Below are 144,179 nucleotides of genomic sequence, written 5' to 3'. Positions count from 1 at the left end.
AAGTTTCAAATCCATCTCCCTGGTCATATTTACATTTGATTAACTTGCATCCTGAGTTAATTTTTTTTCTTTCTCTTTTTTTCTATGCAGCTGTTTTGGATGTTTGCAAGGCTACTGGAAGATTCAGAGGCAAACCCCAAGACCTCTCCTAATTGTCTAATGAGTTTCTTTTTTCCTGAATGGTTTTGGGATCTGAACTTTATCAAGTTCCTAGAAAACTCGGAAACATTTTCCTCATTGAAGATATTTGGGCAAAAAAGCAGTGCTGTCTTGATGCCCAGACAAGAAGTTCGCGACAAGCGGAACATGTTATTATGGTCACCTGATGACCAAGACGTTATTAATTTTCCCAGAATGAAAATTCAGTACAAGAAAACTATGATAATAAAAAAAGGTTCTGGGGCACTGGGTGACTCAGTAAGTAGAGCATGCAACTCTTGATCTTGGGAATGTGAGTTTGAGTCCCACCTTGGGTGTAGAGATTACTTAAAAGTAAAAATCTTAAAAACAAACAAACAAACAAAAAACTTCTGACACCTTCCTGGGAAAAATGTGCTTTTGTGTGACTTTTGTCCAAACGTTCGGTCCTGGGTCACCCTCACCCCCCCAACTCACATATTCCCTACCTTCACACCCAGGTCTTAAAAAACCCAACACCTACCTCACGCTAGCTGCAGAGACTTATGACAAAAATAAATGAACCTCTGGGCAGGGCAGGCCATACTGCAGTTTACTGCAGTGCCAGTGTCTTAACAAGTCAAGGGGGCGACATTAAGACGATTGCGTTTCTCCAGCTTGGACCCACACTGAAATAAACTTATTCCTTCTAATTTTTCTTGGGCCTTTTAGAAATAAATCACGTCTCTATCTTGGTGCCCCACAGCACCGGGCTCTGGAAACTCTGAGAACATTAAGTCATGTGGTTTCAAAACACTCATCTAGCCTGGTAGCCTCAGGTACGCCCTGCTATGGAGCTTGAAGCCCCAGGCGGTACCACATTTTCTAGTAAGGTCTGGAAGTCTAATTCTGGGAGGAACTATGGGATGTGTCTGAAAGATGAAGTTGGAGTCATATAAGTCATAATCACATTAACAGCAAGCGCTAAAATGTTAAATGTTTCAAGGATTACCTTATTTAATGCTCGAAAGAAGTTTGTGATGGAGATTATTTTAAATTCTATTTTACCAGATGAGGAAACTGAAGCACAAGGAGGTTTCATCATTTATCCAGGGGCAGAGGGCTATAGGTGGACAAGCCTGAGAGACTGGCTCCTAGCCAGTCTTCCCACCAAGCTGTTAGTTTTTACCTGGTGCTTGACTCGGACGACAGAGGAGGAAACGCTCGGTGGAAATCATTAGCAGGCTAAGATACCCCCAAACTGTCCTTGGTGCTGCCACTCCGCGGTGGGAGGCGGATAACCCCCAGAGGACACGTGAGTTTTTCTCTAGGGTGAGGCTAGCCAAGGGCCCTTGGGGACCAGTGAATTCAACCCTCCGCCAAAGGTTACACCATTCAACATTCTGCCAATAAATAATGGTGTCTGGAAAGAAGCCTGAGCTCTCCTAGCGTCAGGGGCGCTGAAATGTCCCAGAGCACGACCAGCACTGGGTGCCAAGGCAGCCATCCCTCCCACACTCTCTTCTCCCTCCACTCCCCGGAGTGGTTCGAGCCCAAATTCCCTGGCGCCCTCGCGGCACAACGCTATCCTGAGACAGATGCGGAGGGCGGGTGAAAGCCTGGGTTTGGGCTCTCTCTTTGCACGGAGGAAGCGCAGCGGTGAGCTGGGGGTTCCTTCCCAATCCCCACCTGCTCCCCAGCACAGTGCCTGTCGGTGAAAGGGCTTTAATGAGTGCTCTCTCAAGGAGGCCGGGTAGGAGGGGGACTGAAGCAGCAGTAGAGGCCCCTCTAACTTGTCCCTGAGCCGCAGGAGGGGGACCTTTCCTCGAGAGGGACGGGAGGGGGCGCAAATCCCAGTACTAATATCCTATGGCCCTCCTCCCTCGCGGTTCCCAGCGATTCGGACGGGTCCTGGCAGCCCCTGGGGCCTTCTCCTTGTGGCCGCTCTTTTCACACTCGCGCGTCGCCCTCTCGCCTTTGCGTGCTGGGGTCCTTCCCCCAACTTTCTCAGGACTGCAGCCTTTGCCCCAAGAGCTGCTTCTCCAAGGTGTTCTCTAAGGCTACCTAGCACTCCAACCCCAACAGCTGTGACCCTCCCACTTAGTGCAGCCCCCAACCTTAGCCGGACCCACGGGGACTAGTTGAAAGGGGCCAGGCAGCGCGTTTGTGGACGAGGCGCCTGCGCAGTAGGGGGTGGGGTGGGGTGGGGCGAGGCGTCGCCGGAGCCCTGGAAGCTCAGTGAGCTGAGTGGAGGTGGTAGGAAGGCTCTGACGTTTCAAGAGGTTCGGATACATCTGAAATAATTTCTCTAGTGCCAGGACCAAAGAGGGCTTCCGCACCCAACGCTAAAACCCACTGATGATCCCAGTAAGGCCCCAGGAAGAGTCATTGTGGGTTGTGGCCAGTCTAACGGCTTGGCCTTTCGCAGCACTCCGAAGGGAGCCTTGAGGTCTGAGCATCCGCTACTCCGGGAGGGAGTGGGATCCAGCTAGGAAGACTCCTGCGGGCAACTACTGTGCCCGAGGTACCCATCAGGACTTAAGCAGGGTTTGACGCCAGCTCACCATTTTTTCTTTGCCTGTGTTTATTCCCGACAACTACTAGGCTTTTGTCTGGGAAGTCAAAGGTGGTTTGTGAGAGGGTGCGCCCTGTCCGAGCAGTGGGAAGGCTACCTTTCCAGGAAGACATTGAGACAGGGGTTAATTTTCCCCCTTCTGTAATGTAAATTGGTGCATGAATGTCAGTGTTACTGAGGTGAATGAAATTGGGGACGAGGGAGGCCTCCTTCACAATGGTCTCTTTAGTGGGTCCCTCGGTTTTGCTGCCCGGAACAACCAGGCTTCAGAGGTGTTTCTGTAAACCCTGAGGGAAGGCAGGGAAAAGGACTGGAGGCTTCAGGAGGGTCCCAGATCATTCCCTAGATGATGAAGCAATAACAGGACACTCGAATTCAAAAGAGGAAAGGAAACATCACAACATTTATTACCAAAGAAAACAGCAAAATGCAGCTCCTTGTACACAACGCTCTTCAGAGGGAAAAAGAATCACAGATTTTAATTTATTTTTACATATTTACAGCAAGATTAAAGCCACAGCTTTCAACTATGTTTTTCACTGAACAATCACTTTCAATCAAATACAAAACAACTTTTTTTTTTTTCCTTTCAGGTTAGTTCATAATTTAAGGATCTAAGGGGAGAGCTGATAAATCACAAACAGTGTGGGTGGAGATGTACCAAATAGTCTAAGCTTTGTATGTGTGTGTGTGTGTGTGTGTGTGAATTTATGATTACAAAACATTTGCCTGTCTGTATAATTCACATTCATTGCAATCATTACATTTTCCCATAAATTAGCGATATAAACAAACATATGGGGACCTCCAGTAAACAAATAAAAATCAATATAAGAGACAACATTTTGCAGCAACTATAATAACAGCATGGATTACAGCTTGGGGAAACTTCTTTACAAATCATTTATTCAGCACACACAGAGTGGGGAGGCCGGTACATCCTTGTTTATTTAAACCACCTTTAAAACCACATTGGGAGGTTTGGTGAAAGCCGGAAAGGGTGAAATTTTCTTTCCAGGGCACAATATTAAATGAAGAACTGCATATGTGGATGGGAGGGGTGGGTATTTGCATGCACTTTGGGGACACTATCTTGTAAACTGAACTTTCTGAACTCCAATTGCCAAGATTCTGGGAAATTATAAAAATGTCTCTCCCTCAAGCCCCTCTATGTTGTATTAATGGCAGAAAGGGCTTGCTGATTGCTTGCTGCTAGTGGGAAGAAACACACAATGGGTCTATTTTTAAGAGGATTGTCTTTGAAGGAGCAGGAAATATTACCAATTGCTTGGCTGCAGCCTTAGGTTCCAAGGATCCTTGGCAAGAATATTGGGAGTTTAAGGAGTCCCCAAAGGAGGCTCATCCAAGTTCCCCGATTGGGACTGATGAGTGCAGGCCAGTGCAGAGAGAAGCAGACACACAGTTGTGCGCTTGGGGTATGTACCCTCTGCCTATACCTTCTCTGCATTCTTTCCCCTATGTCCCAGAGCCAGTGTAAAGGGCCCCTCAACATCTGTGCACCTTCACAGACCTTGGACCTGATGTCTCTGTGTCGCTTTTGTTTTTTCCTTAGTAGGACTTAGTCCTAAAGTTATCAGTTGGTGTAGTGTGCATGTATTTTTTTTAAAAAAAGAAGTTTGACTTTATCTCTTTAGAAACGGTTTGAAACTAACCGGGCAGAGGGAGTTTGACAGAGAGGAGAACAAATCGCTGACAAAGAACCTTTTACGTTTCATCAGCGTTGTTAGGACGACAAGCAGGAATGTCTCAGATAATAACTCCCACTTCAAAGATTTCTCAGCTCAATAGAAAGCGGACCATCCTTTTTATTCAACCACAAGGACTGGCACTAAAGAAGACTCTACTGTTTGATTTTTTTTTTCACCGTGTTTATTTTTCCCCTATTCACTGGGGTACTTGGATAAAATAAACAACAAGACAATTAAGGGAACATGGACTTCTAACTTTCCTGCCATCTTCCCTATCCCCTTGGCCTTGGGCTCTTGAGTTCATGCCCAGGGCCAGAGTAGGCCTGAGGGGTATCCTATGCCCCAGGCTAGGGAGAAACAAGTGTGTGGGGGGGGGCTGCAAGAGACTTCTGGGATAGAGGGGCAGAATGGGCTGTTCTGGGGGCTGGAGTGGAAATGTCCTAAAGGCACAGTCTGAACTCCACAGATTCATCCAGGTTGCCCCCTCCACAAGTCCCTTTCAAATTCAGGCCTCCACCCTGCTCAAGTTGCAGAGAGGCGCTTTACACAAAATTGAGCTGGGGATGCTCATTTGTTAAGCTTCTGAGATTGCCCTAAAGTTATTTACTCTTGACCCTGGAGCTTCTTTGGGGCGCAGTCAAGATGTACGGAGTCCGGCTCCTCCCTTTCCTGAATGCGTCCCTGGCACCAAAGCGACCCCTCCCCACAGGAGTGTGGGGTGAACCCCTAAACGGGGGCGAGGCTGGTCCCAAAGAGGAAGTATATACTGGAGAACGCAGTGACAGTATTAAATGGCGTGAAAGCAAAGGTCAGCGCAAATGTATCTTAATAGAGTGTCTGCAGTGAAGTGTGCCGCCTTTGAAGCGGCCGCTCCCCGCGCGCATTTCCATGGCGAGCCTAACGCGGCATGCTGATGCACCGTCAAACTCACACTTTCAACCCCAAAACCCGACTCTTTGAACAACCCGAGCTTGATTAGACCTTTCTCCTTTTCTTTCCCCTCTTACAAACCATTTCCTCGCCTTTAGAAACTCGCCATCAAACCCAAATGCGCCCTCTGATCACCGCAGAAAGCAGAAACAAAGGGGGCTGAGCGGCGATTCAAGCGGCCCTTTTCTTCCCTCACATTATTATCCATTTTTATTATGATCGGGAACAAGTGCCCATTCGCGTGGGTTTTGTTTACCGGAAATTAAATGAAAATGATTTAGTCCGCGTCAAACAAAAATATATACTTGTATACACAAGAAAAAAGGCCTGTTAGACGTAAATATTATGTCCTTAATGAAAAGCCTGGACGGGCTCCAGGCTCGGCCTTTCAGGATTTCAGTGCAACTTGCCCATTGCCATAGAAATCCTAACTTACCATGAAGATGCACCGTGGCGAAGAAACATTGCTTTGTGCGCGGACCCTTTGATGTCGCAGGCGCTAGATGCGGGAGCTCAGCTGCGTTGGGCGAGATTACCTTGCGAGCAACGCGGTGGACATCTGTAACAAGCAAATGAAAAATTAAAGGCTATTAGTGGCCGACCAAGCATTTTTATTTTATTTCACTATTTTGGATAGGAGTGGAAGGCAAACCGAGGCCTAGAAATAGAAGAGAAAGAAATGAGTCCTATTTGGAGAGGGGAGAATTTTTAAACGTCAGAAGAAGCAAGTTCTTCAAATGCCCTCTGCACCTTGGTGGTGGGGCGGGTGTTTCCCGATGGGAACGAGTTGTTTGCTGCAGACAGCCGGCCCTTGGCCTGGCGGCCTCTGGACTCTATTGTATGGGTGAGGGGGGTGGGGGAGGGGATTGCAGTACCACTTTCACAAGAATGGATTCGCTAAGGATATATTTTGGAAGATTCTGGTTTTTATTAGGGGTAATGAAAACAATACCACTACAGTTAGGACGTCATTTATCTGATGAAAGTGGGGCTGCAGGGCAGGAGTGAGAATTGTCTAATAGTGTCTGAAGAGAAGCGTGTAGAAGAAAACCCAGCAGAGTGGCGGGACAAGGACTTGTTTTTTGGAGAGTCTAGGGAGCTCCCCCTAGGTGGGACTTTCACAGTCCTACCTATGTCTAAATTCTTAAGGGATTGGAATAGGGCTACCGAAGCTTTTTCACCCTTCTTTTTCTTTCTACTCTCCTCCCTCATGTTAGCAAGGATTTGGGGGCAGCCCCATCCTCCCTGCAGAGGGTGGTAGATTGGAAAACAGGCCCTGATTTCTCCCCTGCTTGGCAACAATTGCAAAGACTTTCCTCTCCTCTGCCACCAACATCTGGTTCTTTATCTGGGGACTTGGTACCTAGCATATAGAATACACATTCAATCTAGATCCATTGGGTGTTTACCTTAAAACATTTATTATTGTAGTTCCTCTCTCTTGTCTACTCCCCACCACACACACACAGCTTTTTAAAAATAAGACCAACAATTGTGAGATTTTTTACAAAGATCATCACAGAATTGATGTGATTTATCCAGACACTGTTGCCTAGGCCAAATCCCTTCACTGTGGAGGCCTTGGCTCAGTGACGTCATTGGCCCACTCTGCACCCCCAGCCCCAAGCACCCACAGTATTCCACAGGCAGCACCTCTACGGGGGGGGGGTGGGGGGGTGGGGAGAGGGTGATTGGTCCCGGGAGTCTTCAGAGTATTGAATCCAAAAGCCCCTCTAGCAGTCTTTTGTCTACATTTTCTGTTGTTAGGACTCATACCCTACCCCAAGTATAAAATGTATACGGGGCAGACAGACAGGCAGACAGATATATTTGTGTGGTTGGGCCAGTCCGTGTGAGAGTGGCATGTGATGCCCAGGGTTAGGTGCTTAAACCCCTCTCCCTTTTATCTCCTTTGTAAAAAGTAGTTGGAAAATTTGGAATCTGTGACTTGTGCATTTTTGTTTCAAAGGATAGCTGAAGGAGGAGGTAATGTAGGGAGGCAAAAGTAGAAGGAAATAGGCAAGATAATGGCTCAGGAATTCCCTCTGCCACCTTCTGGGATTGGAACTTTGGAGGAGGCTCCCAATGGGGGCTGGGAAGGGAGTATAGGTGGCAATCCGAGCTGCCCAGGCCTTGAAAACATTTCTCATTCTGTGAACCAGGAAAGGACTTTGTGATCTTAATTTCACCGCCTGCAGCTGCCAAGTTTGCACACAAACTCTTCTAATGTATCTTTTTTTTTCATTCTCCCTGTCTCTTTCTGTACTTTTTCTACGGGAACACTGGGGTCACCCTACCCAGTCATGAGGGCGTCTGTGTCAGGGTGGGTGGAGGGTGCTGGGTGTGATTGTAGAATAAATATAGGAACCATATTTATATTTTAAAATAATGGACATTATATCAGCACGTTAAATGAGCTCTAACAACCTTTAGTGGTTACCTTCCTTTCCTTCTCTCTCCCTTCCTTTCTTCCTTCCTCACCCTCTCTCTTCAAGCCTCAGTAACCCCGCCTAGACTAGCAGTCTGTGTACCGGAAGCGGCAACCGCAGCAGCAGCCCTAATACCGGAGGCGGCGGCGGCGGCGGCGGCGGCAGCGGCTGGGCCAGGTGGTGTCTGGGGGTTTGGGGGCGCGGCGGGGGCAGCTGCGGCGGGGCCCGCGCCTTGACACACGTACCATTCGCTCAGGTCCGCGCCACGCGCCACCACCGCCGCCGAGGAGGCCACCGGGGGCTCGCGGCCGAAGTCCGACGAGGGCGACACGAGGGCAGACGGCGTGGCCGAGTCGTAGCCAGAGCTAGGCGGCGGCGGTGAGCGCCCGTGCACCTTCATGTGCTTACGCAGCGAGCTGGGGTGCGTGTAGCACTTGTCGCAGCCGCGCACTTTGCACGTGTATGGCTTGTCGCTCGTGTGCACGTGCGAGTGCTTCTTGCGGTCGCTGCTGTTGGCGAAGCGCCTCTCGCAGCCCTCGAACTCGCACCTGAAAGGCTTCTCGCCTGGTGGAGGCAACGCAGAGACATTAGTGCACGTGGGTCGTGGCCCCCGCTGGGCCTCACCACCCTTCTCAATTTCTCTTTCATTTTTTGGAAAAAACCCACAGAAGATTTTCAGAAACCTCTTTCCTTTTGGCATCTCAGGGCCATCACCCCCTTCTCCCGCTCAGAACGCTCCCCGAGCTTCCTCCAGCACGCTGCCACCCCTCCCCCTCTCCCGCCTGGGCAAGGGGGTGATGGGGGAGGGTAAGAAGGAGGAGCGACAAAGACTCCATGTTAGTCGAGTTTCCATCCTGATCCACTCCGGTTCTTTTCCTCCCAATTTCCTCCACTCGGAGCCAAGAAGTACCTTTGCCCGAGAATAGAGTTGAGTGAGGAGCGAGCATCGGCTCAATTTAAAGTTGCTGGTTCTAGTCGAATGTCTCTCTCCCCCCACCACACACACACACACACACACACACACACACACACACACCATGGCCCACCCAGCCCAGCGGTCCACCTCGCACACACCCCACCGTGGCCCAAATTGTTTCCTAAAGTAGGTTTCGTGCAAACGTCAAGGCGATGGAATAATTTAAAGATGCGCAGCCGATGCACACGGCATATGCATAATGTGGATTCGTGCTGCAGGGAAAGGTATTCTGAGCAATGATTCACTTCAGACGCAATTTTTACGGGAAATGGAGCCCCCTCCCCCTTCCCTTTTACCCCCTGAGGGCAAACATTTAGCAGCATTCTTCAAATCTTGCCTAAACAGTCCGGGATCCCTCCAGTTCCGCGCGCCGGCAATAATATTTTATTACGCTGCTCCAGCGGCCTCCCGGAGACACTGCCGCGGGCAGCCGGCTCTCCCAGTCCGAAACGACTTGAGAGGTCGAATAGCCTCCCCAGACCACCCACGCCCCGCGGTCGGGCCTCGCAGGTCTGAGCTGAGAGGCGGGCGCTGCAGGGTTTGCCGGGGCCAAGCGGGATCCGAGGCCTCTCGCGTAATCGCACCCTTGAGCTCGGCGGCTTCCGGATGAACGCAGCTGCTGAGATAAGAGCAGGCCAGGAAGACAAGCGGGCAGCCGGGGTAGACCCGCGTGGGGCTCAGATCCGCGATGCGATGCCCTGTAGAGCCGCGGGAAGGCGCGAGCGCGCGTTAGGGTGGAAATATTCGCCGAGGACCGAGCCCCCATCCCGGAGCTCACCGGCGGCTGGATTCGCTGAAATGTAGGGGTGGAAAGGACCCCAAGAACCTGGAAGCCCAGGTTCCTGCTGGAGCTGCAGATGCTGTGGAAAGGTGGGGAGGAAGTGTCTAGGCGTCTTAAACAAATGGATGCCACTGGGCGCCCTGGGTTGAGAGAAAGGCTACCAAGCGTCTGGCTAAGAAAGAGATGCATGGCTGGAGGACTGTTGCCTTTGTGGTCGCTTCTCCCGCCGCTTCCAGGAAAGACGGGTGCTTTGGGGCAGGTTTGAACAAACAAAGCCTCTAGTCCTGAGCCGGGCTGAAGCTCAGGCGGAGTCAAAGGTTTGCGCACAACCCTCGCCTCCGTGCAGCTGCGGATTGGGAGCCCAGGGTTCTGGCACCGACCGGTCGCTGCGTCCTGCGACCCTGCAGGAGTACTGCTAGTACAGTGGAACACTGGGCGGTGCTGGCATCTGCCATTTCTCGGCACACCGGTACCATTTTATTAAAAAACAAAAACAATAAACGAGAAAGATGCAGAATACATCAGTGTCCCTATTTGCCCCTTGTTTTCTCCCCTCTGATCCCTTTTGGCATCTGCAAAACTAAAACTTTTATTTCTCCCTTCCTTCTTTTCTTTCTAAAATCACAAGAACCATGCAATTCAGGGCCTGCAAAAGAAAACAAGATTTGCTGAGAACACAGAGGAGGAATAGAATTTGAGGTTGATTGCCCACCCCCCAAAATATTCCCCCCCACACTTATCCCATTTGCGCGCACCTCGTTGGACATTCACGTAAAACAGAAACAGTGATTTCATCCCAGACGAGGAGCAGAGGGAAAAAGCAGGGCACTGAAGGCGATTCGGGGAGCTTGGAAGTTCGGAGGCCCCAGGGACGCCAGGTGAGGCCGCGCCCCCCAACCCCGCGCCCTCCCGGCCTCTCCCTAGCTGCAGGAGGTTCCTTGGACTCCTTGACTAACATCGCGCCCCCACTCCCACCCCCAATACACTGCCTCCCGCCCCCTCCCTTCCCACCAGGTCCGGGCGTTGTGCCCTGGGTGGGTGGGTGGATGTGGAGAGGCAGGGTTGGGCCGGGGCCCTGCAGCCGGTCCGGAGCGGCCTGAGCCTGGGGCTAAGTCTTGAAAAGCCCGGAGTCTCCTCCCAGAGGCTCAGCAGCCGGGAGAGGCCTCCTCCCCGGCCCTGCGCCAAACCCGCCTGACAAAGTTCGGAAGCTGCGGTGCAGTTCCGCTAGCGCCATTTTCTCGCACTTGTGGCTGGGCCAGGTTACCTAGCATCTGTGTCCCGGCGCAGACTCTTCTCTACCTTGGATCCCAGCCCTGCCTCTCTCTATAGACTGCCTGGGAAGGTGCGGCGATCCCCCAATTGAGGGTCCCGGGAAGGGGGCAGGCGGCGGGGTCGGGCTGGAGCGCCGCGGCTGGCCCGCGTCTCCCTCGCGGCGGCACCATTGTTCCGGGATTGCTGTGACCGCCACAAAGTGAAACCTTTCGGCACGGGCTTGGGGCAGCTGCCTCCGAAGCCAGGCCCGGGATTCAGATCCGGGAGAATTTCAACTCCTGAGAAATCAGCTCCTGTTCACCGCTTCCGCGACTCGAGGAAATGAAACGCCATTAATATTTGAAAAGGCAATTATTTTCCTGTTGAATCGAGAACTGTCTTCATGAATAATTTGTAGTGAGGTCTATTGCCATTTGAGAAACATTTTGTTTTTTGTTTCTCTCTCTGTCTCTCTTTTCATTACTTAGGAGGGGGGTTTGAAGGAAACGCCGGAGCAGGCGAGGCTCAGTAGATTTTTTTTTTTTAACTCCAGCGATAATGAATCAGGACTGCCAGTGGAAAGGACGCACTTAGAATTCTGTCCTGAATAGACGCAAACCTGAGCCAGCCTGGGCGCACTGAACTTGCTTCTCTGCTGTAGGTCGATTGCACTAAGAATTTAACCATTTTCTGCTTCATGGACTTCAAACAGTAGGCCGGCAAAGAGCAGTAAAAGTTTGTTTGTTTAAAAAACCCCTGGTCATTAAAAATGAGTTCCTTCTCTGGCTCAGGACTGCGCTTCTATCTTCGCAGTCCGGGCCGTCAGCTCCTGGAGTAGTGAGCCTGTGGGAGGTGAGCAGGGCCTCACTTCTCCTCCCCTCCCCCGAGATAAAACTCGGAGGGTGGGAAGGGGGAACGAATGCTTGCGCGAGGGAAGGGAGGGAAGAGGGAAGGGTACTGGAAACAGTTCGGGAAAACTGTACGTTTCTAGATATGCTATGGAAATAAAGTAGGACTAAGAGTGAACTTTGGTCTAGACTCTGCCTGTGCCAGTGTCATGGCCAGGCACCTTCCCCGAGATTGCAGGGTTTGGGGGAGAAAGCAGGATTTGCAAATTTATTTCCCCAGCAGTGCCAGCCTGGGGGAGTCCTTTGACTCTAATGCTTGCTGATATTTCCACCAAGAATAGAGAGGTAAGGTAGAGCGCCAAAAGAGTAAGAGAAATAGGGCATCAAGCTGGAACTTATTTCACCCTCTTCTCTCCCCACTAGTCCCCTTCTTCTATCCCCAAAATAGAGGACGGGAGATGTTGACTTCTTTAACTTCCAGGGAGTTTGGGTGAGGAAACCCTAGCTAGGGAGAGTACAACCTCGGCAGCTAAACTAATTAATGTAACTTCACAGGCTGTTCTGGGAAGTGTGAAAACTTTCTCCTTGCAATTGCATTAATTAGAGATGCTTCTGGCCAGAGGAGTTCAACTTTGCATGCTCTTGAGCAGGCTCCTTTTCTTTCTGTTAACTAGGACTAACAGATGTGGTTGACACATGTCCCCATTTCACTTAACAGCTCGGTAAATGACATTTAAGGCAGATGAGTCTCCTTGGGTCTCTGCTAAAGCAAAAGGGTTTGTCAAATGTCCCAAGTGTCAGGTCACCAAGGCTCCAAAACGGAGGCAAAGTTAGCCCATGAGATCCTAAATCTTAAAGGCAACAAGGGCCTCGTGACCCCTCAGTTCAGGTGGTGGTCAGGTTGTCAAGCCCACCCCATGGAAGAGTACTTTCGACAGGATTCCAAAAGGATCAGGAAAATCAAATTGGTTCTATGTCTTTACGACTTTGGGGAACAGTGCCATTTTAAAACCTGAAAATCAAACTCGATGATCAGGGAACAGACATTTGCACACACAGAGACCCAAGCACGTTCACACTCGCCCCCTCCCCAAGAGCAAAAAGCCCGCACTATCCTCCCCACACACAGCCTCAGGAAACTTCTGTGATTCTAATATAGAAGGGCATAATTAATATTTTATGGACTTGGCTCATGGAAACACCAAGATATCCCCCCTCCTCCCAGATGGAACTTGAGGAAATCCAGCCCCGAGGGCCCAGAAGAGGCCGCCTGCTTCCCCAAAGGGTCCGCACGAGTGCCGAATACTGACCTGTGTGAGTTCTTTTGTGTATTTTGAGATTTTCTGATCTAGCAAAGACCTTCCCACACCCCGGGAAAGGACAGGGGAAGGGCTTCTCGCCCGTGTGCACGCGGATGTGATTTACAAGTTTGTATTTGGCTTTAAAGGGCTTGCCCTGGCGCGGACACTCCTCCCAGAAGCAGATGTGGTTGGCCTGCTCCGGGCCGCCGACGTGTTCCACGGTGACGTGTGTGACCAGCTCGTGCATGGTGCTGAAAGTTTTGGAGCAGAGGCGCGGGGGCGCGGGGCTATCCGCTGCCAGCCACTTGCAGATGAGCTCCTGTTTGATCGGCTGGCGCATGTAGCGGAAGAAGGCGCCGGGACCGTGGGGCGCGGCGAGGTTCACGGTCAGGTTCATGCCCCCGTAGCCGTGCAGGGCCGCGGCAGCTGCCAGGGCGTCGCTGCGGGCCACTGGCCCCGGCGCAAAGGGTTCCGGTCGCGCGTACATGTCTCCAGGGAACCCCAGACGCAGGAGTCCGTTCAAAGTGCCGCTGGGGGAGGCCTGGGGCGGCTGCTCTTGAAGGCCCGGGAACACCGAGGGGCTGGAGGCGGCAGCAAGCTGGGGGCCATGGTGTCCGGAGCTGCTACCTGTTGTCGAGACAAATAGCGCGCGTGAGAACGGGCGGCGTGGGCCGAGCATTCCATCAGGCCCCGGGGGGCAGGCCCAGCCCAGCCACACCACGGCCTCTGCCGTCAGCACCGGGACCGGGAGGCAGACAGAGGCGGCCGCGAACGGAGTGGACAGCGAGAGGCCAAGCGCCTCCGCTGCGGACCAGCTGGGCGGCAGTTCGGTAGAGCCCCCTGCCGCTCCATGAGTGGGAGAAGGATGGAGGCTGCGGGGCAGGTGGAAGGAGCTGTAGGGTGCGCAGTGCTGAGTCTGTGGGTTTCTGGGGGGCCCTGGGCTCTGCTCCAGGGGGGTCCGACCTGCTCCTCAAACGTGCTTTGGCAGCCAACTCCCTGGGGCTATCAGGGTCGCGGAGCCCTGCGGGGGAATGGAGGTGAGGCAAATGGTGATGTTTTAGGTGGTGGTGGTGCGGAAGCGCCCCGGTCATATATACTAATTTCAGTGCCCAACTCGGCTGGGAGAGCACGGCCTGCTGCATCCCGTCCCGGGCTCCCCAGAGCTCCCTTAGGTCAGGCCGTTCACACCAGTCACCTGACAGCCGGGAGGGGAAAGAACAACCACAAAAAACTTATGCAAAGTTTTTTTTTTCTCCCCTCAAGTTTCGGGTTCTGTCCCCCCCACCCCCACCCCCGGTCTTTAATGCCTACTTGAAATCCCGTACACTACAGAGGTAGCAGCGGGACGCGTGAGGAAGTGAATAGAGATTCGGGGCCGCGGCCCCGGCCCGCGGAGAGGAACAATCACCTAGGTCGCCTATTGGCCCGCAGCCCGGCCCGACGTCAGCAATGACAGGTCCCGCCGCACGCGGACACACACACACACACACACTCTCTCTCTCTCTCTCTCTCTCTCTCACTCTCTCGCTCTCTCTCTCTCCCCCCCCCCCCCCCCCTCTCTCCCCCCCCCCCCCCCCCCCCCGTCCGCTCTCGCGCCTCTGCACCTCACCCCACCCTACCCCCAGCATTTCTTGCTTCTACTGCTCATGCGCTCTGACCCGGGCACGGATTCTTTTCTCTCCTCTTGAGCCCCCTCCCCCTCCTTTCTCGAAAGCTGAGTGGATCTGCTCTGCCTCACTGCTCCTGGAAGTGAGTGGGGCTGGGTTATGCCTTCTTTCACCACGACTTTAGGGAGGGGGTGTTGCGCTGTACGTAAAGTACTCGGATTCTTAGACGGGCAGATCCAACCCTGCCCGGGCTGAAGGGCAGCACAGAGCGCGCGGGGATGGAGGCCTGCTTCATCATTTTGTCCCAGGAGCCAGAGGAGGCGGGGGCCTGTTTCCAGGGACTGCAGACTATGCGACCGGGAGCGGAGGAACTCCTAGCCTAGGAGCCCTTGAGCTCTATTTTCTCGCTTTCGCCGAGATCTCTTCTGTCCTTCATTTCTCTCTCTGATTTCCTTGGATTCTTTATTCTCTCCTCCCCTTTTCCTCCTCCCCAATCTATTCCTTCCACTTGGCCTTGCCAGACCCTCCCAAGTGCCCCCCGCGCTCGGAGACGCGTGAACCCAAGAATCCCGCCCAGAACCCGGGAGTGGGCCTGAGGCAGTGATGACCTGGGAGAGGCTGGCCTCGATACCACGCTACCCTCCCAAGAGGGGCTAAGAATCCTCTCAGCCACAAATCCCTTCGCCTCGCGGGCCGGCTGTCCAAAGAAACAAAGGCGAGAGGCATGCTGCAAGGAGAAACAGGTCCTCCCTCACCCCAGAGTCTCCCCGAGTCAATTTGTGGTCTTGAGCTCTGTACCCTGCCGCAAACGGAGTCTCTGGGAAGGGACCTTGGGATCCCTTCCACTTTCAGCTCCCACCACTTGTTGCCTGCGGTCGGAGTCTCTGCCTCTCTCCTCGCTAGCCCTCGGGGCTCTGAGAAAAGTGGACGCCAAGTTTCCCCGCCCAGGCTGTGCATGGGACTGCGGGCCCACCTCCTGCTCTCACGAAACGCCCTCCCGAGCTGAGGATCCACCGTTTTGGGGTGGAGGTTGGCCGGCGGGAAAAAAAAACAAAAACAAAAAAACAAAAAACAAAAAACCCCTCCGTTTTGGCCTAAGTCTAGTAAGGCTTGAACAGGGGGGAATGTCCTTTGTTTGCGCCGCGGACCGGCTAGGGCCGGCTGCACAGCTTGGCGATTTAAAGGGCCGCTCGCCCGTACGCCTGCCTTGCTCTCTGCAGCCAAAATGCCAACTTAAGTACTTGGGCCTCCCTAACGGCCATAGAAAACGACTCCAAAGCAAAGAAAGGCTTGGATTTTTAAGAGAAGTTTTAAAGGATTGAGTAAAAAACCCTGTATCCCTAGCAAAGGTGAGAAGTTGGGACAGATTGCCAGGAAGTCTGACTGGGAGTTGATTGAGCTGCCCCACCCATCCCCAGCACCAAGAACTATTATACATTTCCTAGTCAGTAAAAGGGGGTTTCTTTTTAATTTTTAAAAATAATTAACTTATTTATAATGGTTGGCAGATTCTTTGAGACTTTCTTCATTTACTGCTTTGTTCCCGGCTCGGGCCGCATTTTATCGAGGGATTAACTTCCACAATTTCCCTGGGCTTTGACAAGTCCAGGTCTTTCTGCTCCTCTGGCCGGCCGGAAGAGCTTAAGCAATGCAGCCAATAGATGATACGTTAGCATTAAAAAGAAAAAAGAAAAGAGAAGGGAAGCGAAGGGAAGGGATGGGAAGAGAAGAAAAGAAAAAGTTGAAGGAGAGCTTTTGACAGCCAAATCCCTTCTGCTCTGGAAACCAAGGACTTCTACTTAGTGTTGAGACTAAACTTTGAGGATTTGTCTCCTTCCTGGCTTTTACCTTCTCCCATGCTCTCACTTTCTGGGATTTACCCTTCTGCTTACAGAAGCCTCCTCTCCTGTCCCCTGCCCTATTTTCCCTTCCTCAAAGTGATGGTCAGGCCCTGTCTCAGAGTAATTTCAAGGCTCCCCCCTCCCCCAGCTCAGGTGTCTGTTGAATGTTGCAGTTGTCTAGGCAAGTCTGGGCTGAACCCACAAAGGCCTCCTAAAGACAAATGAACAAACAAACACAAACAAAAAAAACCCCAAAAACCAAAACCAGAAAAACAATAAACCCCCCAAACCCAAGAGGAGTGTGTCCCTCCCTGGGATCCCTTGCCCAGCTGTTTTTCCTAACCATCTCTCACCATAGAGCTTAGTCAACTCCTCCTGTAGCATTCAGGCCTAAGTGCAGGGATATTTCTGCAGTAGTCCAGCAATAAAAATATTTTCCTTTCCACCTGACCTCTGTGATCTACAACCTACTGTTTAGGATGTTTGTCAAACTTATCATCCACTTTTGCTTTCATTAAATCTCTGATTTGCACAAATTTGGTCCCTTAATATATACACTGTGACCTCACCTGCATCGAAAGCTTTGAATAACAGCAGAGAACAGGGGTATTTAGGTTGTTTTAGTCTACGGACCCTTTTGGAAGCCTTGTGATGCCAGTGCACTCTAAGAGTCCTGTTTTTGTAAACAACACAAGTATTAGAAAAAAACTGTAACTTTCCATTAGAAAGGTGGTGAGAATAAAGATGCAATTTTCCCCCTCCAAGTTAGTGGACCCCTGAATTCTAAGCACTGTTTCTGTAGACTCTGGGGATAAGAAGCTGAGGTTTTATACTTGTAGAGTGTTAGTATGCTGCATACTCATACTAACTTTACCCTTGAAAAACTTTGAACATGTGTGTGGCTTTTTGTGCCAACAGTGAAAGGGCAGATATGTCTGATTCAGCCAAATTCACTGACAGTAACGTGGCCCCATGGAGCTCCTTCCCAGATGCAGCATTCTCTTGAAGTACTACAAACATATGGACCCATCCTGGGTAGATGCTTCTTGAGTAGCCAGGGGTTACTTGACCTGCAGGTCATTAAGGCTGCCTGATCCTTACAAGTTCCTTGGAGCCACATGGTTCGAACGTTGGCTAAACACATAAATGGGGCCAGGAATTCTCCCAGAGGGACATTTTCCCAGGGACAGAGACAGGGAGGAAAAAAAAAATCAATTTTACCCACTAACATTTATAGACAGGGAACTCTGGGTAATTACATAAGGATCTTCAAAGCATATCTCTGAAATAAGCCCCAAAGCAGTATCCAGGTAACCGTAGATGACAGGTAGGGCACTGACGGCAAGGAGGCATATTTTAGTTTTCAGAGCTGTTTCTCTGAGTCTTCCAGTGCCAGGTAGCAAAGAGTCCAGATTTCATTGACTTGATAGGGCAGGCTGAGGAGTGGTGTTCCTCTCTTTCAGAAAGTTATCTCACCATCCTGACTCCCAATACCAAATGCTTGGCTGGAGCATTCTATTTCTAACCCTGCTGGGGTTACAGCATTGTTGAGTTCACTTTCCTGCTTGATTTGCAGAAAAAAAGAGACACATTCTGCAGCTCAGAGATCTTCAGTAGAAGTCAAAGAAGCACTGGAGGCTTTTGTAGGGGCCTGTTTGGAACAAGTTCCACCACCAGACACCAAACATCCATCCAGTGCCTAGAATCCTGCCCTAAGGATTTGTTCACCTCAACCTGGTCAAAGCAACAGCATACACTAAAGTGATTTTTTAGTCCTGTTATGTAGAAATATGACATTTGGTGGCCCTACCATCTGCCACAGCTCCTCCCATTACTGGCTCCAATTGGGGAATGTCTGACCTCTCTCATTTGGAAAGAAAGAAAGAAATAGGGGAAGTTTCAAATCAATAGCTGGGCTATTTTTCCACTTTGATATTTTAAGCAATGCTAAATGATGATTATCTGTTGCAGGTTATGCTCAGGGCAGGATCCCAGGAACTGAGGGCCTCTGCACAGAGCCTGGCCAAGAACAAGCCTTGTTGTCTGAATGCTCTGCATCTAGATCTGCTGTCACTTGTTCAGTCCTTTCTTCCCTGTTTCTAGCCAGGTTACAACCCAAAACAAGGGACAAGTCTTTTTATAGGCTATTCACAGATAGACTTTAGATTCCTGCAGTGAGAGGTTGTCTCTAGTCTTATGAAAAAATAAATAAATAAATAAATAACTTTAGCCCCAGGAGCCCACTATATGTCCTAGCCCAAATTGTACAAAGGAGATGAGATCTAGGATTTTGGAGATAAAGGAAGCTATTCCTCTCCTTTGCTACGGAAGTTTGGACTTTAATCATTAATGGAACTGAGAATGAAATAAAATATACTTGGATAAGATTTAATTTCCAAGCAATATTTCTGCTAAATATCTTTTGACAAAAGATTAAGAAACATGGTCAAAGGATCTTCCAGAACAGCACCGAGGAATTAACTGAATTTATATAATAAGCACATCTCTCTTGAGAATTCTGCCATCAGATTATCCCAAAATAATAGAAGAAAGCCATTTCCTGAGTTGTCCATTTAACTTTTGTTAAGAAGGTTGCTTTTCCTTCCAACAAGGGAATACCTTGGAGGCAACCATCAGCTGGTATAGTTTGAAATGAGGGAAACTAGAAGCGCCTGGAAGGGAAAACACTCAACCCTAAATCATATGCTTATTCTAAATGGAATATTAAATTAAATTCTTCACAATGAAGGTATTCCTGACAGAGCGGCTGTCAGTCACTCCCTGTTCAGACACCACATTGTGGGAACGTAGTTGCCGCCACATTGCAGAAGGCTGGTGTCCCTGGTAAAGATGATGCATATCATGTAAACCCCATCACCAAGATCAAAGTCTGCTCCTTTCATGGAAGCCAATACATGTCAAACCTCATTCCAATCAAATCGTCTGGAAATGAATTCAAGATGAATATGTCATAGAATAATGTGACAGTGGAACTACAGAAGGTCAGGGGTTGTTGTTTCAATGAGAGAGTCGTCAAATATTAATTCTAGAATGTCCAGATGAGTAGGCATTGAGGGGGATTAGCTGGCTGCTGGTGGGACGTTGTGTTGCTGATTTGTGTGCAAATGCATCAAATACCAAGGTGTTGTTCTCAGTTTCATTGGAACTCAAGAAACACCTACAAGCTCACAACCCAACATAACCAAAAGACAAAACAAAACTTCCCACTTAAAAAAATAACTTCAGCAAACCAATATTCAAAAGAGGATTTTAACTTACTAGACTCTTTCAGGGAGTTTCGGTAAAGCCGTAATCTTTTCCTCATCACCAAGGAAGTCTTGTATCTCATTTTCCGACTTTGAGCCTGTTTGGGAAGAAAAGAGGGACAGTCACTAGTTAAACAATTTTATACATGTTTGTATGGCAAGATTGTGTGGCCTGAATGTATCAGTGTTGGTCTGAAGTTCTTTCAGTCTTTCTTAGACCATTTTCAAATTTAAAAGTGAAAGAAAAGGCTTCTGCTGGGAACTACCCATATTTATTGCAAAATGATACATCCTTTGTGGTAAAAAATATTAAAAATCATTTCCCTACTAGATTTTTTTTGGCGTAACTCATTTGTTGATTTCCCTTATAGATAGAACTTAAGCACCAGTCAGCATTCAAATACCTCTAACTTCTACAATTTGAATTTATTGTATGAGAAATTCCCATTATTTTCTTTAAGTTTTCTGAGTTTAGTGAAATGTAATGCGGAGAGCTGGGTATCCTCTGGGACATTGGCAGGTTAAAAATTGAGGTACAAGTATTGGAATTGAGAAGAGAAAAATTTCTTTGTAAATTTGTAGATCTTGCCCATAGTGGTATGGGAACCCTTACCGTCATATGGCTTCCACCCCCAAACCCATTTGGAAATCATCATTGGTTGATTTTTTAAAGTTAATATAAAATTGACCAGAATAGAAAAAAAAAAAGTATCATTTCTATCATCTGGTCCTGGTTGTCCCCATTTCTTAGTTAAGAATGTCAGAAATACCTCCCAACCCCCTGTTATATTTGCATTCCTTATCAAATTCACTTTGTGGATAATGCTACCAAGCCTTTGGCCATCTTAAAGCCTAAAACCCATCCTGGGGACCTTTGCATCTGTCAGGCAACGCTAAAGACAGTGGAACAGCCAGAGGCGATCCACCCAGCCCCAACCCTTGATTTGGCCTAGAAAGACAAACAGTCATTGAAAAGGTCTCAGGCTGGACAAACACAGCACGCCCTCTGTCAATGAGGACGTCTGCCTGTCTTGACACTCCAGCCCACAGAACAAGCGATTGTTTAACTTGTTGAACCACAGGCCAAATCCAAATGGGGCTCTGCTATCTCAAAGGCTTTCCAATTCTCTATGCTCAAAGATCTCTTTCTCTCTCCCTCAACCCCCAATCTGGGCTTGAACTACCTTGTGTGTTTTCACCCTTCCCTCTCTCTTCTTTTCTAGGTCCAAGCCTGAGGGGTGGGCGTGGGGGAATAGACTCACCTTTTCCCAGAGGGTTTTATTTATTTTCAATTCTTTCTAACCAAAGGCTTCTGTCCTCAAAAGTAATAAGCTCCTTCCTGCACAAATCAGGAAAGAAAGGAGGCCCAACTTTACATTCCTACAGAAAGGTGGCATGCTGGGCATCCTCGCTCTAAAATTTCCTCATGGCAGGATGTCTGGCACGGGAAAAGTCCTGGTTGGTTGGAACTAATAGAATTTACTTTTTTTGCCTCAGAGGGAAATGGGTGTGAGTTTCCCTAGAGAGGCCCGTCCACCCACAATGCTGCCCAAGTTCTCCCCCCCCCCAAGAGGCCTGGGTCACTTCTAGCCCCAGATCCTGGCAGTCTTTTGTGCATTACAAACCCACAGGCATGCCAACAAATGCAGAGGCTGGACTTTGGGCTGGCGGCTGGCACCGTAATCTTCTCTGTAGTAGCTCCTACACCGGACTGGTGTAGGTAAACAGAGTAAAAATCTTCTCCTTTGGTTCAAACTCTGAATCCATGAAGCAAGCCAGATATTTCACTGAAGGAGGGATGAAAGAATTTGGGTGCAATCCCTGGGCCCCTGGACCTGAGATCCCCACCAACCCAGAGATATAAAAGCTCTGAAAATGCTTGGCAAGGTTTTCCTCAAATGACTGCTGCTGATTTGTCTCCTCACACTCCTAGGGCCATTTAATCAAGAGTCAGGAGCACAACCTGGAGACTTATTGGAATCTACCTTCCTCCTCACACCTTGAAAAGAAGAAAGGGTGCCAGCCAACAGGGGTAATTGATCTTTCTGGGGGAGAGCCAAGCAAGTGGGCCCGTGGGTACATGCAAAACGCACCGTTTTTCTTTGGGGGAACACCAAGCCTGTACATTGTGGGGTCGCCCTAAACAATGCAGGCCTGCCCAAGGTCAGAGGTCACCTACAGCCCGCCTCCCAAACCAGAGATTTCAGTCCCGGAGCCATCAACGCTGCTCCACACTGATTAACCCGCGGGCGCTCAGGCAAAGTCCCGCCGGTCTCTCAGCCACAGCTCAGCTGGAGCGGATGCAGAGCAGGGGCCCTTCAGCCTGCCTGGGAGCTCTCAAGCAAAAACCCAGAAGGCGCCCCGCTTCTGCCCGCGGCCTGTTGTTGCCAGCTGCCCCGGCATCTCCCTGACCCCCCTCCATCAGGCCCTCCAGCCCCAGGAAGTCCGGCAGCAAGGCTGGGGTGTGTGACGGCCTTTCCTCATTCTTCTGTTCCCTAGAGAGATTAGCTCAGGTTTCCTGGCTCAGGGCTGAAGCCTGGGTGACCTTCGTGTACCCAGAGTAGAGTCTGCATTAGTGGGTCGCCTGAAGGATCAGCCCCGGACATTTAACTTTCCCTTTGAACACTCCCCACCCCCACCTGCCCGCAGCTAGAGGAAAGGAAGTTGGTGCCTCGATTTGCGTCTCTCTGAGGCCGATGCTGTCCGTAAGAGGGTAGAAATATGACCTTGGAATCCAAAGGGAGTCTCCTGCAGACAGTGCCCGCCAAGGTGAAGCCCTTCAACGCCCCTTCTCCATTCCTAAGACCTCACTGGCTCCCAGCTGTCCCTACGGACAACCAACCTCATTCATCAGCCCCAAACTTTCCGGTCAAGGCTTTGAGGCAGTCCTAGCTTTCTTTCGCAGCCCAACTCTGTTCCCGCCTCACTTGTCCCTAATTTCCTGTCTCCCTAGATGTCTAAGGTAGTGGCCAGAATTCTAGGCGGCTGGGGCCTGCTCCCCAGAGAGCTAGTCGTAGCCCTCATTCGCATTCGGAAGAAAGAAAGCCAAGTCCCGAACCCATGGCCGGCCGCGCGCAGAGAGAGGATCCAGGCGGTCAACTTCCTAAGGCAGGACCAAGACGCGCGAGGGCGAGGATCCCGGCCCCGCGGCCGACCCAGCCGGCATCTGCCGTCAGGTTGGGGCGGAGAAGTCCCATCATCTTGCTGCCAGCCAGGCTAACTTAGCTCCATTGACCCTGGAAAGGGGAAGCCGAGTCCCTCCCAGTCATCCTCGCAGGGGCAGGGCAGAGAAGCTGCCTGCAGGGCCCCTCTCCTGGCGAGAGTCCCTCTCACTTGGAGCAAAGGAAGCTCTCCGCCACGACTCCCCTTCTTGTGCCCACGGTGGGGCACCCAGGCAGTTTACAAGGAGGGGAGGAAAGGCGGGTGGGCAACAAGCTGCTCTTGGTCCGGGTGCCAGTGGGAGCCCCATTCGTCCTCCTGCCCCCCCTCCCCCCGCCCCGGGAAGAAAAGATGGCCTCATCCCCAGCGCTGCCCCTCCGAGGAAGGGCCCCCTCCTCCCCTCAGTGTCAATGGGGTGGGGCCTATACTCACGGTTGGGGGGCTAATGAGGGAGGGGACGGGGAGAAAGTCTAGCTGGGGCCTCTTTCCCCAGTGGGGTTTGGGTGCCAATGGCCCCGCTAAGGGCGCTTGCTACCCAGCAGCTGGTGGTACAGGTCCCGTCTATCTGCCCCCTGGACTTACCCTGCTCCACCTGTTGCCAGGATCGCCTCATTTCTGCGCATCACTTTGGGGTGGCCGAGGGGGAACCACAAACCCCTCCAAGCCTCTCTTTTGTGGTTCCAGCGAGGCGGTCATCCTTCATTTCTCCTTTTCCAGCTTTCGGGAAGCAGTTAGGGAATGTATGATGAAGCAGAAATGAGCCGTCAGGATGATATTTTAATGGCTTATATGTCACGTTGGTGCATGTGGCTTTGAACTGGAGCCGCTTGCGTTTCCTGCAGAGAGCGCCGCAAATCCCACTTGATAACTTCTACAACCCACAACTTTTTTTTTTTTTTCTCACATTCACTCTTACCCTGTATATTTGGAAGCGTTTCCTAAAAATACCCTCTTGTCAACGTCCCCCTTGGATTTTCCACGGACTGGAGAGAGAAGACTGACTTTTCTTTTTTGAAGAATTACTTTCCCTCTCCCCCTCCCAACAGCTACCATTCCCCCTCAGGTCCCCTCCCTTGTTTTTTTTTTTTTTTTTTTTTTTTCTGAACGGCAGGCGAGGTGGGTTCAATATTTGTTCTCCCTAGTGAGAGCACTACAGCCTCTAGAGAAAACTTCTCCTTGCAAATAAGGTTTTTACAATTGCAGTGGAGGCAAGATTCAACTTCCCTTTGTAGGCAGCAGAAAAGATTGAGTGGTTTTGATATATCTTTTTGAACAAACTGTATAATAGTTTGTTTTTTGTTTTTTGGGTTTTTTTGTTTGTTTTTTTGTTTTGTTTTGTTTTGAAAAACCACCCCTCAAGCCTTAGCCCTTTCCTTCCATTCCCCATACCGGTTCAACTCAAAGTTGGCGGGGAATGCTGGGCTGCTATACTCAGACTTGTTGCTGGAGACAGAACATGTGATTTTTTCTTCTTTCTCAAATTTCTATTTCCCAGCACAATTAAGTGCAAATGCTGGCCAGGTCCCTTCAGACACCGGGAAACCATCCCAGATACACAAGTCGAGTTTTGAGCCGCGAAAGCCCAGGGAAAGGGCAACTAAGCTCGCCAACACCAAGCGAGAATCTAGTCGATGAAAAGACCAGAAAATTAAAAAGGCAAGGAGAGGCCGACGCTGACCCTGCCTTCCTCCAGCCGGTGCGACCAGCGCCGGGGACTGGGCAAAAAAAAATATTCATTTTCATTTTCCTCTCGCCTGGGCACTGGTGAGTTTCCTAACAGGGCCGCCAGTGAAAAGATGAGTTGAGGTTTCTTTGTCTGAGAAGAGTTTAGGGCTCTGATTCAGCTGCAAAGAAGCCAAATGAAGTTAGAAACAAAGGGCAAATTGAAGGATTCCGACTCTTGGCTTTTTGTGTTTTCCTTACTAGAAAATAATTAGACCTAATGAATATGCAGACGCTTCAGCTAAACCCTCGGCCGGGGCTGTTGGGTTTTAAACAGAGCTGCGAGAAATGCAACCTTCATCCCCCAACCCCCCGCATCTGCGTGCATTTTTTGAAATGCATAAATGTTGCTCGCCTTAATTGATTGAGTCACAGGGATTTTTTTTTCCTGCTTTTAAGTGCCATACTCCTCTACCTTTCAACAATCATTTTAATATATAGTCAATGGCTCTTTGTGGACAGGACAAAAAGCAACTACGCGCAGTTGTTGAATAGACTTTGCGCTGGGCAAAGACAGGTTAATCGAGGGCCGCATCGCGAAAACAAGCGAGTGTTGTATGTTTGCACTGAATCCAAATGTCTGCATTTTCCTAACTAAATCAAAGGGAGTGTTATTTCTTTTTCTGCTCACTCATCTGAAGGTAAGTAAATTTTCTCTGGCGATCAAAAGCCTGGTCGGCAACAAAGACCGCGCCCGCTTTTTCCACCGTCCTGGTGTGGCGAGTTGCGGAATTTCAATAACTGTGACAAGGGTGACTGATTTGTGAACCAGAAAAGGTTTGAATGTCACAAAATTTACATTGGTCCTATCTATCGGGGATTTAAATACCAAAAAAGTATTCGGGGATTTCTAGAGAGCTTTGGGCAGTATTGAAGAACAATGGCGCGTTGGGAAATTTACAGTTTTACCTGAATGAAAGGGGCCTTGGTTGGGAACAGGAGTGCAGAGGGAGGGGGTTAGCGGGGGCAGACCAGGGAGACTAGGGAAAAGGAAGAAAAAAGAAGAATAACACTGGAGAGGAAGAAAAAAAAACACAACTCGGTAACAATGTTTCCAATTTGCCACACACACAAAAAAATGCCACCTCAACAACCTGGAAAGTTAAGGGCTCTCTTCCACCTGTGGTTTTTTTTTTTGGGGGGGGGGGGGGGAAGGGGAGCGCAGGAAGCCTAATCGATTTGATAAAGATGAGAAAATCGAGGCAACCGATTACCCTGAGAAATCACATTTCTTATAAATAGACAGCCGAGTGCCCGTGTTCTACCGAGATCTTAAATTATGAACAGGAGGGGGACAAGGCAAGAGGGAAGCAAACTTCAAAAGGAGCAAATAACAAAAGCCTCCTTTGCTGCCCTTGAAGGGGTTGGGGAGGAGAGGGGAGAAGAAAGAAAAGAAAGTTGCTGAATCGGGACATTCTGGAAGTGCCTGTGTTTACCAGCCCCATCCCCACCTCCTACTCTCGGAGAAGCCCCAAGTAGCTAAATCGCTCAGCTAAAAGCAGGTCTGAAGAAGGACAAGATAGAGAAAAAAAGAGAGATGATAGAAATAGTGAGAGGGAGTAGGAGAGGGAGAGGGAATGGGAGAGAGAGAGAGGGATAAAAAGAGAGAAAGAGTGTATATGACTGCGAGAAGGAAAAGGAATTGTGGCAAAACAATTTTTCCATGAGAAGAGGGAAAAAATTTGGCTAAAAAAAAAAAGTTGCTACTCCTGGCAGCCCTGTTTGTCAAAAGGGGATGTCAAGCGCTTTACAATACCTGGGATTGATGAGGCGGGCGGGCCAATGAACGGCGCGCGGCGCCTCGGCGCGCCCTCCGTTGGCGCGGCGGCTGCAGGCGGGGGGAGTGCGGGCACACCAATGGGCGCCCGCGTCAGCAGCACGTGACACCTCCCCCTGCTCCCATTCATCAAGGGGGGGACGGTGTCGTCCTTTCAATTCATTTATCTGCAGGAATGATTGCTGCTATCAGTCTCGCGCTCACCGCCCGGCTGAGGAGGTGAAAGTTTCTCCCCAGGAAGATAAACCGCAAAAGACAATATTGTGCATGATTTGCGCCTTTTCTTTGGCTTTTTCTTTCTTTCTTTTTTCTCCCCCCCCCTTTTTTTTCGCAAAAAGCAGAGGGGGAAAAAGGAGAGTGAAGGAGCGAGAAGGCGAGCCTGAGAGAAAGGAGAGAGAGAGAGAAAAGAAAGGGCGAGGGGCTAGTGGAGAAGTAAGGAGGGGCATACGGCGCGAGGCGGAGAAAGGGCGAGTAGTCGTGGCTCCGGCGCTCACATTCCTCTATGCTACAAATCCGGGAGGAAGTTTTTTTTGGGGGGGCTGAGATGCTCCATGCCTTTCCCTGGGCAGCCTTGACGCAGGGTCCTCTCGGCAGAGACTGAGCGGCGAGAAAGTGCGAGCCCGGCCGGCGGGGTCTTCTTGGCGGGCGCCGGAGCCCGCCTTGCTTGCGGCCCGGAGCCGTCCGGCTTCCCCGCGCTTGGCCAGGCGGGCGTCCCGGCGCGTTGCGCCGCTGCCTGCGGGCTAGGACTTCGCGAGGTGGGTCGACTCCTCCTCCCTCCTCTTCTTCTTCTTCCTCTTCCTCCGCCTCCCGTTCCTCCTCCTCCTCCTCCTGATTTTCCCTCCTCGGCGGGCGAGGGTGGGGGGGGCGGGGGAGGCCGGGGCTCGCCCCGAGCAGCCACGATGCTCCTGGACGCCGGCCCCCAGTACCCCACGATCGGCGTGACCACCTTTGGCGCGTCCCGCCACCACTCGGCGGGCGACGTGGCCGAGCGCGACGTGGGCCTGGGCATCAACCCGTTCGCCGACGGCATGGGCGCCTTCAAGCTCAACCCCAGCTCTCACGAGCTGGCCTCCGCCGGCCAGACGGCCTTCACGTCGCAGGCGCCCGGCTACGCGGCTGCCGCGGCCCTGGGCCATCACCACCACCCGGGCCACGTCGGCTCCTATTCGAGCGCAGCTTTCAACTCCACGCGGGACTTTCTGTTCCGCAACCGGGGCTTTGGCGACGCGGCAGCGGCAGCCAGCGCTCAGCACAGTCTGTTCGCTGCTTCAGCCGGAGGCTTCGGGGGCCCACACGGTCACACGGACGCCGCGGGCCACCTCCTCTTCCCTGGCCTTCACGAGCAGGCGGCGGGCCACGCGTCGCCCAACGTGGTAAACGGGCAGATGAGGCTTGGCTTCTCCGGGGACATGTACCCGCGGCCAGAACAGTACGGCCAGGTGACCAGCCCGCGTTCGGAGCATTATGCCGCGCCGCAGCTGCACGGTTATGGGCCTATGAACGTGAACATGGCCGCGCATCACGGCGCTGGCGCCTTCTTCCGTTACATGCGCCAACCCATCAAGCAGGAGCTCATCTGCAAGTGGATCGAGCCCGAGCAGCTGGCCAACCCCAAAAAGTCGTGCAACAAAACTTTCAGCACCATGCACGAGCTGGTCACGCACGTCACCGTGGAGCACGTCGGCGGGCCTGAGCAGAGTAACCACATCTGCTTTTGGGAGGAGTGTCCGCGCGAGGGCAAGCCCTTCAAAGCCAAATACAAACTGGTCAACCACATCCGCGTGCACACGGGCGAGAAGCCCTTCCCCTGCCCCTTTCCTGGCTGCGGCAAGGTCTTCGCGCGTTCTGAGAACTTAAAGATCCACAAAAGGACGCACACAGGTACGAAAACGCTGTTCCTGAACCCCCACCCCTCCATCCTGGGCCTGGGACCCGAAATCCAAAAGTCAGTGGCCGGGGCGCACAAACCGGGCCGCGGTTGGGTCTGGGCGTCAGGTTGCAGCAGGCAGGCAGTGGAAGTGTGCGCTGGTGTTTAGTTTGAGGCTTGAAATTATGAAGAGGTATAGAGAGGACTGGCCAAGAGGTATCTAGGAATTTAGATTTTTAAATGAGGACTTAAAAAGGCTGGGAGAGCAGAGAGACAAACCCAGCTTTGTGGAGCCCTTGGTGTACGCGAAGCCAGGAGAGGTGGCCGATTCTCCGCGGTGGCGGAGGCGCCAGCAAGTCCAGCTGCAGACAAATCTAAACATTTGCTTCCGGCTAACATCTTTCTCTAGACACCTTAGTGAAGATGTTGTCAAAAGAAGGAGCTAAGGAAATTGGAGGAGATAGGATGGAGGCGCCGAGAAAGAAACAAAAACCGAAAGGGTGGGGGGGAGTATTGAAAGCAAGAAAGTTGGGCCTGAGGAGGCTTTTGAAGGCTTATGCATATTTAAAGAGCCCAGTTTTAGTAGTGACTTGTATTTGAGTAAGCTTAAAGAGTTGGGAGAGTCGACAGAAGGCGGAGAAGTCTTTTTTGTCAATTAGATTTTATGAGATAGTTTTCAAAACACCAAATACCCTACGTTAGCCTTTAAAAATGAAGAGACCGGCCAGGAACAGTTAAAAGAAAAGTTCGCGGCGAGCTCAAGCCTGTGGTCTGAGTCAGGCAGGCCATTCCGGGCCCCTAGCGCCAACAAGGCCGGGAATCCTGTCTGCTTCCCTATTCTGGTTTGCCTGGGTGATTTCTGTGAACCGCGTTTGGAACTTGGGGTTTAATGCCAGAGTGAAGGAAGAATTTGCGGCGCCGAGCTCTCGGCCCAGATTACCTTATAAAATGTGAGTGTGTGTAGGGGGTGGGGTGGGGTGGAGGAGGCGACGAGGGGGGTGCGGAGCGTCGGGGAGGGGGTAGGGGGAGGAGAGAAGAGCAACACAGCAGGAGAATCTGCTGGCAGTGTGAAAATTAGAAAGCAAGGACTAGGTAGGAGCCGCCCGAAGTCGGCTGTATAGCCCCGGGCAGAAAAACCAGCAGCCAGACCTGCTGCCACTCTGGGATCTAGAAAAACTACCACCACTGATAATAATAATAAAAAAAATTAAATCTGGATCTAATTGGATTAGAAGTTAAAATAGTTCAGATATTTATAATTCCCCTGCAGATATAAGACTTTATGTTAAAGACTCGGGTTTTTTAACTTGGAAGGTACTAACACAGAGCTGTTGCCTTTTTATTTTGTTTTGATTTTTATCATTGTTTAAAATTTTAAAAACAGCCGCAGGATTTGTTGCAATCAGACTTCTCTCTTGCCTTTCGCACCAGGGGAGAAGCCCTTCAAGTGCGAGTTCGAAGGCTGCGACCGACGCTTTGCCAATAGCAGCGACCGCAAGAAGCACATGCACGTGCACACGAGCGACAAGCCCTATCTTTGCAAGATGTGCGACAAGTCCTACACGCACCCCAGCTCGCTGCGCAAACACATGAAGGTAATCGCCGCGCTCTCGCTGGCCGCCTTTGAGCCCGGACCCCCTCCGCTCTTCGGTCAGGCCGGGCGGCGAGTGGCAGCCGGGTGGTGGAAGGAACTGGCGGAGGCAGAAAGGCAACGGTTCCGCTTTGCTGAGTGCGCCTGGGCAGGGAGGGTGGGAGCTGGAAAGGGAAATGAGGGCACCCTAAGTTTACTGTTTAATAATAAAAGTTAAAAGAAGGGGGCACGCGACCGGAATTTGGCCCAGGTAGGGAGCTAGCTAGGGCTGTACCAGCGGGTTGACTGTGCCGAAGCTGCCGCCATTGTAGCTGGCAGCGTTGGCAGGAGTGCGGGGCTCTTGCACACAGGCCTGAGCGTTTGCTTACCTAAATCTGAGCAAGCAAAGTACAACGGCTGCAGGAGGGACCATCGCAGGCTCCTGCCTCAAATCCAGCCTCCCCCTTCCCAGATCTGTTTTTCTTTTGTGGGTCCCGGGGGGCGCTGTCCCTCCCTGGAGCACTGCCTTTGCAGGGCGGAGGCGGGCAGCCAAGCCTAAGTCCGGCGGGTCAGGCCTCCCATGAGTTCAAGGGGATTCAGCGCTGTGTGGGGAAGCGGCACGCGGCCTTCACCCGTCCTAGGCGGCCGCCGCGCGGGCTCTTTATCTCCGTAAAAACGCGACTTTATTCCCGCAGGTCCACGAATCCTCCTCGCAGGGCTCGCAGCCTTCGCCCGCCGCCAGCTCCGGCTACGAGTCCTCCACGCCGCCCACCATCGTGTCTCCCTCCACAGAAAACCCGACCACCAGCTCCCTGTCGCCCTCCTCCTCCGCAGTCCACCACACAGCCGGCCACAGCGCGCTCTCTTCCAATTTTAATGAATGGTACGTTTAAAATCAGAAACAAAACACCGAACAAAACCCTATTTAAGAGACTGAACACACACGTACACAAAATATTACTGAATGAACCCTGCGAATCAACACAGCCTCCTACCCCTCCCCCCCGCCCCAGACACCGCAGTCCTATTTTTTTTTTAAACCTGCCAATAGACCCAGGACCGAGTAAGAGAAAGAAAGCCCCAAACCTTTATTTTTTTCCTTTTTTCTTTCTTTTTTTTTTTTCTTTCTTTCTTTCTTTTTTTTTTTTTCTTTTTTTTTTTTTTTTGGCAAAGGTTTGGTAGCCAAGGGGCGGGAGGGTGGTCGAGGAGAAGGCGGCCGCCTGACCGAGTGCTGCCAACCCCGACCGAGGGCCAGTTTCTCGTCGGAATCGAACAGGCCCTCTGGGCTTCCGTTTTGTTTGTTTGTTTTTGTTTTACTTTGCATTCTTGTAAATACAGAATTATTAGCTTAAAACTGTACTGTTGGATTCTGTAAATAGTTATATCTCGGTTGGAGCGGGCGGGTGGGTTCGTGGCGTTGTGGTCTTTGCATTGGGGGAGGGGGGAGGGGCCGGGCGGGCGGGGGAGGGGGAAGGGAGGGGGGTGGGCGGCCGAAAGCCAACTGTTTGTACTGAATGGGAAGAATGTTCTAGTAAATGTGTACCAAAATGTGAATTACTTTGTACGATTACAGTCTCCACGTCGACCTAACAGAATATTATTGGTATTAATGTGCTTTTTTTTTTTTTTTGTATAAAGTGCAAACATTTCTCGTCCCAAAGTCTAAGTACTTTAGTGCAGTAAAATGTTGTTTCACGTCCTGTCAAGAATTCGTATAGTACGAGCCTGGATCTGCGTGTCAAACTGTTCCATTTGTTTATGTAAAGTGATATTAAAGAAGATATAAACTATAACTGTCCGTTGCTTTTGGCAAAAGATAAAACCACATAATGTATATAATTCCTAGTTTCCATATTTATCCGCATGTAAAGGGCCGGTTTATTCATGTTACAGCTATTCAATATTTATGGCTAGAAAAACTCGTATGTACACTTTAGTTTCCAGAACTGTTTGGTAACCTTTCGTACCTTATTAAAAGATTCTTAAATCTCAGTGATTGTAGTAGGAATTTCTTCTTCACCCCCAGCAACCTGCTGCCTCTTCGGCCAGCTTGAGTGGGTCTCTAGAAAAGCTTTCCAGTCTCCCTCGCCTTCCCTTTCTGTCATCGCAGGTCCTATAAACGTGATAAATGAACGCTACCCTGCTGGCTCTCCGAGAGGGTGTAATTAGTATTTATATCAAAATTTATGAAACAAATTTTCGGCCGCTATATAATTTAAATGACCTTTGCAGACGTACAATAACAACCATAAAAATAACAGAAATAGATTGCACAGGCGACATCAATATTAATGTAGGTGAATTGTCAGAAGCTCAGGGGCTCACTCTGCAGTGTTGCAAGTGAACTTGAAGCAGAGGGTTCCGCTGCCCCCCAAATTAAATTCCCCTGGCTGAAACCGAGTTGCAGATTTACAATATCATATTTTAAATTGCTGTCTTCAATTAAACCATTTATGGCCATAACTAATTTTCAGGATGTTGATGCATGGTTTTACAGACCTTCCTTCTTTGTACAAAAGTAAACGCCCATAAAGCGTTTTACTTATATTTCTTCAAACGTGATGCTAATTTAAATTAATTACTTACTATGATATGTTATTATTCCTATAATTTTGCCACTGTTATTAGTTCTTTCAAAAATACATCTAGGGAAGAGAATTATTTTATGTAATTTGATTATCTTTCTATCTCTTTTATTTATTTCTCATTTACTTAAGAAATTCGTTCCATTGGCTGGCGTTGATACAGTAAATTTGTAAATGAGGAGACAATATAAAAAATCTAAATTACTTGTGCTTAATGACTGTAGCAGAACGCCTTTTCTCTAAATCAGATTGTCTTTCTTGCAGTTTAGTTTGATAGATTTGCAAGCTATGCTGCTCCTTCGAAGTTAGCTGCGCTGGTAGGAACGCGAGCTTCTTTGTCTCTGGTTGTAGCTTGCATGATCGCCCCATTAAGCAGACAACGTAGGGGAGATCACAAATCAGGGCCTTGGCTGTAGCTGCAAGGGTGTGGATGTGTCAGAGCAGGAGGCAGAAACTGACCTCAGTGTGGACAAGGACGAACCTGGACCTGCTTTTTTAATATGCTATGTGTGTTCAGGAAATCATAGGCCATATTGACTCTGAAAAGAAAAGTAAGAGAGGGAAAACCCTGCAAAAGTATGAGAACCCCTTAAGATATTGACATCTATTTCAAAGAGGCATTAATTTTTCAGAGTATATCGTTGACCAATTACAAAATCAAAATGTTAAATTCTCTTTAAAAATCCTTTGTTGACATGTCTTCATCTCTTGCCATTTGTATTTGTCACTTTTGGCAACAAAGTTTTATTGGTAAAGGAGGGGATTTGCTGCATTTTATGTAACACATAAAAAACTGGAGATGGTGGTGTTTAACTTTTTAAAAAATACTATTGTGATTATAAGAGTAAATATTAACCTTTCATGAAAAGAGCGCCACCTTGCAAGGTTTGGCGAGATTTAAGGAAGTTGAACACCTAAACGAGAAATGCTGCTAGCTCCTAAAATTTGTGAGACCAAAAGCTGTCCCCAATTGTCTTTGGAGGTTTCAGATTGATTAATAGTGTAGTATTTGACATGACACTAGACATTAGGCCCAATAATTAAAAAAAAAAAAAAAGGAATAAAGATAGTTCCATCTCTCTAGGAAAGAAAGATAAATACCTCAATTAATAATCCTTCCCCTTCCCATAGAGATCAGAATGTCTGGGATCCTGACATGAGTATTTATGACAATAATAATCATAATAATAACAGTATTTTTCAACTTTGTTAGTACATTTAAGAAGATAGTAAATGAGTGCATTTTTTTCTTTGTCCATTCTTAAAAGCAGTTTACTTCAAATTTGGAAATATAAATGTGTCATTATTTGTTATGTTTCTGGTGATTTTTTAACTTTAATATCATTGTATAGTAATTAAATATACTATGATCTATGATTTAAGTAGGATATTTTAAATATAAATTTTAGGGGTAAATATTTACTTCAAAACTATTTCACATTTAAAACATTTTTTTATTTTGGCTTTGAAGCCAAATAATTTTTTAAAAAACCATTTGAGGAATACTGTGTGTGTTTGTGAATAATCTCACTCACAGGAAAGGAACTTTTACAGTAGAAGCCAATATTTATGCCAATGCCCCTTATGCATTCTCTTCTCCAACACCCACCACAAAGAAAAAGTCATTAATGATGTAGGTCGCTTAAAATAATGCTTCAAACTTAAATGTAGTCTATTATTTTGCTGGTACCTTTAATGTCTGCTTCTTGAGATGTATTCTTCATACTTTTCTTCATGGGCTATTAGGTTTTGAAATACATGAATGTGAACAGCGAGATATATTGTTAGACCCTATTTAGCAGGAGCTGAATATGCTGCAAATGGCTGGTTTCTGTGTGTAGCTGTGGATTTTGGTTTAGGCAGACAGCCATCCTGATTCATATTTCCATTGCATTGTATTCTGGATACTATCAAGTGATTAGAACAACTGACAAGTTATTAAAAAGTTATATTGTATCAACAAAAAATGCCTAAGTGCAAGCAATCATATTTGAGAAATGAAGAGAAATGAGTTGTGATATGTGTGTGTGTACATTTACAGAGTAAGCATATAAATATACAAGCACCATTTATATGGGGGTTAAGTAATTTTCAAACATTTCAGATCCTTTGTTTTCTTCTTCAAAAGCTACCCCCAACCGCTTTAAGCATTTGCAGCTGATGATTTTGATTTTTTAAAGTCAAGCATTCAAGTTAACCTTTAAGAAGCAAACCACCTCCAAAAGAAAGATGTAACCTTTCAATTGGCCCATATGCTTATCATTTTTTTTTTTTTTTTTTGCTTTAGCTGACAATGAAAATAGCACTAACCTTCTTTGGTGATGGGCCTGGCATTTAGATGTTTTTATTTGTTGATTGTGAAGTTTTCTCAGAACTTTTAAAGGACTGGCAACAGAACTACACTCCCCAGCTCTGAAACCTTCCAGACATCCCCTTTTTGAGGCCAAGATACAGTAAGTGTGTTGGACCCCTTGTGAATCAGTGCTGGTGTAGTTAGTACCTAAACATACTTCTTTCCAGGAGGCAGCTTGGAGAAGGCCCTGGTCCTTAAAGAGCAGCATTAGTTTAAGATGGGTTGGGGAGTAACTGTATATGGTCTGGCAAACTCCAAAGGAAGACACTGAGCTTGTGCTTTTGATACTTGTGAACTATTTATGAAACCATCAGATTTCAGACATTCCCAATTCACATTTTTTTTTTTAACATGAAATACTAATTACGAATTTATTTCCTCCTTTCTAGGTACAGAGTTCTCGCCTCCTCCTAGTATCAGTGTAGTTCTTAGAACTGTGTGTTCATATTAGGAAAAAGAAAGTGTTTTCATGAAGATGGTCACAGTTGATATCACTCTCTGGTTTTAGAATTCTTGAAAATAGAGTGGCAATGAAAAGATGTATCCCATCTATGCCAGTTAACCACTAAAGGTTCACATTACCCATGATACTCCCAGCTATTTACAACCTCAGTCACCATCAGTAATATGTACTCATTCAAACTGGTTACATATAGAAAGTAATGCTTTATAAGGGTAACTATACAGCAATCTGTTTTTTTTTTCAAGTGACAATCACTAGTTTGGGGGAAGAAATAAGAAACATGTTAATAACTTCCTATGACATGTCACATTTGAGTCTTTTCTTCAAAGTTTTTGCAAATATAACGGTATAATATATACAGAGAATGGGCAATATTCTCCATTAATCTTTGCAAGACTGGTTGCTCCAGAGTCTCTCCTTGAGCAAGAGGAAACAAGATCAAGCCAAAACAGGGACTATTTTTACCATGCAAGCTGAATTCTGGCATTAGTTCCTAATGTTTATTTCCACTTTAGAGCAAGGAGCTAGAACAGTATGATGCTATTCCAATTGATGCTATAATGGAAGTGGGTTTTTTAAGAATATAAAGTAGGATTTAGCTATCTACTATGGAAATGACATTATTTGGCCGTGAAGATGCTAGAGACATACGACTGTCTGTCAACTGTCCCCAATATTTTGGTTGCCTCTGATGGTTGCAGGGAATCTCTAGTATATGGAGGGAAATTCACTCGTTGTGAACTTAGTGATATTTTCACCTATAGCATACACAAGAATCAACTATTAAATGTTGATATAAACATATGGAAGTCCTATCTTTAAAAAAAAAAACCACCCACCAGACGTTTGAAGGCTAGATACCTTAGCAAATCTATCCTTTGTGTGACAATTCCCACTAGCTACAGAAAACATACGGACGTAAAGAGGGCGAGAGAAGCTCACAGCCCGATTCCTTTTTAAAAATTTTCTGTCTATCCGGGAAAATCCTAGCTTCTCGCAAAGAAAACTGAGTTGTGGAGGCAGGTAAAACCAAGAGAAAGGATAGGGGTGGGCGAGTCTAAGCGTCAAGGGAGATTTTTGTCCTGGAAAATTTCCTGAAAATATATAAACACAGGCTTTTGGGGTGGATGTGTGTGTCGGGATGGGGGGAGCGAAACAACAAGACTTCCCCAAAGCACCTCCACAGAAGGCCGGATGGTCAGCGTTCGCAGGGCCCTTTGCGCCACACTGTAGCCCGGTGGGGCGCTTTCCAAGTCGCCGCCGCGGGCTGGGGCTGCGGCTGGGAGAGCTGTGCGCATGCGCGGCCCGCGACCCGCGGTTCCACGTGCTGATGAATATGCAGGAGGCGCCTTTGCCCACGCGGGCTGCGGAGGGAACCTCTCAGAGGCTCAGGCCTGTGAAAGCCGCTGTCCGGGCTGCCAAAATAGTGAGGCGAGGAAGCTGCACGTGTTTGTTTTCAAACCGCGCTGGTTTAAGTGAGTTCACAAAGCCAGGCAGATAGCGTCGGCTCGAGCCTGTGCTCGCAGCCATCGGAACCGCAAGCTGAGCTGGCTAGACAGAAGTCTCCCTTACCCCAAGGGTCGTGGCCTGTGATGTGCGCGAGCCCCAGACAGGAGCCAAGTACGTTGAGAATTCCCCCTCTGCCTGTCCGCTCCTAAGCCGGAAGCTGGCACCCTGGCCCTTCTTCTCCCTTAGTTCCAAGGAGAATACGTACCCTCCACTCATCTGGCACCTAAACAGAGCCCAAGTCTGAGATGGGGTGTGTGGGAGGGAGACAGGGCAGTAGGGATTTTCCTGGCGCCCACCCTCTTTGCCCAGATATAGGCCTGAATGTCCCCTTGTCTGTCTCTCTCCCCTTTTTCTTTTCTCGCTCCTGTTTCCTCTTCCTCTCTCTGTGTCCTAGCCACTACTTACCCATTTAGGGGACTAGTAGCAGCTTGCTGTGAGGTTTTCATTGACCCTTCCCAAATAATGTTTGTCAGCTCGCTAGTTGATGTAGTTCTGTAAAGATCAAACGGGCTTACGTGATGACTGGTGGAGGAACTGCTCTGGCTGAGAGACCTGTAAAGTGTAGGGTTTGGTGAGAGAAATCAGGAGTTTCAGGCGCTGGTGACATTCTTGGGTCCTGCACGTTGCATGATGTTTTGTGGCCAATGTATTAACAGTTCCAGAGCCAATGCATAACCTGTCCGGTGGAGTGGCCAACTTGTAAACAAAGGGGAGGGCTGGTGGAGGCTTCCTGGATTATTCTATTTTCAGATCGGTCTCTATAGAGTTCTGTCTTTGGGTGTTTTAGTCAAAATCCTACATCCCATGTCATCAGATAATGGCTGCCACAGGTTCCAATCCTCCTCTGGATTTTACTTTTAACTGAATGGGTGGACCCATTCCATGACACCCATCTCTCTTGCTTCCCCCACAGCCAACAGGAGAGGCCTTGTGTCACTGTACTGTAACCCAGGGCTAGCTTCACCCTACCAGTTCTGACCGGGGGCCATAGCATCATTTCATCTAACAGCCACCACTCGCCAAGTCTTCAGCTTAAGGGTGCGGCCCAGTGGTTTGGGAAACGTTCCTGCCAGGACAAGGCCTTTCCCCTTTCCCAGGCCCTAGGTCTCAGAGCTTGATAATACGAAGATGGCTTGAGAAGAGCCGCAGGGACCCGGACCCACGGAGATCTGGCAGAAGCCCGTCACCCCCACGCCCGGGGACTTGGTCTAACGGGCTGGAGCAGGAGGGTTCTCTTGTCTGAGGTCCCCAGAGGCCAGAGAGCCCAGCGTCTAGTCCGGAGCGCAGAATCCCTTGATCGAACGAACCCCCCCGCCACAAGAGCCACCTCACAGGAAACCCTTCGCGATTTGGGTCTTTTTGTGTTCAAACATGCTGTGTGTTTGGGTGGGGGGCGATCTAGATTCCACGGACTCCATGCTTATGATGAAGACCTGTGTTGGGCTCACTCTGAGCAGAAAGCTCAAACCCAGCATGGGTTTTTGCGTTCCTCCCCAAAAGGCCAGGGCCCAAAGAACCCTTTTCATTTGGCGAGGGGCTTGACGGAAGGGAGGGGCGGGGGCGGGAGCGGGCCGGGGTCTGCAAGCCAGCGGCCGGGCGCGACGGACTTGCCCGGCTGCTCAGCTTGGCCGCCAGCATCCATGCTGGCGACGTGGTTGCTCTTTCCCGGGCCAGAGAGTGGGGACGCCTCTTCCCCCCCCCCCACCTCCTCGGCGCCCCGGGTCGGCGCCAGAGCCCCGGAGGCCCGGAGGCTCTGGCCTGATAGAGGCGAGGCGGGCTCTGTGGCCTTCCCCGGGTCAGTCCGAGTTTAGTCTGCGGAGGCGACGGCGGGGGAGCGGGCCGGGGCCAAGATGGACCCCAAACCAGACAGGCGCTTTCCTTCCCCCCGACTCGCGCCTTAGTCCCTGCCCATATTGCCCGTCTTCGGTAGGACTATCTGCCTGGTTTCTGTCTGCTGTCAACCTTGCCCGAAATCTAGACCCCAGACTTGGTAAGTCGTGTTCTTCCCCCACCCCGCCCCGCCACCTTCCTAGCTGACTGGGCCCGCGACTTCGTGCACGCGCGTGGCCCGAAGCGCGCGCTGAGAAGTTGGGCTGATTTGGAGCAGCCGCGCCAATCCGGCTTCTGCGGCTGGTGTGTATGAACGCTGAGGACCCCAAGGTAGTCAGAAATGTCGCGGGGCTCCCCAGTGAGTTGGGAGCGAAAAGCATCCTTGCTCTCCTGGATCTTCTTTGTCCCTGTGGACACCAAAACCTACCTTTTAAGCAGGAGCTTTCTGCTGGTCTCTAAAGTGTGTGTGTGTGTGTGTGTGTGTGTGTTGGGATAGTAGCGGGGGAGGAGAACCGTCCCTTTCCCAAAGCAGTTTCTAATCCCTAAGGTCTCCAACAAAGTTTACTCATGGTTTCCATTTGAATGCTGTGAAGTCGTCGTCGTCGTTGTTGTTACTATTTTAAGTGAAGATTTCTAAGTCACGCTTCTCAAATATACGTGCCTCTTGAGGACATTTCGACAATTACCTTGTCCACTAACTCCATTCCCTTTCCTCTGGAAAAAAAAAATAAACTTAATTTTTCAGTAGTTGCCTTAGGACACGTCGTTTACATGTCACTAATGTGAAGAAAGAAGGAAAGAAAAAACAGCCTTGGTATTTCTTGTTGGAAGTCCGTGTGCTCTATTATTGAAATGTGAAAGATGGATTTTTTGGGGGGAGGGGTAGGCAGGGCTCTGGAAGAGTGCTTTTGAACCGCGCTGCCCTGTTGCACGGGGCTGACCTTTGGCTGACACGACCACGGAGCGGGCCGTTCGTTAACGAGGATTTGATACATTAGACATTCGAGCTGGGCGTGTAAACCCACGCTCTGAATCCAGATTTTGCTCAAATTAGTGTACGAGGAAATGATCTTTTTAAGTCCCGAGGCTTAACCAAACGTCAGGAGGGCCAATCACTGCCTGAAAAGGGCAGTGAAGGACACCCCGTAAAAGACACATTCCTATCTCCTTAAAAAACAAACAACATAAAACCAAAAAACATTCTTTGAATAATTCCTGAAATCTTCCAAGTCTCCACCTTGAGGAAATGCTTATAAATAAGGCTAATCATTCATTCTAATGAATTCTGATGTGTTAAATCCTAACACCAGGCAAGGCTGTGAAGACAGTGACACAGTTATGGCAATAATTCTTCTTTGAGATTCATATATTTTGAGTTAATGTTTTACTCAAAAGAGATACTAGAGTGTGACAATTTATATCCGCCAGGCAGTGGGGCACATACAGAGGAGAGAGTCACAGATTTTAAAGCCGTTTCAAAGTTGATGCGTCCCTCAATTTGATTTGGTTCGATTTGTCTCCAGACTTTGGAGCCCAGAAAGGGAAAGCAGGCTGGCCACCAGGACCCTGGCCTGGAGCGCTGGGGCTGAACCTGCAGCTCCCCGGCCGAGCTGGGCACTTTACTGCAGCCCCTTGGAGGGTGCGGCGGCTCCAGCGGTATTTATTGACTGACTCGGGAAGGTGTCATTTTATTTAAGTTGACATTAAAGCTCTAACTTAAAAAAAAAAAAAAAAAGGCACAGCCTGAAAATGCTTTCTTTTCTTTTCCCCAATAGCAGAGCCCGCTAAAAGGGGGAGAAATTCGCTCTTGTCGAAGTTCCCAGCCACTCTGAGAGTGCAAGGGGGAGGACGAAGCGAAATGGTATTCTTGCTCTGTGCCTCTCGACCCTCTACTCTCTGACTTCCTTACGTTGCTTTCCCGCGGAGAGTATTGCAGAGGCAAAGGCAGTTTTCTGCACCTGACTGCTGGTTTCTGCCGCTGGGTTTTGCTGGATCTGCCCAGGGGCGGTTCCTGGGACCCGAATTTATTCCAGGCGAAAACGTACACGAAACAGTTTTTGGCCTCATATCTTTGCTCAGGGAGTCTCCATCTTCTTTCCCCTGTGTCCTCTGAGTGTAAATGAAAAGATGGAAAATTAAACGAGAAAGGCACGTACTATCATGAAAAAAAAGATAGTTTAAAAATAAGGAATCTAGCGGGGAGAAATCATTCTCTAAGAGCCTACATAGAAGAAATCCTGACAGGGCCTACGAGAGCTACAGGATTTGCTCCAGAATGAGTTCTGTAGACAGCGTCCCACGCACAGGCCGATGACTCTCTAAACTCTGGTTCCCGACCCTTAAGACAAGGACAGCTGCGCGGGTTGAACACTTTTCGAGACGATAGACGTCCTGACCTCCTTTGGAAAAAGCACACCTTTCCAAAATCTTGAGAACCCCTCAGGCTTGGGAAGGTTGCAAAAGCTGGTCTAAGAGTTAAGAAGAGAATGGAGAAAGAAGGGAAAGGCTGTCAGAGAAAGGAGAAAGGAAAGATTGTGGCTAGTGAACTGCGAGATCGATTGAGTTCATTTTCCCCCAGCGGCGGGTCCCAGCACTCTCCTCCCCCCGGTTGCGATCACCAGCTACTGGTGTACAGGCGAGAAACTGCCCGGGATCACCAACTGCCAAAGTTGTGTCAAGTTGAGGTAGAAGCGGTGGGTCTGTTTCATTTTAAGGTCCACTTTTGGGAGTCGGTGGAAACAATATAACGCTGATTTTCGTACAATCTTCTAAGAGTGGAAGGAAGGAAGCGATCGCCGCTTACAGACTTGCTCTTAGTTTCTTTGGCCCCCTTCTCTACAGGCCCCACCCTCGTCTAGCCCAGGGAGCCTGCACCTGGATTTGGGCCTCCAGACGCGCTCGCAAGTCTGGGGTACCCGCGAGTGCCCCCCCCCCCCCCCGGCCCCCCGCCCCCCCGCTACGAACGCTGAGGTTCTAACTGCGACGTGACTTTCTGGCTAACGTGAGGGAAGCCCCTTTCCATCCTTCTGGGGTTTCATCGGGTCCTGCCCCGGCCTCCCTCCCCAAAACCCCCGTGGCCTTGGTCGGGGCCACCCGGGACCTGACGCAGGCCGCGCTGCCGCTGACGTCAGGGGCTCCCGGTCGCCCGAACCCAAGCCCTGGCCACAAGGTGCCCGGCGCGGGCATCATTAATTATTAGACGGTAAATGTTGTAAAGAAAGCTCAAGCTATTATTATTCAAGCGGGAGCTAACTATATATATATTTTTATATGTATATAATATGTATTATATATAGTAAGGTTTTGGTTTCTCAAAACATAGTTACTAACTTCGCACCCTCCTGCGTTCCCGTCTGCCCCCTGGGTCCACTCTTTTGTAGATTTGAACTCCTTAGTTTGTAACTGGTTTGGGGGATTCTTGGTGGAAGCGCCAATATTTGTTCATATGGGAACTGCATGGCTACAACTTCCCTGTAGATTCAAGCTTGAGGAGCTTAATCATCTCTATCAACCAAGGGTGTGTGTGTGTGGGGGGGGGGGGGAGCATTGCTTCATTAAGCTTCATAAAGCTTCATAAAGCTGGATCTAGGATGTTCACATCATCCTTTTGTTTGGTCAGATTCTTAGTCCGAGATCTGATACTATTATTGTTGTTGTTGAGTAAAAAGGAGGGGAAAAAGCTCCACCTACACCGATAGGGCCAAGATAAATGAATAGTGTAATTCGGTATCAGGAACAAAACCTTTCATTTGTAACATCAAACGCAGCATTTCTTTTGTTTTTAAAGGAATTACACTATAATGTCTGACTTAAAATAGAATTTTAAGCAGTACTAACTTCTTCAAAATAACACCAGTTCTTGGTTCTAGCTCTAATACATTTTCAAAATCCTTTCCCTGAGGATTACTGCCTAATAAACATAGGGCACAGCAGGGTCATTGTGGTGTGAATTCTCTCTTGGGCTCTTCTCCACAAAAGGAAAAAAAAAAATCATGCCATATATGACGGAATTCCACAGGTGATGTGAGGTGATTTTCTGGAAAAAGAACAAAGTGATATTAGAATTAAACTAAAAACCCATTTGAATTAAGACAATTTTTATGTAAGTGGGAACAATAATCCACAAATTTAAACTTCTTGAATATTATCTTATTTGTCATAAATAACTTTTTTGAAATTCCCTTGTTGAATTAGCTGTTTGAAAGATCCTGCACATAAAAATAAAGCTCCCATGTATCACTGCATAAAACTAGTAAGTAGCATCTCTCAAAAATATAAAATTATCTTCATACTTATGAATATAAAATGTATTTGTCAGTATCCACAGGTCCAGTATGAAAAGTCTCTCTAGTTCTATCTATAGGAGGTAGAAATATCTTGAAAAGCACTTTGAAAGGCAGGTAATTTGTTTACTGTTTCACAGACAGAAAAACAACTGACTGAACTTTAATTTTTCTTTTGGAAGTTTTAGAGCCCTGCAAGCAGCTTTTGATTCAGAACTGTGATGGTGACCTTTTACTCTCAAATTAGTAATTTATTTTTAACCAATCATTATATGGTAAACATTTAACAAATGTATACAGATTCCTCAGAAGTGTGCAATAATTATTTAGAAAATATGAGTAAAAATAGAGCTCATTCTTATACAACTTATAAATATATTTGCAGTATTGAAATCTTTATGAAGGAGAGTTTTAAAAAGTTTAAATGGTCATATTAATAAATGTACAAAATTCCACAAGCATGGATCAATAAAAATTTCCAAGAATTGTGTGTTAAACATATTAGAAAAGAGATGCCTGTGCACAAAAAGAAAAATGAAAAGAAACCTCACTTAGGGAAATGAAAACAAACAAAGGTCCAGGGTCCAACATTTTTTTTCTTTAATGATTATTACCTATTTTTATGGCTTGTTATACCAGACTTTGCATTTAAAATTCCAAAATGTGTGTGAGCTAGAAAAAAAATATTTGGAGTTGAGGACAACAGTTAATTAGTATTCAACAACTTCGGTGCTGTTTCTGTTTTCTGTACCACTACTTTTATATACTATAAATCTTTCCAGAGAGCTCTGCTATTTTTGGTACAACAGGCTGAAATTTATGGACCTAAGATATATTCCAGACCATGTATATAACACCCTGGCTGAGAAAAACCCTAGGATATTCATTAGATTAAAAAAAAAATTCAGCTAGTATTATTTTAGTTCCTGAATCAATAAATATTTACAGATTTAAGGCAATAATTGAATCGAAGGGCCACATTTGAAGGTTAGTGTGTGTGTATATGTGTGTGTGTGTGTGTGTGTGTGTGTATCTTCAAATAAGTGATTTGTACAATTTAGGCAATATCCTATGGAGGTTATGTGATTTTTTGTGCTGCTTCAATCATAATTTCACTTGCTGACCTCATAAAGTCAGTTAATATTCTTGGCTCTTACTTAGCTTTTTCACTTGTGAAATCAGTGCCCTAGATGATACTCACTTAATTTTTATATAGTCCTCAAAGTAGTGATTTCACTTAGTCTTGCTTATGTATTAAAGAAAAAAAAACTTTTAAAGGTAGAATTTTATTTGTGAAAAAAAATGAAATCAGGGAAATCTTCTTAACTGATTTGGATATAAATGAAATAAACTAGTAACTCCTAATTGTAAAACCTCATTGTTAAGGTTTTCTTTTCTGAGAGTCCTGTTTCAGAAATATGATTCTATTAAACAAGGAAGGATACAGGGAACCTATCTCTTTCTCTTTCTTAGTTTGAAAAGGAAATAAAATACATTTCCAGTGTTTTGTTTACACGAATTACAAAAAATATTTTCATAAACCAGGGGCTTAGGAGATGGAAACACTATTAAATCTAATTGTTTAAGGGTGTGGATTTGGGAAGTGTAAACTAAGTTCTGATCATATGCAAATCATGTAAAATATGCTTGCTATATATATTAATGAACTGAAGGCTATACAAATCCTACTATGCAAAGTAACAAGAATAAGAGGAAAACACAATGCTCCTGCACACTCTCCTCGCTAGATCAGTGTGAAGAGCTAAATATATTGAGTATATTATTCAATCCACAGGTTCTGCAGCTGTTGCTTGTTACTTACCTATCAGTTAACTGCACTTGACTAGACCAATTGATTGATTAATTAATTAACCCGACAAACATTAAAGATAAGTATAGTTATTGTTATGGTGACTATGGCATTTCAAAAATCAATTTCAAATGCTTTCTTCCCTCCAGGAATATAATAGGAGAGACATATACAGTTAGTCAAAATATAAAATAAAATATAGTATTTGTCATAAGAGAGGCATAAACAAAATCGATTGGGAAATGTTTAAGTTTTTGATTCTCTTTAGAAGATATTGGGTGTCACTTGCTGATTTAGAAAATCAGAACAAAATATCATATCATGGATTTTTCCTTCTCTTTCCTTCATGCCCTCTTTTGCTCCTTTTCCTCCCCCTTATCTCCCCCTCTTCTCTTCTTCTCTCCCTTGCTCTGGAACCTAAGGTAATATGAAATTTTCAAAAGACCTTTCTCAGGATGGTGGTAATGGTGTTGTGAGCTCGCTGCCTGAATCCTTGCCAGGCCTTTGTCTTTTGGGGGAAGTTTTGTCCAAGTGCCCATCTGTAGTCAGCTAGCCTGGGCTCCCTTCATGGGCTTAAACTTTGTGAATGCTGGGCTCTGGGGCTGGTCAGAGCTTTTCAGCAATCAGGGTGTCCATTTTAATGGTTGAAGTGGGTCAGACCAAGCAGAGACCAAGTTCTGATAACTCTGGGCAAATACCTCAAAAGAGGACACTGATTGGTCACCAGGACATTTCCACTTTGCAAAATTGTACAGGATTTCTCTCTTTTCTATTATTTGTTTCATCTAAATACAGATTCCGTTGTCACTAACAAATAAATCTTTTTCTTATTTTTATGATGGTTCTTTTGTTCATTTTTATTCAGTTTTTAAAATATTTACTATAAAAGTGTCAGCATATGACTAATTTTTCATGAATTTTCGATTTGTTCTGAAATATTAAGCCATGTGTTTTCCCTTTCCCTAAGACTGATGTGATTTTCTCGAAATATTTTCCAAGGAAATTTTATGTCCATTTTATAACATTTGATAGTCACCCTACAAAACCGAGGAATCATTCATGTTTTCTGAAAAGGGTTGCATTCAGTTTCTTTAGAAGCTCTAAGAAGGACTAACTGGTAACTAATCAAAGAATTAGAAATAACTGGTCAGTTTATATATTATTCAGATTCCTGTTTTTTTTTTTTTTTTTCCTTTTGTTGCTGTTCTTTTGGTCGATTGGAAAGTGGCGCAACTCAGATCAGTATGGTTTGTACTTGCTAGCTGTTTGGATGAGTCAGTTCAGGCAAGAGGGGTTGCAAAGTATGTTTTAGGACTTTGTTTTGTCATTTTTCATGTGTTTCTTATCCTTTTTATAAAAAGTTTTCTTTTGAACAATTTCAAACATATACAAAAATAGAATGATGTAATAAATCTCTATTACCCAACTTGAGCATTTATCAACTCATAGTCAATTTAGTTTATATTTCCACCCACTGTTCTCCCCCAGGATTATTTTGAAGCACATCTTAGGCATCATATTATTTAATATGTAAATATTTGTTACTTAACTAATATGTAGTTAATGTTTGCTACAAAGCAGAGTGGCTTTTTTTAAGGCAACTGGTATGTTTTTCTGAAACACTGAGCTTTGGGTTTGAGCTTTGGGTTGCTATTCTTGATCTTTTCAACAGTTTTTCTTCCAATACCAGAGCCTTTATTAGCGCTGGAATCAAGGAGCTCTGTAGTTATCAAGAGGAAAAGAATAATTCAGTTGATGATCATCATAATCAATGAAGACGGAAGCTTCAAGTGGGAAATCTCACAAATTCCAGAGTCTAGTACTCATAATGGAGTGAGAATAATTCACTCAAAAGTTTCTGATTTGGGGAAAATGTGATGACTAGGAATTCCTTTTATTAAAAAAATCATATGAACTTGAACTGGTATGGAAAAATCATCGTACTTGAAAAGCTATCACTTAAATGCATGGAGTTTCAGCTTTACACCACCCAAGGCAATCCCCCAATTATCGATATAATAATAAATATGAATTTATGCACCGTGATTTAAATGTATTATTTCCTTATCTCATTAAGTTATATGAAACCATATATTGTGGTTGATTTTTCAAAAGAGAGTACCAATCTTTTAGAGCTCTATACTAAACTATTTATGGATGAAATGATGTGATGTTTGGAATGGGTGCTTGGGATCATGATAACATTCTCTCTACTTCAGTATATATTTAATTTTTTATTAATAAACTAACAAAAAGAAAAAGATAAAAAGTCAGGAAGAACTTCACTAAAGTATCTATCTACCTATCTATCATCTATCTGCAGATAAGTCAAAAGATTTTCATTCAAAATTGTTTGGACTTTAAAATTAAAAAGGTAAAAGTTTACTTCCTTCATCCTGGACTACCCAAGTGTGTACTTGGAGAAGCCAGTGAACCTCTTTCAACATTGGTTTTTACATATATAAAAATACTTCCTCTGGGTTAAATAAATGCTAATATTTTTCCATGTACCCCTATATATTAGATATCATTTCATAACATCTTGCCAGCAAAAATGTAGCTTAATAATTTAAACTTGCAGTTATTTGAATGTTTGTCATCTAAATGTTCCAACATCTGTTTGTTACTTTCTACTTGTGTTTTTTTTTTTTTTTTTTGTGCATTGATTATGGTAGAACTTCTCAGTATGTGGGGAAAATAATGATAGCTATAGATTTTAAAATGAGATTTTTGCTATAGCATAATTCTGTGCCATCTACTTTTCTGGTGGGAAATATAGGCTCTTGAAGTTCAGGGTTAACTCCCACCTCATTCTTTCTCCTTCCATAACACATCTGCCCTTCAGACTTTATTTCTGGGCCATTCCTGATGGAGGCAGAAAACACAGCATCCTCATAATGTAACTCATTATGGAACTTGGAATTGAATTATAATTTTCAGATTTGAGTTTTTATAGTGGGCCTCTAGTTTTAGCTTATGTTGCCCTTCTCCATTTTTCTAACCAGATCTAGAATATTAGGAATAAGAATAAGTAAGCCCTTCAAAGTGCAAAATTATCTTCCTTTCAACCTGTCCTGCCCATAGATTGGCATTCTGTCATAGTTTTCTTCCATGTTCTGAATATGCTAGATTTTCCTGCCTGGCACCCAAATCTCCCCAAGGATACAAACCAGCCTCGACAGTACCATGAAACTAGGGCATTAGAAGCATTCTAGTTCTTTCCTCCCTGGGGCTAGATCCTAGTCCATACATCTCCAGCATCAGTGGTTCTTATGACAGCACTCAGAAATGATAGCTTTTCTTATCACTGTGTTATGTCTGTTGTAACAGACCTTTGGTACCAAGCCAAGCTGTAGAAGCCATTCATTGAACTGACTAACCATCCCCAGCCCAGTCTTTGCAGTCAGGGAAGTTCTCTCTGGACCAGTGTTTTTCAGAGGACTTGAGTCAGAATCATATTTTTAAAGATTTTATTTATTTGACAGAGAGACTGTGAGAGAGAGAGCATAAATGGGGTGAAGGGCAGAAGGAGATGCAGACTCCCTGCTGAGCAGGGAACCGGATGCAGGGCTCAGTCCTGGGACTCTGGGATCATGACCTGAGCTGAAGGCAGACACTTAACCGACTGAGCCACCCAGGCGCCCCTTGGGTCAGATTCATTTTGGGGATGTTTATACAAATTCATATTCCTGGGCTTCACTTCATGTCTAAGGAATGAGAATGTATGGGTTAGGGTGTTGATTGGGAATCTACATTTTAACAAAGTGAAGTTTAAAAGTCATTGACTAAAGTCCTAGATTGTGCCCTTGGATTTGAATTTTTCTCTGGGCCCAAAGTTTGTTTCCTTTCTCCTGCTTCTATTGCTGTGATTTTAAGCTTACTGGTGCCTGTGATTTCTAGGGTCTGGACTTTCATAGAGATTCCAAAAACGAAAAGCGAACAACAACAACAACCTTGGACAGATTCTTAGCAAACAAGGCTGGTGGTCTCAAACATACTACTTGTCTTGCCACCATTACCCTTACTGTAATCACTGTCTTCTTCTTGATCTAGCATTAGAGTAAGAACATGTACATGATATTAATAATGATAATGTGCATGAGAGTGCCTTTTAAAAACTTAAAAAGCACCTTATAAATGCAATGTATTATTCAACACTCAGTTAATGAACTCATAGTCTATTTGGGGGCACTGTACAACCTGCCTCTTGAACGTAGTACAAAGAAAATGAAGAACATATTTTCTGCTCAGGGGAAGCCCATAATGAGGATAACATGCGCACATAATGTTACAGGAAAACAATTGGAAAGCAACATATCTGATTTATATCCCAAACATACTCTTTAGTGATATAATTCTGAGTGCCCTGGGAGATATAGGATAACTATTTGTTTTTGTACCAACCATTGTATCTGTTGGTGTATCTATGACTCTATATATTCATCTCTATCAAATATCTGCTATTCATCATTCTATTTTTATCTATCTTTATTTATTATTTATTTTTTTTATTTTTACCTATCTTTAAAGTAAATGTGATGTAGTTAGAATGTAAACTCCATGAGGGTAAGCATTTTGATCTGTTTTGACTGACTGTCCTAATGGCTGACTGAATGAAATTAATTAGAAAAGATTTCCAAAAAGTGATGAGTGTAAGGGAGATCTTACAGGTGCCCACCTATTGGTTGGCAATGGTTGTGTAGAGGAAGGACTGCACAACATAATATAAAATTGGCTTAGTGGTGAATGTCTCCATATTTGACATTTCCAGTCTGCCTACTATGGACCAATTCAGTAACCAATGACTTGGGGTGATTGTAACGGTGATTTTTCTGTCCCAGGAGAGGGACTCCGCCCCTCTTAGATCTGAATCTGTTGTGAAGTGGAACTAAATTCTGTTTGTGGATATAAACATGTAAGTTTTTTTGTTTGTTTTGTTAGTTTTGGGGGATTTTGTTGGGATTTTGGAATTGAACATTTTCTTCCTTTAGGAATTGTGTCTGTTTGTATACACAAATACATTGGACAGTAGCATACATTTGCCAAATCTGAATAGTTGTGGTTTAATTGTAGTGAAGCCTCCTTTGCAATTTCATTTTCTAGTCTATATAAGGAAAGGTAGAAAGATTTTCCCTCATGGAAACTAATAAGTGAGGATAGTCAAAGTTGAACAAGCTACTGATTATAAGCAACTTGCACCCAATCAGGATTCTAAATACACCTGGAAATATAATTTGTTAGTCTTTTTTATCTAGATGCTATGTGAAATTTTAATTGTTCAAAAATCATTTACACATATAGCAATTTAGTTTGTTGTCTAATACTGAAGAGCAGTGATACCATGTGTGGGCATATATTTTAAAACCGCAATTTTCAACCTTTCAGTCACTCATTTAACAAATATTTATTAAATGGCTTCTGAGTCTCAGGCCTTCTTCTAAGTTCTGGAGATGCAGTGATAAGTCAAAATTCCTCATGGAGCTTACATTCTAGTGGGGGGTGGGGTGGGTAGTGACAACAGTTAAGATGGAAGGAATACATACAAAAGGGAACTTCAGATAGTCATAAGTGCTATGCTTAAACTAAACCAGTGTAGTGCGATAAGGAGGCCTTGAGGGGTGGAGAGGTTAGTGAAATCAGTGGCCTTTCTGAGGAGCTGAAATTTAAGCTGAGATCTAAATGATGTGAAGGAACCAGTCATGAGAAGGACAAGGGGAAGGGCATACTGACTAAGGAAAGACAAAATCTAAAGGTGCTGGAGTGGGAATTAATTTGGCATGTTAATTAAACTGTTTCTTTACTCTTCTCCACAAGTACTCTTCTCCACCTGTTTTGTGCCAGGTGCAACATATTCTAAGGTGCTAGGGAAATGGTGAGGAACAAAACAGACATCTTGGATTCTAGAGCCCATGGAACCATATTCTAGTGAAAAAGAAAGACAAACAAAAGAAACAGAAAAAGTATCAGAAAATAATAAATGAAATAATACTAAGTGAGATGGAACAGTGTAATAGATGCTGTTTTTGTGGATGCCCTAACTTGAGGGACCAGAAAATGCCTTTCTGAGTCAGTGACTGGTATGGTAAGAGGCTCACACTTGTGTCACATACCCCCTTTGGATATTTCAAATTATGTGTTGGGACATAGCAAAACAGGCTGATGATAATTTGTGACTCTTGTTGGTCTACCTGTAACCCCACCATTTTCTCTTCTGCTAATATGGGAATGCAAGGAACTGTAACAAGTTTATAAAAAAGGAAAAAAAAATAAATTTATGTACTTTATTAGTAATAGCAAATTACATGAAACTCTCCTGACCAAGGATTTGGGATATTCAGGCTGAAAACAGCTGTTTTAATTGATGGGAATGTATGGCAGAATTAAGGAATTTTTGCTGAATAAATATTAGAGAATAGCTTTAACAGTGATGAAACTTAAATAATGAGGGTATGCAAATTAATATAGATTTGAGCAATCCTGCAACAGTAAGAATCAGCCTTGGTCTTAGCCTTCTTATACTTTTTAATTAAAAGCAGTGGATTCACCATTGAGCACATTTTCTTATATTTTATAATTTTTCCAGTGTTGGGATATTGTCTTAGTTGGTATTTAAGTCAAGATTCAAACATCACAGGGAATAGAATTCTATTTAAAGTTGTTCATTTAAAAGAGTGTTTATTGATAGGAAAGAACATGGACAGGAAACGAAGTGTAGTTTCTGCATGTGGGTGGACAATGAAAAGTAGGAGGCCACATGCATCTCTGTCTCTACATATCTGGTCCATCTAGTCTCCTGATTCTCTTTTTTTGCATAAGCTTTCTTTCCTTCGTTATGGTTCCTTTGTCTCTTCCAAAATTCACTTTACATATGGTATTGTTTGACATTGTTCTCAAATTCCACAAGGCCTATAGTTCCAATTTTCACAGTTCTCTGACTGGCTTAGTCTCGCAATGACCAATTTCAATTTCCTAGGAGAGATAATTTGATTTTCCCAGTTTAAATTAGATCTATACACTGGTCCAATCAGCTGTAGCTGGAGCAGGGGTGTACAAGCTAGGGGCTACACAGTATGTACTTGTGATATGTTATGTTATAATTAACAAATAATCAATCTCCCATTATATAAAAATAATGACTATATCACATTTAAAAACTTGAAACAATACTTAAGGATAAAGTGTCATTTTGATAACCTCTTCCACCCACACCACACATATCATGATCCCATTTACCCTCTCCCTACTTATACTCTCTCTAGAGCTAAATGTGGTTTAGAGATATACACACATATACACATTCCATGGAAAATATATAATATTATATAAATTCATTTCTCCATTTAACAAATATTAATTAAAAGCACTGGAGATTTAGCATTGAATAAAATGAACAAAAATTGTTGCCCTCATGGAGTTTACCTTCCAGAGGAGACAGACAGACATGAAAGTAGCTAAATAAGTACTTGTGTTATATGGTACTTGGGAAGATCATGAGTGCTATGCAGAAAAAATAGATCCTGAAGATAATAGGAAATAAGTGGTCAGAGAATAGACCAATTTGAAGGTGACATTTGAGCCAAAACTTATAAGAGGCCATCTAGAGAAAAGACATTATAAGCATAGGGAACAGCAGGTGGCTGCATGTTCAAAGAACATGAAGAAATTCTGTGAGTCTGAAGCAGAATGAACAAGGGGGAGAAGAGTAGGAGAGGTCAGAGTAACTAACGGATTCTGGGAGCTGGGGAGGAGTTGGGACTACTCACTCAGGTTCTTGTTAACAAGTTTAAGGCCTTTACTTTTGTTCTCTGTGAGGCAGAAGACACTGTAAGGTCTTGAGCAAAGTAACTTGATCTGACATATTTTGAGTGGATCATTATGGCTTTGGAGTTGAGACTAGACTGAAGGAGGCTGGCAGCAGTCAGATGTCAGGCTATGACTGTGATTCAGGCAAGAGATCATAGTGATTTGGACAAGAGAGTAGCAAAGAAAGTGGCAAGTTGTCAAGATCTGGATTGATTCTGAAGGTAGAGCCAATAGAGGTTTCTTCTGGATGAGATGTTGACGTGAGAGAAAGAAGTCAAGGTTGACAACAAGTTTGACCTTGAATAATTGGAAAAGGTGCAGGTTTCATTAACTGTGATAAAGAAGATTGTGGAAGGGGAAGTTTTTTAGGGTGTGTGTGTTGGGGGGTGGAAATCAAGAACTCAGTTTTGGGAATGTTAGGTTAAATATGCCTTTAGACTTTTGTGTGGGGGCACCTGGGTGGCTCAGTTGATTAAGCGTCTGCCTTCAGATCTGGTCATGATCCCAGAGTCCCAGGATCGAGCCCCGCGTAGGGCTCCCTGCTCAGCAGGGAGCTTACTTCTCCCTCTGCCCCTCACCCTGTTTGTGCTCTCTCTCACTCTCTCTCTCTCAAATAAATAAAAATCGTAAAAAAAGAAAAAAGTAGACATTTGTGTGGAGTGGCTGAGTAGGCAGTTGGATTGGAGTAACAGCATAGTGATGGTATTTAAAGCCTTGAGACTGAATGAGACCACCAAAAAAAAAAAGAAGTTAAAGAAAGAAGGAAGAGGCAAGTTGGCCTCTCCAAAATTTAGAAGATGTAGAGATATGGAATAACTAGCAAAGGAGATAGAGAAGCATTGAGTGAGAGAGGACACCAGGAGAGGTGGTGTCCCAAAAGCCATGTGAAGAAAGTGTTTCAAGAAGGAAGGCTGTAATAAGTTGTGTCAAATATAATGGCAGGTCAAGTCAGATGGGGACAGAGAAGTGACCATTTAATTCAGTATCAGAAGCTATTAGTGATTTGACATGAACACTCAGGGGGTTTGTGATGGTAGAGATAACTATCTCTTCAGAGTGGTTTTGAAGGAGACAATAGGAGGAGAGGTATATAATATATATATTATAATGGGTATATAGGTGAATGAAATGGTAATATTATGTATTTGGCAACTTTTTTATGGAGCAATATGTGCTAGGGATTCATACTCTTCTTTGTAGCTCTAGATCTTTTCTCCTAATCATTGCATAATTTTTGACTATATGAATGACCACAAAGTGTTTAAGATAGTTCCCTAAATAGGTCTTAACTCTTTCATTTTAGTGCCAAGAATATCAATAATCCCTACTCTAAAACACTGATACAGATGAAATGTTCAGTGGAAATTCATAGATAGTAGGAGAGGCCAAACCATGTAGGGACAAGAGTTGACATAAGCCTGGCTGCAGTGGGGATTTCATAATGGAAACCAGGAGGAAATAAAATCCCCCAAACTGTTCTCTGATAACTCTCTTCCTTGGAGTAGGGCCAACACTAAGCAAGCAAACACAGTTTTTTGTTTCACAAGAGATACCAGTGACGGCCATCGGTAATTTTACCAGTAATATTTTTTTCAAAACATGGAAGTTTGTATAAGTTGATTATGAAACTAACTATAGCTCTCCATTATTCTTTGTGACAAGGAGTGGAAGCATTTTTAGTTGTCGTTTGGGTACCAATCTTTAGGCTGAACATTCTTGCTTTCTGATGCTATTCTCTCTACTCTCAAAACAACTCATCCTGTTTTGGAATGCTTTGTAGCTAGAAACCCCTTTTAGTTCCAACTCTCTCTTATGAAGACAGGAGCTGTTTCTTCCCAACCTCCCACATTGCACAGCTGTTTATGAGGCTTGTAATTAATGAAGATTTGCTAATAATCACACACGCAGTGATGTTCTGGGCTTGTTGAAAGAAATAGGGTGGGCAACAGTCATTGGGCTGGGGCCTGTAACTGTGCATTTCATCAGTGGGCTGTCGATTGGCTTTTGTCTTTTTTAGTAAGAGAATTTCTGGGAGTCCTATTCACATAGTTCTGGCTGAATTACTTCGGGAAATAGGAAATGATCTGAAAGAAGAAATGTTAAAGAGGAATTTTCTAAATAGAATTAACTTCGGGGCACCTGGGTGGCTCAGTCGTTAAGCATCTGCCTTCAGCTTCTCCCTCTCCCACTCCCCCTGCTTGTGTTCTCTCTCTTGCTGTCTCTCTCTCTGTCAAATAAATAAATAAAATCTTAAAATAAATAAATAAATAAATAAATAAATAAATAGAATTAACTTCTTCTGTTAGGTTTATTTAAAAGTCTACAAATCTTGGGGCACCTGGATGGCTCAGTTAGTTAAGCTTGAGCTGACTCTTGATTTCAGTTCAGGTCTTAATCTCAGGGTCTTAAGTTCAGGCCCTGCAGTGGGCTCTGCGCTGGGTGTGGAGCCTACTTAAAAAAAAAAAAAAAGTCTACAAATCTTCAGGAATTTCCAGATTAATTGTCTGGGTTTGTTGATTTCTATTTTCAGTTGCTTTTAAAATGACAGATTTTGCAGGCAACCTCACTTTCATTGTTCTAATGAAGGGAGCTTGATCTAGTCCAAAAGTTGAAAAGTCAAGTATCTTGTAGGAGCCAAAGAAGAAACCAAGCAAAAAGCAGCTCAGAATTAGAAATCACTAGGGAGAAGTGAGGACTGTGGTGGACTTGTTGCCACATGAGAATGTCTTCCTTGTCTTAACACTCCTCAAGTTTTTCAGGAGAAGTTAGAAATCTCGATTTTTACATGACATCTTTCAGCTTAGAAATATTGGCAATGAACTCAAAGTTTTAAGAAAAGCAATCTGTAACCCAATACATTGCAGGCCAAAGCAAACACATCTGCAGGCTGGATCCAACCCCAGGCCACCAGTTTGCAACTTCTGGTCCAGAAGGATCAGTGGCTAGGCAAGGCTTTGGGACAGAAACTTAAAAAAAAAGTGGTTGCTAATGATCCAAATGTTCGCAGTTACAAGTTGTTCTCTCTTTTTTGTTTTTGTAGCAAATTTTAAATCACATTAGCCTGATATTTGAAACCTGCTGGTTCAAAGTAGAGTGATCATATATCTTGGACTGCCCAAGACAGCACTAGCTTAGGCCTGTAGCAGTTATAATTATTAATGCTATGTTTTTTCATACCCAACATTATATGGACAACTCAAGTGTCTCTTTTGTCCCCACACCTCATTTTTCACTTATTCCTTCTTCTTCTTTTTTAAGTAGGCTCCACACTCAACGTGGGGCTCAAACTCACAACCCTGAGATCAAGAGTCGCTTGTTCTTCTGACTGAGCCACCCAGGCTTCCCTCACTTATTTTTTAATTTGTTTCTTTTTACAAAAGCTATCGTGGTGCATTTTAAATATATACAAAAACTAGACAAATATTATCATAAACCTCCATGTAGCCATCGTCCAGTTTCAGCACTTATCAACTAATGGCCACATGTTTCTTCCATACCCTCACCTGCTTCCTATTCCTGTATTATTTTGAAGAAAATTCCAGATTTCATATCATTTCATCCATAATTTCTTATGCCCTTTACGTCAGTGTTATTTAAGTACCAGTCTACCACTAAACATTTAGATTATAACCCATTTTGTTTTAAATTGTCCTTACTTTTTCCCAATACCTTGACTTCTTTGTAGCCTTTCTTTCTCCACTGTCCACCATGAGTCTGTCCTTTTGTCCCTGAGTACTAGTACTAAGATACTTCATTAGCATTTCTCAAAAACTTTTCAAGAGTCATTGAATATTTATTGCTGCTTAGAAGGATAGCCAATATTTATGTCTAAAATTAATTTATTCTTATATTTATTATTAAAAATAAAAGATAATTTTGAAACTTATTTTTTTCTAGTCCTTCAACCTCATCCATCTTTTCAAATGTTGACTTGCTCTGCCCTGAATGATTTTTGGTAAATTTATCTCATTGCCTTGTTACAAAGAAGATGCTTGCCAGATTCCAGTTCTATGAAGATCTCTGTTGTCTATTATAGACTAATCTTGGGGCCTAATTTCAAGATTTGTTTGACATTTTTGGTGGAAAATGTGTATTCTGGTAACTATGTCCTTTGAAAAATTTCATGAATTGCAAATAATAAGAGAGAGAGTAGGCATGATTGTTAAACTTTGACAACTTTATTAAAGACTCAAAATACTTTTATTATATTAGAATTTTTTTATAGTTTAAATATTTTGGATTAATACTTATGAATGCACCTTATATAATTCACATACATATAATTTGATAATATAAATAATTGATTCCTCGAACATGCTTGTTTTGTTAATTTGCATTTCATATTTGGAAACCTTGAATAAAAATGCATTACATTTTTACTCCTTTTTGCCTTCCTTCTGTGTTCTATCTATATTTTTCTTTTCTTTGTTTATTTATTTATTGTTATTATTTTTGGTTATCAAATGATCCTTTATTGAAATATTTTCCTTTGTGGGGTATCTGGGTGGCTGAGTTGGTTAAGCCTCCAACTCTTGATTTTGGCTCAGGTCATGATCTCAGGGTTGTAAGATCCAGTCCCTGTCGGGCTCCACACTCAGCGGGGAGTCTGCTACTCTCCCTCTCCTTCTGCCCTCCCTCCCTCTCATGCACACTCTCATAAATAAATAAATAAATAAATAAATAAATAAATAAATAGATCTTAAAAAATATATATTTTCCCTTGTAGTTCTTAACCAGCTGGGCATTCCACTGCACCACTATTGATGTCATCTATGATGTCATGAAGGTGTTGGCCATCAACACTGCAGCCCACAGACTGGGCAGTCCCCAGGATCTCTTTAATAGTTCCAGATAGTTCTTTGGCTAAAGATCGGTGCCCCATCTGTCCAGCAATGTTGGCAATCTTATCAAAACTGACATTTCTACTGTGCTTAATGTTTTCCTGCTTCTTTCTGTCTCTTGGCAATTCCTTGAGGGCTTTGATAATCAGGGCAGAGAGAGGAAGGTACCACTTCAATCTGGGCCTGTCTGTTCTGAATGGTCAGTTTCACTGCAATCCTCAGATCCTTCCAATCATCAGTTGCCTTGGCGATGTCATCACCAACCTTTTTCGGAGATAGACTCAGGGGACTGATCCTCAGGACTAAGGCAGACATGGCACCCACATCCCCACTGGTCACCTCAAGTATACGAATTTGGTCTTGTTGGGGTCCCACTTAAGTGGAATGGTGGAGGTGGCTGGTGTCAGATGAACCCGGATTCAGGATGACCGAAGACAGTTGTGCCTTCCTCTCCTCTGAGCCAAAAACCAAACCAAAAGCCTATGATTTTTTAAATAACATGCTAACATTTTCTCTTTGAGTTTTATATTTTTAAATTTTTTTGTATGTTGGTAATCCCAAGCTGCATTTTTTAAGGGGGGAGGGGCAGAAGGAGAGGAGGGAGAAACTCTTAAGCAGGCTCCACACCCAGCATAGAGCCCCATGAGGACTCCATCTCAGGACCCTGAGATCATGACCCTGAGCCGAAATCGAGAGTCAGAGGCTTAATGGACTGAGCTACCCAGGCATCCCCCATCTGCATTATTTTCCCATATTCAATCTTTATGTGTGGAGTACCAGTTGCTCTACATTCTCATATGGCACATAATTATTCTTATTTTCTTACTTAATATAATTTTTTAAATGCTTTGTTGTCTTCATAGTTAATCTTTATATTTTGAAGTATATATAATAAATATATATTTAATTGAAAAGATGTTAGAAGGTAAAGGAATTATTCTTTTTCTATTATTTATACAAGTATCTGTAGCCTTACTGTACATACAAATTTTCTGATTAGAACTGGGTGGGCCTGGGTTAAATTTAGAAACACGTAAAGATTTTGGGACGCCTGGGTGGCTCAGTCAGTTAAGCATCTGACTATTGATTTCGGCTTGGGTCATGATCTCAGGGTTGTGAGACTGAGCCTCATGTAGGGCTCTTCACTGGGCATGGAGCCTGCTTAAGATTCTCTATCCCTTTCCCTCCTCTCCCCCTCTCTAAAAAACAAAAAACAAGTAAAGATTTTGCTTTAAATCTCCTCTTTCCTTTTGAAGTCTATCTCTGCTTTCTGTGCCTTATCATTCCAAGATGGCCTGTCATTATAGAGGTCACACCTCTACCTTAGTTTCTCATCACGTTTTTTATACCTTAAACTTCTGATTTTTTTTTAAAAGATTTTATTTATTTATTTGACAGAGAAAGAGAGAGAGCACAAGTGGGGGGAGTGGCAGGTGGAGGGAGAGGGAGAAGCAGGCTCCCTGCAGAGCAGGGGGAGCCCGATGTGGGACTCAATTCCAGGACCCCACGATCATGATCTGAGCCAAAGGCAGTTGCTTAACCACCTGAGCCACCCAGGTGCCCCAAACTTCTGATTTTGTATTTAACGTGGTAATGCCTTCTGTGGTAGAGCTTGCCAGTCAAATATATAAATGCTTCTTAATCATGCCTTGTTTGAAGACTTATTCCTTCTACTGATAAGGTTAGCTCTGATAATATATTTTGTTGTTTCTAGGTTTTCTTTGACTTTTGCAGATATCTAATTTCCATCCTGCAAAGAGTACATGAGAGGGCAAAGCATGGTGTGTGTTTATACGTGTGTATATGAATGTGTGTACCAACATGTGTTTTATTGCCCTGAAAGAACAGGTATCTCACTCCAATAGCTTCACAGTATTATGGAATAGGATGAGTTGGGGAGGAGTTTCCAACTTTTCCAACTAAGTTCTATAGTCCTTGTAAATCCCCTTCTTTGCCTGGCTGGGTAGACAAAGTGTAAGCCTGAAGTGCTTCACTGCCCGAGTGACCTTTCATTCTCCCAGGTGGCTGGGATTAGATACTGCAGTCCTCAAACACTCAATCACAGTTCTTAGTCACAGACTAGGTCACAGCCAAGCAGTCAGCCTCAGGGGATGGTCATGTTCAAGTTCAGCTCATTAGTATCGACTCAGGCCATGTCTTTTGTTTCTGTTCTCACGATTATGTCAGGAACATGCAGAATTTAGGCTGCTTTAAAAAATTTAATCACCCCTCCTCAAGTTTTTGACTGTGAAGCAGCTACAGAGGAATGGGCTTTGCAGTAAAACAGACCCATCTGTGTGCAGGTATTTCCTTCCTTTTTTCTCTTTTTTTCATTTGTTTAATTTATCACTGGAAAGGATATAAAAGAGCATGATAAAATTTCAAAAAATTTAAGAGTATGCAATGGAAAGTAAGTAGTCCCTTTCATGTCTCTAAACTCCTTTCCCAAAGACAGCCATAGCTAGCATTTTATGTATCCCTTCATAAATTTTCTATTAATAATCAAACATGTATTTATACCCCTTAATTTAAACTCTTCTAAAGAGCTCAGGTGTTTCTGGCATATTTTCACTTAAAATGTGCCTTGAATGTTGTTCCTGAACAGCACATAGAGATCTACTTAATCTTTTTAAAAGACTATATTTAGTTACATAGTGTTCTATTGTATGCCTGTAAATACTATATTGAACTCATCCTCTATGGAGGGACCTTAAGTTATTTCCAGTTAAAAATATTTAAAAAAAAATTAAAGATGGTACTACAGTGAACATTCAAAGAGATATATGAGGGTAATTATTGGAGACATCCTTAAAGTGGATTACTGTGTCTAAGCATTTAAATTTTGATAGTTGTTGTCAAGTAGTCCTTCAGTGAAGGTGTATCAACTTACTTTCCCACTAACATTTGAAAGTGCCTGCTTTCAGACTATATACTGTTAAACTTTTTGATCTTTGCCTACAAATTCAATTTTCTTCAATAAATAGGAAGCAAATAATCTCTCTTCTTTTCTCCATTTCTCTGCCATCTTTAATTTTCTTGTTTTTATCACAAAATTGGATATTTAAGGTTATAACTTATTAGGGTTAATCATAAATTTCAAATATTAACTATGTAATCACTCCTTATAAGGGAGAAAGAGGTGTTTCTCTGGGCCTACATTCAATTTCCATGCTTCAGTCCCTCTTTGCTTTAACTCTGCCCACATGCTGATATGTGGCAGTGTTAATGGGACATTCTGCTTTTTTGGATCTCATGTAGAATGTACATCCAACTCATTTACCACAAAATTAAAAAAAATGAAGAGAGTGAATACAGCCATTAGAGTTGTGAATAATTTGAGTTAAATGTAAATGCAGAAAGAAAATAAGAAAACTACTATTAAGTACACCTTGCCCTCCTCAATGGAATACAATACAGATTTACAATGTTAATTATTTCCACCACCTATCTATTTAAAAGCTGTAAGATTGAAATATGAATATGTCGGGTATTTAAATACTTATTAAAAACCTGTACTTTATTAAAATATCATTATGCATATTTTAAAGTTAAAACTCTGCACTCTGTAGATGTAGAGGTAAAATTCCCATTTATTGTCCGCTGAATGTGAGGGAAATTGGATTTGTCAGGAAGCTGATTGATATCTCGAAGTGTTTTGTTTTCAGTGACTGGCACTGCCTAGTTACAACCATCTATCATCTAACAGGTAATTAGTCAGATTTCTCATCATGAGCCTTCAATCCTGCTGTTTTATTATTGAAATACCACAAACCAGTAGGCAATTTGAATGCAGATAAAATTCTCTGTCATGGTCTTAAGGACAAAGACAACATTTTGCAATTCAGCAGTAGTGATTTTGAATAAAAGTCCCCGAAATGTAAGTTTGGGTCTTATAAGAAAATAAATATAAAAAATTTAATTTGATACCACATTTGTCCTTTACAGTAACAACTGAGACATTTGTTGTTTACAAAGCAATCCAGTGTTCTAATATGAACTTACTTTATTATAATAATTTATAAGTAGAAAGTTAAGTGAAAGAACGTTGATAGCATGAAAAATAAAGTTAGACAAAATAAATGAACTAAGTCTTGAATAGCTTTCATTCATTTTTCAAACTATTTTAAGATGGTGGATAAAAGTAGTCTGTAATTAGTAGTAGCTAATAATATGAGAAGTTTACTCCTTTCAATTATTTTTCATAAGAAAGTTTAGAAATTAAAATAATTAGAAATTTTAAAGATGAATTATTTGATCACTCTTACACATGCTTTGTAGTAAACAAACTTGCTTCTGAAGTTGATGCTAAGATACTTTGGGGGCCTTCTATGATTTATAGATTTCAGGCAACTGATTTTACATTACTGGTATTCCAACAAGATTGATTATTTCATACCATTTAATATTATTTTCTTGACTTAATTAAAAATCATTTGGGGGCAGAAGGAGCTGCACTGGGTCATGAGGAGTGGCCCATTATATACTTTCAAGTTGGGAGGGGGTTAGGGATAGTGTAAATCCCTAAGGAATTTTGGAAGCAAGGTTTCCAGGACCTTGAGGGGGCTAGCTATTGTTAGGGAAAGGTCATTTATTAGTGTCTAATAAAACCTTAGTCATGAGACCCTTCAGATGTCTATTGGTGGGTCATATGCTTGGGGGATGATTGCCAACATGTATCTTGGGGGGTAGAGATAAAGGAAGTTTCCAAAGGAATTTTTATATGTTAAAAGACTCACAGGATCCTGGGGGTCAGGCTAAGATTGCCTTTTACCCTGAGCAAGATATTAACATAGAGGCAGCTGAGTTCCTAGAGGAGTATCATTCTGCCTCTTTCAAGAACTTGTCAATGGGCTGTAAGTAGTAAGGAAGTTTAATTTTTCTTTTGCCTTTGTTTCCCACATCATCTCCCCCCCAACTTTTTGTGTGGGACTAAATGTCTACATGCTTTCTCAAACCTTAGTTAAATAATAATTTTCTTTGCTCCACAAAGTATTGTATATATTGCACATGTACATTAAAATTATCCAGATCAAGGGAGCCTGGGTGGCTCAGTCGGTTAAACATCCGACTCTTGATTTCGGCTCAGGTCATAATCTCAGGGTTGTAAGATCAAAACCTGTGTAGGCCTCTGTGCTCAGCGTGGTGTCTGCTGGAGATTCTCTCTCTCCCTCTCCCTCTGCCCCTTCCCCCTGCATGCTCTCTCTCTCTCTCTCTCTCTCTCAATCTCTCAAATAAATAAATAAATCTTTAAAAAAAATTAACCAGATCAAACAATGTTTTAATTCAGTTATATAGTCACGTCTTCTGGTGTGTAATAGATTTTACCAGAAAGACAATTTTTACATAATTAATTTTGATTTTAAAATATAAACTAAACCTTAGTTTTGTGTGAGGATTGAACACATACTTTAGAAACATAATCCATAATATGGGCATTCAACAATTCCTATGTAATAGGTAGAAAATAATATCAAATATTATAAAATTGCTTATACTTGTTTAAAATATGGCATTGTAAATTTTTCTTGTAGTATCTTTATTAAAAATAGGTCAATGTACACACTTATCTTTTTGTTTCTTTAAACAGCATAAGCTTTGGTTCTACCATGAACATTTCATAAGATCTTTTCATATGAAAACAAATACCAATTCATAAGCCATGATTGCTTACATTATCTTTTTAAGATATTTTTTAATTTTTAATTTTTTAAAATAATCTCTACACCCAATGTGGGCCTTGAATTCACAACCCTGAGATCAAGAGTCGCGAGCTCCACCGATTGAGCCAGCCAGGCACCCTGCTTACACTATCTTAATGCACTAATATAAAAAATACTCTTACAGGTATTACACATGGAGAATAAAAAGTTAAGAGAATAATTAAAGTATTAAATAAGTGATCTGGTTAAGCAGACAAATAGAATATTACATACACTGCTGCTCAAAGTAGATAAAACATGTGATAAGGTTTCCAGACCTGGATAAGAAGATCACAATCTCTATTATCACATAAAATCCAAAGCTGCTAGTTCCCTGAGAATTTTATTTAGATAATATTTATGCAACACTGAATAAACACAAATTGAAACCTTAAGTTAAACTTCTAGGCTCTTATAGGCATCAAGATAGAGCACACACACCCTGCTGACTTGGCTCTTGGCACCTAAGCATATTGGATTTTATTTCTATTTGTGAGTGAATGGAAATTTTAGGTGCTTCTATTGACTACTTGACTACACTGTGGTATAATAAAAATAGGTAATAACAAGGGAGATTTGTTGCAAGGCAGGTTCACTTTTTCATTTAATCCTCCCATGAGAAAGGTCCTGCCATCATCCCCATTTGGTGGATGGGATACTGAGGCTGAGAGAGATTAAATGCTTTGTCAGATTTCATATAGCTAGTAGAGTGGTGGAGTGGTGGGGATGGAATTTGGACCTAGGTACTTCAATATGGATCTTAGGCCCTTTGTCTCTGTTTGCTAGTACCAAAGCAGAATATGGCTCACATTCTAAGCACTGCCCTGTTCACTCATTCTAGAGAGACCTTGTCCATAATAGTCTTCATCTGGGGGCGCTGTAGAGTGACATATGGAGTCACCATCTTTGGTATCTCCTGACAGCTACCATGTACTGGTCTTACTCCTATAGATTTTCTTTGGTCGGCACAATTTTTTTTCCATCCATTACCTTCATCTGAAGCTGAAGTCCAAAGAGATGAAAGGACCAGTAGAAGATTATACAACTGTTAAATGGTAGTGTTAGGTAATTCATCGCAAGAAACACAAATCATTTTTTTTTACACACTCAAGTATATTTTATTTGCAGCATATGGGAGAAATATAGTATAATGGAAAAAAGCATCAATTTTGGAATCAGAAAGACCTGGGTTAAAAATCTAAATTCTACCAGTTACTAGGAGGTGTGTACGTGAGTGAATTACTCAACCACTCTAAACCTGTTTTCATATCTATAAAGTGGGGACTGATAAGAATATCTGTTCTAGTTATTCTGTGTGTCTGGTGTGTGCAGGTGTCGGACAACACCCTCTCCTCTCATATGCTCCTGTTTCCTCCCATTTGAAAGCTACATGAACTCTTCTGGCTCATATTTCACTAAGTTGAAACATAGCACTAAAACAATAAGAAGTTTTATTTTGAGTTCTTTGATTTAGTTTAACTAGGGTGAATGGTAGCCAGTAAAGTCTTTATTCTCATGTACAGTTCACTGAATCAATTGACTATTATTCATGAGCTTTTGGGAAGATATCAGTTGGCTGATATTCATGAGCTTTGGGGAAGATACGTAATAATACCAAGACTTTAAACAACAAAATAGGGCTGGAGGAAACATCTGGAGGTGATGGATATGTTTATGGCATTGAAAATGGTGATGATTTCATGGGTGTATACTTTTCTCCAAACTCACCAAATTGTATACATTAGATATGTATAGCTTTTTATATATCAATCATACCCCAATAAAGTGGGTAAAAAATGATTTTTTAACCATACACCTGTAAGAATGATGGGTAGTACATCAGGATATAATTCTATAATGCTTGATCCTACTATACTTTTCTTAGTATTTCTTAATAACTATATTCCTTAAGGTATGCTTGGTGGATGGATTAAATTAGAATCACTGGAGGTGCTGAATAAATATTCAGATTCCTGGACCCTCCTTTGGAACTATTGAATCAGAATCTCTGAAGGAGAGGACCAAGAATCCACAATATTCCAGGAAGTATATTATTGTATTGATTGACTGACTTATCTCTGTCTACATCCCACCAGCATCTAGGAATAGACTAATATTCTAGGTTCTGAGAGCACATTGTATAGTGCAAATGCCAGATACACAAACAAATTACAAAACAACATGATAAAGGTTAAAGCAGAGGTATATAAAAGTACGCTATAAAAGCACACTTAATAATGGCTAATTAAGCCAGCCAGGTAAATCAGAGGAGATTGCTTATGTCTCCACCATGGCAGTTGAGTTGGGTTTTGAAGGATGGGTAGAATTTCACCAGGGAGAGAATGGGATTTGAAGACAAAGAGGATATTATAAGCAAAAGGAACAATAGATTAAAAGACACAAATATTTGAGGTGAATTTTAAAGGAGTACTTTTACATATTATTCTTAGAAATATAAGTTATTTCATATTTTTTTTGGAGGGCAGGTGGGCAGTAAATTTTAAGATGATTTTGTTCGACCCGGCATTTCCACTGCTTAATATCTACTCTAGGAAGACATGCACAGATGTTCACATTACAGAAGACAATTTAAATGTCACTCATCAAGAAATGGGCAAATAAATCATAGGGCCTTGATTTATTTATTTACCAAATATTTACTGATACTTATTATTGATATTTATGAGTAGTTATGTGCCAGGCACTATCTAGGTACTAGAGATAAAGCATTGAACAAACAGACAAAAATATATACCTTCATGGGGCTTATAGTAGGGAGAAATAGGCAAGAAACACAAATTTAAAAACTAAAGTATTGGGAAAGATTGCTATAAGTGTCATGGAGAAAAAGCAGGGAATGAGATAGGAAGCTCAGGGTGAGAGTTGGGACATGGGAAGGATGGTTTGTAATTTTATTTTATTTTATTATTTTTATTTTTATTTTTTTTTAAAGATTTTATTTATTTCTTTGACAGAGCGAGAGACAGCGAGAGAGGGAACACAAGCAGGGGGAGTGGGAGAGGGAGAAGCAGGCTTCCCGCTGAGCAGGGAGCCCGATGCGGGGTTTGATCCCAGGACCCTGGGACCATGACCTGAGCCGAAGGCAGACGCTTAACAACTGAGCCACCTAGGTGCCCCTAATTTTATTATTTTTAAAAAATATTTTATTTATTTTAATCCCAGGACCCTGAGATCATGACCTGGGTGGAAGGCAAACAAACGCTTAACCAGCTGAGCCACCCAGGTGCCCGGTTTGTAATTTTAAATAGTGTGATCAGAGGGTTCTACTAAGTGTAAAAACCCTGCAGTGAGAGCATGCCTGACAGTTCATGGAATAGCAAGGAGGCCATGTAACTCTCATGGAAGAGAGTACTTGAGGAAAGACTAGTAGGAAGTGAGGTCAGAAGTGGGGGTGCTTTTGTAGGTACGGCCTGTAGCTATTGTAAGGACTCTCTGTCTTTGACTCTGAATGATGGGGAGCCATGGCAGGGTTTTAAGTAGAATAGTGAGATGGTCTGCTGTATTTTTTTTTTTTAAGACTTTATTTATTTATTTGAGGGAAAGAGAGAGAGAGCAGGGGGAGGGGCCGAGGGGGTGGGAGAGAGAGAATCTTTTTTTTTTTTTTTTAAGATTTTATTTATTTATTTGACAGAGAGAGACACAGCGAGAGAGGGAACACAAGCAGGGGGAGTGGGAGAGGGAGAAGCAGGCTCCCCGCAGAGCAGGGAGCCTGATGCGGGACTCGATCCCAGGACCCTGGGATCATGACCTGAGCTGAAGGCAGTCGCTTAACCAACTGAGCCACCCAGGCACCCGAGAGAGAGAATCTTAAACAGGCTCCATACCTAGTGTGAAGCAGATGCAGGGCTCAATCTCATGACCCTGAGATCATGACCTGAGCTAGAACCAAGAGTCAGACACTTAACCGACCCAGCCAGCCAGGCACCCCAGGTCTGTTGTATGTTTTAATAGAATCTTGTTAATGCTGTATGGAGAACAGACTAAAGGAGGCAAGGGTGGAAGCAGGGAAATCAGTTTGGAGGCTATTATAATCATCTAAGTGAGAATGATTGTAGCTGTGACCAGAGTTGGGGTTGTTGATGTAGTGAGAAGAGTTTGGATATGTGTGTGTAGGGAAGATAGGGCCACTAGAATTTCCTGATAGACAGGGTATGGGGTGAGAGACACAGGAATGAGTCTGGGAGAATTCCAAGGGCTTTAGCCTGGTCAGCTAGAAGGAGAGTAGGAGGACTGGCTGGGCTGGAGGAAGGTCAGCAGTACAGGTTTTGACACGCTAGCTTTGAGATGTCTGTTAGACATCCTGTTAGGGATGGGGAGCGGGCAGTTCTATATGTGAGTTGCAATTTAGTGGTGAGGTACAGCTCAGAGACCTACATCTGAGAGCTACGTATGAATGGTATTTAAAGTCATGAGATGGAGGAGATCCCCAGAGATTCCAGAATTTGGGATAATATTCAGAAATTAAGAAAAATAAGGAAAACAATAGCATCTGATAATAGTAAGCCAACACACATAGAGTTTATGCCATGTATCAAGAACTGTTCTAAAGGATTTGCATTTTAAACCTCACAAAACCTTACAAGGGAGGTAGTATTATTATTTCAATCTGCCAGATGGGAAAATTGAGGCAGAGAGGAGGTTAAGTAACTTGTCTGAGGTCACTGATAAAGGGGCAGAGTTGGGATTTGACTCTATGCTTTTCTTAACCACAAAAAGGATTAAGTAAAAAATACATTGCAGAATTATGTTATCATCGTGATATAAATATGAAAGCCTCAAATACCATCATTTATTTCTCCATATGAATGTCTATGAAAATAATTGCTGAGGAAAGATCTGGATGTATGCACTTCAACCAGGAATTAAAGATTTGGGCAGCCAAGGAGATACCAAATTCATAAGCAGTGTAATAGTTATATATTTGGGGAAATAAAGAACCAGTTGGATATGCCCCAGCTTTCTGATATTTAAATAGCATTTATTCCTACCTTGTTTATCGTTCTTGAACCTAAGTAGATTCTTACTTCAATAGGCTTTTTGGACATAATTTAGAAAAATAATGCTGAAGGATATTGATTTAGATCAGAAACTGTTAGACCAATAAGTCTCATATTTCTTATATAATTTTACTACAGGAAAATTCCATAACAGCAAGATTTGTCATGGCTTTAGCCTGTATAAGTTAGGGTATCATCACTTGCTACCTACCCACTAATTTGGATTGGTAATACCTGCGTAAGTTATAAAGAATTTTCACAAATGGATTTTTGGATTTCACTCCAATAGGCTCTATTATGCTAATATTTAAAATGTCTTTTGAAGGGAAATACTAATTCAATCAAAGGATACTCTACTGCTTAAAAAACTTGCCCATGCAAATATCCTTGATTATTAATTCATTGAATCATAAATAAAATATAAGTTAAATTAATTTTGACTTTGCATTCAGTTTCATCTTAAGGCCACATTCTGCCCTTTTGCATACCAGCTGATGTCCCTGGGAAAGGTTTGCAGCTGTTTCCATAACCAGTGCTATAATGACTCACCTGCCAGACCTGCACGGCACTCCTTGTGAGAGCCCGATGGCAGGATATTGATTTCTTTAAAGGCTATTAACATTCTCAATGATGAGGGTGTGAAGGATAAAGCAAAGGGAGATGGGAAGAAAAACCTTAGAAACATTCAGATAAGTCTTCAAAATGGAAGTGCAGAGAGAATTTAATCGGCTAGTTATCTGACCTCTACACCTTTGCAGAATACAAGCCTATCTGAAAATTCACTTCGTAATAAAGTTTCCATGATATTTGGCACCTTCTGCTTCAGGCTAGAAATGCTGGGTACAGTTTTTCACTACCATTTTCTTTCTAGTAAGAGTTTTGTCATAAAATTCTTCATGAATATCCTTATATTTGGAAGGAAAGATGATTAAAGCTTGTTTCAGCACATGGACATGACACTGTTTGGTTATCATCCAGCCATTTCTAAATTGATGAATAAGGCAAACATTTATTTAACATGGATGCTAAGCACTCGGCTAGATGCTCATAGGCAAAAGGGAGTTCTCAGAGGGGAGAAACAGGACATGCGTGGCTATACACTATAAATGGGATAAGTATTGCTCTAGCATGAACTATCATGGAAAACGGTCGTGATAACTAACTCTCCTTTGTGCAGGGAGCACAGTTAGAAAATGGAGCTGACATTTGAGCTGAGCTTTGAGCCCATAGAGGTTTTAAGTCTGAGTATGATCAGAGCTGTGTAGGATAGCTACGGATGTAGCCCTCTGTGTGGGCAAGATGGCTGTCATTGGTGTGTTGAGGAGGAATGGAGTGGTTGAGAGATTGAAGCATGTGACTATTGTAATGCTGTAGTTAAGAGGTGCTATGGGGCTGGATTTGGGTCATGTAGGGGAAGGAAGGCATGAATAGCAAAAGATTTTGGAGATGCATCTCACGGGACATGGTAAACAGTTGAGAGTGGTGGTTGAGGGAGGAAAGAAAGCAGAGAAGGAAGAACCAAGATTTACTCTCGAGTACCTAGTGTAGACCACCAGAAAGTTTTTTGCAGGGGGTAATTGAAGGGAGTGATTATAGGTTCAGTGTTATGCATATAGAGTTTGGGTTTTCAACAGATTATTCAAATGGAAATGTCGTGTAGGGGGTTCAAAGGGTATGTCTGGAGCTCAGGTGGGAAGAGACAGTTCTGGAATTATTTATATTAGGAGTCAAAAATATACAGGGGATGGCTGAGGTTCTCCAGAGAGCAGCTCTCTTTGATGACCTCTGTGAGCCTCATTTTCCGAGTAATAGTAACTACACTATGAGTTTTAGTGAGAAAACTGATAGGAGAGAGCACACAAAGTCTTGTGCCTGGAACCTAGTAAGCACTCAGTCTATATTAGTTATTACTGTGGTTGTTTTTATTTGCTAAAGAGCAGAGACAGTAGAAGTCTGGGAATGGTGAGTACAAACCACTCCTACAAGAATATAGGGATGACAGGGCTGAGAGAGCTGGGAAGACACTTAAAACGAAGGTTTTTTTGTTTTTGTTTTTTTTTTAATTGATGGAGAAATGGGTATATTTATAAGGGGGAGAGCGATTGAAGATAAAGAGAGAGATGGACAAAATCTTGGAGTTAGGGCCAGGAGACTTAGTGGACATGTTCCTAGATTATCACTTGGGGTCTGGCACACATGGTTGGAGGCTTGAAGGACATGATAAAGGTTTACAGACAGCTTCAGTGGGGATTGAGAAAAAAGGCTGTCCTTGTGTCTTCTTTTGTTGATCAGTCTTTAAGGTCCTATTGATTTTACCAGGACCTGGATTTTCTTCTTCAATACCTTAGTTCAGTCCTGTAATATCAGACACTATTCATGCCTTACAACCCAGTCCAGCCTCTAAAAAGCCAACTACTGTTGCCTTTATTTTTTTTTTATTTTTTTATTTTTCTACTGTTGCCTTTAAAAGGTACCTATTCTGATATATCCCCAGTTAAACATTTCTGATGTCTCCTTATTGCCTACAAGATGAAAAAAATCTTGATTCCTTAATATCCTCCTTTATTCTTATCCATCTTCCCTAATACACCTAAGGTTGCAGTAGTGCTGAACTGAGATATGCTCTTCCATTAGTTTGACCATGTACTGTAACGTGCGAAAGGTAGTGCTTTTGAGTGTAAGGGGGTGCTACTAAATAATGTCAGGACAGTAGATAAAAACTGGATCCTAGTGTCTATCATCCCCCTGATTTCTCACATTTATGCTTTATTTGTGTCTTCTGTTCATTTTGCTTGGAATATGCTCTCTGTCATCAATTTCATTCTCCCCCTGGTGAAATCCTACCCATCCCGCAAAACCCAATATAACTGCTAGGTGCCAGAAATAATCAATCCCCTTTGATTTCCCTGGCTGGCTCAATTAGCCATTTTCTCCTCTATGCTTTTAGAGCATAGAGCATTTTATGTACCCCTGCCTTTATCATGTTGTTTTGTAACTTGTTTACTTGTATAACTGCCCTGTCCAATATACTGTGAGCTCCCAGAATCCAGAATATTGGTGTATACTTGGCATTTGGTACAGTGGGTCAGACCCACAGAAGTTGTCCAATAATAAAATCATGTATTCCCTTGAATTGTCATTATCATATGTGCCAACTTCCCTATTATATTATAAAGTCATGGAGACTTTGGGGCACCTGGGTGGCTCAGTCGGTTAAGCATCTGACTCTTGATTTCAGCTCAGGTCATGATCTCAGGGTCCTGGGATTGAACCCTGCATTGGGCTCCACGCTGTTAGGTTCCACACTCAGCAGAGGTCTGATCAAGGATTCTCTCTCTTTCTCTCTCTCTCTCTCCCTCTGCTCCCCCCAAAATAAATAAATAAATCTTGAAAAGAAAAGTCATGGAGACTTTGCTTTCAGTTGATCTTTTTATCCTCTTTAGGGCTAGCACATTTTCTTGTAAGGAGTAGGTCCTGAGCTGTATTTGTTGAATGAAAGAATAAAAACACACTGAAAAATACACTTAAGTTTCAGGCTATTAGTATATAATTCTGAAAACCTGTCCTTGAAACAATATAGTATTTTATAGAATTCTCTCTTGTTAAATAATTTCAACCTAAATTTGCAGCCTTGGGTTAATTTCCAAAGAGATTATTTTGTGGATAATGGTAATTTAAATCTCATAATATGTTTAATGCTCGGACAAGCAAATCCTTTTAACATCAGTTGAATTTAAATACGCAATTTCTTCTTTCACTCCCTGAATATGAAGTACAGCAACCTTTATCCTAGGACTGATCCTAGGATCAGGTTCCTAAGCTGAGCTTTATTGTTTGTGTATTGAGAGGTCACGGAGAGCTTTCTGTGGAAAAAAAATAGAATAATTATGATATTCCTAAAGGAGGAACAGATGATGTTTTGTAAACAACAACCATATTCTTTGCTTTCCGCCAATTGTCTTCCAGAAAGAAGCCTCTACCTTTTGATGGGAGAGAGAAACTGCTTGGGTATCTGCTGGAACATTTTCTGATGGTGTTTCTGATGCCTTTTAGCTAGTCTGCTCTTTTACCAGTTGTGGTATTGAGATAACATTAAACACACACACACACAAGGCAGGGTTTTTATTTTGAAGTAGTTACTGCCGGAATCTTCAAACTATTTAAACCAGTTGTTAAGTGACACTTTATTATTTGAAGTAATTGAGGCTGGCGAAGGCTGTAGCTGTCCCATCCATAAGCAGTTACCGCTCTGAGGTGTCAGAGACCCAGGGAATCGGGATTCTTATTATTGGTTTTATTTTTAGCTGAATCAGTCATGCCGACTGAGGGCTGACACGAGAGCCAGCCTATAATGAGATGTCATGATTTGTTGCTTTTATGCATTCACCTTGGGGCAGTCATTATACCAAGTGAACAGCTCATGGCATCTCTTCCTGTGGCTCCTACTGCCATCTCCGGCTCCTGCTGTTCCTGTGGTCATCCTTCTCCGTCTCCTGCCTGTGCTGTCTCTGGCCAGGGCTTTCCCCCTCACTTTCCCCTGCTATTGCTGATAGCTCTTGGCTCCTGGTGGCTCAACTAATGTCTGAAGCTAAAGGCTGCCATCTCAGTGAAGTGTTGTTTCCCAGAGTGTAGCAGGGAGCTGTGCATGAAATACTGGGAAAAGCCTTGTGTGCTGGCATGCGTCCGCCTCCACTTGCGGACAACAGAGAGGCAGCCCATCACAGCTGGTCAGGCGTGCGGTCCGTGAACTGCAGGGTCCAGCCGTATGTCAGTCTTCTACGTATCATGATACTTTGAAGACTTCTAAAACAGATATCTATCTTTATTCTATGCGAGTCCCAGCCAAAATGATTTCTAATTCCGTATTCTGTGCTTTGAAGGTTGGCAATCAAATATTTCCTATGAAAATAACCCAAATAAGAAAATAAATGTGATGGGGCCGAAGGATGTTGCTTTTGTCCATCCATCGTAGAGTGAATAAATAAATAGTTTTTGGTGATTACAGATAGTATTGTTATGAAAATTCTTGTCCTTGTCTTTTAGTAAATAATATATGTACACATTTTTTGTTGGCTATATACCTTGGAGTGAAATTGTTGGATCTAGGGAATGCATATGTTCCATTTTAGTGGATACTTCGTTTTTTTATTTAACTTTCTCTTTTTTTTTAAGATTTTATTTATTTATTTGACAGAGAGAGACATAGCGAGAGAGGGAACACAAGCAGGGGGAGTGGGAGAGGGAGAAGCAGGCCTCCTGCCGAGCAGGGAGCCCGATGTGGGGCTTGATCCCAGGACCCTGGGATCATGACCTGAGCCAAAGGCAGACACTTAATGACTGAGCCACCCAGGAGCCCCTAATTTTCTTTCTTTTTTTAAAGATTTTATTTATTTATCTGAGAGAGAGAGCGTACAGATGTGGGGAGGGGCAAAGGGAGAGGAAGAGACAGAAGCTGACTTCGCACTAAGCATGGAGCCCAACAAGGGCTTCGATCCCAGGACCGAGACCTGAGCCAAAGTCAGACACTTAACTGACTGAGACACCCAGGCGCCCCTTCATTTAACTTTCTACTGTTAAATATTTTTATTTATTACTGAATAGCTTTTAAAACTAATTTTTATTAGTTACACAGTATTTCAGCAAAGTCGTCATAATGCAGTTTACTTAATCCTTTCCTTACTGGTTCAGTGTTTTGCTGGCTTACAATTTCAGAACTCCTTAAAAAAAAGTTTATAAAATCTTTATTGGGGTGCCTGGGTGGCTCAGTAGTTAAGGGTCTGCCTTTGGCTCAGGTCGTGATCCCAGGGTCTTGGGATCGAGCCCCACATTGGGCTCCCTGCTCAGCAGGAAGCCTGCTTCTCCCTCTCCCACTCCCCCTGCTTGAGTTCCCTCTCTCGCTGTGTCTCTCTCTGTCAAATAAATAAATAAAATCTGAAAAATAAATAATACAAAATCTTTATTAATTTTGGGTATAACTCTTTTTGCTTTATATGTGAAATGTCTAAATGACATCCTAGAGATGATAGTCACAACATATATATATGCCCTCACCATGTCATCTGAACCAGACATTGAAACAGGTGCTGTATTTATGAGGATAAAATAAAAGTGTTCTTAAGTACTCAGAAAAACTCATCACCTTGTGATTGGATTAGAATCATTCTTCCTCTCCCTCTCTCTCCCCTTCCTGCCTCCCCCATCCCTCTTTCTCTCATCTCTTTTTAAGCACAACTCATGGACTACTCTACACTTTGCTTTTGTACCTTGCTATTTTTCATTTAGCAATAGATTTGGAGATATTTCCTGTCAGTACATACAGATTTACCTTGTTCTTCTTAATGACTCATGCCATTTTAATTTGTTGAATTGCCAATTAGCATAGCACTCAAATAAAGATACCAAAATTGAGTTTGATAAATCAATAATCAGCAATCAAGAGATACTCTATAGATTTGGGTAGACTTTTCCATTGTAGAAGAGGCTTTTAGGCAGCAGGCTCTATTTTCAACAAACACGACTTTACATATATAATTCATCCTTACAAAAGGGCACAAAATTAACTATTTAATTTATTCAATTTTTCAGTGACTGGTAGCTTCACTGTTTATTTCTTTCAACAAATGGGGGAACTAAAATTCTGGTGTGTTATTCAATTAAACCAAAGAAACACAGCAAGTGGTATCCAAGCTGGGATTACAGTTCAGGGGCTCTCCTGGTTTCATGGACTGCTTATTAAGTCATGTTTCAATTAGTGCATCATTTCATATTCCCTGGTGTCTCATGCAAATGCAAAATGTTTAAGTTAAGGAGATAATGTTTTTAAGAACTCCAAATTGCATTTGAGCATAAATTCCAGGAAGCAGACTCACCTTCAGAATAAAAAAGGATTTTATAAGAGGGTCATGCAGTTAGATATTTAGGGTCTGAATGACTGCATTTTGTCCCTCTTCCCGGAGGGCATTTGGAAGTGGCCCTGAGGCCCAGATGCATAGCTCATTGTATGAAAAACTAAACTGGCTTAGAGTGTGTCTCAGTTTTAGAAGTAATATGTTTTTCTTTTCCTCTGTCATTCTTTGTTGTGCTCATTAGGTAAACCTTTCTATAATCATAGAATCTAAGTCAATACTAAGTCCATGCAAAGTACCTAGTAGGTACCTCATAAATAATTTATCAAATTGGCTTTTTGTTTCACTTATTTCTGTTTACAATTTTCTGTGTCTCAGGTTTCATCTCTTCAGAATCCATTGGTATATTTTCCAAAAATTTTTATAAAAAGTGTATTTCAAGACAAATAAGATGCTTAACATTTAAACCAATAGATATATGTGTTAAATACTTAAATGTTGACCTGACTGTGTCAAGAAACATCGGTATGACTTTAATTTGTTTAGCAATTGATTCAAATAAGGAAAAAGTAGGAACATGTGGTAGTAAAGGTTTTTTAATGCATCCACAAGCAATATATATACATATGCAGTCTTGTAATCTGAAATGTACATAGTATGCTAATGTGCAATTTCATAATTTCTGTTAAAAATGATTATATCCTGCTGCTAAGACCAAAAGCATACTAAAGTCAGTTTTCCATGCTTTCCTAATCATGGGATGTATACCAGCATACTCACATACCCAATACTTACATTATGTTAGAGGATAAGCCAGTAGTTTTTAGGTACTGGACACACACACACACACACACACACACACACACACACTTCTTCTCCTTTTAGAAACAATGACAACAACCGAATAGCTTTATTATTTCACTTGTCAACCAGTGAAATGTTTTTCTTAAAAACAAATTACTTCTTGATAAAACAAGTGATAAATTTGCTACTATGAGCAATCTAGGGATCTGTTTCACTTTTCCCATGGGAAAAAAACCTTTAAGCCTCTGAGTGAACTCTGTAAATAGGCTACATAAAAAGAACAAAACAAAACCCACCTCAAGATATTTAATAGCATCATAGAATTTTCTTGTCATTACAACAATTAATTTTAGTATATTATATTAAAGAGTATCTTGAATAAAATTGACACTCAGGCCTGCCAAATAAATGTTTCCTGATCAGAATTAACTACTTTATACTTTTCTAATTGATCAAGAAAAATATTTTGGAAATGCCAAAATGGATACATACATTATACTTATTCTTTAACACTGATAGTCTCTACCAAATAAGACTTAGATAAATAGGATCTCTCTTTCCTTAAGAGTACAGAGAGACATTGGGTGTAATAATAATATGGTGAATTTTAATATTTCAAAATTTTGAAAGGAAAGATATATGTTACTGTGTTTTTATACCTACACATGCTATTCATTAACAAAGTGTAGTTTTTTCCAAACTGGTACAGTTAGAACAAATATTTGTCAGGGTTAGTTTCAGAGAACAGAATCCAGTGAGCTAGTTTCAGCAAACAAGATTTATTGCAGAGTATTAAATGGCTTGCTGAATCTTTGGGAGGGCTGAAGAAACAGACTCTAGGTTGAGTTTCCAGGGACACCTAGAAGAGCCACACTCCTGAAATGGGCTGCCAAGAGAGCTGCTGATGTTGCCATGGCCATGTTTACCTGGGAAGCTGCCATGAAGGCTCCCGGCTCCATGCTGTCTCTGCCCCAATTTCCACTAGCAAAATGGATGTCTCATGTCACCTCTCTCCCATTTACTTCAGATCCAAATTCTAGTCTTGCATGAATACCTTTGATGGCAGAACATGATATCTGGAAAGCTAACTGCAAGGGAGTCTGAGAAGTTTAATTTTTTAACTTTCCAGCCTTCATAGCACACAAAGGCACATTAGAAGAAGACTGGAAAAGATATTCAGCAAAGCAATTTATAGGATATGCCATAGAAATAATAGTAATTCATAGGAATACACAAATTAACTAACTATTCAAGACTCTAAATAGCAGATGTTGTTCATTTTAGAATTTTATATCCAAGGTATTGATTCCTACTCACCATCTTCTTTGTTCTTGCATAGAAATTTAAGTACCCAATCCTGGTCTTGATATTCAAAGTTTCCAAAAGCTAACATTTCCATAACCATTCGATATCTTTGCCCTCATGACTCCTTAACACCACTTCTTTATTTTACTCCCCAGTACCTATTATGTACAGCTGTATCTCCCTACTCGCCTGGTAATACTTTGTTTGGAATTCTTTTTTTAAATTTCCTTTTCTAAATTCTATGGAGGGGTAGGGGATAATTTAATTTCTTTTTTTTTTTTTTTTTAAGATTTATTTATTTGGGAGAGAGAGAGAGAGTGCAGGGGGTGGGAGGGGCAGAGGGAGAGGGAGAGAGAATCTTAAGCAGATTTCATGCTGAGCATGGAGCTCCACATGGGGCTTGATCTCAAGACCTTGAGATCAGGACCTGAGCCTAAATCAAGAGTCCAAAGCTTAACCTACTGCGCCACCCAGGCACCACCAATTAATTTCTGTTCAGCTCTCAAGGGTCAATACAAATTTTACTTCTTTAATGAAGACTTGGCCAAACATCCATTATTTCTTTTTCTTATAAGTATAAAATGATAAGAAAGTAACAGGTTTTTAATATTTGTTTTGTAAAGAGATTGAGACCTAATTGACTTAAAATAAACTGCACATATTTCAATGTACAGTTTGATGTTTTGATACATGCTTATACCATTGAAATCAGAAGTTTCCTCCTGCCCTCTTTTTCCTATTTTTTTTATTGTGATAAAATACATATAACATAAAACTTACTATCATAACCTCTTGTGTATAGCTCAGTGTTTTGCATACATTTATATTGTTGTGTAACAATGGTATTTTCTTGATTGTACTTGTAATAGCTTTAGTCCCCTGGATGTCCCAAATTGTCCTGCCTTCCATTACTGACATTACAGACTTCTTGGTCATCAGCCATAGAAATGGACTCTGGCTATCTAGATGACAATCAGAGATTCATAGAATCATGGAAAGGCTGAAAACCAGGCTGGAAAGTGAACAAAAAGCAAGGGTTAGGCAGCTTACCCCACAGCAAATACAAACTGGAGGAAGAATCCTTCTTATGTTCTCTCTGTGCTATAGGGAAATTTGAATTCCCTCTATGTTGTTAAATATATTGTTGAGTCTATATAGTGTTAAATCACTTGTTCAGGATTTGAAGTCCCAAGTGTGAGGCTGTATTTCTGATTAGGGAACCTATCACTGATAGGACAGGAGTATTCTGCCTCACTGGACTTCCAAGGTGGGAGGGGATCACTATCTTAAAGGCGGTGTACACACATCAGGAGATCCCCCAGAAGAGGATTTTGTCCATTGTTTAAGCATCTCTTGACTCTCTAATGTGATTATAAGGCCTTGCCTTGTGTTTCTTCGATTTCTTCCACAATAACTGGAAAGTTTCTAGGCATATTATAGTTTTCTATATGCATTTGTAAAATTAAGTTAAATGATAAGATATTATCCTTAAGTTTCTCAGAGCCTATGCTCACAAAATATTTACTGGTTCATTCAGTAAAAAATAAAAATAAATAAATAAATAGGGGGATAAGGAGTGATTCAGAATTGCTGAATAGCTTCTCCCATATTCAACCCCATTGACTGAGAGTAGAGATTGATTAAGCTGTGTCTGGTCTCATTTATGTTTTCAACCCCAAGTTTTCATCCAGTTCTTTTCCCTTCCGGCTACCCTGCCATGATGTTACATTTCACTTTGGACTGACAAGGACCTCTATAATCTAAAGCACCTCTTCATTTCCCACCACCATCCCCTTGTTTACTCCAGTGTGCTGATCACACACGCATCTACTCAGGAACCTTTACCAGGGTCCCACTCTTGCCTCAGTTTCTTCCATGGCTTACTAACTTGTTTTCCTCAGGTCTCTGTTTCAGCCAAGGAAGGTTCGTCTGACAATCCTACATAAAATCATTGCTTCTGCCATCTTTCATTAGTTACCCTTGATTCCCCCCTCCCTGCTTTGTCTTTATCGCATTTATCACCATCTGACTTATTATAATTGTCTATTTCCTATATCCCCTGCCCCTCCGTGAAAATATAAGCCTCCTGTGAACAAGGATTCTTTTTTTTATGTTTAGTTCAGTGGTTGGCACAGTACAGCTATTTCTGGCCTGCCCTTTTATTGCCTGAGCTTAGAAGGTAAGGATGAACATTTGCAATGGATTTGATTATAGGAATGCTAACTTTGAATCCAAATCAAACAAAATGTTATCGTTTCTAGAAAAAAGATTTTATTATTCTCAGTAGGAGGCTTGTATTAAAAAAAATTGTACTTAGTTTTTATTATTATATTTATTTATTTATTTATTTATTTGAGAGAGAGAGGGAGAGAGAGAGAGCAACCACGAGCAGAGGGAGGGGCAGAGGGAAAGAGAGAGAAGCGGGCTCCCTGTTCAGCAGGGATGCGGGGCTGGATCCCAGGACCCTGGGATCATGACCTGAGCCGAAGGCAACAGCTTAACTGACTGAGCCACTAGGTGCCCCTATTATTATATGTTTAGTTTCATTAATAAAAGTTGAGGATATTTGTTTTCTCTTTTGTAAATACTACATTATTGATTTTGTCCCTTGGCTCACAAAGCCCAAAATATTTACTATCTGACCTTTTACAGTTTGAAGACCTCTGGTTTAGTTTATAGCTGTATTACCAGCCCCTACAGCAGTGCCTGGTATAGAGAAGATCCTCAGTGAACTCGTTGAATTTGTAAATAAATGGATTACTCCTGGGGCTATTGGAAGGAATAGATTATAGAGGATGGGTTGTGAAGATAGTTAAGCATAGCTTTGAATTATATATATATATATAATCATCTGTCAGAATCAGAGACAGGAGACAGGGGTCAAAAAAGTGGGACAAATTCAGGCAGAAGACAAAAACCTAGAGGCCCCTGAGGCAGCAATTGCTTTATGGAGCAAGCATATCATCTATTTCCCTTTTCCATCGTGGTGTAATAGCATATGAAAGGAACTAGGAGGTAGTGAAACTACCTCATGGGATTGTTGAGAGATTTAAAAAAATAATGGAGAACACTTGGAGAACACAATAAAAACTAGCTATAAATGTTTTATCGTGACATATCTTTTGTTACATTTTTTTATTCATTCATTTATAACAATAGAACATGGAGTTTAAGTTGAGTAAAAGGGAACTGCTGATCTAGAGGAGGGATAGTGTAAGATGGAAGCATCAATGGATTGAATGTCTTGGTGGGTTCAATAATTATTGGAATTGGGGTATTAGGTGGAAAGATAGTTGGTTATCAAGGAGTGGGACCTTTGCAATTGATATCAGTGGTGCAGTTACTGATAATGACAAGGTCTAGGGTAATGCTATCCAACAGAAATTTGCAGGCTACAAATGTAATTTTAAATTTTCTAGTAGCTACCAAAAAAGTAAAGAGGTAAAATTAATTTTAATAATATATTTTATTTAAGCAAATGTATCCAAAATATTATTATTTTAACATGTAATCAATATAAAAATTATTAATAAAATATATTACATTCTCTTTTTTATACCTTAGGTCTTTGGAATCTGGTATATATTTTATACTTTCTTTTCTTTCTTTATTTCTTTTTTTTTTTTAGTGAGAGAGAGCATGGGTGGGGGCGGGGAGGGGCACAGGGAGAGGGAGAGAGAAAGAAGCAGGCTCCGTGCTTAGCACGGAGACCAATGCAGGGCTGGATCTCACGACCCTGAGATCATGACCTGAGCCGAAATCAAGAGTCGGACACTTAACTGACTGAGCCATTCAGGCGCCCCTACATTGTATACTTACAGTACATCTCAACTAAGAAGTTAAATTTTTTTTTTTTTAAGATTTTATTTATTGGGCGCCTGGGTGGCTCAGTCGTTAAGCGTCTGCCTTCCGCTCAGGTCATGATCCCAGGGTCCTGGGATCCAGTCCCACATCGGGCTCCCTGCTCGGCGGGAAGCCTGCTTCTCCCTCTCCCACTCCCCCTGCTTGTGTTGCTCTCGCTATGTCTCTCTCTGTCAAAAAAATTAAATAAAATTAAAAAAAAAAAAAAAAGATTTTATTTATTTATTTGACAGAGAGAGCAAGAGAGCACAAGCAGGGGGAGCAGTAGAAGGAGATGGAGAAGCAGGCTTCCCGCTGAGCAGGAAGCCCGATACCGGGCTCGATCCCAGGACCCTGGGATCATGACCTCAGCCGAAGGCAGACGCTTAATGACTGAGCCACCCAGGTGCCCCAAGAACTTAAATTTTTATCAGAGATGCTTGATAGGTATTTAGATTTCAGAACCTTTACAATTGAAAAAAGTTAATTTACATACTCAAGTTGATCCAAACATTCTTAAAAGTTTTTCAATGACTAAATCACTTATCATTTAAAAATTTTATATTAATTTAAATAATGTTAAATAAAATTTAAAGTTCAGTCTGTTAGTCACACTAACCACACTTCAAGATCTCAGGAGCACATGTGGCTGGTGCCTACTGTATTGAATAATGCAGGTCTAGGGTGTGATGGATGGAGTGAGTGGCTGAAATAAAATAGATGGCAAGATCATTGGAAGATGAGATTAAGAAACAGAGAGGACAGGATATGAGAAGCCTCATCTAATTGGATAGTGAAACCACCAAGATTTATAATGGATATATTTTAGAGAATAGTTATAACTCAGGAATTATAATAGAAAAATGAGGGATAGTGTGGGCTTGACAGATGACCTACAGCAAGCTGTGAGATTTTAGGGAGGAGTGAGAAAGGAGGAATAGTTTGGAACTGGTAATAGAGAGGAAAAAAAAGACATGTACTCCAACTCATTGACTAGTAGGGAGCAATGGGAGAAAACACAGTCCCTGCTTGAGGGAGCTGTAGTGAAGAGAGGTCTTTAGGGAAAAGCCAAGAGTAAGGGACCCTTTAAAAAACAAATTGAAGATAAAGGGGATATTTTTCAATTTATTGATAATAGCGTTCTAATGGGTGTAAAGTGGTATTTCATTGTGGTTTTGATTTGCATTTCCCTGATGACTAATAATGTTGAGCACTTGTATATCTTCTTTGGAGAAATATCTATTCTAATCCTTTACCTATTTTTATAATTTTTTTTTGGTATTATTCCACACAATTAGGTTTGGGGAAACTTTTCTCTCTCTTTTTTAAGGTTTGTTTGTTTGTTTGTTTAGCAATCTCTACACCCAACGAAGGACTTGAACTCACAACCCTGAGATGGAGTCTCATTCTCTTCTGACTGAGGCAGCCATTGTGCCGCTCTTTGCCCATTTTTAAATCAGGCTGTTTGGTCTTTTGTTGTTGAGTTGTAGGAGTTCTCCATATATTCTGGATATATGATTTGCAAATTTTCTTCCATTCTGTGTGTTGTCTTTTTCCCTCTTTTGATAATGTCTTTTGATACACAAAAATTTTAATTTTAATGCAGTCCATTTTGTCTATTCGTTATTGTTGTTGCCTGTACTTTTGGTGTCATACTTAAGGAACCATGGCCAAATCCAAGGTCATGCAGATTTACCCCTATATTTTCTTCCAAGAAACTATAGTTTTTGCTTTTAAAAATTTAGGTCTTTGACCTATTTTGAGTTAGTTTTTGTATGTTATGTAATGTAAGGGCCCAACCTTATTCTTTTGCATGAGTATATCCAATTTTCCCACCATTTGTTGAAGAGACTGTTCTTTCCCTATTGAATTAGCTTGGCACCCTTGTTCAAATCAATTAACTGTAGATGTAAGGGTTTATTTCTAGGTTCTCAATTCTATTCTGTTGATCTATATGTCTACCCTTATGTTAGTACTACATTCTTTTGATTACTGTAGATTTGTGGTAAGTTTTGAAACCAGGAAGTATGAGTTCTCCAACTTGTTCTTTTTTGAGACTGTTTTAGCTGTTATGGATCTCTTGAAATTCTATACAAATTTTAAGATGGGGTTTTCCATTTCTGCAAAAATCCTGCGGGAATTTTGATAAGGATTACATTAAATCTGTAGTATTATCATTTTGTAAATTTTAAGTCTTCCAATCTGTGAACCTCGGGTGCCTTTCCATTTAGGTCTTCTTTAATTTTCTTTTTTTTAAAATCCTTTTTGTTTTTGTTTTTTTTTGGTCTTCTTTAATTTCTTTCAGCTCTGTTTGTAGTTTACAGTAGAGTCTTATGCCTCCTTGGTTAAATTTATTTCTATCTTTTTCCCTTTTATGTTATTTCAAATTGTTTTCTTAATTTTCTTTTTAGATTATTCATTGTATGTGCGTAGAAACACAGAGGAGATTTGTGTGTTGGTTTTTTATCTTGCATCTTTGCTGAATTAGTTTGTTTGCTCTAACTGGTTTTGTGAGTGTGTGTGTGTATTTGTTAGTTTTTTCTACATATAAGAACATGCTCTCTGTGAATAGAGATAATTTTACTTCTTCCTTTCCAATTTGGATGCCTTTTATTTCTTTTTCTTGCCTAATTGCTCTGACTAGAATTTTCAGGACTAGGTTGAATAGAAATGGTGAAAGCAGGCATTTTTGTCTTCTCTTTAATCTTAGGGAAAAGCTTTTAATCTTTCCCCACAGTGTTTGATGTTAGCTACACAAGACTTTTTGCAGTTTAGAATATTCCATCCATTTCCAACCCCTTCCCCATTTTTGGACTATTTTTTGGTTCTATTTTTTGTGGTCTCTTTTTAGAAATTCAAGTATTTACGTATTCTCTGTTCTGTGCTTTCCAAAACTATAGTCTTCATTCTATCATTTTCATCTCTCTGTCCATATCCTGTCTACTGTAGGAGGGATTTCTTAATTTTGTTCCACATATTACTGATTTCACTTTCTCAGTATTTGTTCAGTTTTGTTCTCTCTCCAGTATAGATTTTTATTTTGACATTACATCTTTAATTTCTTTGCATTGGTCCATATTGTGCATATTGTCCTCTTTTTCTGACTTGTTCTATTATTATGATCTTGTTTCTTTTTTATATAGGTCACATTTTTTTACATTATATATATTTGGATTACATTAAAATACACAAATACAAGATGTATTTACATAGATTGACATACATGAGAATGTCAAGAAATTTTATAAAATTTGTCTTGAATACTGTAATATAACTTTCTATGTCCTTCCATACCTTTCTTTATGTTTACAGCAGTTTTAAAATATATCTGTATAATTTTTAATTAATATCTGCCTTCCTATTTGATTTTAAACTTAGTGTAGAGTGCTCATATATCATTTATTTTCCCTTCTATGTCTAGTATCTCTGATAGTATTAATTACATAGGTAAGACATATTAATTACAGGTTCAAAAATATTTGTTGAATAAATGAGTAAATAAATAGTTTTTAGAATTATTTCTCTTTCCCTTAGTCTATATTTTTTCAGAGACATCAGGTTGAATTTCTACATGTATTTGTCTGTTAATGAGGCAAGATCCAACCACACTTAAGATTTTTTAACAGGAATAGCCCTGGCCCTGCTCTTGTCTATGAGAATCGTAGTTGATTTTTTTTTTTTTTTTTTTCAGATCTGAAATCAGACGGCAAGCTGGCATTCTATTCAAATTTCTAGGAGGAATTTTTCTCTACACAATTCTTCTTTCCTTAGGGTGCCTTCCTATCCTTCTCCCATTTGATTTTAATGCTCTGAGCTAATGGAATGTATAAAAAACTACAAGTCCCAGCTTGCACTACTACCTGACATCCCAGGCTTACAGACATCCCAGGATGCAACTTGCCATTGCCCATCCTTCCACATGGTCTATGAATGGATATAGTATGCAAATTTGGAGAGTGGAGTTGGAGAGGATTTTCTGTGCATATGTGTGTATAAAATAGTTTTCTGGCTAATTAAAAATGCAGCATCTTAAACCTCTGCAGTAAATAATTTAATACTTGGTTTCTAGAATGCTATAAATTGTGTGTCTTAAGTTAGAGAATAGTCAATATTTTTTTCTCTTTTTTAAAAAAAGTCTATATTTATTGAGAGGAAGTCTAGATTGTTAAAAAAAATCAATACAGCTATCTTCCTTTCATAGTTCATGGATTTTTCACCTTAATTTTGTATATTGGATGTTTTTGTTCAGTCTCAATTTTTAGTTGTGGCATGGGATTTGGTCTTTTTTTCCTGTACATTTTAGTAGGAAGTAGGGAAAGCCGGTATGAGTGACCCCTTTCTAGATATCATTCTAAATTGGAAATTCCTGAATTCTGTTTTCAAATTGATAGCTGGGTACCACCTGACAGAATAGTAAATTCAGAGTCCTCCGGATCTTATTTGCAAACTAAATGTGGTAATATCACTAGAGGACAATCAATGAGAAATCTAGAGTCTCTCAGGAATTAAAATGTGGCACCATGGGGCCAAGATATGAGTGAAAAAATATTATAAACATGCACCATACTGAGAGACTGGGTAATTGTTAACATGATACCATTCTACCAAAAGTTCCTGAAAGGTTTCTGCTAATTATGGACCAGTATATCTTACTTTCTTTTTTTTTTCCACTTGTTTTTTTTATTATGTTATGTTAATCACCATATATTACATCATTATATATCTTTCTTAATGGAAAGAATTAATAATTAATGTCCTCTTAATAGACAGTGACATTATTGCTACAGCATAGGGGATATAGTCCCCTAAGTTAGATCAAGTTTGGTCAAAGCATTAAAGAACTATTCCTCTGCCAGGGCTCTGTCATTCTTGGGCTCTGCCACTATCGTGGTCTACCCTGCCCTCAACCAGCCCTGGGATGACACGCCTGATAGCCACAGGATGGGCCTTGATTTCTAGTCACCGCCATCTTATTCATTGAGGCAAGCAGCAGCTATGGTTGCCCTACATAACTTTCTTGGAATTTTGCATATTTATTCCTCAATGTCAGAGTTTGAAGTTTGGGAGAAATTTCTTATTACTGTGTAAAGTGGATGTATGAATTTCAAACTGGCCTAAAGATTGTAGAGGTGATATAGCATGTTGAATGATACTAAAATTTTAATTTAAGATCTCTCAGTTTGGGCTATATTAATTTATTTAATCTTCAAATAAAGTTTTGTTAGACATGTGGTAGGTGGTTATGGAACATGTGAAATAAAGTTCCTCACTTCCAAGGTAGGATATTTCATTTTCTTGGAGGAAGATCTACTTTTCATTTTCCTCAAGTCTTAACATGTTTAGGGGATAAGGAGATAAGGTCAGCTAGTTCTAATTGTTGATGGAAATGGACTTGGGGCTCATAACTACTGCCAGATCCCTGTGGGATATAGAAGTGGTGTGAAGATGAGTCAACCAATCTTGGACTCTTTCCTAATGAAAACCAAATGATGGTGGGATACTGGTCAACTTGTTTGTCAATCTGAAAGGGTGGTTCTTTGATATATTTACATATTTGCATGACCAGATCTGAGTGGGACAATATAATCTCTACTAGGAATCATTGTGAACAACCAATACAGGGCTTGATTATATATACAATGCTTGCTCAGAAACCAGGCAGAGTCAGACTGAAGAGTAACTGTGAATGCCACCATTTTACAAGCCAAGTAAGAGAGGCAGAAACTGGCTGAGAAATTCCTTAGGATATATCACAAATTAGGGACAGAATTTAGAATGAAATTCACAGGCACTGAGGTTCCAGTCTGTTGCTTAGTCACCGAATCTTTCCTCTATTCAGCCTTCAGTCATGGTTCTCCTTTAGATTGAAAGACAGATTTACTTACGAAAGTTGGTGCATATAGTGTGACGGGGGAATGAGCAGAAGTGAGAATCCAAGTGACGTTTCTAAATGTAGCATTTGTGGACACTGCCAAATTTAGGCAGTAAATATTTTATTCATTACTTCAGATTTATTTTCCACTTTAAAGATGAAACATACTTTCCAAACAATTTGGCATTATAGTAAAGTGAGAAAAAATGAAAAATAATTGTGCAATCATCAAAATAAAAAGAAATTCAACATTTTGCTGAATTTCCTTTTTTGAACACACATATACAATTTTTATTATATGTATTATATTCTGATTTTACCAGTCTTTAAACAATGCTTTGAAATTAAAGAAAAAGTAATTATGGAAGAATATTTAGATAATAATTATTGTGAAGATCAGAATTCAGTGGCTGGAATTCTTAAAGGACTGGCTATTACTGTGAAATTGAACATATAAATATGACAAAAATTCATGGTTGCCATACAGTTCTATAGGGGTTTAATAAATACTTGCTAAACAAATGAACATGCATATATGTACATAGATAATACTTTATATTTATATGTGTGAAAACCCATAATTGGATCAATTGGCTAGAAAAAGACCATAAAAACCATCAAAGTCTTCAATGAAATTTGTTTATCTCATAATGTTAGGTAATAATAATAATAACCATTTATCATGTACCTATTGTTGTACACACTACCATACAGATGTAAATTCTCTTTACAACAACAACCAGGAAAGAAGTGAATACTTATTTCAATTTTACAGATGAGCAAATGGAGGCTTAGAAAGTTGAAGTAATTTGCACAGGTTCACACAGTTATTCAGCACTGAATTTAAACCGATTTATATTTAATTCCAATCAATCAATGCAAGGGGGTGATAACAAACTTCAGTTTCTGAATCTCAATAGTTCACAAACTATTAGATACAATTAAGAGACTGTAATGGGTGAAATTAAAGTCTCTTACTAGCCAAAATCAGTGACCTATCATAATAAAGTCTGTTGAGTCATTCCTTTAGGAAAGTAATACACAAATATCTTTTATAGATGGTAACTTTTTGTGTAAATTATTAATAAAATAAGTTTGTAGTTTTCTGGGTGTTGTAGATTGGAAATTTACTCTCTGCTAAACTATTCTAGCCTGCTTATCACTTAAGAAAACAGTTTTATTGAGGCACACTGGAAATACAATAAACTGCACATTTTAGAAGTGTACAACTTGATAAGTTTGACATTTGTATATACACATGAAACCCACATGTCCATCCTCCACAGTTTTCATGCTTTTCTGTAAGAGTCCCTTTTACCCTATCCCCTCTTTCTTCTGCCCGCTAGGCAACCACTGATCTGTTTTTTGTCATTATAGATTAGATTAGCTTGTATTTTCCAGAGTTTTATATAAATGGAATTGTATGTGTATATATATATATATATATATAGTCTGGGTTCTTTTAGCACAATTATTGGAAATTCATGCTTTGTTTTATGTTTATCAAAAGTCTATTCCTTTTTATTGCTGAGCAGTGCTCCATTGTATGTATGTACCACAATTTGTTTATCCATTCTCCCAGTGGTAGATATTTAGGTTGCTCTAGTATTTGGCTATAACAAAGAAAGCTGCTATGAACATGCATGTACAATTTGCTGTATGAACATATACTTTCTTTTCTCTTGGGCAAATATCTAGGAGTGAAATGGTTGGATCACATCGCAGTGTAAATTTAACTTTTTGAGAAATTATTGGGTGTTTAACAATTTTACTTTCCTACCAGTAGTACATGAGAATTCCAGTTTTTCCATAATCTCCTCTACATGTGGAAAGTGCAGTCTTTTTAGTTGGAGTTATTCTGATCCACCTGCCTTATTTACTTATTTACTTACTATTTATTTATTTATTTATTTATGAGAGAGGATGGCAGAGGGAGAGGGAGAGAGAGTTTCCCAAGCAGGTTCCACACCCAGTGCAGAGCTGGACATGGGGCTTCATCTCAGAACCCTGAGCCAAAATCAAGAGTCAGAGGCTTAAACAACTGAGCCACCCAGGCACTCCTACCTGCCATTTTTAAATGATATTGACATTTAAGCAATCATTTATTTATTTATTTATTTTGGTAGTGTCAGTATTCAAACTGGGGAAATATTAGGCAAAAAATGTCAAAAGGATAAAGTCTTCCTTGGTTACGTTATATAACATTTTTTTTTTATATTTGATAATGTCATGAACATTGTATTTCAGGGTTTTCCAGTTAAAATGACAACTCTTGAGGTAGAGAAAATGTTATTTATGAGTCTTCTTTTTATGGCCTTACTGAAGTTTTATAATTTTCATATTCAGTTCTTGTGTATTTTGTTACTCTATTTTTAGGTATTTTAAGTTTTTGTGAATATGATTTTTAAAAAACATTTCAATATATGTTTTATATATTTTTAAAAGGTTGTTGATTGTTTATAGGAACACTTTCTTATCCAGCCTCTTTGATAAACTCATTTCTTTCAATAGCTTATAAATTTACTTATATTTTCTATGTAGGCAGTCATTTTGTCTGTCAATGAGATTTTTTTCTTCCTTTCTAATTCTATACCTCTTATTTCCTTTTCATATTTTATTACATTGTGGTTAAATGCTTTTTGAAGTGACAGATTATTAAGGTTCTCTCCTTAGTGTTCATTTTGGATCAAAATGGTGCTCTTTGAAGACATGAAGTCTAGTCTCTGATACTTACTATTTATATAACCTTGAGCAAGTAACTTATTTAAACAAGCCTCAGTTTCCTCATCTGAGAATAAGGATAATAAAAATGTTTGCAAATCCAATTTACTGGGATTCTGTGAGGATCAAATTAATTAAAATACATGCAAGCAATTTTTAAACTGTGAATCGACATGCAGGGATTAAATTACTTGCCCATTATGGAGGAGCTATTGTATCTGTTTCTTTGGAGTTGTTTTAAGGGGGCTATGTTATCCCTAAAAGCTTATAAATATATATTGGCTTGTCAAGAACTTATGTCTTTTTATTTAGTGATTAGTTCAGAGCCAACTATAAGAAAATTTAGCAGGAGAAATTAATATAAATAATAAGAAAATCATATCAGTTTGGTGTTTCAGCAAAAAGATGAAAATTTTAGAAAAAGTAAACCACATTAATAAAGGTATTATTTTTTGTGGGAGTGTTTTTGAGAGTAAGACATTGCCTTAGTTTAGAAATTAGATCATATAAACACCTGAAATATGAAGTCTGAACATATATAGTGAACAAAATGATCATCATTGCATTTATATTTTGATAGTCTGTAAGAGGTCTACGTATAGCTAGATGCATATTTTAAAGTAATTTTTTCTTTTCGTAAGAAAAAGATATATACAAGAAATATTTATAGCCACATACTCATAAGACTGGCCATCAAGAAACTGTTCTGATCTTTGAAGTAAGACTTGTATTCTGATCATTGAACATTCACTCTTGTTGATCAAAGGCAAACCAGTTATCAAAAGAAGAAAGAAAAACTAGGTCAAAGGTGAAAAACAAAATGGGGAATAAACTAAAAGAAAGTATCTCTCATTCCTAGCTCATTAGTTAATCATGTGTTTTTTTAAAAAAATATTTTAAATGTTTTATTCATTGTAAGATACCATGTATTATACTAGTTTTCATCAATTTAGACCCAAGAACAGAATTCATGGTGATCTATATTAGTAAACAATGATTAGCAATAATCGCGCCTCGGATAAACCTCATTGGCTACGATACTGCCACTGCACATTTGAAATCTGACAGTCAAATGGAAGGAATATTTCATAATAGTGGAAATGAGGTAATCTTGCAACTCTGAATTTACCCAGAATTTATAAATTATATTTACTGATAGCTATTATATATATTCATGCAACATGGATAAATAATTGAACCCTAACTTTAACATTGTGTATATGTACTCAATGCCATGGTAGAGACTGTCTAGTAATTTGCAAATGGTTCTGACCTTGAGGGCTAGAAATCCTAAATCTTCCCTGAGTTTGAGCTATTCCTGACTTACTCAAAGTGGATGTGTGAAGGGTGCCTGGATGACTCAGTTGGTGGAACATGCAATTCTTGATCTCCCAGTTGTGAGTTCAAGCCCCACGTTGGGTGTAGAGTTAACTTAAAAAAAAAAAAAAAGTGGATATATGAGTGTGTGTTGTGGGAAGGAGGAGAGGAGAAAGGGGATATTGGGAAGGTGTCCTGATGGGGAAGTCATTGATCACAGACCAGGGTGTGGCTCCCACCTGCACTGTCTTGAGTCTGGGATATGGAGAATGCCATGTAGCCATGGCTTGGATATTGACCTTTAATGATTGTAGATTAATGAGGAAATTGGAGCTACTTGCTGAAGGATGTTATTTTAGGAGAATCCTAAACAAAGCGTCATTATAAGCAAACTAGAGAGTATTGTATGTCTTCAGTCTTTTCTATTATTTCCTACAATTCATTGTGACCTAACTTCTCTCAGTCTTTCATCTGCCTCATTTTTATCATTTATTGGCTTTCATCCCCATGTCTCTCACTACTGTGAAGAGTTCTGCACAGGGTTGAGAATTTTCTTTTCCACTCTGCATTCTTATCTCTGTCTTTGTGCTTGACTCATACAAAAATGGACTAAAATTTCCTGAATCACTTCAATTTTATTGAGTTAAATCTTCAGTTCATTTCAGCCATGGATCAACCACCGTCCTTCTTTAGGTCATGCCAACATTTTGAACAACTGAGTATCTTTAACAAGTCCCCTCATCATCATTTCCTTGATTTCATATCTTTCACTCCTTCATTCTTCCAACATCCTTTACTTTCTAAAGGTATTTGTTCCCCTCATTATGACTTTTGATCTTTTCATTTTTTTTAGTTCTCTTAATATGTTTCCTGCTCTATGCCTTAGATTATACCATTCTTTCTGTTCAGAATATTATATATCTATTGAGATATTCTTCATTATCTAAAGATCATTCTGAATGGCACATACCTGAAGTATTCTCTGATTTCTTTAGTTACAATAAAAAGAAAACAAAACAAAAGAAACCTTTACATTTACAAGGTACTTTCTTATACAATATTTTATTTTGCTATCACAATAACCTTGTGAGGTTACATGCTGCTCTTTTATCCATTTTACAGAGAGCTAGGTGGCTGGTCTACAGATGAGGTTTTACTCCTTGTTCAGTGCTCTTTCTGCTAACACAGTCCTGCCAGAACCAATTTTCAGAACTTGTTTAGTGTATTATTTGCATGATTCAATGATACTTAACATACAGTAGTTTATTATGTAGTTATTTTTATACATGTAAGAGCTCCTGCTTCTACTTTTTAAGCTCTAGATAATGTCTTAACTTCCTTTAGAGTCCCAAAGCAACTGCCCCAGTGCCTTAAACATGGAAGATGCTCAATATATATTTGTTGAATAGATGAACAAATTAATTATAGGACACTACAAAAGATAGAGTGTTGGAAGCCAGAGCCAGGATGCAGAGCAACATGCTTTCACAATACTATTTTGTAAGTAAAACAATTGAGGCTTAAAGAGGGCAAAAGGTTTCTTGGGGTCACATCACAAATTAGGAACAGAATTAAAAAGAAAATGCAGAGGCCCTGAGGTTCCACTCTGCTGCTTAGTCACTGAATCTTTCTTCTTTTCAGCTTTCAGTCATGGCTCTCTGTCTAGGTTGAAAAAAAAAAGATTCGTTTATGGAAAATGGTGCATATAGTGTGACGGGGAATGAAAGTCTGGCCCCACAACATTTCCATATGCCCTTAACAAGATCAGCTGTGTTTAGCATCTTTCTTTATCAATTTTGCCCACTTCATGATCTTTCAGGTTAAAATATGGTCCTTACTTCAATAGATTCCCATAAATATGGGATATTATGAAGATTAGTGATGCAAGACACATAATATCCTGCAAGTTCCACAGGAGAAAGGTATTACATAAATACAAAGCATGATTATTTTTTCCACTAGCAACAGGACTAAGCTTACCAACACATAGTTCACAGGCTGCTGAGCCACCAGCAGATGATATACACTTTTTCCTGTACATGGATTAAAGTGGCAAAAATTTCCCTTGGGATATTTGGACCATTTACTACACTTAAGGTATTTTTTTTTTCTGGGGGTGGGGTGGGATGGGTGGTGTGTTAGTGATAGAGCAAAAGCGTTAGAAGTGAGATTAATTTCAGATCAAAACATGTATAGAAGGCCAAACAGGAAAACAAGTATAAAGAAATAAGTACAAAGCTAATATCAACATGTAAAAAATGTGGCCTTATTTGTCCCTTACTTGCATTTCTTGTGATGTTGGATTTATTCTGAAACAGAGTATTATCAAAAACATTGAATTCAGTCATACTTCAATAGAAGAACAATTGTGAGGTCTAATTTTTGGAGAATCTTCTGTATCAATGGAGAAATGATATAATTTAGAGTTGGTTATAAGAAACATTATTTTATTAAAATAGTTTTGCATGAAATCAGTGATATCATTTAGTTGTTGTGATTCACACTTCTCATGTCTGGAAGCAATGTAATTCCATGACTTAAAGATCAGATAATAATATCAAGCCGTAGAAAACGTGATCATTTTTTGTTTCACTTTTTTTTAATGAATATGCAAATATTTTATATGAGCTAACTTCATACCTCATGTACAATGAAAAAGGTATCCTTCCACAATCTGATGACCTGGTTTGATGGCTCCAGGAAGTGAATAACTATAGAATTTATTGCCAGCAAGATTAACTCAACATTGACTAGGAAAAATGAAACTCATTATCCGACAAAGACACGCTCCTGAAATTAGGGTAGTGAATACTAAATATCTTTATATATCTAGTTCGTATGTTCAGTGATCTGGACATATAGTTGCAGCTAACTAATTCTGGCATGCTCATGGAAAAGCTAAGCATTTCAGAATCATCCAACCCTTGGAAGTGGTACTAAGGTTTTTCTCTGTGGACAATAGGAAGAGTCTGATTCATATAATTCCCGGGTTGATATTAGACAATTCTAAGGTGTGAATTGGTGGGATCTCACTTGAATACTTGTCTAATTACTGAAGGTGAATGCCAGTTGTTCTCTGAGAAAAGATCTGGCTTTCCTTCTCTTCCATGAGTTGGTAGGTGGGCCTTCCATGGAAAAGCATCTTGGATAAACTTTTCAGGCCTCATAAAAATTGTAGCAGTTTTGCCTGCTCATCTAGAATCTAAGGTCTCCTTATTTTTCTGGAGCAAGTTATGCCTTTTCTAAGACATGTGTCAGATTTTTATTCCCGACCTGTGTATTTCCGCTAAAGAATCTGACGCTCAGGGATGTAAAATAAGTTGTCAAATATATTTCAAATTCAAATTGAAACAGATTGTCAAATCTGGATCTCCTTGATTCCAAAGCCTGTGATCTCTCCCAGGTGCTACCCTTCATCTAAAGTTGAATGTGAGAAGTGATTTTTTTGAGAGACATTAGTCCAAGGGTTTGTCCTCCATCAACTTCTGTGGATACTCAGGTATTATTACTGGATCTAGTTTGAAGAAAGAATGACAATAAGATCCACTTGCATTAACTTAGACTGGGTGGAATTACTCTTTCTGCCTCTAGCTTTTATTGGAAGAGATCCCAAGAAGCAGCAACATTCGGTCTATTTCTTTCTCAGGGGTTTCAGATTAAATCCCACAGGAGAACGTCTTTTAGAATTTAGAGACTAGGTGTTAGAATTTTCTTCTGTGAGGAATTTATATGCTTTCTACTGTCAGTTAATATGAACTATACACCTTTACAAGTTTCTTTTCTGCATTAGCTATCACAAAGCTCAGAGTTAAATTGGATATTTTGACATGAACCATATGATGTTTTTAGTTAGAATATTTATTTTTTTTCTCCTCTCCTTGGTCCTTGTTTTCTAATTTATTGAGTGTATTTTGCATGTTATTAATTTCAGCCATCTCAATTCCTGTCAATAAATAAGAGTAAAGACCTGTATAAAGAGAACAGAATTTAATCCTTCTACCTTTTATCTTCTTATGCTCTCTTCAAGAGACATTATATGCTGTACAATGAGAGAAGAGGATCTGAAGTCTAGGTAAAGATACTAGGGAGAATGACCATGTCGAAGAAGAATCTAATTAAACTCATCCAGTGCTTTTTGAGTACAGACTATGTGTCAGGCACCATGGGGTATTACAAGCATTAATATAAATGTAAACATAGCCTCTGACTTTTACAGCTCACAGACTAGAAAACAATAAATAATGGCACAGTATATAATTAATTTTATAAAAAGATAAAAAAGCCCAAATTAAATGAAAAATCTCCAGAATGTTTTATACCACAGTGACATTTTAAACATGAAAACATGCAAGAAAGTAACTTAAAGCTTTTATTCTTGAAACTATACAGGAATCTATTCTAATGTATGATTAATCTTGTGTTCCATTGACAACATACTAAGCACAGGCAGTTGCATTTGTATTGCAGCCTGTGGATTGTGTATCATTTCTGGCATACCAACCTACCCTCTTCTTCTGTATTCAAGAACGCAGATAGGAATGGAATTGGGGATGACATTATTTTAGGAATAATCTTGAATCTGGTCTCATTTATAAGCCAAGACAATCATTTGCAAACCACAACCTAATGGTATAACTACAACATGTCAAGAAAATTGCTATGCCACATTAAAATGGGGTCAAAATTAAAAGGTTTTAATTTTCACCTAGTTTCTAATTCTTAGTACTTTATTGATATGAAAAATACTTGATCACTATCTCTCTTAAGGTGTCTTTAGGCTTCTCTAACCACTCCTCATGTCTTATTTTTATTGCTAAAAAACTCAGTTCCCAGCTATTAACTCCTAGTGTTAGTAACAAACGGAAGACAAGACTCTACTAACATCTATGGACTTATGAGCTTTCGTTCTAAATTAGACACATTGATTGCCTATACAATCAATTCATTAGAAACCAGGTCTTGTTTCACTTGATTTTTATTAACAGTAAGGAAATTAGGACTGTTAACTGTGAAATGTATTACTTTTTGAATTTGACAAAACCTTTAATCCTCTTGTGACCCTCAGGATTTTTGATATCTCTGAAATTTCTTAGTTATAGAATAACTAATACATGATTTTAGCCTAACATATAAAATTTTCTAATTATCCATATCTGGCTAGGGTAACAGGTATATGATTTTGTTTAGGCTTTTGGAAAATTTTTGCCATCATGATACAACATAAGATTGATCTACTGTTCTTAGGATAGATTAGGTTATGCTACAGTAACAAACAACCTCTAAATCTCAACTGTTTAAAACGAAATATTTTTATCTCTACATACCAGTGCCCGTTGCTGGGATTGAGGTGTGCTCAGAATCACTCAGGGGCCTAGGCTGATGGAGTCTCTATTATCTTTTTTTTTTTTTTTTTAAAGATTTTATTTATTTGACAGAGAGAGAGATAGCAAGAGCAGGAACACAAGCAGGGGGAGTGGGAGAGGGAGAAGCAGGCTTCCCGCCGAGCAGGGAGCCTGATGTGGGACTCGATCCCGGGACCCCGTGATCATGACCTGAGCCGAAGGCAGACGCTTAACGACTGAGCCACCCAGGCGCCCTGGAGTCTCTATTATCTTATATCTCCATTTCAACACGAGCCTTCAAGGTTTGCCATTGTAATCATGGAGAATCATCACCTGCTTTTAAATGGTTCCATCTAGAAGTGACCTATCACTTCCACTCACATTTCATTTGCTGAATCAAGCCACATGGTTATGACAAATTTAAAGGGGCAAGGAAGCTTATTTCTCCTGCAAGACCAGGAAAGGGAGGAGCATTAGTAAGATATATCACACTTACGGAATTTGACTGTGGCATCAGTGTGTGGATATTAAAAAGACAAAGCAGGAAAGAATGTCCAATGGAAAAAAGACAGTCTCTTCAACAAATGGTGTTGGGAAAATTGGACAGCCACATGCAGAAGAATGAAACTGGACCATTTCTTTATACCACACCCAAAAATAGACTCCAAATGGTTGAAAGACCTAAATGTGAGACAGGAGTCCATCAAAATCCTAGAGGAGAACACAGGCAGCAATGTCTTTGACCTCAGCCTCAGCAACTTCTTCCTAGAAACATCGCTAAAGGCAAGGGAAGCAAGGGCAAAAATGAACTATTGGGACTTCATCAAGATAAAAAGCTTTTGCACAGCAAAAGAAATAGTCAACAAAACCAAAAGACAACCGACAGAATGGGAGAAGATATTTGCAAATGACATATCAGATAAAGGGCTAGTATCCAAAATCTATAAAGAACTTATCAAACTCAACACCCAAAGAACAAATAATCCAATCAAGAAATGGGCAGAAGACATGAACAAACATTTTTCCAAAGAAGACATCCAAATGGCCAACAGACACATGAAAAAGTGCTCAACATCGCTCGGCATCAGGGAAATCCAAATCAAAACCTCAATGAGATACCACCTCACGCCAGTCAGAATGGCTAAAATTAACAAGTCAGGAAACGACAGATGTTGGCAGGGATACAGAGAAAGGGGAACCCTCCTGCACTGTTGGTGGGAATGCAAGCTGGTGCAGCCACTCTGGGAAACAGTGTGGAGGTTCCTCAAGAAGTTGAAAATAGAGCTACCATACGACCCAGCAATTGCACTACTGGGTATTTACCCCAAAGATACAAATGTAGGGATCCGAAGGGGTACATGCACTCCAATGTTTATAGCAGCAATGTCCACAATAGCCAAACTATGGAAAGAGCCAAGATGTCCATTGACAGATCAATGGGTAAAAAAGATGTGGTATATATATACAATGGAATATTATGCAGCCATCAAAAGGAATGAAATCTTGCCATTTGCAACGACGTGGATGGAACTGGAGGGTATTATGCTGAGCGAAATAAGTCAATCAGAGAAAGACATGTATCATATGACCTCACTGATATGAGGAATTCTTAATCTCAGGAAACAAATTGAGGGTTGCTGGAGTGGGGGGTGGGGTGGGAGGGATGGGGCAGCTGGGTGATAGACATTGGTGAGGGTATGTGCTATGGCGAGCGCTGTGAATTGTGTAAGACTGTTGAATCACAGACCTGTACCTCTGAAACAAATAATACATTATATGTTAAAAAAAAAGAAGAAGAAGATAGCAGGAAGGGAAGAATGAAGGGGGGGAAATCGAAGGGGGAGACAAACCATGAGAGACTATGGACTCTGAGAAACAAACTGAGGGTTCTAGAGGGGAGAGGGGTGGGGGGATGGGTTAGCCTGGTGATGGGTATTAAAGAGGGCACGTACTGCATGGAGCACTGGGTGTTATATGCAAACAATGAATCATGGAATGCTACATCAAAAACGAATGATGTAATGTATGGTGATTAACATAACATAATAAAAAAAAGAAATAGAAAGCTATGTTGAAATAATTTATGTGTATTTTAAAGTACTCTTAGAAATCTATCTATATCATATCACAGAAAAAAGAAAAAGTATGATACTATCACAACCTACTACTACCTGTTGGACGTTTGTGTGTCTTCCTTGGGAAAAAGTCCATTTGGTTTCTTTGCCCTTTTTAAAATTAGATTTTCTATTTATTTTTTGCTAGTGAGTTTTTGAAGATCCATCAGATATATGGTTTGTAAATATTTTCTCTCATTCCATAGCTTGCCTTTTCATTCTGTCGATTGTTTCCTTTGTTGGGCAGAAAATTTTTAGTTTGATAAAGTTTCACTTGCTTATTTTTCTTTTGTTGTCTATGCTTTTGGTGTCATATCCCAAAATAAGCTTTGCCAAGAAAATGTCAAGGAGCTTTTTCCTTATGTTCTCTTGTAGGAGTTTTATGGTTTCAGGTCTCACATTTAAGTCTTTAATACATTTTTATTTGATTATTTGATTATTATATATGGTACAATTTAAAGGTCCAATTTTACTCTCTTACATGTGGATATTCAGTTTTCCCGACACCATTTTTTGAACAGACTGTCCTTTCCATATTGTATACTCTTGGAACCCTGTGATAGATTAATTTACAGTGCATGTGTGGGTTTATTTCTGGACTCTCAATTCTATTCCATTTATATATGTGTCTGTTTTTATGTCATTACCACACTGTTTCAATACTATAGCCCTGTAATCTAGTTTGAAATCAGGAAGTATGATGCCTCCAGCTTTGTTCTTCTTTCTTAAGATTGCTTTGGCTAGTCAGCATCTTTTGTGGTTCCCTATGAATTTTAAGATTTTTTTTTATTTTTATAAAAAATGCCATTGGAGTTTTGATAGGAATTGCATTGAATTTGTAGATAGCTTTGAGTTAGTATGGACATTTTCACAATATTAATTCTTTCCATCTAAGAACATGAGATAGCTTTCCATTTGTTTCCTTCTCATTTTCTTTCATGTCCTACAATTTTCAGTGTACAGATCGTTCATTTCCTTGGTTAAATTTATTCCTAAATATTTTATTCTTTTTAATGCTATTGTAAATGAATTATTTCTTAATTTCCTTTTTGAATAATTCATTATTAATGTATAGAAAAACAACTGATTTTTGTATGCTGATTTTGTGTCCTGCAATTTTACTGAATTTGTTTGTTAGTTCTGGTGGAGTATTTAGGGCTTCTTATATGTTAAGATATATTATTGGTAAACAGAGACAGATTTACTTCTTCCTTTCCTATTTGGATGCCTTATTTCTTTTTCTTGTCTAATTGCTCTGGCTAGAACTTGCAGTATTGTGTTGACTAAAAGGGATGAGAATTCTATACCTAATTTGTTGAGAGTTTTTATCATGAAAAAATGTTGAATTTTGTCAAATGTTTTTGCATTGATTGGGATGATCATATGATTTTATTCTTCATTCTGTTAATATGATGTATCACATTTATTGATTTGCATATGTTGAACCATCTTTGCATCCCAGGGATAAATCCCATTTGATCTTGGTGAATGATCTCTTTTTATGCACTACTGAATTTAGTTTTTTGTATTTTGTTTAGCATTTTTACATCTAGGTTAGTCAGAGATATTGACCTGTAATTTTTGTTGTTGTGTGTCCTTACCTGGCTTTGGTGTGGGTGTAATGTTGGTCTTGTTAAATGAGTTTAAAAGTATTCTCTCCTCTTCAAGTTTTTGGAAGCGTTTAGGAAAGATTGGTATTAATTTTCCTTTAAATGTTTGATACAATTCACCTGGGGGGGTGCATGGGTGGCTCAGTCAGTTAAGTGTCTGCCTTCAGCTCAGGTCATGACCTCAGAATCCTGGGATCGAGCCCTGTGTTGAGCTCACTGCTCTATGGGGAGTCTGCGTCTCTGTCTGCCTCCCTTCCCCCCGCTTGTGCTCTCTCTCAAATAAATAAATAAAATCTTAAAAAAAAAAAAAAGAATTCGCCTGGGAAGCCATCTGGTCCTGGGCTTTTTCTGTTGTTGTTATTGGGAGGTTTTTGTCATTGTTTAGCATTGCTGGCCATTGTGAATGCTGAAAGTTATAAAAGCATCAACAGCTATAGCTCCTAAATCTGCAAAATAGGAATAATTATTTCCACTTCAAAGGTTTTTTTGTGAGATATATATTAGATCTTATATACAAAGAATCTAACAATGCTTGGTACAAATGTTTGTTTCTTTGTCCTTGAATGATTTAATAAATGAAGTCTACTTTTTATTCTTCATTCTCATTATTACTCTCACAACTTGGACTATATAATTTTCTGAATTATGCCAAGATTTGGTCTACCATTTCAGAATACTCCCCAATCCCAGTCTGGCTCTAGCCCAGTAGTACTTAATTGGGGTCAAATTTCCCTCCAAGTAATGTTTGGCAATGCCTGGGGACATTTTTAATTGTCACAACTAGGAAGTGGAGGGATTCCTACTGGCGTTGAGTAGGTAGAGGTCAGGGATGCTGCCACACATTATATAATGCACAAGGCAGCCCCAAGCAACAAAGAATTTTCTGATCCCAAGTGCCAACACTGCCCTGTAGAGAAACCCTGCTTAGCCTAATTACCTGGTTTTAGCTCTGACTTCTCTGATATGTTGGCAGGTCGTTTTGAACTGTCCCTCCACTCTACTTCTTTATTCTCCTCTGATAGTTCTTAGAGTTTTCTCTCCTTCTGTAGCTTGAAGAGAGAAACCAAGTCTTATTTGTCTTAGTATTTCCCAGAGCAGATTCAGGTCTTAAACTTAAGAAGATCTGAGTTGGTATTTACTTAATACATGATTCTGGGCGTTATTAGTATATGAAAATAAAATTGTTTTAATAGTTTTTTTTTTTTAATTTGAGAGATAGAGCATGCACGTGTGAGTGGGGGTGGGGGTGGGGCAGAGGGAAAGGAGAGAGAGAGAGAGAATCTTAAGCAGGCTCCACACCCAAACACAGAGCCCAATGTGGGACTCAATTTCACAACCCTGAGACCATAACCTGAGCTAAAATCAAGAGTTGGAGGCTTAACCAACTGAGCCACCCAGGCACCCTGAAAATAAAATTGTTTTATAAATAATTGTATTTTTTCAGGATATTTAGCTTTGAGCTTTTGAGGCTTGGAGGATTGCTGTAATAGTAAAAATGAGGGTGCATGCCCATACATGTCTTTCTTCAGACAGGAAAAATAGTTTTTTTTAAAAGTGAATTTGACACACAGGAGAGAAATAAAGTGTGATTAAATAATCAAAGAAAAAGAATGCGTTTCCTTTGCATAAACATAGATAAAAATAAATACAATGTTTATCTGTGCCTTTATTAAGTAATGACTTTAGGCATTTTTTGTAAAGTTAATATATAATATACTAACTTTTATTAATATATAATTATGTTGTCCTGTGAATTTTATATTTCATGAGCTATTCTGTTACTTTTGCTTTTTGTTAAGCTATTCTGTGCCTACTCTGTATTTTAGTAATAATAGGATCATAGGATTTTAGCTTGTAAACATATATAGCATTTTTTTTTTTCCAACTAGGAGTCAATATTTTTACCAGCTTCTCTTTATAGTTCTAACTTGTCTTATTTTTTTGCTCCAGGGACATTCCCTTCTCATTCAAATGGGAGATAAGAAACTTTCAATGTGATATTCTACAATTAGAAAATTGAGAATGGAAAATCTTATGAAAGCAATTTCTGTGTGATGATTTGTATGGAAACCAGATTTGAGATGGTTGAGAAGTGAGGGGGAAATGAGGTAATGGGGACAATAATAGACAATTCTTTTGATAAATTTGACCATCTAAGGGGAAGAGAGAGCCTGGGAATAGCTAAGGGGCAGAGAGGTGGAAGGAGAATTTATTTCTTCAATGGAGAGAATTTGCTATGTTTCAATCTACCAGTGTCTATATATTTTTGAGTCATTTCACTTCCATTATGCCATCTGGAAACTTTCAGTTTAAAGTTTTTACACATTCTTCAACATTCCATTAAAATTTTAATGCAAATTATATGAACCACTCACACTCAGTGATTAAAATTGTTGCAGATACAGCACAAATATATCTTAACTGATTCTAATAAATAACAGCACTGATTATTATTGTTCCGTAACTTTTGGTTCATGTGTTAAGTTTGATTTTCCCAACTTATAAGCTTTTATAGGCATGTTTCCTCTTTATATTTGGTAGTATATTTAGTAGTGTTCACTGAAAAAATATTGTTGAAGACATAGTCTCTTACACGGTATTAGGAGTCTTCTTTTTTTTTTTTTTTAAAGATTTTATTTATTTGAGACAGAGAGAGAGAGAGCATGAGTGATGGGGAGGGGTAGAGAGATAGGGAGAAGCAGACTCCCTGCTGAGCAAGGAGCCCGACCTGGGGCTCAATCCCAGAACCCTGAGATCATGACCTGAGCCGAAGGCAGCTGCTTAACCGACTGAGCCACCCAGGTGCCCCTTATGGAGTCTTCTTAATAAAGCCATGCCAAACAAATTTTTGTCAGATGTCAGTTCCACAGAAAGTTTTATTAAGCTGCCTATAAATTTTGCATCTGATTATATTTTCTTCTTGGCTCTGGCTGCTTGAAAGGTCAGCCTCTGATCCAAGTATAGGTCCACTTATAGGATTAACATTAGAGCTTATTGTATGAATTCCATTAATACTGTTTCTTATTACTGGCCTCCTCTTTGTTTTCTACCTTATTTCACTTCACACCCATTTCTACATTAATTTTGTTCCTTATTTTATTGTATGTTTTCCAAATAATTTGAAATCTACAAAACTTGGCATTATTTGGAGTACAATAATAAATTATAAAGTGAAATTATAATATTAAGGATAAGTTTTTTTGCATGCCTATAGGTCTTTAGGTCTTAATGACTTATATGCAGTGGCCATGCAATAAACATTTATTTCTGTTGATGATGTTAATGATAACTCTATAAAGTGAGAAAAATTCTACTGATCAGTAGGATTGAATACATGAAAGACAAACCAAACAAATAAACGAATGAATTAACAACAAAACACACCTCAATCTGGATTCGTTTTTTAGTTTTCTAAAACAAATGAAAATTTTTAGTTCTAGTCATTGTCTTCTTACAGGGGGGTAGGTGTTACACATGCTACCAAGATAAATTTCTTTCAGTGACACCTTTCTCCTAAATTACATAAAATGTTTTGGATTAGGGGGCTCCTGGGTGAATCAGCTGGTTAAGCGTCTGCCTTTGGCTTAGGTCATGATCTCAGGGTCCTGGCATCCAGCCCCAGGTCAGGCTCTGTGCTCAGTGGGGAGTCTGCTTCTCCCTTTCCCTTTGCCCCTCCCCCTACTCGTGCATGCTCTCTCTCTCTCAAGTAAATAAATAAAATCTTTAAAAAAAAGCTTTAGATCAGGAGATATATCTGGATTTTTTACCTTTGTTGCTATTGTTTAGGGCCTTGCTAATGGAAGGTTGTCTCACAGATTATTATTATGTTTTGGCATAATCTGATAACTGGTTAGAAATGAATGTTCTTGGGTCCCATCACCCATTTACTAAATCAATTTTCAGTTTAACAAGATTTGCAGGTGACTTGTATACACATTAAAATTTGAGAACCATTTATTCAGACGACTCTTAGGAGGCTTATGCTGACAGGCTTTAGGAGTAGGATAATTTTAGAAATACAGAATGGTGACTCTAATTGATATTTAAATCTACTGGTACTCTAGTTTTATTTCTCCAGAATTTTCTAAAAAATACAGGCCAAAGTTGCAAATTGTGCTTTTAAAAAAATTTAATTTTGCTAAATCCAAAGTTGCCTTGTAATTAGCTTTAGACAGGTAGCAACGAAAAATCTATATAAATACACATGCAATCTGCCTCTATATCTGTAGGCAAAAAGACTCTTGAGTAGGTATACAATTAATGTAATATATGTAGAGAATAGTTTCAGTGGCTAATTTGCATTTGTTCTCTCCACCAATACATTTTAGATACACGTTTGTTGGAAAAGGACAGAGAGCTCTAGCTGATAACTTCATGGAATTAGTTTGATTAAAAAGGTTCTCTGTTATGACATTTATTTAGATCTGTCAATTTATCTACAGTTAATCCATGAACAACGTGGGGGTTAAGGGTGCTGACCCCCATGCAGTCGAAAATCTGCATGTAACTTTTGACTCCCCAGAAACTTAACTATTAATAGCCTACTGTTAACTGGAAACCTTACCAATTACATAAACAATCAATTAACACATATTTTGTATGTTACATATATTATACACTTATAATAAAGTAAGTGTTAAGTAAGAAATGCTATTAAGACAATCATAAGGAAGAGAAAATACATTTATGGTACTGTACTGTATTTTATCGATACTGCAACACTTTGCACGATGATGACAGTTTACAGATGATGACACTTTATGTCATCTGTTTACAAGATGAATCATGTCAGTATCTACATCAATTTTGTCTTACATGGTACAAAACACTGTAGATATTATATGTATTATTAACACTAGGCCTCAAAAATGAAAAGATAATGTGAAAAAGAAATTCATAATTATTTACAGGTATAATGAATGATATGCACTGATAATGAAGAAGCAGCAATATGATTGCTTTATGGTAGCTTAGTCTATACAGTAATGAATGGATCATTCATGTAAGATTTTTATGGCATACAGTGTTACACTCATACTCATAATACAGCATTGGAAACATCACATTCAACATTTCTAGTCTATGGGGTTTGTCTGTGATTTTTTTTCAAATTGGCAGAAATCTACAAAACTTTTACAATATATTTGTTGAAAAAAATCCACTTATAAGTGGACCTGTATGGTTCAAACCTGTATGTTTAAGGGTCAACTGTACCTATCTATGTATCCATTTTTGTATCTGTCACCAAAAAAGTTCTGTTATGATATCTTTGTCTATGCCAGTGTTATTTATATCTACATCTAAATATTTCATATCAAAAGAGTGAATTTGTGGCTTTTTAGTCAATTCATAGATCATAGAACATTAAAATTGGAAGAAAGTGTAAGACACACATCAATCCAGTCCCTTGTTTCCATTGTAGATCTGAATCTGTTATTCCAAAACTTTCAGATTATAAAATCCATCTGAACAACTGTGTTCTGGAATCTGTATTTTAATAAGCTTCTAAGGTAATTCTTATGAGTCAGGTATGTTTGGGAAACATTGAAATCAGTGAGTTAATGGGTGTATAAATTATTCTCCTTTTAGAAAAAAAAGCTCACATAATATTGAAATTAATATTCTGTTCTTTCTAATCATGTTTTTAATATGAATTTAGGGTTAAGTCTAAATTTAGTATTTGGAAACTCTATATTCAGCATTTTATACTTCAGAAGAATCAAAGCTTCTCTGAAAAGTTATAGAAATCAATCTTTTGTAGCTCACTTTCAGAGTTCTTTAATATATAAATTAAAAGATACAATCCATGTCATTTGTGAAAGTGGATATTTCTATGATTATGAAAATTGAAATTAAGAAAGGATATATTCTTAACACAAGCATTGGTGTGGAACATACCATTAGCTTGTTTACCATTTGCCTTGATTTTGACATCTGTATGCTCAGAGTTGGGGGGCTGCAGGGCTCCAATATTTGATCATTGTCTACAAATCTTGCAGGGAGACTTCAACTCAGCTGCTGAAAAATAAATGCAAAACAAGGAAGAGATTACAGTTGAGTTGGCTACTTAAAAAAAAAAGATATAGTAATTATCTCTGTCTGTAACTTAGGGGTGCACAAAATGTTTACAATAACTTGCTTGGCAAACTGGGTTTTCTCATATTCCTCATGGTTTAGGTGTCAAAACCATATGCTACCTATAATAATGGACTTTTCGAGGGCACAAAGCTATTCATATTCATGTCATAGGATATGTTTACATGGGAGCAAAATGCTCTAACATCAGAATAAATCAGTAACATCTTAGAGTTCAAATTTCCATATGCTTCCTTGGCATAATAAAGAAGAAAAATTCCGATGTTGTGTAATACACTTTAATTAAAAACAGAACTTTTCTACAAATCATGGAAGTTCTCAAATAGTGCAGACAAATGTATCATTTTGTCATATCATAAACATTTATCATCATTAAGTAGAAATAAGGATAGAAGCTATCACACAGATATTGTGTGCTTTTTTTTGATCTCTGAACATACCCATTTATTTTAATCAATTAAAATCGGATTTGACTTGGATAAGGTTTTAGGAATTGTCCCATGTCAGACTGCATCAGGATAAATTGAACGATGTTGTCTAGGTGATGCAGAGGTATCTGAAGCATTTAATTACTTTAAAAATTATGAATGGAGGTTTAGTCCTTAGAAAAACATCTGATCATGTTTTTATGTTTGCAAAGTTATGCTCTTTAGGTTTCCTTTTATCAGAAATATTATAGTTTGTATCAATAGTTGATGATATCACTATTAAAAAGTCATTCCACAGTTATTTTGATACTTTTCAATGAAAAAAGGTCAGCAGCAGTGCATATAACTGAGAACTTTCAAAATAAGATCCTGACTATGATAGGGAAATATGAGTCCATCTATGCTTGTAAAGCAGAATTGCATTTTATGTGATGAATGACTTAATGTACATGTTGATTCTTTTTGGAAAAAAGTTATTTGAATTATTGAGAGATAGCCAGAATAACCAGGTTGCTTATAATTATTTTTGCAAAATATTCTCTTGTACAAATGTGGAAGAAATAATAAAATCAGCGCATTTTTTAAAAATGGAAGTTTCAGGGGCTCCTGGGTGGCTCAGTCAGTTAAGCGGCCGCCTTCGGCTCAGGTCATGATCCCAGGGTCCTGGGATCGAGTCCCGCATCGGGCTCCCTGCTCGGTGGGGAGTCTGCCTCTTTTTCTTCCTCTGCCTGCTGCTCTGCCTACTTGTGCTCTTTCTCTCTCTGTCAAATAAATAAATAAAATCTTAAAAAAAAAAAAATAGAAGTTTCAGCCTTAAGTTACTAAAGGGACTATGAAAGAAGTGACCATCGGAATACTTCCTATTTACAAATAAAGCATGATTAAATTATATCATCTGAACCTAGGATTTAGTATTTGTCATCAAACAACTTCCTAGTTTAGGTTAAAATACTCTTGGATTTTCCCTCACTCTGAGAAAGTAAGTAATAGAACTATAAATTTCATGTAAAAATGATAAGAAGAGTCTCTATATAGATACTTATTTTTAATAGTAATTGCAAATAAAGTAATAAAAATGAATATTTCAGATCTTCCCTCCAATAATACTATATATATTTCAAACATAAAAGGCAGGATTTTGTTTTAGACTTCCAAAGGGTAAACTAAGGAAAAGTGGGAATTGCAAAGCACACAGCTTCCAGTTGCATGGGTCTTATATTTCAAACCCATTAGCAGTAAAATTTCATTTTCACTACTGAAGGGGCACTTCACTCCTGAAGGCTTGAATGTGTTTTCTAAGTTAGCCAGGACAAAACATAAAGTTTTGTGCATATATATATTTATATATATATTTTTTTGCATTACACTTCGAGTTGCACCTGGAAGTAAATAGCTAACTAGAATAGACTAATGATATGCTCAGTGTCGCCAACAGTTGTGGAGTAAGCATCTCTCCCTGTCTGGGTTCTCCAGTGAACTCTTAAACCATTGGCTTTTAATTCAGGAACACACTCTGAGGAGCATGTCCCCTGCTCTTTATTACATTCCAGGGGCAGCTCCATCAAACTGCATCACTGCCGTTTAGCACAGCACTTACTCTCTCTAATAAAAAAACACTCCAGGTGTTATATTGAATGGATTATTATCAACAGAGGATTCCAAAATTTGGTTTATGCCCTACTCTTTCAAGATTCAGGGCAGCCTGAGGTCCCAGATGTGTTTTATGAGTGCCAACATGACATGTGAAAAAGATCTGGCCGGATGCATAAAGATGGTCAGTAGAGAGTTGTATTCTGACCCAACAATGTTCCATGTTGTTGGCTTAGGAAACAATTTCAGGAGATGGTTACTATGCCTCTTTGTGAAAATGGCATCAAAGGCAAAATAGTTGATAAAGAAAAAAGGAGAAACAATGACAGTGAGAGAGAAAGTAAGGGCTGAGTGACAGAAGACCAACAGGACCAACAGGATCAAGGAAATAATTCTTTAGCTACAGTAGTTTCCTTTAGAAAGGATCTAAGAAGTACCTTATTTCCTCATAGAAAGAAAACCAAGGACTTAAGAGAAGATCTAAATGATGGGATCCACATTTCCTACCAAGATTATTTAAGAAAAGTATTTTAATACCAGGTATAAAATAATCAAATCCTGACAGGCTAGGCAGTATATATTTTTTTAATGATAAATCTTGGGGTCAACAACAGATTTTTGTGTACATAATAATAATACTTTGAGGTCACAGACTAAACTCTAACATGACATACAGTGATCCCTTTCCTGCTGCCTCATTTCCTCCCTTACCTGTCTCCTCTTTTCAGTCTTTCCGTGTTCCTATTTTTATGTTCCATTAATGATGAAGATCCTATTATTCTCCACACATGCTTTTTGTTTTTTATTTCTCTCATCTCTGTGGCTTTGCATATCATCTCTTCTGTACTTGGAACTTCAGCCTCTTTTTTGTCTACCTAACACAAGCTCATTATTAAGGCTCAGATCAAGGGTTGCCTCTTCTAGGAAGCCTACCTTGATGTCCTCACTTCTGCTCAGCACATTTCTGAGTGAACCCTTAATACTCCCTGCGTTTCTCCACCGCCTTAGAGTTGTAGTTTTCTGCTGCATTTTGTCTTTCTTCTTAACTAGTCTCTGACTTACTTGACTGCAGATGCTGGATTAGATACATCATTTAAACCCATATTCCTACAATTTAGTGGATGTTCAGTAAAGAATTTTAGAAAGAATGAATGAAGTATCTTTAGTAAGTTACACAGATACTCACAGGAAAAAAGTGACTTGGGACATTTTATAAAGGAAAATATTTTTAGTGTCAGCTTGGCAATAATTATGGGCTTCAATTAAAAACCTTTAATTGCTGGCTAGGCAAAGCTGGGGTAAGAAAGATGTTCTTGGTAGGGACGGAGATACTGAAATGACTATATTAACAGAACCAGAAAAGTTGAGATCTACTGCAATGAGTCATTCAGAAATTGTGAATTTCATTTCATTTCCTATATCTTTAAAATTAAATAGTGTAGTTTCTGTCATTCATTCATATATTTATTTTTGAGAACTTATCATGAGCCTAGCATTATGTTATAATCTGGGGAAACTAGGATGGATATGGCATACGTTTTTTTCTTTGGGGGCTCACAGTCTCTTAAAGATGATATTGTGGCTTGCAGACAGTCCTACAGGGATGAAAGATTTTGAACGATAAGAATCTAGCCCAGTAAACGTAGAAAAATCTTTGAAGAGAAACAGACAATTTTAGTCAATCTGCACACTGAACTGTCAGAGACAGGGGAAGGATGATGGGAGAAGTTCTCAGGAGGCATCTACATGGACAAGAACTCTGATTTGTGCGATTTATTTCACTGGGAAGGACTTTAATGGAAGAAAGAGAAGGCAAACAGTGGAAAAGCCTGCCTGAGATGGAATATGGTGGTGGAGGTGAAAGGGTTACATCTTTGTTCTCTATAAGCTTGTGACACTGATCTGAACTAAGATGCACTTTCCTCATCTGTAGAGTGGGTACAAAGATGAGTAAAGTGTAAAAGCCTTGGGCAAAGGCAAAGTAGGAATCAGACAAAAGTGCAGCATTTTGTTTTGCTTTTTACAAATCAAGACAGGTTTTAGCATGTTTTTATGTCCAGGCTATAAATGCTCTGAAATATGAAAATGGATGTTGTTTGGCTCCTGCTGAGTTGCCCCTGACAGAAGACCCTCTGAGCCTCCCAGCCCAGGCAGAGCTGGTTGAGCTAGGCTCACTGAGCTCCAGAGCACAGCATGGCCTTCTCTTCTCTGCATTTGTAGCTTGAGGCCTTAACCTTTTATCATTATTTTATTTTTATTTATTTATTTATTTATTTATTTTTTAAAGATTTTATTTATTTATTTGACAGAGAGAGACAGTGAGAGAGGGAACACAAGCAGGCAGAGTGGGAGAGGGAGAAGCAGGCTCCCCGCTGAACAGAGAGCCCAATGCAGGGCTCGATCCCAGGACCCTGGGATCATGACCTGAGCCGAAGGCAGACGCTTAACGACTGAGCCACCCAGGCGCCCCACCTTTTATCATTATTTTAATGATGTTTTTATGTTTAATTTAACTGTAAATCACATTAACAGAGTTTTGACTAGTATGTCAGAGGGCTTGAAAACTGAGTTAAAGTTATTCTAAGAGCTAAATTTGTCAGGTCTGACATGTTTTAGTCAAGATGATCCAGTCAAGTGTAGAGATGTTGGAAAGATGGTGCGGGATGGTATTTAATTTATTCAGGACTTGAGGGGTGGAAATGGACTGGTAGTAGAGCTTGCTCCATAGTAGCAACAGTTAAGAGGATAATTTGTGGCTTGTCTTAAGGACATTAACCAAAGAAAACTGCCCCTAGAAAGCAACAAATTATATGTTATGCTTAAATTATTTTCTGAAGAATATGATCACATCAGAACATCACATAATTTAGGAGACATTAGTGAAATTCTATACTTCCCTTATATTGCATAAACCTATTATAGTAATGAAAGACAGGCACTCATTTTTCTATATTTAGAAATCATACCTTTAGGGGTCAAAGATTCCATTTGTGAGGTTTTTGCTAACAAACATTTTATTTTCTTAAAAAAATTTTATTACAAAATAGGTGTTAAAGCAAGAAAAATATACAATATAAAAATTAATCACTTTACTATTAATATTTTGATATATATATTTTTACTCTTTCTATGAATATTAGGATATCACAACTGCTGAAACAGATACCTCTAAAATATTAGTGGCTTAACACAATAGTTTATTTCTTACTCTGGAGGGGCTTGCCAGCAGTGGAGGGTGGGGGAAAGCAGTGCTCCCTCATGCTCTGCTCCATGTAGTCACTCAGAGCAGTGCCATCAATAACCTTGCTACTGAAGATTCCTGGCCACCAACCTCCAGCAAGGGAGAAGAGAGAGGATGGCCGGTGAGATGTTTGTAAGTTGCAGATCATAAAATAGTGAACCAACATTTCTGCTTATACTAAGAAATGCTGGAGAGGAAGCAAGTTCAATGTGTACATTGTTTTCTTTGCCATCGCAAATACATATGTCAACAGGCTCACATTCTATACGTTCTGCTGTGTGGTATTGTCTATTTACCCAGCAATACATCTCAAACTTCTTTTCTTGTAATTTATATCATCATTATTTGATTATACTACAATTTTGCACTTTTAAAAGTCAATTTCTTGTTAAACATTTTGGTTCATACCAGTTTTCATGAATGTTGGCAGTAGTCTGATAACATGCTTGCACTTTTGCATATTAACCTGATTATTTTCCTTTAAAAATTCCCAGAAGTAGAATCGCTGGGTCAAAGGGTATGTATCTTAAACAATAACAACAAAAAAGACTTGACACTTTGCTAAATTGCCTTCAGACATTTATATTCCCACCAGCAATGAATGTGCCAGTTGATGACATTTTTCTCTTGGATAATGGGGTCTGGAGATAGAAGCTGAAAATTGTACTTCCAGGATCCTTTTTATTTTATTTTATTTTATTTTATTTTATTCTATTTTATTTATTTTTTTAAAGATTTTATTTATTTATTTATTTGACACAGAGAGACACAGCGAGAGAGGGAACACAAGCAGGGGGAGTGGGAGAGGGAGAAGCAGGCTTCCCTGCGCAGGGCTCGATCCCAGGACCCTGGGATCATGACGTGAGCCAAAGGCAGACGCTTAATGACTGAGCCACCCAGGCGCCCCAGATCCTTTTTATTTTAGTGTGAATTAAAGAACTGGTCATCAAGTACTTGTTGAGCCTCTACTAAGTGACTGGCTTGTGCTATAGGGAATTCAAGAAAAGATAATTAAGTTGTTTTTATTGGGAAACAGTACTTTATTCTATATGCTTAACAATAAAAGGGAGTTTCAATTTCCTGCCTCTCTCCAATTCAGTAATTGAAGCTTTGGTCTTTACTGTGGCTATAGAAAAGAGTAAGAAGAGGTAAGGTGTTTCTTAAAATTCTATAACTAATTCAGATGAAAAAATAAGGTATTTAAATTTATTCTTAAAAAATATTGTGATAATGAGTTGAAAATGATTTCTGGGTATTGGTACCGCAGCCACATTAGGCAAAGGGAGTACAAATCTGGGGCATGAACGGAGAAGCAGAATCATGCCTCAACTTTGGCTTCACGCATTTCTTGAAAAAAAGGGTATATAATTATCATTTCAAGTTATGAATTCCCATGGCCAATAGTAGCAAAGTCTAACTTAAATTTTAGTTTAATTTTAAACATTAAGAATACTGTTAGAGAGGTATAAAGTTTGAGGCATCTTGTGAGCTTTTTCTCATTATTTTGACAATCATTTTCCAAGTTGCTAATGATCATTATATACTCATTTAAAACTATAATGTTTGAAAAAATATACAATGTTTGGATATACTCTGAAACCATATAGATTGATTTTATTTCAATGATAAGTATTATCTTTCCTTCTATTATTTAAAATTATATTTGGGTTTAACCTTTATTTAAAAGTAATGGATTTCTCAGATTCAGATTTGTTGCCGTGTTCGCTTATGTGTGTTCAATGGAAATAATTTATTACAAAATTCATTAACTAGATTCTTCTTTTTCTATTGTAAGATAAATTTTTAGTGAAAGTAAGAACTTGTGTCTTCCTGAGATGTAGTGTCTATAGAAATGTTATTTCCACAAAGTAGAAATACAGTCTTTCTGGGCACGTGGGTGGCTCAGTCGTTGAGCATCTGCCTTCAGCTCAGGTCATGATCCCAGGGTCCTGGGATCGAGCTCCGCATCGGGCTCCCTGCTCGGCGGGGAGCCTGCTTCTTCCTCTCCCACTCCCCCTGCTTGTGTTCCCTCTCTCACTGTGTCTCTCTCTGTCAAATAAATGAATAAAATCATTAAAAAAAAAAAAAAGAAATACAGTCTTTGTTATTAGATACCTGAGTTGTTAGTAGGTATATGTGCACCATAATATATAAACACTTCTATGAACGGATAAATTTATGTATGTTGTGTAGAAATCTGAAACTTTAAAGATGGATACTCTATTCTCTAAATACTCAGAATGGCCCTGTCAAAGTTCAAAGGATAATACAGTAGTTTTCAAAACTAATAGGCAAATATGCTTGGAGTAGAAATGTAATTATAAATATAAATATAAAAATAAATTAATCTCATGAAAAATGAATCCATATTCTTTTTAAAGTATCTAGAAATCCTTAAAGTCTAAACTTGTCTCACAACTACTTTGTTACCTTCAAAAACTTTTTTGTTTTTACTTACCTGAGGCCATTTACTCAATTAATTCATCAAGCGTATGTTGTGTATGAGATACGTAGTCCACTTGATTTAAGACTTTATAGTCCACTGGGGGAGACAATCAAGCAAACAGAGAACTGCAATTCAAAATAATAAGTTTTCTTATAGAGGGAAGTTCTGGGTTCTCTGGGAACATAAGAAAGAGTCCTGAAAGAGATCAGAGATCAGATTGTTTTATATTTGCATTGATGCTAGTTGTATTTTGAAGTACTTGATAATTTGTTAGTTTTGAAAGCTTCTGAGTTATCACTATTGCTAAAAGACTCTTCAGATCATTCAAAAAGAAACATCTAGCTGTTCAAGTTTCTAAGTACTCTAAGGGGTACTGGAAGGCAGTCTGTCATGAACCGTGGTGGTCCATTTAGCTTGTCATCTTTTGACTTCAGTTATTATTGATGTTACTATTTCAGACAATACTATTTGCAAATCTTATTAATGTATATACATCCTACACTTAGGAAAAATTTATACTGCATAAATATTAATGATTGTGATGTTGTGTGAGAAGTTTTGTTTCTTGTCGATCTTATAGTTTTAGAAGTGATTGCGATCAAGTCCAAATAGACTCGACATGGCTTATAAGTCAAGGGGGATTTGAAGGACTTGAACTGGCCTGAAAGAACGTCAAAAAAGACTGGAGAATCAGCAGTTGAGGGTTGAAGTTGCCTTAGGTCAGGAAGAGGGAGGGTCTCTGTAAAAGGCTCCCAACAGCTGGGCTGTAAAAGGTACAGCTGGAGCACTTGGAAGGGAGATTGGAAAGGCCTGATACTGCGGAAGAATGAGGGTGAAATGAGATGTGCCTTGCTTAGGACAATAAAAGAAAGGCAGGAACAGCTGCGGGGTTTGGGTCTGAGATGCATGGCAAACCCGGTTGCAGGGAAAGCCTAAATGAACAGCAATGGGAAACATATGTATGTATATACGTATATCTGAAGATGCACAAAACATAATGCTTAGGAAAGACTAACATGCTTAAAACGTTCTGAGTGATGAACTGGAAGAATGAAGATTAAAAGCCAAAGAGAATTGAATGGACAGATATTTTGATTCCAGTTTCAGGTTAGAACATACTGTAAATACCGTACTAAGAAATACTTGGAACTCTACACTGGCCACCAAAACCAATTATGACCTAAGTGAGTTTGGTTTATTTTAAGTTCTTAATTGGAGCCTTTAAAGCATCCTCCAGTCTATTTATACATGGACTAATAGGAAATCAATTTAACTTGCTCTACAATAGTTTAACAATATTAAAACATTTACATAATTTTGTGATATTTCTCATTGTAATAGGATACAGTAGTCAATTAATTTTTTCCTTCATTATTAACAATGAGCTTTTATGAAATTGCTGCTTGGTACAAGAGCTGCTTTCTGTCATTGGGTCATTAGATTTGCTGCTTTGAATTTAAAGGGAAAATAATATTAATTCCCTCAAATACCTTTTCTTCAAATTATGTAGCAATGTCTTTTTTCCCCTTCTTTTTGCACTGCATAATATAATCTGGCAAAAAGTAAGTGTGATCTTAATTGTTAGACTTGTTTATTCCAGGGAGGAACCAATGGAGCACTTACAGTAATTAACATATTTTCTGTGGTCTTCTCATTTTGTTAATGATATCTTATTGAAGGCTGTGCAGTAATTACTGCCCACTGAGGTACATATGCTGAAACAAATTAATGGCCAATGACCAATAATGATTACACTTGTAATTATCTATTGTAAAGTATAAGCAGAAAAAAATTGAAATTAAAAACAATGTTCTTTGAAGCTAAAATTAAACTGTATTATTAAACTGTGCTAAAAATCATATTAACAACTCGATAGAGAAATGATATTCTATGTTTTATCATAATCTCCATCAGTTTCATTTAAGTTACAGGAGACTTTTACTTTTGCTAATGTTGCACAGCTTCACTCAGTGGGAGACAGGGGTAAAAGTGTGAAGAATAGGATGCCTATCATGTTTACTCTCAGGTATGACTTTTAGGTATTTATAGCACATTTGTCTTAACATAGGCAAAATAATTTTCACTGACTTCAAGAAGTATTCAAACTTCATTTATTTAATGGGTTTATTAAAATAAAGAGTAAATTTCCTAAAACGCCCACTATAACTTGGGATAGAGGGTGGTGGTAGATGTTCATGCAGTTTTCACACAACACCACTTGATTTTGTAAAGTTGAGCAGTTTGAAACTCCTTCAGTGTATATATTTTGCATATGGAAAAATAATAATAAACCTTAGCTGAGGATTAGCATAGTACAATGTTGGGGTTCTCCAGACTGGGATACAAGAGATTTGATTCCTAAGTCTGTGTCACTAATCACCTAGCAAGTCACTCATTGTCTTTGGCCTTGGTTTTCTGACCTGAGAAATGGGAACTTTGTACTAGATCATCTCCAAGGACACTCATCAGCTTTAATGTTCTACAAGTTTTATAATAAGGATCCCAGGATACTGGGAATTATTTCTCTTATCTCTGGTTAAATTCTTGTGTGAAAATATCTTAAGATTTTTTAGGTAATTTTAATTATTTGGAGTTCGGTTGATGAGTCAAATATTCTCATCTTTGATTCTCAGGCCTCATCAAGTATTTAGGATATGAAATAGAATCCTGAATTTTTGTTTGCCTGAGTAAAAAAAAAATGACACCAGCATCTAAACCTAGATAACCTAGCTTAAATGTACACACTATTTTCAAATAAACTTAAAAATAATATTTACATAAATTATTTTTAATTAAAATATTTAATGAAGTGTAATGATTTTGTTTATAATAATGTTTTGTTCCTTATGAAAATTTGGGTTCCTGCAAGATCAGACTTAAGTTTTTATATATTGTTGTACCATGACTCTTAGCATGTATTAATGTTCAAGAAATATTTGTTGAAAGAAAAAAATGATTGTCAACATATCTTTCTTTGCTTTTGAATATTCTGTATGTTGCTATGTTGTTTTAAATTATTCTCAGTGTCAAATATCTTTTCTCCCTCAAATAGGAAGTTGGCTTTCTATGTGACAACTTAAATGTTTTATAATGAAGCAATTAAGGCTTGCTTCTTTTGAGTTAAGGTTTATTATTTGGATAGGGATACCATGGTGGAATTATGATCTTGCTGTTTTAAGTTGAATATCACATCCAAATTGCTTTTTTTTTTTTTTACATATGAGGAAATTGGGCATAATGAAGATATAAATTGCTAGATTATTATCTAAAATTATCTAAAATCTCTGCCCTGGAGATTTCGACCTGTCTATTAAATCTTTAGGATCCACCAGCAAAAGATGAGAAAAGTTGTTATCTAGCTTTAAGATTTTTCAGGACCTCTGACTGCTTTTAATTTTTTCTTTCAGTTCATGGGAACTGGTCTTGTATGCCTGACTGAACTTGGTTTAGATTTTTGACAGTTTTTTATTTGTGTCCCATTTGGATGTTTTTCAAAATGTCCAGACTATTCACATTACATCTGAATAAGCACTACCTAATGGTTTAATTCAAATTGTCTGGCTTACCTCTAATTAGTATTGTTAATGTTTACAGATTATTCTTAATAAAATAAAGCTTTGTGGCTTTATTTTAATAACAAAAATAAAAACATAATAAAAATAAAATATTTTAAAATAAAAATAATGTGGACATTATCAGAGGTTTTAAAGAAAAATTTGTTTCAAAAAAAACTGACTGCTAGAAAACTCTTGGTTGGAGTAAAAAGAGAAATGACAGAGTAGCCAAAATAACTCTCTCTTATGATATAATTCCCAATCTGGAATAATCTTGGTAGTCATCTGTTAATATATTTAGACTTAGCAACACTGACAAACTGAAGGTTATAGAGATGCACATGGTGAATACTTACCTGCTAGTCTTACCATACTAATAATTAGCACTAAATTATAAATATATCCAAATCTAGTGCATGTCTGCACATCTGTGTTTTAGTAATTTAAATAAAGCAGTTTGCTACAATATGAAGTTAGAAATTGTTTCCTATTCTAACTTAGTAATTAGTGAAAAAACAAAGAAGAGATTCTGAGAAAACTATTATCTAGAAGTATGCTGGAAAAATAAAATACTCATTACTTGGCTATTTATTTCTAGCCCTGAAATCATGAAAGGTTTTGTTTATTTTGCTAATATAATTTAAAGAAAGTTATTTAAAAAGTTAATAAGGCACGAGCCTGAAATTTATTTAATTAAAAAAAATCATGAATTTAAAAAAGGGAGGTTATGGGCAATTACACTATAGTCTTGTCTCTTAGATAAGCTGCTCCATGAACTTGGGCAAGTATATTTATCCTTCAGAGGCTCATTTTCCTCATCTGACATTCCACACTTTTCTAGTCTGGAGCATCACTAAAGTCCTTTCAGAAACTATTTGCAATGTGTATATTGGTGTTAATGGTTTTAGTTTCTCTCTCTCTCTCTCCCCCCCATATGTATATAGTTATAGTTATAAATTCTCTTAAATTCTATATGGAACATTCATAATCTTAAATGTATATATACCTTGTATATGAAAAAAATAATCAAGAGGAATAAATTACTTTTCTTATTTTATTCACAGATATAAAATAATTCCTACCATGTCATTTTCTTCAATGATGTGTACATTGGAATTATGGTCCTAAGAATATCACAGTCAAATTTTTTTTTTTTTTTGGAAACATTTCAACATCTCTATTCAAAGACTGGCTGGATCATGTTTACAGAGGCTTTTCAAGGCATCTGTTCTTAGCCACAGCTGAGAATGGGGCCCACCGTGCAGACTGGAAGGATCCACCTAGAATTTGTTGAATTAAGTCCTTGCACCTGGATATAATTGTCGTGCCGCTGTGCTGGGGTTTTCTTAAGCTACTGGTAAAACAAATTAGCTCAATTTAAACTGGCATCCAGTAGAGAAGCAACAACTCACCTCATATAATGTTTTTCAAATAATTATTTTTGTATTGCCGATTTTACCTCATGAATATTTTCCTGGGGGTTGGGTGAGAAAAAATGTAGCTAAACCAGAGACGTGATAAAAATTCTACTCATGTTATAGGCTTTGATATTATTGCAGTATAATTAAGATATGGGTAAATATGCGATTATAGTTTCAGTTCAGTTGGATTTTTTCTGCCACTAAACAAAACATCAATTCAGATATTTAGTTGTGAGGTAAAGTTTAAGAAATATTCTCATATCCACATGCAAGTTTCATAAACCATTGATGTATTTGTTGTAGCTTTAATAGTACAACTGTTTTTACAGATAGAAAAAATACATGTGAGAAACATAATAAACAGGAGACAAGATTCATTTATGTTTGTCAGTAGAATTAATGAAACTCATGTGGTTATGTATTTTTGAGTCATTTATACTTGGCAACCTAATTCATAAGTTTTCTTGGAAACCCAATAAACTCCAAACTTTAATGGCTGGTAAGAATGAGGCTAGTGCTTGTGGGATTATGGGGGCTGATACATGTATGTATTTCTGTGTGCATTCATTGCTTACCCACTTAGGACAGATTTCATAGGTGCCAATTATATGTCAGGCAGGATTCTCAGCACTGAGGACACAGCAGGGAAGCCTGAGAGGTGCCTGGCTTCCTAAAGTTTACATTCTAGTTTGGAAAACACACACAGAAAGAAAGAAGGAAAGAATGAAAGAGAGAGAGGAAAGGAGGGAGGGAAGGAGGAAGAAAAACTAAGAATATAATTATGTAAGTTCAATTTAGTGTTAAGTTCTATGAAGAACAAAGTGTGCGCTAATTAGAGAGTATGAAAGGTACAATTAGATTGGTCAGGAAGGCTTCTCTGAGAAAGTTTTCATGTTGATATATGTATCAGTAAGCACATATGCTAGCTGCATTAATATACCCATGTATTTGTTAATATGCCTTTGTATTTCCAGCCCCCTTGCACAATGTCTAGCAAAAAATGGAGAAAAATATTCCCTACTTGTATGGAAGGCACAAAGCGTTTAGGAAGGTCTGTGCACATGTGTAGAATACATATAGGATATAGATTTTTCCAAAATATAGCATACAGAACACAATAAATCAATATTACAAAATAATTTATTAGAAAGTTTTGGATATAAAGCCCTATAGAGCCTTTCCTAACCATTTTTCTTCAAACATTGTCACTCCCCGGTCATAATAACTTGTGCATATTTCTCTTAGTACTCCCTGCCTTGCGTTATCATTAGTTGTCTATCAATGTATTTTCCTTTCAAGAGTTTACTCTTTGACGGAGGCCTTTGTTTCATGTATCTTTGTATTTCCGGGGCCCTACAACAAGTCTAGAAGCAAATCAAATATGATTTAATATAAGTGTGTGATAAAGGGATTCTACTGTAGTTCAATAAAATGTTCAGAACTGTTACAGAGGAAAATTTCGCTCATATGCTGATGTTCTGAGAGTGAAATATTGTGGTGAGGTGGCAGAGCTGAATTCCGAATTCCAGCCCCCCAGCTGGCTGACTTGAGCTCATTGTTGGCAACAAACACGGCTGCCGAGTTTGATTAGCAATGACAACGCCACTGTTGCTGGTGGAAATAGCTACTGTTTATGCAGCTCTAATGTCAGCTAGTAGCCACGAGCTGCACTGTCCTAGCAAATCCTGACAATTACCCTGTGAGGCAGGTGTTACACACCCACTTTACAGATAAGTAATTGAAACTCGGAGAGAATGAAAAAACGCCTGAATTCATCAAGCTTCTCATAGCTTAAAATAATTTGTGTGCTGAGTTATATTTATGAAATGTATGATATGTAATACAAATAGTATAAAATTCCAAATTAAAAAGTTATAAAATGACTGCCACATATATGTATACATATAATGTATATATATTTTGTATAATATACAATATTATATATAAACGTATATATAAAATGTTTATATATATAAAGTGGCTGCCATATATATGAGTGTATATTTATATATACGTGATGCGTGTGTGTTGTTAAATGGTAGTGGGATAGTCTTTTGAATGTTTGGTGAGGAAAGGATGCAAAATGTCAGGGATATGTATCTTGGTAAAGTTTGGGACAGTATATACATGTTTGATGTGTATGCGTACATATATACTCACCATTGTGTATAGATATTTGCAAAGTTATTGGATACTATCGATTTTGAACCAACTTATAGTCATTATGGTATAGTCTCCTTACTAAAAAATGAACTTTGGGGGAGAAAAACCATGAGAGACGATGGACTCTGAGAAACAAACTGAGGGTTCTAGAGGGGAGGGGGTGGGGAGGATGGGTTAGCCTGGTGATGGGTATTAAAGAGGGCACGTTCTGCATGGAGCACTGGGTGTTATACGCAAACAATGAATCATGGAACACTACATCAAAAACTAATGCTGTAATGTGTGGTGATTAACATAACAAAATAAAATTTAAAAAAGTGTTAAAAAATAAAATTAAATTAAATTTAAAAAAAATGAACTTTGGTTTGGAGGACAGGGCATGTTTATTTGTGTTCTCAATGCTTAACACAGTGTGTGGTGCAAATGTAAGCACCCACTAAATGCTTGTTAAAAAAATAAAAGAATTAACAAAGCATAGCATTGTCACATAGCATAAGGGGGCCTAAGATTTTTATGCCCATTAGCTTTATTTATTTTTTTAAATTTTTAAATTTTTTTAGTTTTTAAAGGTTTTATTTATTTAGTTGACAGGGAGAGACACAGGAAAGAGGGAACACAAGCAGGGGGAGTGGGAGAGGGAGAAACAAGCCTCTCACCGAGCAGGGAGCCTGATGTGGGGCTCGATCCGAGGACCCTAGGATCATGACCTGAGCTGAAGGCAGATGCTTAATGACTGTGCCACCCAGGCACCCCTGCCCATTAGCTTTAAAAACCAATGTTAAAACCATAAGAGACTCTTAATCTCAGGAAACAAACTGAGGGTTGCTGGTGTGGTGGGGGGTTGGAGGGATGGGGTGGCTGGGTGATGGACATTGGGGAGGGTATGTGCTATGGTGAGCGCTGTGAATTGTGTAAGACTGATGAATCACAGACCTGTACCTCTGAAACAAATAATATAGTATATGTTAAAAAAAAAAAAAGAAGATAGCAGGAAGGGAAAAATGAAGGGGGGGAAATCAGAGGGGGAGCCAAACCATGAGAGACGATGGACTCTGAGAAACAAACTGAGGGTTTTAGAGGGGAGGGGGGTGGGGGGATGGGTTAGCCTGGTGATGGGTATTAAAGAGGGCACGTACTGCATGGAGCACTGGGTGTTATATGCAAACAGTGAATCATGGAACACTACATCAAAAACTAATGATGTAATGTATGGTGATTAACATAACATAATAAAATAAAATTACAAAAAAGAAAAAAAACAATGTCAAGAACAGAGGAAAACAATAAGCAAATACTGGTTATTATTATTTTTTTATTCCAAAAGCTCAGTGGAGTTTTATTTTTATTGTAAGAATTAATCTATTTCAGTATTGTAGTTCTGAGTTAGGCAAAATGGATTAGAAATGCAAAACTTGAGAAAATTGCATACATGTGCAAAAATCTAGCAATAGTATTCCTTTTAAAAATCTGATATAGGCCTGTAATCTTCAAAATAAGCAGCTAAATAGATATTTTATGAATTTGATGCTAATGATCACTGATATTCACACATTTATATATGTTCACACAGTGGATCATAATATTGACTGATAAATGTGTATGTTCTAATACATCATTCACACACATACACTCTGTAACTGAAAAAGAGGCTCCTGCACTGTGAAGCTATGAAGCTCACCAAATATCATCACGTGCTTTTCAATTTATGGATTCTTTTGTTAATATAGAAAAAGGCAGAAGAGAGGTGCAGACAAAAAAAATCTGTAACCTGAAAATCAGGAGAACTATGAATCGTTAGAATTGTCTTTTCAGAAATATAAAAATAGGTTCAAAATTAAGTAAAAGGATATTTTTATCTCCCCATGGGATGATGGAGGCAAAGGTCAGTCCTCACTGCTGGTAATTTATTTTATGTTTATATGTCTCTAGGTACAGAGAAAGTAGAACTCACCCAAATGCTTTCTAAAAGTTTAAGCACACTGACTCTATTATATGCAGCAAAAAGTTGAAGAGCTGGTCTATATATAAATGTAGGTGACTTGAGGAAACAATCTCACTTTTACATGGTTATGTGTATCAGATATTAGAAAAGCCAAAATGTGTTTCTCTACTTAATCGGTTCAACCTCCGTAATTACTGAATACAGAGTAAAAATAACCCAGTCTGTAAAATCTATTAATTAGAAGTAGAAGATTTGGGGTAGAAGCTCCTCATAGACTGTGCAGTACAAGTGTACAATTCTCAGAGTTAAAGGGAGGCACTTTATAAGGAAGTGTTTATCTCTTAGTTTTTCTAGGGCGGCACTTGTTCATTCTATGGAATTGGAACTACCTTGGGAATAATTTCTCTCAGGATGACGTGCTGCCTCAGGCATCCCACTGTAAACAAGGCTCTCACAGTTCTAATATTTTTCTTAAATTAATATTGAGACCAAAAGGGAGTGTGACAGCCTTTAAAATTCCCCAAATTATCTGATCTTAGTGTTCCACGTGTAACTCTGAAGAGAAATTAAATTGTGTTTTGTTGAAAGACAGTGTAGGGACTCAGTACAAGAGTCTAGAAGTTACCTGGCTGTCACAAAAGATTTCTTTTTATAGACTGGATGATAGATGGTCGATTTCATAGAAAATTCTGTTTTCAAAACTTATATGTCCAAAATTTAATTTCACTATCTGATACCCATGGATTTGTTAGGTTAAAGTGATATGGAGATAGGTAATTGGAAATGAAGAGATGCACAATAATCTAGTTGCTCCAGACAAAAACTAAGGAGACAGCTTTGATTTTTCCCAATTGTCATTACCGCAAATGCTCTACACTGTGTTTTCAAAGTAAGTATTGTGATCCCATTGATTTCTCTATATCTCCACTTGAGTCAGTACCTTCTTCTGTCACCTGGACTACTGTGCTAGCTTTCCTGCCCTGGCCTCCTACTAAAATGTATTCTTTGTACAGGAGCCAGAAAGATTTTTTTTTAAGTTTATGTCAGATTATGTCACTCCTTCTTTAAAAGCTTCTATAGTTTTATTCATAATGGCCCAAACTGGAAACAACCCAAATGTTCATCAACCAGTGAATGGATAAACAAATAGTGCATTCATACAATGGAATTCTTTCAGCAATAATGAACAACTGATACACATAACAACGTGGATGCGTCTCAAAGGCATTATGCTAAGTGAAAGAAGCAAGACACAAAAGGCTACATGATTCCATTAAATGACATCCTGGAAAAACTATGGGGACAAAAATACAATCAGTAGTTGCTAGGGGGTAGAGGACATGAGGGAACCCTTTGGGGCGACAGAAATGATCTATTTCTTGATTGTGGTAGTTATACAACTTTATATATTTGTCTATAATCATCAAACTGTTATGTGCATGGAAAGGGTGAATTTTATTACATTCATATAGCCATCACATATATGAATGTAATAAAATTTATTACATATAATACTTATATTTATTGTTTATAATAATTATATACATATGTTTATATGTATATAATTGGGAGACCCAATTCCGCAGAATACATTAAGTCTCCTTTAGAAAAAAACAAGAGAATAAATCCATCCACATAAAGTGCCTCCGTTTAACTCTGAGAATTGTACATGTGTACTAGAGAGTCTGTGAGGAGCTTCTACCCCAAATTAGATACATATGAGGTAAATTATATCTCAATAAACATGACTTAAAAAAATAAAGGCCATTCTATGGCCTCTGCCTGTATTTAGAATAAAAATCCACTCTTGACTCTGGACTGTCAGGCCCTTTGTGAACTCGCTTCCCTGTCTGCCCTTCATATTTCTCTCCCAGACTCACACTCTTCAGGTTTACTACACAGGGTGTTTTCTTAGAGGTTTAATATTTAGCTTTAAAAACAAATAAATTATTAGCCTCTAAAAATAACATTCAATTTTTATTAATGAGGATTTAAAGTATAAAATTGTGTGTTAATAATTCTTTAGCATAATACCTATATTTTCTCATAAAAATTAAAAGCCCCATCTACAAAAAAACTGTTTTCATCATAATAGGCATCCTGATTCTTAGTTCATGGAAAGGGAAGAGAGAGGCAGTAATTTTAAGTATCTGAGATCACATTCAACTCAGTTAGTGACCAGGTATTTTCTGACAGTTAAACATGATATGAGAAAAGATGAATTTATGGTATATTAATTAATTAAACAAGTGATTTTTTATACCTATTACATAACAGGATACTCAAGGGAGCCATTTTTTACTTTATAAGATTATGAAAATTGATTTTGATTAAATAATAACCCCTCTTATTTTATTTAAAAATTTAAATTTAGCATACAAACATTTAATTACTTATATTTTAGACATACACCTTCATGTGTGTTGAATATGGGCCAACACAAACTTACAGAGTTTTACAACATGTAAAAGGATAGAAACTGTGTGTAGAAAACACACACCTCTACACCCTCACACATATTTTATTTAGTTATAAGAAAAATATACTTTTTTAATAGTGTCATCATATAAAAGTAAAAATTCAGTTCACATATCTAAATTAGATTTACAAAGCTTCTATAAATGCGTTAAAACAGATTCACATAAATCACTACAATGTCATCTTAAAAAAAAAAAACAAGTCACATCTATTATCTGACAGTGCACCTTATCTCATAGGTCATATTTACATATTATGCACCCCAGGAATGTGTCAGGACTAGACAAAATTTCCAGCTCATGTGAGAAATAGCAAAAATACAAGCTGATTCTATAGTAGGATCATGGGACTTGAATTTTTAAAGTTTTTCAAGTGACTGTTTTCTCCCTCCCTCCTTTCTTCCCTCCTCTTTTCTTGCCTCCCTCCCCCCTTCCTTCCTTCCTTCCTTCCTTCCTTCCTTCCTTCCTTCCTTCCTTCCTTCCTTCCTTCCTTCCACTTCTCATTCTTCTTTTTAGCCTTCCTTTTCTTCTTAAGTTCACTGAAAAGTATGGTCATTGAAGAAAGTTTCCAGTTTATGACTTCAGGATATATATTCAATTCACCTTAAACTTTTGCTGTTCAGCATGAATATAGTCAATATTCAGATTGCTTGCTAGCCAGAGTCCCAGAATTTGTTTTAAGGTATCCAAGAACAGGATGACATTACTCAGGAAACACCTTGTACAATGATGCCACATCCATCACTTGACTAAGAGCTTGTTTTCAACTTTATAAGCCAGTGGGGTGACCTTCTGTTCCCAAGAGAGGGCCTAAAACGTACTGGGCAAATCTTTGGCTCTTGAAATAGCTGTTCAATGTTACAGATGTTCAGGTGACTGACTAATGGTTTCCTTCCCTCGTAAGACAGCTCCTGGGAAGCTCAAGGATGTGGCTTTAAACTGGAATGACTCTGGGGAGCTAGGTTTGATATGGCATGGTCTCGAGGCATCCCTAGTCTGAAGTTCTTCCAGGAAGTCTGGTGAGTTCTAAAACTTCCCTGGCAAACCGATCTGCTCTGACAGCACAAAGAGGAAAATGTAAATGAGGAAAATACCAAGGTCAAGGCCTCACTTGGTGCTTCCAGAGTGTAGTATAACACAGTGGTTAAAAACTTTAGCACTGAGGTTGAGATACTCGGCTATCCTTCCTAGTTCCATCTCTGATGGCTGCATGACTGGAGCCTCAGCTTTCTCATTAATATTAATAATGATATTAATAATAATAATGATAAAACATTTTCCAGTGGAATTGTGAGGAGTGATCGAAATTAACTAAGTGCTTAGCAAAAAGTAAACACTAACTAAATGGTACCTATTAGTATTGTTATTGTTACCCTGAGCCTCAGAAAATAATTTAGCCATAGTTGAGAGACTACTGGGGATTTTCTCATTTCATCAATGATAAGAATAATTTATACAACTGTTGTGATAAATACATATGGAAGGAGCTGAGCACATTGACAGGTTGAGTTCAGAATGCAAGTGGGTGCTGGAATTTAAAATATTCATAACTAGTTTATATAGAGGTAGGAAAATTTTGTGCGTTGAATCAGTTTACTTTATTCAGGTTTAGGCATAAACATCTTATTTTCTAGGTTTTATAATTATATATAATATTTATGGTAACAAAATATTACAGGAGGAGGAAGCTTAGAAGTAAACCAATATATGTTATATTTTTCTAGTATAACATTTCTATGAGAAATTAGATTAAGGTAAGAAAAATAAAATCTCCTGTTAGAGTTCCTTCAGCATTTTGTAATGCTTCTTACACAAAATGCTCAAACTATAAAAAAAATCCCATTTGTTTCTTTTTCCTGCACCTGTACCAGGTCTAGGAAGCTAATTATTGAAAATACATCTTCCAGAGATTAAATAGGCAAATATTATTGTTCTTTTAATATAAAATCAATGGAAAATAGTTAACATTTTTATATCTATTTCCTTATCTTCCTTTTTCCTCATTATTCTTTTTGATACTACTATTATTATTACAGCTGCACAGAAATGACACATTGCTAAATAGCAGTGAACACTGGAAGAAGGTTAAGCAAAGTTAATTTATGCAAGGTAACTGCAGCTAGAAATGCGGGAGGACCTTATTCTACTTAATAAATACATTATTTGTACAGGTCAGTTTTACCTGCTGAGTATTTCCAGGCATCCAAATAATTGTTATTCTCAACTGTCTCTTCTCATGTCTTCGCCAAGCTAACCCACAAAGGATGAGCAGCTCAGAGCTTAGTGAGTGCTTCCCAGCTGGCCCCCAGGAGCGCTGGGAGCTTGCCTGAAGAGCTTCCCAGAAGACCCGAAAGGCCACAGCAGCATCACTTACAGAAACGGCCCGGATAATGTTCGTTTTGGATTCATCTTCTGGCTTTGTGATCTTGGGCGAGTTACTTGTTTTCCTCCATTTCTCCATATGGAAAACTAGAGGAGTAATACCTACCTTACAAATATTGCTTTCATGAGAAACAATGGAGATGATGTTTGTAAAGGGTTTGCTAAATGCAAAATGCTTATTCCACTTAAATCTATCACGGTAGTTAAAAGTATGCCATTAGCTTGAATCTTGGCTCTCTAATGGGAATAATGATTGTGCTTACTGCTCGGGATTGTTGGCAGGGAACCACTACATATAAAACAGGTGGGGCCATGCTTTTTGTTATTATTACTCTACTAATCCTTATTTTCACTCAGAAGCAGACCAAATGGACATACTTAATATAGAGTGTAAGAATGATAGAAAAGTGAGGTTAATTTTTAAAAACGAAATGAAAAGAATAAACATATACTGTTTATGAATATGCAATATTTAAGTTTTACATGCTATACAGCGATAAAATCATTTCCTTGACAGAAATATTAACTGAAAGAAATAATTTTGATCATGGAGGTTTGTATGTTCTTGGACAGGCTCATGTGAGCACAAAATGAGATGGCTTTTGAAAGTCTTTCTAGCTTTGGCTGGGAATAATGTTTTTAATTGGAGAGTGTTCTGTATTACCTGATGGATTTTAACTTCTTGAACATCTTTAGTACTTAGTGCACGCAGCATTAGCTAGCTAGCTTTTGAACATTCAGAGTTATTCTTTATTATCTTCAAAAGATAGTGTTTTATGATATATGTAAATATGCAAGCTTATACGCTCTTTAAGATGAGAGGAAAGGGAATGATTTTATTCTATGTTAGAAAAACTGGATTAGTGTTTCCTAAATGTTAACAGGTGTAATGTAGATAATAAAACCAACCACAATGAAAATATTCCTCTAGTCAGGTTTGAGAGACACTAGATTAATTAATACTCCAAAATAAAAATTTTATTGTACCACTTCTCAGAAGCTTTAATATATTAATGTGTACTGAGAATCTTGAAGGATGGCACTAGTATGTTTGCTAGTATTATCTGACCACTGAGTTCTTCTCCTGAGGAGCTATTGTTAAGGAATATATTTTGGGAAGTGTGGGGCTGGAAGATTAATGTGTTTCCTGTTTTCATTTTTTAATGAGAGAACACAAAGTTCATACGAGTTTAGAATTTTCTACATTTTCATCTTGCTTGCTCAGTTGCATTGGGGACATCCTTGTAAAGATACTTTACCAGAGAGCTTCTAGGGAGAAGAGACTGGATCCTGGCTTCTCCCTTTCTTCCTTCTTCCATTTTAAAAGTACAAATTATTCCATGGGCTAAGCCCAGAAAAATTCTGGTTTTGCCTCCAAGAGGGTCTAATCCTAAGGCTGGAGAAAAAAAATAGCATCTGAGATTTAAAGTAACAGGAGAAAAAGACAACACTCCAAACAAAAGTGATATCTGCGAGAACAGTTTGGAACTTTGAAAATTATTTTAAAGGGAAAATTAGAGGCATCAATAAAATCAGGAAGGCGATAATGATGACAATTGTTTTATCATGTGTTTTATTAATTGTTATAGAGGAAGGAGGGAAACAATAGAAAAAAATCTCAATTGTAAATCCTTTTGTTTTGTCTTGTTTTTGTTTGTTTTGTTTTAGTCTTCCAACCTTGATGCTATTGATGTTTTGGGCCAGATAATTCTGTATGGTGGAGGAACATCCTGTACACTGTAGGATGTTTAGCAGCCTCTACCAGATGCCCGTAGCACCTCACCCCACCCTCCTTGTCATAACCAAAAGTGTCTCCAGACATTGCCAAATGTCTTCTGGGGGGGGGGGGGGCAAAATTGACCCCAGTTGAAAACCATTGGTCTACCACTGTCTCACAGTATTCTCCCCCTTTGGTACTAAAAGATGAGTACAGCATCATGCTGTAAATCTTCATGTGAATAATACAATGCAAATATCTTCAAGAGGAATAACAATTCTTTAACAGGGCTTCTGTCATTTTTCTAAGTCTCACTCTGGAAGTATGGGATTGCCTTTTTTTTTTTTTTTTTAAGATTTATTTTATTTATGAGAGAGAGTGCACACACACATGTGCGCCCTGGATGGGGACATGGGAGAGGCAGAGGGAGAAGGAGAGTGAGAATCTCAAGCAGACTCGCCCTGAGCACGGGACCCCAAGTTGGGGGGCGGGGCTCAATCTCACGACCCTGAGATCAGGACCCATGAGATCACCACCTGAGCGGAAATCAAGAGTCAGACATTCAACCATTCAACTAACTGAGCCACCCAGGTGCCCCTGGGATCACTTTTTAATATTCTATTAGCTGACTTATTTTTCATTCTTTTGCCCTGACTGATCGCCATTTCCACTTAAAAGACAATTAGTAAAACGTTCTCTTTTGGTCTTAAAACATTTAAGAAGGAATTACTAAAACTGTGGCTTAAAATATCTCCTCGTTGCTGAAACTTTCTGGAATTAGCTAACATCAGTCATTTCAATAAAATAAGTAGTTGCCATATATGTTGGTTAAAGCTATAAACCTAAGGAAATGGGATGACATACAGTACCTTGCCTATTGATATTTTTACGTTCTTTTGGGCTATAAATTCACACCTGTCTCTTAATAGTTTCCACCTTTCATACTGGTGTTTCGGGACTCTGTTATAAGACTAGAAATGAAGCTGTCCATGATAGATTAGAAAAGAGGAGAATCTGAAAATAAGCTTGTGGTTTCCTAGCTCAATAGAAGCTAAAAATGCGCATTACAGTATTGTTTTAATTGTTATGTATGTTTCTTTTTGTCTTGGGTCTCCGGGACTGAACATTCGCTTCTGGAAAGCTACATGGTGAATTTTTTAATTTATGTCAACCTATACTGGATTTTGAGAGATTCCCTAAACAAAGGAGTAAAAAAGGAGAAATATCTAAAAGGAAAAAGAAGACATGTATATCCTGATAACTAGATAGATTCTCAAAGCTTATATATGTGTTGTAGACATGAAATAATTTAACATTGTGCCATAATATTTTCTGCTTAACATTCAATTATATGTTTTCCAGTTTTAAATAATCTAATTATAGTATAAGTAGAAAGATGAACCCTAAAGGAATCTATATCTCAACTTAATAGAAGGAATATTATTTTCTTTTTGCTTTCCAAAGTTTCTTTTGAGTACAAAGTTTTAAAATGAAATGTAATACATTCACCACCCAGTTATCCCTTGTGCTTATATTACCCTTAAATAATAAAAAGCTTAAAGTCCATTTTTCTATTTCTGAATTTTACATATGATTACATTTAAGTTAATCTTCTTTATTTGTTTTCCTTTTATAAAAAGTTACTCTGTTACCTCTGTCAGATTACATTAGAGGATTTTGGTGACATTCTTGTACTAGAGAAACTACAAACACTTCTACAGGCTATGTATTTATGCAGCCACAATGGGTATAATCCTATTTTTATGAAGAATGAATAGAATTGACTTAAAAATAGAAATAGCTTCCTGAAATCACCTACATTCTATTTAGCCCAATTTAAAAAAATAACTTAAAAGCTTGTTGCAAACATTTAAATCAGATAAGTCAGCACAATCCCTTGCCAAAGGTCAAAAAGATTGCAGTAAAAATCCAAACAGAATATCAATTGGGACCTGACAAGGCAAAGGAAGTGGACGATTCAAATACATTTCTTTTTGAATACACATTTGCTCATCTTTGCTCAAGGGTCAAAACAGAATTATTCTGGAATAGAAGTGGTGACTATATGACCCGTTGTTTAACGAGTGTTTCTAAACTGGTTTATAATTACCAAATTAATCTCAGAATATATTAAAAACCTATTTGCACAAGCTATGTACAAATAAAAAAAGGAGCAGAGTACTTTACCTGCATCGATACAAAGCATTGCATAACAAGTATTTGTTTTTGTAGTTATTGTGGCTTTGGGAACAAGTAAATATAAACAGCAGGAAACAAAAACACAGAGACAGTGCAAGTGGAGGTTGTCAGGGAGCAGTATGGTGGCTTTAGGCGCTGAATTCGGCTTGAAGTAAGCTTTGTTTCAGTATGTGTAAGAGGCTTTGGCGCTGTATCAGAACTCTGGGGCAACCACTCAGCCGGACGGGGATTATCCAGCGGTTTACTAGAGTCTGTGCTTCCCAATTCATAGAAAACTTGCCTCCCTCTCATACTCTTACATTAACTCACTTTTCCATCTTCTTCTTTTTTTTTTCTTTCTGGGATTTTAGGTCTTTTGGCTAAAAAGAGTAGCGGATGTTAATTCAGAATCAAAAGTATTTAATGAACAGAATTGAGAAGATACCAAATGTTTGACATCGATAGATAGTAAGTAAGCATAGCATAGGTAAATTTGCAAACTGAGTAATTCATTTTCTGAAATTGATATTTCTTTGTCACTGGTTGCCCTACTAAAAATGTCCTGAGCCCAAATTGACTGTATTTTAATACAACTGCTACTCACTCACAATAAAGTTCCAAATGTATTTCTATTCTAACAATGAAATACATTCTTTTCTCTCTCCCTTTCTTTCTTTTCTTTCTTTCTTTCTCTTTCTTTCTTTCTTTCTTTCTTTCTTTCTTTCTTTCTTTCTTTCTCTTTCTTTTTTCTGAGGCTTGACAGGGTTAATTCCATTTAGCTGTAAGAAGACTATGCTCTGGTGGAAACCCCATGGTTATTCCAAAGGCATGACCATCAAAGAACCAGATTAGCTGAGTGAGGAGGGAAAGGAAACTGTGCCCTTCCTGTCTCTTAATAAAGCTAAGATTACAGAAGTATTTAATAACCTTTGTGGGTTTTAATAAGAAATTGTATGAACACTTTTGGTAATTCACTCAATCTATGGTTACCGTTGAAGATTGTTTTTGTTTAAGCTAGCTTAGATATCTAGAAAGTGTTGTAAAACCAGGATCCTATTACCCATAGCACTGCTAAGTAATCAACTATAAAGACGTTAAAAGTTCTTTTTGGATATCTCATTTGCACTGTGAAGAGTGAGTTGCACCACGGCTAAAGAAACAACAGCAATTGTTTTATACGCACTGAGAAGGCAATAAAACGTGGATTCCTTATGTAGGTCCAAATGTAGCAGCTGGATTTGGCTTTATGAACCATGAAAAATAGTTCCCATCTGGAAGTTGATGTTGAATAAAGATGCAACAGTAAGACAGCATTTTATGTGAAACATTTTATACAGGTCTAGCAAAATTGTTGGTAATTTCCATTTATAATTAGAAAATAATAATTGAGGCTCAATGAGTTTGGTATCAAATACCTAAGACTTTCTTAATCTTGGAGAGAGTGTTTCATTCATTAAAAACAAACTAGGCAACAGCAAAATTAATTTTAAATTTTCTGACTAAATAATTAGTACTTTAATAATTGTAGTTATACAATTATAAGCAGTCACTTATTCTGAAGTTTAAAATTTCATTGGCAATAATGGTAAATTCTTTATTGAAAAATGTATGGTAATGTGTACAGTTCACTCCTTCATTCTACAGCATATTCTAAAATGTTAGTTCTGTCTTTGAATAAATTTTTATCAAACATTCCATGTAACTAGTACTTGAAATCATATATATGAACTGGACCTTCTGAGGTTATTGTACTATCCTCAAGCCTTTGAGGAGAAATAGTCTCAAATAAAAAATAAACATAGAACCATAAATCCAATTTTATAAGATCGGGATAATGCTTGTCAGCATGTTCCAATCTCCTCCTGAATTTATTATGTAAATTGATCAAAATTATTGCTTACTGCCAACTCTTTTTAGTAGATGTTTTGCATTTAGCAAGGACAGACATAATTTGCCTCCTTTTTGCACTTGTTTTTGCCATATTAAAATTGAGAGACTGAGCAGATAATAAGAATGTTCACAGTAGTTCTTTTTTGCCAATGAATTTTTTTATTATGTTATGTTAATCACCATATTACATCATTAGTTTTTGATGTAGTGTTCCATGATTCATTGTTTGTGTATAATGCATCATTTTATATATGTTAATCCAACTATATAAGATTTAAGTTCAAAGGTAGTACTGTTTCCGCTTTTGCCTATTGGTTCTTTAAAACAGATAAAGATTTTAAATTAGTAGAGTCTCAGCCTTTTTTTTCTTTTTTAAAAATATAAACTTTTGAGTGACTTAATTATTGCAGATAAAACAAAGACTGCTTTACTATATCTGCAAATTTAAAAATAATTTGTAGCATATTTTGAAGTTCATTGAAAATTCAATAAAGCGGGAAAGGATAGAGACACAAATTGAAGGTGTAAATCTATTAAAATTTATTAAAACTTGACAAAATTTACTAGATAATAGTATTATAAACTTCCTGTTTTTCCTTAAATGCTTATTTCTAAATTCATCTATTAAAAAAAATAAAAGAATTGATGTGTGTAGGGGTGCTTGGATGGCTCAGTTGGTAGAGCATGTGACTGTTGATTTGGGGGTCATGAATTCCAGCCCCATATCAGTGTAGGGCTTACTTAAAAATATTAAAAAAAATAATTGATGTGTGTTTTGAGTTCTACCTATGTGAAATAAAAACCAAACTACCAGAGACTTTACACTATATGTTCTATCTTGATAACTATCCAACATATTGATCTGTTAGCCTGCTTTCTGCTAAGCCCAAAGCTCTACAGTTTAAAATTTTAAACTACAAAATATTATTTCAGACTCCTCAAGCATTGTATGAATAAAATTTGAAAGATAAATGAATGTTAGTAACTATAAATATTTTTATTTTCCAAATGAATTAAGCATAAATTCTTTTAAAAAAATGGAAAGAGAATCCTTTTTCCAATTATTTTTATTCATTTTTTTTTTTTTAGAGGGGGGGAGGAGCAGAGGGAGAGGGGGAGAGAGAATCTCAAGCAGACTCCACACCAGTGCAGAGCCCCATACAAGGCTCCATCTCACAACCCTGAGATCGTGAGCTGAGCCAAAATCAAGAGTCGGACACTTAACCGACTGAGCCACCCAGGCGTCTCTCCAATCATATTTTAAACAATCCTCCTTCCTTTCTAGAATCACATTACCCATGCCTTTACAGAGATGGGCCAAATGTTTTTTGCTTAATGTTTTAGCTCTAAACCCAATTTGAAGATGCAACTGAAATTGAACTATTCCATAAAGCCTCTCTTGATTCCTCCATTGCAGTTCTTTTCACTTTTAAACTTGCAGAACTGGGATCATCTCAGTAATTCCTTGGACGACTATATATATGTATGTATATATGTGGCATTATATATATATGCATATATATGATATTATATATGTAGTTTTGACTTTGTACTTATGATCCTCTACTCTTTAGATGGTAATGCAAGTAAATTTTGTAACTTCCAGTGCATCATAACTTCCTTCAAAGCAAACACAACATTTACAATTTAAGAGCTCATAATTCACAGCTTTGTATGATAGGCACACAATAAATAATTGTTTCTTCTCTATCCTTGACAAAGCATTGCATCAGTGATTCTCAGCTAGGGGTGATTTTGCCCCTCAGCGGACATTCGACATTGTTGGGAGACATTTCACTCCTTACAATGGGGAGCAGGGTATGTGGAGGGTGGCAGGTGGTACTAGCATCGAAGGGCAGAGGCCAGGGATGCCATAAACAGGACCGCCCACTTGCCTTCCTGTCATATTCGTACATAAACTCCTTAGGTACTCCTTTCCATCCATTTTTTCTCCTTCTGGGATTTTAGGTCATTTGGCAAAAAAGAGTGGACGCTAAGACAACAAAAAATTAAACAGCCCAAAGTTTCAATAGTGTCAACGTTGAGAAACATGTATCACATCAAATCCCATAGTCACACAGTTGAACAGAAATCCAAAAAGATTCTTTGGTAGGGAAACAAAATCTTTTTAAAAATCTAACTATGGTATATAATTTGTCCTTTGTCAAAAATTTTCATTAAATTTCTCCTGTAATGTGAAATATTAGGCACTTTTATATAGAAATTATATTATCTTTTTCCTGAGTATTTATTTAATGAGCATACATTTTATTATATAGATTTTACCATTTTGCTGAGTAGTTTTTTTTTTTTTTCCTGGTTGGAAAGCAGAGACCCAAGAAGGACAAAAACAGTAGAAAAATCATAGAAATCATGTGTTTTGTTAGGCAGAAACAAAAATTGAGGCAGTGTCTTAACTTTATTCTACCTTATCTCTTTTGTAAATTTGCAACAAAGATTCCATTAAATTCAGTTGTCTTTGGGCCAGCTATAAGTTTCAGAAAGACAGGTCCTCTGGGATATTTTTTTCTGAGGGAATTACAACATCTCACAGCAAGAGAGTGTTCCCTCCACTTAAGGACAGTGGCCGGGTGAGGTTGCAAAGTGTAGTTTTGAATGCGGCAGGATATTCTTCCTCATTTTGTTCTGGGATACTTCTTCCTCACGCTCTGAGATTTGTGCCAAAGCCCTGGAGATAGGACCTCTCATAACAGCCTTAGTCCCTCCAACATAGGAAAATCTGTTTGTTGTTTTGTAACACAGTGCAACAAGAAGTGAGGGAGGGAAGGGGTCTTAACAGTAATCACTTCTTTGTGAATATTGGAGTATTATGTATTTTCTTTTCAATATTTGAAGGTCTCTTCCAATTTGAGAAGTTAAATATCAGGAATCAGTTTCTAAGTTTACCACTTAACTACCTTTCTATCTTAGTTTTTGGAATACCTCTCATACTTCCATAAATGTAGTTACAGAGAAATTTTAATAATGACAATTTCTTACCAAAATCCAGGTACAAATTCTAGCCAGTGTTAACATTTAAAAGTATCCTCGTATTTTTTCCTTAGAAAGTAAATTGTGAAAGCTGTGGTTTAGTAAACTAAGTATATAATTTGCATTATACAGTTTTAAATTCCTAGACCTATTTTGTATCCTAGAAACATCAATATGTACTTTGTTAGAATAGAAACATATTTTAAGTTTCAAAGCAATAGATTTACTCTATATTGAGGCATGTCTTGGTTATTAAGATACTGTCAACAACAAAAAAACCTTTATGTATCTGTTCCACAATACCATGATTTCAAAAAATAACTTTTCAGTTTCTGAGAAGCAATCTCAAGAGCCACCATGCAAGAGATACGTTTAGTTAGACCCCAAACTTTTATAAGAAATGTCCACATCTATTTCTAAAATCTTGCTCAGTGTTCCTAGTTTAGCTGTCATCAATTCTCTCTTTAGTTTTTCTTTCTTTTCCCTTTCTTTCTCCTTCTTTCTTCCTTCTTTTCTTTCTCCTTTCTTTCTTTCTTTCTTTCTAGAATTTTTCTCTGGAATTCTTTATTCTTACAAACACCCACTCATACTCGGAAAAATAAAATATTTTTGCAAAATTCTTTCAAATAATTTATTTGCCCCCTTCTCCAGTTATAATTCAATGTATTCTACAAATGCACATTAAGTTGTCTTTAAAAATATTTGTCTCCATTTTGAGCTTACTTTAAAAGGGAATGACCAATGAATAACTGAAGTGGTGCTTTGAAGTATGGTGGCTATCATTTATCATTTTAGTTGGAGAATGAGACTACTGTTAAATTATAAAAAGTAATCCCTTAGTGCTCATACACATGGAAATGACTCACTATTTTGAAAATCATCTGTCTTACTCCTAGTGAGCCTGGTTTGGCCCAGTCAAACAAAAATGTGAGTGCAGAAAAATAATGTGGACATCCTGAATGCCCAATGGTACCAGACTTTCAAAAGGAGTCAGTAATTAGGTTGTAGATACAAAAAGAGGTAGAGATTATTTAAAATTATGGGGTTAGATTGAAGGGAGAGATAATAGATAAATATGGTTCCATTAAGACATTTAAAGACAAGTAGAGAAAAGATATGTCTAATATATATTAAGCTAACTCCTAAGTTTCTTTTTGTTTTTATTACCTGTGGGAACTTCCTGCTGCCTAATTGTCTTTTTTTTTTTACATGTATAACTCTCCAACCACACTGTGAATTCTTGAGGGCAGGGATTGAATTTCATTCTTTATATGCCCTGGACTGTATCACCTGAAGTAGCAAGTACATTCATTGGAATAATTAGAATATACGAAAAAATTGAAATATAGTGGTTTTAGAAAATCATCACTGAACTTTAAAAAATATTAAGTTTTTTCAAAGCTACAGAACAATAAGGAAATAGTATAATAAACATATGTGTAGCCAACATGTGCATGTAACAGAGGTTGACAGCTTGCCTTTTGCTTCAAATCATTTTTTTTTTCCATGCATTCTTTTTTTTCCTTTTTTTAAATTTTTTTATTGTTATGTTAATCCCCATACATTACATCATTAGTTTTAGATATAGTGTTCCATGATTCATTGTTTGTGCATAACACCCAGTGTGCTTCAAATCATTTTTAAAAGTACTTAAAATTCTTGGGGCACCCGGCTGGTTCAGTCGGTGAAGCATGCGACTCTTGATCTTGGGTTGTGAGTTCAAGCCCCGTGCTGGATGTAGAGATTACTTAAAAAAAAGAAATCTTAAAATAAATAAATAAAAGTAGTTAAAATTCCTTTTTTTTTTTACCTTCACCAGTCTCCTTTGGCCCCCCTTCCTCCCCATAGGCAATCACTGTTCTGATACTGGCGTGTTCACTTCCTTTTCATGTTTTTAAATACATTTCAAGATATAACCTATAAATAAAATAGTGTATTGTTTTCATGCTTAAAATTTACATAAGTATATTGTACTCTGTGTACCCTATATCTGGTTTTAAATTTACATCTGAATCTACATCTATTTTTAAAGTGTATCAAATACTATCTCATAATTTTAATTTATATTTGCATTTCTCTGCTTTCTAATGAGATTGAGTAAAGTAATATAGGTTTATTTGCCTTCTGAGGTTTTTTTCAGCGAATTGCTTATTCATATCCCTTGTCCATTTTTTTCTACCAAAGAACCCCAGAGTTATATGTATTGCCTATATCCTCTTCCTATTTGATTTCTCTATACGTGTTTATAGTGCCTTTCCTGTACAGGTATTTTAATTTTAAAGCAGACAAATTTATCAATCTTTTTTTTCTGACATGAGATATTTTTGTTTTATTTAAGCGAACTTTACATATCCTGAGGTCATAAATGGTTTGCTATATTTTCTTTTCTCATGCAAGAGGTGCATTTAAGTCTTTTCCATCTGGAATTTATTTTGGTGTATGGAGTGTGTTAGAGATCTTATTTTTTTTTTTTTTTTTTTTTTTTAAAGATTTTTTTTTTTATTTATTTATTTGAGAGAGAGAGAGAATGAGAGACACAGAGCATGAGAAGGAGGAGGGTCAGAGGGAGAAGCAGACTCCCTGCCAAGCAGGGAGCCCGATGCGGGACTCGATCCCGGGACTCCAGGATCATGACCTGAGCCGAAGGCAGTCGCTTAACCAACTGAGCCACCCAGGCGCCCCGAGATCTTATTTTATTTTACCCTGTATAGATAACCAATTTTCCTGACCCTTTTCCTTGAATAGAACATGTTTTATTCCTTGCCCTGTAATGTTACATGCCAAATTCCCATATATGTGTGGGGTTGTGTATGGCCTCTCAGTCCTGCTTCACTATCTGTTGATCATTTATACACAAATGCCACATCATTTTAATTAATGTATTATTATATTATGCCTCAATACGTACTAGAGCAAGTTCTACCTTTTTGTATTGGCCATTCTTGGCCATTTTCTCTTTCATATGAATATTAGGATAAGCCTATTAAATTAAAACTTGTTAGTATTTTGATCAGATTTGCATTGAATCTATAAATCATTTATGGAGAAAATGGCATCTTTATGCTATTGAGTCTTTTAACTCTGAATGTTGTATATTACTCCAGTTTTTAAAGGTTTTTTTATGTCCTTACTTAAAATTTGATGATTTTTTTATCTACAGGCCTAACCTTAATAGATTTCTTTCTTTTTTTTTTTTTTTTTTTAAAGGTTTTATTTATTTATTTGACAGAGAGAGAGACAGCGAGAGCAGGAACACAAGCAGGGGGAGTGGGAGAGGGAGAAGCAGGCTCCCCGCCGAGCAGGGAGCCCGATGTGGGACTCGATCCCAGGACCCTGGGATCATGACCTGAGCCGAAGGCAGACGCTTAACGACTGAGCCACCCAGGCGCCCTTAATAGATTTATTTCTAACAACTTTATTGATTATACTGGTATTGTTAATAGGATTTTTTCCTAGTGTAGAATAGATATGGGTGAAGAAGTCTGGGTTCTGGATCCAAGGGCTTTAGTTCAAATCCTAGCTCTACTACATACTAGGTGTGTCTCAACATACTTACCTGTAATTCGGGAACAATTACTAGCACTGCTTCAGTAGGGTTGTTGTGAAGAGTAATTGAAATAATACATGCCTAGAATATAGCACTTAATATACTTGATTTATTAGCACTACTCCAACTCCTGTTCCATTTACTGCTTAATTTTTGCCACTATAAAGGATATTATTCATTTGTATATGTTCGTCTGTAGTTACTCTCGCATTTTCCTGATAGAAAATCACATCATAATGACTTGTTTTTAAAATTCTTACACCTTTCATTTCTTCTTGTCTTACTGTGTTAGCTAGGACTTCTAATATAATGCTGCATAAAAGCACATTGTACGTTTTTACTGAAACAAATTAGACTTTTAGAGAACATTTATGTGAGTTTCCTCTTTTGCCAATGGTTAATTACATAAAAGTTTTAACCTACTCTTTCTGTTTCTTTTGGGTATTTTGCAAACAAAACAAACAAAGTAAAACATGGAAACACATACCAAGCTTTTCCTTCTGCCTATTATGTTGTTTCTCTGTCACATTCATCTCCTTAAATCCTACCCATCTTCAAGACCTAGTCTAAAAGTTCCTTTCTCTATGAAATGTGTGGCTTCTAGCTGGAGGTAATATCTCTAGTCCTCTACCCCTTAGTGCTTCATCAGAATCAGAATCTCTCTTATAAATTTTATTATTGTTCCTACCCAGATCCTAATATTTTTGAGGTCAGGATCAGCATCTATTTTGTTTTGAATTTTCTTTCCTGCTACTACCAGCAAAATTTATAGTCAACAAATAGCAAATAAATAAATGAAAGAATAAGTAATATCTGGAACTGAATAACAAACATGTCTAAAGCTCATTAGGGAAGAAGCATAAAAGCAGAAACACATCTTTATTCTTTTGTGATAGTTTGCTATGTTTTTTTTTTTAAGTATGTGGCCATGAGTATACAGACATATAATTAATATTCTGAAACAAAGTAAGAATTTGCCTACCACTGTGATTTTTGATTAATTAACTCTACTAGAACATGTGACACAATAGAAAGGCAGTAGAAAAGCACCCTCATGGGGACAACCAGGATGCACAAATAAATGTCATTCATCTCTATTTAATAGAAAATTTAATAATCTATTCAGCTTCACTCTCCAGTTTAATCCAGGCCATTTCAGGAGTAGTCTTTGAAGAAATATTTTTTAAGAAGTAAGTTGACTCAGATGTTTGTAAATATGATGTTTGGATTCTTCCTCCTGTTTTTTTTTTTTTTTTTTGACAGTACCTTTTTTGTTTTGTTTTGTTTTTGCTTTGTTTGTTTGTTTGTTTTTTAAACTAAAGGAGCAAGTCCCTAATGGAAAATACATTGTAGTGCTCCTTATCACTATCCAGTCTTCGAGTTCGCCACAGTTGCTTCATTTTATGTGAATTTTCCCCTTTGGAATCTAAATTCTTAGCATCTAGACCAGTTTGTCACGGCAAATAGAAAATGTCTGGCATAAGTGGCGGACGGTTTCCTCTTTGAGGAGAAATAGAACCCAAGGTTTTTATTCATGAATCACACCAGAAGCTTTATACAAAAAAAAAAAGTACTAAATATGTAAATATAAAATGTCCTTACATAATCTCTCAAGTTCATAATGTATGTCATCCCTGTTTTTCAGAACTTGATCTCAACTTTATTTCTCAAAATATATCTGCCAAAGTGTGCAGAAACCTGCAGTCCAGCATCTGCTCCTGGAGGCCAGGCTTCCAGCTTGCACGGACTTTCAGGATCCTCCTTCAGGCAAACACCTGGAGGCAATCACGCAGATGCCAGTCGGCAAGCAGATGTGTGTGGGTAGGACTGCAGCACTTTTTGCCATTAGAACAGCTGGGAGGAAAGGAAAATAAATGTGTTCTGCTTTCCTCTGTGTCATATAAAACTCCCTTAGAGCATTCTCACCTGGAACCCATTTTCCTTCTCTTCTGGTCTTGGCTTGTTTTTGATGGGGAAAGAAACTTGCCTCACTTATCCTTCCAGGTTAAGAGGAAGTTTGTTCTTCCTTGACATCAGTCACCTTGGTTGAGAATGTTGCTCAGAAAGCATTCTTGTATTTGCTTAAAATATTCTTTGTTCCAAAAAGTGAGCTCCTTGAAGGGATGACCTTGGACTCTATAATTACACCACTGTATGGTGCCTAGTAAAAGTTTAAATACATAGATGCACTCATAAATAATTATGATTTCTGATTTATATCTCAGGTGCAGCTGAAAACTCAATGTGTATAATTTTATTTATCATTTAAAAAATATATACTTGGGGCACCTGGTTGGCTCTGTCGGTGAAGTATGTGACTCTTGATCTTGGGATTGTGGTTCCGAGCTCTGTGTGGGGTGTAGAGATTACTTAAAAATAAAATTTTGGGACGCCTGGGTGGCTCAGTTGGTTAAGCATCTGCCTTTGGCTCAGGTCATGATCCCAGGGTCCTGGTATTGAGTCCCACATCGGGCTTCCCTCTCAGCAGGGAGTCTTCTTCTCCCTCTGCCTGCCGCTCCCCCGCTTGTGCTCTCTCTGTCAAATAAATAAATAAAATCTTAAAAAAAATAAAAAGAATTCTTTATATATATATATGTATATATATATACACGTATATATATATTTGGTTTACTAATGAGATTCGGTTTGGAAAAAGTAATATATAATTAGATAGTACTTTTGAGAAACATATTTAATTTTCTTGTTTTTAACATTCTTAAAGTAATACATTGACTGGATAAAAAATACTCAAATAATAAAGAACACATAATTAAAAAAAAAATACTTGTTTTCTGCTCCACCCTTCTCTGCCTTCAATCCCAATCCCTAGACGCAATATTTTTAAGTGCTTCTGTTTAGGTTCTTCTGTTATTCAGCTCTGTTAGTACCAAATAATATGCAGATACCTCTAATTTCTTTATTTTTGTCCTCCCATTATGACAGATGAGAATTAGTGCACACCAAGCCTATCTCCTTCTCTCTCTAGCCCAATTTTATTATTTTTTAATTCTTCTAAATATCACTTATAATGGTGTTTTAAGGACATGTACATTTATTTTTTCTTGGGTAAGTACCCAGAAGCAGAATTGCTAGGTCTTATGATATTATTAATTATTATTATTAATTTATAATAAATAAGTGGAATACCATTCAGCCTTAAAAAGAAAGGAAATTTTTCCAAAGAAGACATATAATTTGGCCAACAGGCATATGAGAAGGTGCTCAACATCACTAATCATCAGGTAAACACAAAACCACAATGAGATAGTACCTCACATCCATTGAGATAACTGTTATCAAAAAGACAAGAGATAATAAGGGTTGGCAAGGGTGTGGAGCAAAAGGGAGCCCTTGCACACTGTTGGTGGGAATGTACATCAGTACAGCTATTATAAAAAAAGCATAGAGATTCATCAAAAAATTAAAAATAGAACTATCATATGATCCAGCAACTCCTCTTCTGTGTATATACCCAAAGAAAATGAAATCAGTACCTTGAAGAGTTATCTGTGCTCCCATGTTTCTTGTAGCTTTAGTCATAAGAGCCAAGATATAGAAATAAATGAAGTCTGTCAATAGATGAATGGATAAAGAAATATATATACACACACATATATAAATTTATATATATATGCACATATGTATAATTATATATACACACAAATATACATAAACATATATACTATTCAGTCTTAAAAAAGGAGATTCTGTCATTTGTAGGAACATGCATGAACCTAGAGAATATTGTTCTTAGTGAAATAAGCCAGACACAGAAAGAAAAAAAAAAATGCATGGTTTCATTAATATGTGGAATCTAAAAAAGTCAAATACATAGATGCAGAGAGAAGAATGGTGATTATCGGTGGTGGGAAGGTTGGGGAAATGGAGATGTTAGTCAAGGGATATGGAGTTGCAGTTATGTAGGATGAATAAGTCTAGAGATCTAATGTATAGTGTGATGACTATAGTTAATAATACTGTATTGAATATTGGAAATTTGCTGAGTGGAGATTTTGGGTACTCTCACCACAAAGTATGGAAACTGTGAGGATAAGATATGTTAATTAGCTTGACTATAGTAATCATTTTGATATATATATATACCAAATCATCATGTTGTACATCCTAAGTATATACATTTTTTAATTAAAAAATTAAAAATTAAAAAGTTATCCCTATTAAAAATGATGGAAGAAAATTCTGACACATGCTATGTGGATGAACCTTTAGGACATTATGCTAAGTGAGATAAGTGAGTTACAAAAAGACAAATACTGTGTGATTTTGCTTACATGAGATATCTAGAGTAGTCAAACTCATAGAAACAGAAGATAGAATGGTGGTTGCTAAGGAATGGGGGAGGGGGATACGGGGAGTTGTTTAATGAGTACAGAGTTTCAGTTTTACGAATGAAAAGTGTTCTGGA

The 144,179-nt window shown here is 39.5% G+C and overlaps 2 protein-coding genes and 2 pseudogenes across 2 annotated transcripts; 1 reads left to right on the top strand and 3 right to left on the bottom strand.

The window, feature by feature from the left end:
• Positions 1-5,662: 5,662 nt before the first annotated feature.
• On the bottom strand, positions 5,663-26,318 carry ZIC4 (Zic family member 4). The gene is made up of 6 exons (XM_032409197.1): positions 26,269-26,318; positions 23,373-23,626; positions 19,645-19,729; positions 12,927-13,544; positions 8,006-8,324; positions 5,663-5,890 (listed from the first exon to the last, which is right to left on the bottom strand). Coding segments are annotated over exons 3-6 (1,008 nt in total). The 5' UTR covers positions 19,715-19,729; positions 23,373-23,626; positions 26,269-26,318; the 3' UTR covers positions 5,663-5,889.
• Positions 26,319-27,162: 844 nt separating this feature from the next.
• Positions 27,163-30,738, top strand: ZIC1 (Zic family member 1). The gene is made up of 3 exons (XM_032409196.1): positions 27,163-28,170; positions 29,588-29,751; positions 30,422-30,738. Exons 1-3 carry the CDS (start codon positions 27,189-27,191, stop codon positions 30,617-30,619), a joined length of 1,344 nt encoding a protein of 447 aa, XP_032265087.1. The 5' UTR covers positions 27,163-27,188; the 3' UTR covers positions 30,620-30,738.
• Positions 30,739-57,091: 26,353 nt separating this feature from the next.
• Positions 57,092-127,509, bottom strand: LOC116635220 (annotated as a pseudogene).
• Positions 90,234-90,365, bottom strand: LOC116635348 (annotated as a pseudogene).
• Positions 127,510-144,179: the final 16,670 nt, after the last annotated feature.

The sequence above is a fragment of the Phoca vitulina genome, unplaced genomic scaffold (assembly GCF_004348235.1).
Source record: "Phoca vitulina isolate PV1807 unplaced genomic scaffold, GSC_HSeal_1.0 scaffold10, whole genome shotgun sequence".
Lineage (NCBI taxonomy): Eukaryota > Metazoa > Chordata > Mammalia > Carnivora > Phocidae > Phoca > Phoca vitulina.
Note: the sequence above shows the minus strand (reverse complement) of the source record. Positions and strands in the feature narration are given on the sequence as shown.

What these genes read in the sequence shown, in the direction of transcription:
- ZIC4 (XM_032409197.1), bottom strand. Translation starts at nt 19,714, where the DNA reads ATGAGATACAAGACTTCCTTGGTGATGAGGAAAAGATTACGGCTTTAC. An exon ending in AAACTCCCTGAAAGAGTCTA is followed by an intron (nt 13,545 to 19,644) that starts GTAAGTTAAAAT and finishes TCTCGACAACAG; the next exon opens with GTAGCAGCTCCGGACACCAT. An exon ending in ACACAAAAGAACTCACACAG is followed by an intron (nt 8,325 to 12,926) that starts GTCAGTATTCGG and finishes TGCCTCCACCAG; the next exon opens with GCGAGAAGCCTTTCAGGTGC.
- ZIC1 (XM_032409196.1), top strand. Translation starts at nt 27,189, where the DNA reads ATGCTCCTGGACGCCGGCCCCCAGTACCCCACGATCGGCGTGACCACC. An exon ending in CCACAAAAGGACGCACACAG is followed by an intron (nt 28,171 to 29,587) that starts GTACGAAAACGC and finishes CTTTCGCACCAG; the next exon opens with GGGAGAAGCCCTTCAAGTGC. An exon ending in CGCTGCGCAAACACATGAAG is followed by an intron (nt 29,752 to 30,421) that starts GTAATCGCCGCG and finishes TTATTCCCGCAG; the next exon opens with GTCCACGAATCCTCCTCGCA.